We start from the raw sequence: 122,885 nt of genomic DNA on the forward strand, positions 1-122,885 counted from the left end.
GAACAATCTTCCTGCATCTAGCCTGTCCAACCCCTTAAGAAGTTTTTACGTTTCTATAAGATACCCCCTCAATCTTCTAAATTCTAGCATGTACAAGCCGAGTCTATCCAGTCTTTCGTCATATGAAAGTCCTGACATCCCAGGAATCAGTCTGGTGAACCTTCTCTGTAGTCCCTCTATGGCAACAATGTATTTGAGCATTGGGCATTGTGACATCACACGATGGAACGTTCACCAGGGGCTGGGGCTCCTGCAAAGGCATATGTAAATGAATCCATTCCGATTGGACATCTGTGAGCATCGGGCATTGTGACATCACACGATGGAACGTTCACCATGGGCTGGGGCTGGTGCTGCTTCTATGGGTGCGAAGTCAGTTTATTTTTGAAAAATTGGGGGGTGGGGGGGTGAAGGATTTGATTAAAAACGTGTACTTAAACACGACGAAATGTAATGAGGAGCGGATACTTAGGAAGAAAAGTGAAATCTCTACCGAAATGGAAAAGATGTCGGCGATTCTGCGTCTGGTTTCGGAGTTGCAGGGAATCAAAGGAAGAAATGCGGCCGGAAGCCGTACATGTAAATGGATCCATTCCGATTGGACGTCTGCGAGCGTCGGGCATTGCGATTGGACGTCTGCGAGCATCGGGCATTGTGACATCGCACGGCGGGAACGAATCGAAAGGCAGAAAGGCAGCCGGACGGATGTCGGACGGATGGGGCGAGAGTTTTATATAATAATAGAAGATAGATAGATAGATAGATAGATAGATATATATATAATATTCGTATTTAGTGGAGATATGAAACCAAGTAGATGCAACATGAAAATACAAATTTGAAAAAGTGTTTGACGTTGTTTTGATCACACCGTTCAAGTACACAGCTGGACAGTGGCCTTATCATTCTTGAGAATATTGTGAAAATGCAATTACATTAAAAATGAGGCCAAGGGAGTTGAGTTTGGCAATTGAAATAAATCAATAACCAGCCTTGTGTGGAAATTGCTTTATATTACAAAGTAGAAGATTGGGGAATGCATGAATAACATCATATTCACTATAAAGGAATGAAAACCGTACTGTAATTTCCTGTTTGTTTTTCTGAATCCAAGTCTGATGTGTTTACGATAACAAGAAATTATACAGAATAAGAAGCTGTGCCCTCCCTGATTTTCATTAAATCTCAGAGTAGGTCACTTCATGTGGTAGCTGCCCCATGGAGGAGTTTGGACCCAATCAAGTTGAGTTACCATGATTGGATGCTAAATTATATGTTTGTTGTTTCACTTATATTTGGTAAGTGATTTTCTCCTGAGTGTGCTCTGCCAAGATAAACATATACCGCATGTCACATATGTTTTGCCATAACAATTATCGCATTACCACTGGAAGCAAAGAGCTTGACATATAGAAACATATATAATTATCTTAGCATGCAAAATTATATGTTAATATTCTTAACGGAGAACAGGCAGGACCTACACAGTAGGACTCTGGGTAGTGTTGTAGAGCCTTCTTAGTTTCTAAAATGCTTAGTTTTTGCATCCAATCTAGGAGTGCAGGTGCATAGTTCCCGGAAGATTGAGTCACAGGTATATCTGGTGGTCAAAAAGGCTTTTGGCACATCGGCCATCATTAGCCAGAGTATTGGGTATAGAAGTTGGGAGGTCATGTTGCAGTTGTACAAGATGTTGGTGAAGCCACATTTAGAATATTGTGTTCAGTTCTGGGCACCGTGTTATAAGGAAGATGTTGTCAAGCTGTGAAGGGTACAGAGAAGACTTACGAGGATGTTTCCAGAACTAGACGGTCTGAACTATAGGGAGAGCTTGAGTAGGCTGGGATTCTATTCCTTGGAGCGCAGGAGGATGAGAGGTGATCTTATAGAGATGTATAAGATCATGAGAGGAACAAATCGGGTAGATGCACAGAGTGTCTTGCCCAGAGTAGGTGAATCGTGGACCAGAGGATATCAGTTTAAGGTGAAGGGGAATAGATTGGAAATCTGAGGGGTAACATTTTCACACAAAGGGTGGCGGATGTATGGAACAAGCTGCCTGCGGAGGTAGTAGAGGCAGGGACTATCCCAACATTTAAAAAGCAGTTAGACAGGTACATGGATAGGACAGGTTTGGAGGGATATCGACAAAATGCTGGCAGGTGGGACTAGTGTAGTTGGGACATGTTGGTCGGTGTGGGCAAGTTGGACCAAAGGGCCTGTTACCACACTGTATCATTCTATGACTATGACAAAGTCTCAGATGGTTTCATTTTGGCCCAGTGCCTCAGTCTTCCTCGAACCTGCCACAGGGGAATACACCCAGCAGTAAAGCACCTCTGCCTCTTCTTCCCACTGGCTGGATTTATAAGGAGAAGGCTAACCCGTTTCAAGTGTGCCAGTCTAATTTTAGTTGATTTCTGTTGGCAATGGCAATCATACTTTGTCACATGTACCTAGGCACAATGAAACTCTTAGTTTTTGCATCCAATCTGGTAAAATCATACTACAGTATATATAAGCACATCAAGGATGTGCAAAAGTGCAACAATTGCAGAGTAAGAACAGTGGACTTCACCGAGGCAGTACAGAAGAGTTGCCCCTTTTCTGGTGCCAATCTGTGCTCTTCAAGTTTCAAAGTTCTTAAGAGTACAGAGTCTTATCTTGGCCTTGAAGGTGTGTTGTCCTGATGTCAGCACTGGGGTGGTTGGCCTGGCCTGGCCTGGCCTGGCGATGTTATCTGCTGCTCTGCTTCATCTAGGCCTTAAAGGTGTGTTGTCCTGGTGTTAGCACTGTGTGGGAGTTGTCCTAGCCTGGTGATATTATCTGCTGCTCTGCCTCTCCGTGCTGATCTAAACGCTGACCTATGTGATGCCTCCAGCACTGCCCGATCCCCACGATTCTTCCGGCTGCTGCAGGGCTTCCAGCGGCCCACCGCTTGAACACGTCGACCCACGGACACACTATCCACTCGCCTCCCGCAGCCACCGCTCAGCCACCGTGCCCTTGGGTGCCTCCCACAGCCGACCTCCACTGGCCTGTCTGCCGGTGATGGGTATCAGAGCGGCATTCGGAGGGAGGGAGCACTGTTACAGGGCTTATTCAATCACAAGAGGGGAAAGGAGAAGAATTATTAGGATGGTGGGAGACGGTGGAAGAAATGTGTGTGCTCTGGTGTCAGGAGGGGATTGCAGAGAAAGAGAGAGGTATTACTTGAAATTTGAGAATTCAATGTTCATAACCCAGAAAGCAGCCGCCCGACTCATCACCCACACAAAATCCTGGCATCACATCACTCCAGTCCTCAAAAACCTTCACTGGCTTCCCATCTCCCACCGGATCACCTACAAAATCCTGGTCCTCACCTACAAAGCCCTCCACCATCTGGCCCCCCCATATCTCACTGACCTCCTCTCCCCCTACCAACCCTCACGGTCCCTCAGATCCACATCAGCCGGTCTCCTCTCCATCCACAAGTCCAACCTCCGCAGTTTTGGGGACAGAGCCTTCTCCAGGGCAGCTCCCAGGCTCTGGAACTCCCTCCCCCAACTGATCCGCATTCCGTGTCCCTCACCATCTTCCAGTCCCGCCTCAAGACCCATCTCTTCACTTCTGCCTATCCTTAGCCCCACGTCCCCGTCCCTTTTCATCTGTGCATTAATTGCCTCATACTGTGTTTTGTATTGAATTCTGTCTTTACTTTGTGTACTAGTCATGTCTCTACTATTTATTTCATTCCCCTTACATGTTTTTCCTCTACATGCTCAATTTTTGTAAGGTGTCCTTGAGATTCTTGAAAGGCGCCCATAAATAAAATTTATTATTATTATTATAATGTTCAATCAATCAATCAATCAATCAATCAGTTTTATTCGTCACATTGCACATAAATTGCAAGTGAAATGAATTTGTCAGCAGCGGTACAATGATAAAGAACACACAAACACAATAAAAATTTAACACAAACATCCACCACAGCATTCATCACTGTGGTGGAAGGCACTGAAATTGGCCAGTCACTCCTCCATTTTCCCCCGTGGTCGGGACCTCAACCCTCTGCAGCCGTCGCTGCGGGCGTCCAGATGATAAATGGACAAGGTAAAAGTCAAGGTAAGTCCAGGATCGACTCTTCCACACCGGAGACCGCGGCTTCAGCCTGGTGTAGGCCGCAGGCCGGCGGTCGAAGATTTAAAGTTCGCGCCGCAGCCAGAAGCACCGCAGACTGCAGGGCCGACAGACGACAGACGATGTTGTGTTGTAAGGTACTCAAGTACTCAAATGGGTGCTGTTCATCCAGTTTGTGTGTGGCCTCACGCTAGCATTTGGTGTTCCCAATGTGGCCTCCTTTACATCAGCGAAAGCAATGTAGACTATGTGGTTGGTCCACCAAAGGCTGCTGTATCTCCCGGTTGCTAACCATTTTAACTCTCCTTCCCACTCCCATCCTAACCTTTCAGTCCTGGGACTCATCCATTGCCAGAGAGAGGCCATACTCCAAATCCGTACTAACTAAAGTCCTATAAAGCTGCAAAATGACTGTCTGACTCTTATACTCCCCGGCCCATGAAGGCAAGCATACCATAGGCCTTATTTGCTATTCTATCGACTTGTATTGCCACTTTCAGGGAGCTATGGGCTTGGACTCCAAGATCTTTCTGTATACCAATGTTGTTAAGAGTCTTGCCATTAGCCATATACTTTCCCCTTACATTTCACCTCCAATAGTGCAAAGCTTCATATATGCTCGAATGAATCTCCATCTGCCATTTCTCCACCCATTTCTGTAGCTGATTTATATCCCACTGCATACTTTGGCAACCATCCTCACAGTTCTCAACTCTACTGTCTGCAAACTTACAAAATCAGGCAGCTAGAAGGGCCAGAGGGGTTGTGAAATGTCCGTAGATACTGCCTGATAATGCTGTAATTTGCCTCACCCAATTTAGCACCTTCCACCAATGTCCAGAATTATCCATATTCATAACTATCTTAAAACTTATGGAAATACAAGGATGTGCACATGCTGGTTTACAAAAAAAGTCACAAACTGCCGGAGTAACACAGTTGGTCAGGCAGCATCTCTGGAGTAGATAGATGATAGATGGTCCTGATCCGAAATGTCGCCTTTCCATGTTCTCCAGAGATGCTGCCTGAATGGCTGAGTTACTCCAGCTCTTTGTATCTTTTAAAACTTAGGGAGTTGTTCCCAAAATACTCATCCACTGAAACTCCAGTCACTCGGCCAGGCTTAATTCCCAGTACTGGGTCCAGTATGACCCCTCTTCGAGTTGGACTAGCCACATACTCTCTTGGATGCACATGATATATTCTGCCCCATCTAAGTCTTTCGCACTGAGGAAGTCCCGGTCAATCTTAGGGAAGTTAAAGTCGCCCACAACGACAACCCTGATACTTTTGCATTTATCTGTAATGTGTTTACATATCTGTTCCTCTATCTCCTGCTGACTATTCGGAGCTCTACAGTGTAATCCCATTCGAGTGATTACACTTTTCCTATAATTGATATCCATTGATTCCAATCAACGAATACATTCAAGACCAACCTGAATTTTGAGACTCTTGTCACTGAAGTTATTACACGGCAATTTGTGCTTAATATCAGGCAAAAAAATCAATGGGGTGCGAGAGGGGGCAAATTGAATTGCAAGGGGCTAGCTTTCTGGATGCAAAATGAATGTAGTGGGAGCGATTCTAGTTGGTGGTTTCCTCTACTCAATGTAGGATACCACCTAATGATCCAAATATTATGCAGTCCTTCAGGACACCTTGAATGGAGAGATGAAGTAACTGAAATCTACAAAGATTGCTGGTCATCTGTACAAATACTGCCAAGTGAAATTTGTGGGTTGATAGGTCTGCAAACTGATTTTTTTGGTGATGGAAGTTGGAAGAGGGCTGTATTGACGATATTAGAGAGAAGCAGTGTGGCAAGAATGCAACAGAGCCATCCTATCAACAACTACACAGAGGTCCCGAGCTGCTATTTACCTCATTGGAGATCCTTGGACTATCTTTGTTTGGAATTTACGGGACTTTATCTTGCACTAAACGTTACTCCCTTTATCATGCGTCTGTACACAGAGGACAACTCAATTGTAATCACGTATAGTCTTTCCGCTGACTAGTTAGCAAGCATCAAAATGCTTTTCCCTGCACCTCGGTACACTAAACTAAACTAATTAAAATAAACTAAGTATACAGACCTCTCGTCAGAACTCCCTGGTTAACATCCCTTCCCTGCCAAACCACCCCTTCCACAGTTACTTTCCACTGCAACCATAGGAGACTGTCCAGGGACCCCGACAGTCCTTTCCGGTGAGAGAGGTTCATTTGAACCTTCTCCAACCTCATTTACTGTATCCGCTGTTCTAGGTGTGGACTCCTATATATCGGCGAGACCAAGCGTAGTCTAGGTGATCATTTCGCTGAACACATTCGCTCAGTCTGCCTTGGCCTATGCGATTTCCTGGTTGCCAAACACTTTAACTCCTCTTCCCATTCCCATACTGACCTTTCTGTCCTGGTTCTCCTCCACTGTTAAAGTGAGGCCAAACGCAAATTGGAAGAACAGCACCTTATATTCCACTTGGGCAGCGTACAAGCCTGATATTTGATTTTCTAACCAAGTAACTCTTGCATCCCTTCTCTCTCCGTACCTTCCCATTGTAGTTGTTGTGCTAATTTCACTGTTATCCTGCAGAGTTTCACTGTTTATATCACTCTTTATCACTTTCTCCACAGCCAACAATGCTGGCTTTAATTTTTCCTTTTGCAAACCTTTCATTCATTTGTTCTATGTTCCTTTTCATATCTCTCGTTTCCCACTCCCCTGACTCTCAGTCTGAAGAAGGGTATCAACATGCAACGTCACCTATTCCTTTTCTCCAGAGATTCTGCCTGACTGCGGTGTTACCCCAGCATTTTGTATTTATCTTCGGTCTAAACAAGCATCTGCAGTTCCTTCCGACACATTTAATTGGAATTTATTGTACTTCATCTTGCATTGACTTCGGGGCCTCAGAGGCTTCGGCCATGGGCCCAGTGGATGACAACATCGGGAGCTCGCAGGTCCCAGGTTGGTGACCAATTCTCCGGAGTTCCCGCAACGACAGCTTCTTCCGCTGGACTGGAGGGTGGCAGCTTCGTCCGCCCCAGAGTTTGAACCGGCCCGTTCTTGAGCTCGGATTCGCCCGCGGTACTTACCATCACCCGACCCAACATCGAAAGCCTGGATCGCCTCAACGCAGACGGAGAACAAGGAAGGAAGAGACAAGGACTTTAAGACTTTTGCCTTCCATCACAGTTAGGTGTCTGGTAGACTCACTGTGGCGGATGTTAAACTATGTTAAGTGTGTGTTTTGTTATTTTATTCTATGTTATGACTGCAAGGTATACAATTTCGTTCCGACTGAAATGTCTGAATGACAATAAAGGATACTTTACTTTACTTTACTATTAAACATGACTCCCTTTATCTTGTATCTGTACACTGTGGACGGCTCAATTGTAATCGTGTATAGTTTTCTCGCAGACCTGTTAGCACGCAACAAAAGACTTTTCGCCGTACCTCGGTTTGCGTGATAATAAACTAAACTACACTAAGGTTAAAGGCCAAAGATATACACAAAAAGCTAGAGTAACTCAGCGGGACAGGCAGCGGAAAGAAGGAATGGGTGACGTTTTGGGTCGGAACCCTTCTGCTCGCTGCACAGTTGCTGGTTTGGCGAGCGGTTGGTTGCTGGGTGATGGGTGTTGGTTGTTTGGTGGGTGACGGGTGGTTGCTGAGTAATGGCTGGTTGCTGGGTGGTGGTTAGTTCCTGGGTGATGGGTGGTTCCTAGGTGACGGGTGGTAGGTGGTTGCTGGGTGACGGATGGTTGCTAGGTAAAGGGTGGTTGCTGGGTGTTGGGTGGTTGCTAGGTGACGGGTTTTGGGTGGTTGCTAGGTGATGGGTGTTGGGTGGTTGCTAGGTGACGGGTTTTGGGTGGTTGCTAGGTGATGGGTGTTGGGTGGTTGCTAGGTGACGGTGTTAGGTAGTTGCTAGGTGACGGGTCTTGAGTGGTTGCTGGGTGACGGGTGTTGGGTGGTTGCTAGGTGACGGGTGTTAGGTGGTTGACAGGTGACGGGTGGTTGTCAGGTGGCAGTGTTGGTTGGGTACTGGGTGTTGGTTGGTTGCTGGGTGACAGGTGGTTGCCAGGTGATGGGTGTTGGTTGGTTGCTGGGTGTTGGTTGGTTATAGAGTCATAGTCATAGAGTGATACAGTGTGGAAACAGGCCCTTCGGCCAAACTCGCCCACGCAAGCCAACAAAGTCCCAGCTACCCTAGTTCCACTTGCCTGTGCTTGGTCACGTTTAATGCAAGATGAAGTCATGTTTAACGCAAGATGAAATACAGTAAAAAACAACCCTCCAAACCTGTCCTATCCATGTACCTGGCCAACTGTTTCTTAAACGATGGGATGGTCCCAGTCTCAACTACCTCCTCTGACAGCTTATTCCATACACCCACCACCCTCCGTGTGCAAAAAAGTAACCATCGGATTCCAATTAAACCTTTTCCCCTTCACCTTGAACCTATGTCCTCTGGTCCTCGATTCCCCTTCTCTGGGTAAAAGACTCTGTGCATCTACCCCGATCTATTCCCTCATTGATTTTGTACCTACATCACGAAAGATACCCATTATCCTCCTACTTTCGGAGGTGGTTGTGGGTGGTTGTTGGGTGACGGGTGTTGTGGTGGTTGTGGGTGCGGGTGGTGCGGGGTGGGGCGCGGGGCCGGGTGACGGGTGTTGGGTGTTTGTGCGTGACGGGGTTGCTAGTGAAGGGTGTGGGTGGTGCGGGGACAGGTGGTTGCCGGGTGACGGGTGTGGGTTGTTGGTGGTGGGGTGGGGTGACGGGTGGTTGCGTGGTGACAGGGTGTTGGGTGTGGGTTGTGGGTGACAGGTGTTGCGGGTGAGGGTGGTTGCTGTGAGACGGAGGGTGTTGGTGGTTGCCGGGTGACGTGGGTGCTGTGGGTGGGGTGGTTGGGTGGTTGTGGGGTGATGGGTGGTTGCCGGGTGAAGGGTGGTTGGGAGGTGGACGTGTTGGGTGGTGGGTGAAAGGGGTTGCAGGTGACGGGTGTTGGGTGGTTGCCGGGTGACGTGTGTTGGGTGGTTGCTGGGTGACAGGTGGTTACCGGGTGACGGTTGCTGGGTGACGGGTGGTTGCCGGGTGACGGGTGGTTGCTGTGAGACGGACGGGTGACGGGTGGTTGCCGGGTGACGTGTGTTGGGTGGTTGCTGGGTGACGGGTGGTTGCCGGGTGACGGGTGGTTGCCGGGTGACGGGTGGTTGCTGTGTGACGGGTATTGGGTGGTTGCTGGGTGACGGGTGGTTGCCGGGTGATGGGTGGTTGCCGGGTGACGGGTGGTTGCCAGGTGACGTGTGTTGGGTGGTTTCTGGGTGACAGGTGGTTGCCGGGTGACGGGTAGTTGCTGTGTGACGGGTGTTGGGTCGTTGCTGGGTGACGGGTGGTTGCCGGGTGACGGGTGGTTGCCGGGTGACGGGTGGTTGCCGGGTGACGGGTGGTTGCTGTGAGACGGACGGGTGTTGGGTGGTTGCCTGGCGGATGACGGCGTACGGTGGTTGCCGGGCGATTGATCGGGTGGCTGCCTGGCGGGTCGGCCGGCGGGCGTAGTGGGCTGGGCCGGGCGGGCCGAGTGGGCCGGGCCGGGCCGGGCTGGGCTGCGCCTGCTCGGCTGCACCGGCGCTTGGTGCGGAGGATGGAGCCGGAATCGGAGCTGGAAGAGGACTCTGAGCTAGATCAGCGGCAGCTGTCGCTCACCATTGCCTGCATCGTGCAGCGGCTGCGGGGGTCGCAGCTGCACTCGGAGCTGGAGCGGGAGGCCAGGGTGAGTGAGTCCAAGCCGGTGCTGGGAGAGGCAGGAGCGGGTATTCAGCAGGGAGAGGTTCGCTGTTGACGGGGTTCTTGCAGGCCCGGCTACACCGGGATCTGAGCTCTGATGGGGAGATCAAATATGCCGACCCCGCGGGCAAATGGATGGGAGGGATGTAGGTCCCTGATTTCTAGTCTTGCATTGATGCTTTGGTCAAATCCTCCGGTACCCAACGATGCAATGCGCCATGACACGTCCTCCTGCACCAGATGCCTTCTCATTCAAGCCTAGGGGAATGACGTGTTTACTTCGTATAAATAAGTAGCTGAATGTTGCAGTCTTTCCTTGTTTATTGAAAACTGGAAAACATAGCCTTCGATAGTTGGGGACCCATAAGACATAGGAATAGAATCAGGCCATTCGGGCTCATTGAGTTTGAGTCTGCTCCGCCGTAACATCATGGCTGATTTATTTGCCCCTCTCAACCCCATTCTCCAGCCTTTTGCCCGTTACCTTTGATGCCTTTACTAATTAAGAACAGATCAATCTCCACTTTAAAAATAACCAAATGACTTGTCCTCCACTGCCATCTGTGGCAATGAATTCTGCAGATTCATCACCTTTGGCTAAAGAAATTTCTCATATTAATTCTAAAGGTACGTCCTTTTATTCTGATGCTGTGCCCTCAGGCCCTAGACTCTCCCACTACTAGAAGCGTCCTCCCCACATTCACTCTATCTAGGCTGATCATTATTCGGTAGGTTTCAATGAGATCCCCCTCGTCCTTCTAAACTCCAGTGAGTACAGCCCCAGAGACATCAAACGGTTCCCATACATTAACCCAATCACCAAGGAGATAATTCTCGTAAACCTCCTCTGGACCCTCACCCACGCCAGCACATCCTTCTTCAGATATGGGCTCCAAATATACTCTCAATATTCTAAATGTGGCCTGATGAGCACCATATAAAGCCTCAGCCTCTTGCCCATGTTATAAAATCATAAATTATACAGTATGTAACAGGCCTTTTGGCCCAATTCGTTTGTGGTGATCAAGTTGCCTAACTGAGTAGTCCCACCTGACTGTGCCTGGCTTGTATCCCTCCAAAGCATTCCTTACCATATACCTGTCTAAATGTCTTTTAGATGTTGTCATTATACCCAATTCTACAATTTGCTTTATCAGCTCACTCCATATAAACACCATCTTCTGTATGAAAAGGCTCTCCATAAGGTTTTTTTTTCTCACCTTAACCTCTGCCCCCTAGTTTTAGATTCTCCTACCCTGTGGAAACAACTGCAACTATACTGTGTGTGAGCTTGACATCATGTTTGGCACAGACAATGTGGGGAAAAGGGCCTGTTCCAGTGCTGTATTGTTCTGTTCTATTCCACCTTATCTATATCCCTCTGGCTTTTATATATCTCTATATGGTCGCTCTTCCGACATTCCAGGAAAAAAAATGTCCAAGTCTATCCATCCAAGTCTAACTGAAACCCTCCAGACCTGGTAACATCCTCAAATCTCTTTTGCACCCATTACATTTTAATGACACCCTTCCTATAGCAGTGCCACAATAACTGTACAAACTTTCTCAATCCAGTGTTAATTGATCCTTTTTTCAACAGCATGGCCCTTGCAATAAGGAACTGCAGATACTGGTTTACAAAAAAAAGACCCAAAACTGCTAGCTAGAGTAATTCAGCGGGTTATGCAGCATTCCTGGTGAATATGAATAGGTGACGTTTCAGGTCTGAAGAAGGGTACTGACCCAAAACGTCACCTATCCATGTTCTCCAAGGACACTGCCTAACCCGTTACTCCATCACTTTGTGTCTTATTTTTAACCACACATGGTACTATATTTTCCATGCCAAAAAAAGTGAATGGTAAAGCCATTGATTGTCAAGTATAGGTTTTTAGACTCTGTCTTGTTGGACATAGCCATTATTTGGCACCTGCATTACCTGAATGTTACTTGCTATGTATCAGTTCATGCCTGAATGTTGTTCAGGTCTTGCTACTTGCAGAAGTGGATTGTTTAATTTTCTGAAGATTTGGAAGTAGAATTGAACATTGTACAATCAACACTAGCATCCGCACTTCTAACTTTACAATTGAAGAAAAGTTCTTGATGAAGCAGCTGAAGACAGTTAGGTCCAGAACACTGTTCTGCAGAAGTGACTCCTGCAGTGATTAAACTAGGCTCCAATCACGACAACCACCTGTCTTTGCATGAGTTATGAGTACTTTTCCTTTATGCCCATTGATTTTGTTTTCCATAAGGTTCTTTGATTCCACACTCTGTCATTCTCCTTTACTTTAATGTAAAGGACAATAACTTTCACCCCATTTCTGGAATTGGTTCACATATGGACCAAAGGTGTGTTGAGGACTGGATTTAGGTAACTTAGTGAAATGCAAAATGTGTATCAGTAATTTATTGATGAGTAAATGCCATCTGATACAGTGCCCTACATAATGTTTGGGACAGACCCATCATTTATTTATTTGCCTATGTACTCCACAATTTGAGATTTGTAATTAAAAAAAACCACATGTGGTTAAAGTGCACTATGTCAGATTTTATTAAAGGCCATTTTTATACATTTTGGTTTCACCATGTAGAAATTACTGCTGGCTCACTTTTCTTCATTGATGATACAACTGCTGATGGGAGTAGTATAATGAATTCTGAAGTGTATAGACACATCCTATCTGCTCAAGATCAAACAAATGCCTCAAAACATTGGCCGGCAATACATTCTACAGCAAGACAAAGATCCCAAACATACTACTAAAACAACAAAGGTTTTTCAGTTAAAAAATTGTCAATTCTTGAGTGGCCAAGTCAATCACCTGATCTGAACCCAATTGAGCATTCCTTTTATATGTGGGAGAGAAAACTGAAGGGTAATAGCCCCCAAAACAAGCATAAGCTAAAGATGCCTGTAATACAGGCCTGGCAGAGCATTAGAACAAGGAGACTGTGGTACAATTATATAAAATATTATTTAGGCCACAACTGTGCAGTTTCTGATCGCTTTATTCTAGGATGCAGAGGATGTTCACCAGGATATTGTCTGACTGGATAGGGTGAGTTTATTTTATTTGGAGTGGGGAAGACTGAGGGAGGACCTGATGGAGAGATATAAAAGTATGAGAGGCATATGAAGAGTAGTTGGTAAAAAGTCATTACACTACAGCAATGATGTCTATAACCAGAAGGCAGAAACAACTGTATATTGTTTGCTTGAAAGGGGAATGAGAACATCAGAGCATAGACTATCTTCACCTCCAAGCTGATGATGTTATTTATCTCCTTAGCTAACCATCAACCTCAATGCCATTTTCTCATGTTATCCCCATATCTCTCGATTCCATAACATCCAGAAATCTATCAATCTTTGTTTTAAACTCAATGACTCAAATCTTCATAATCCTCTGAGATAGAAAATTCTAACAATTCACTCTGAATGCAGAAAAATCTCCTAATTTCATTTGCAAATGATCGGTAAACATTTGCTTTGAGAATAACCCATAGTTCTAGACATCTTTGTGTCTCATTTTCATATTTATATTTTCTTAATCCTGACCATAGGGGTTGTCATCTATTTGTACCCTCATGTATCTCGTGTCTGGATCTGGGTGTAATACACTGAAAAGCTCTAGATAGAGCATCACAGCACTATGTGAAAAGTCTTTACACCCTTTTTATGTCTTGCTTGCAGACAAGTCTACATAAAACAGAAGTTCGTCTTGAATCTTTGAAGGAGGATCTGAAGGAATTCTTGCGAAAATCGGGTAAAGAAAAATATACCTTGCAAATTGAATTTCTTTATGAAGTCTTGTCTGTTATTTAACAAATGATAAAAGAAAACATACTATAAAGGAAATGTGCTTCTTGGTCCTAACAATGAATACTGTGCTACATTTTATTCTCTGGTTTAAAAGTGCAAATCTGAGTAAATTCTAGTTCATTTTTGTACCTTGTGGTTTTGGAGTCTCATATTGTACTTATTTAATCATACTATTTTAATGTGAATGGCCACTCTATTGAGGAGGAATGATGCAGCATTTCCACAGTCAAAGATAGAGAATAGACAATAGGTGCAGGAGTAGCCCATTCGGCTGTTCGAGCCAGCACCGCCATTCAATGTGATCATGGCTGATCATCCACAATCAGTACCCCGTTCCTGCCTTCTCCCCAAGAGCCCTATCTAGCTCTCTCTTGAAAGTATCCAGAGAACCGGCCTCCATCACTCTCTGAGGCAGAGAATTCCACAGACTCGCAACTCTCTCTGTGAAAAAGTGTTTCCTCATCTCCGTTCTAAATGGCTTACCCCTTATTCTTAAACTGTGGCCCCTGTTTCTGGACTCCCCCACCATTGGGAACATGCTTCTTGCCTCTAGTGTGTCCAAACCCTTAATAATCTTATATGTTTAAATAAGATAACCTCTCATCCTTCTAAATTCCAGAGTATACAAGCCCAGCCGCTCCATTCTCTCAGCATATGACAGTCCTGCCATCCTGGGAATTAATCTTGTTAACCTACGCTGCACTTCCTCAATAGCAAGAATGTCCTTCCTCAAATTTGGAGACCAAAACTGCACACAATACTCCAGGTGTGGTCTCACTAGGGCCCTGTACACCTGCAGAAGGACCTCTTTGCTCCTATACTCGACTCATGTTGGCCTTCATAACGTCCTATACTCGATGTCATGAAGGCCAACATGCCATTCGCTTTCTTCACTGCCTGCTGTACCTGCATGTTTACTTTCATTGACTGATGAACAAGGACCCCCCAGATCCCGTTGTACTTCCCCTTTTCCCAACTTTACACCATTTAGATAATAATCTTCCTTCCTGTTTTTGCTAGCAAAGTGGATAACCTCACATTTATCCACATTAAACTGCACCTGCCATGCATCTGCCCACTCACCCAACCTCTCCAAGTCACCCCGCATGCTCATAGCATCCTCCTCACAGTTCATACTGCCACCCTGCTGTGTGTCATCTGCAAATTTGCTAATGTTACTTGTAATCCCTTCATAGAAACATAGAAACATAGAAAATAGGTGCAGGAGGAGGCCATTTGGACTTCGAGCCAGCACCGCCATTCATTGTGATCATGGCTGATCGTCCCCTATCAATAACCCGTGCCTGCCTTCTCCCCATATCCCTTGACTCCACTAGCCCCTAGAGCTCTATCTAACTCTCTCTTAAATCCATCCACCGCCCTCTGTTGCAGGGAATTCCATAAATTCTCAACTCTCTGGGTGAAAAAGTGAGTAAATCATGAATATATATTGTAAATAGCTGCTGTCACAGCACCGAGCCTTGCGGTACCCCACTAGTCACTGCGTGCCATTCTGAAAGGGACCCGTTAATCCCTACTCTTTGTTTCCTGTTTGCCAACCAATTTTCTATCCATGTCAGCACTCTACCCCCAATACCACATGCCCTAATTTTGCCCACTAATCTCTTATGTGGGACCTTATCAAATGCTTTCTGAAAGTCCAGGTACACTACATCCACTGGCTCTCCCTTGTCCATTTTCCTAGTTACATCCTCAAAAAATTCCAGAAGATTAGTCGAGCATAATTTCCCCTTCGTGAATCCATGCTGACTCGGACCGAAATGTGCCGCTATTTCATCTTTTATGATTGACTCCAGCATCTTCCCCACCACCGATGCCAGGCTAACTTGTCTATAATTCCCTGTTTTTTCTTTCCCGCCTTTCTTAAAAAGTGGGATAACATTAGCTACCCTCCAATCCACAGGAACTGATCCTGAATCTATAGAACATTGGAAAATGATCACCAATGTATCCACAATTTCTAGAGCCACTTCCTTAAGTACCCTGGGATGCAGACTATCAGGCCCTTGAGATTTATCAGCCATCAGTCCCATCAGTCTACCCAACACCATTTCCTGCCTCAGGTGGATTTCCTTCAGTTCCTCCATCACCCCAGATCCTCTGGTCCCTAATACATCAGGAAGATTGTTTGTGTCCTCCTTCGTGAAGATGGATCCAAAGTACCTGTTTAACTCATCTGCCATTTCCTTGTTCCACATAATAAATTCACCCTTTTCAGTCTTCAAAGGTCCAATTTTGGTCTTAACTAATTTTTTCCTCTTCACATGCCAAAAGAAGCTTTTACTATCCTCCTTTATATTCTTGGCTAGCTTACCTTCGTACCTCATCTTTTCTCCCCGTATTGCCTTTTTAGTTATTTTCTGTTGCTCTTTAAAGTTACCCAATCCTCTGGTTTTTCACTCATCTTTGCTGTGTTGTACAACTTCTCTTTTATTTTTATACTTCCCTTGTCAGCCACAGTCACCCCTTACTCCCCTTGGAATCTTTCTTCCTCTTTGGAATGAACTGATCCTGCACCTTCTGTATTATTCCCAGAAATACCTGCCATTGTTGTTCCACATTCATCCCTGCTAGGGTATTTTTCCAGTCAACTTTAACCAGCTCCTCCCTCATGGCTCCATAGTCCCCTTTGTTCAACTGTAATACTGACACCTCCGATTTACCCTTCTCCTTCTTAAATTGTAGATTAAAACTTATCAATGTTTCATAGTGTCAAATGTTACTTTCATTTGAGCTTTTTTGATTCTTGAAAGGGTGGAAAGCTGTGTGTGTACATTTTTGTAAATAATACAGTTTCTTAGAAACATAACTTTAACTTAAAGAAAATGGTGATGTAATTAGCATTACTGAGAGCTTTGAATGAAATTTTAAATGCCTTTTTTGATCAGAGCAATAAAAAGATTTAAATGAATCCAAACATAATGATTAATTAAAAAAAAAAAAAAATCACAAACTTGAATTTATCTTTTCGGTCAAGTGTGATAACCCCCTCCTCAATCCATCCATCCATTTCCATCCATCTCCTTGCATACAGGGATTGTGTTACGTATTGGAGATAAAGGTGGGGGCAGCGGCATTAATTCACCTCATCTCAGGATATTTGTCCTGTGCTTCTGGGCTTGTTAGATACAAATTGCCGAAGTAACTCAGCGGGACAGGCAGCATCTCTGCATAGAAAAAATGGGTGTCGTTTTGGGTCGACACCCTTCTTCAGACCGGGGAGAGGGAGACAAGGAAAATGTAGACTAGATCATTGTTTGCTAGAAGAAGGTGACAACAAAGCACACAGAGAAAATTTAATCAGGGGACAGTCAGACTGGTCAGAGAACTAGGAAGGGGGAGGGATGGAGAGAGAGGGAAAGCACGGGTTCATTGAAGTTAGTCAAGATTCATATTGCTGGGGTATAAACTGCCCAAGCGAAATATGAGGTGATGTTCCTCAAATTTGTGCTGGGCCTCACTTTTTGAAGGTGGAGGAGGCTCAGGCCAGAAAGGTCAGTATGGGAATGGGAGTTAAATTGTTTAGCAACCGGGAGATCAGGTAGGTTTAGGCAGACTGAGCGGAGATGTTCAGCGAAATGATCGGCGAGCCTGTGTTTGGTCTCGCTGATATATAGGAGTTCAAGCTGGAACAGCGGATACAGTAGATGAGGTTGGAGGAGTTGCAAGTGAACCTCTGCCTCACCTGAAAAAAGTGTCAGGGTCCTTGGATGGAGCAGAGGGAGCATGTTTCGGGACAGGTGTTGCATCTCCTGTGGTTGCAGGGGAAAATAAGCACGCAACACAACTGGTTAACGCAACATAAAGCTTTTCACTGTACCTCGGTACATGTAACAATAAACAAAACAAAAAAATACCTGTGTAGTGGGTGGTTTGGGTGGGGAGGGATGAGTTAACCAGGAGGGTGCGGAGGGAACGGAATGGTCTTTGCGGAAAGCAGAAAGGGATGAAGATGGGAAGATGTGGCTAGTGGTGGGATCCCATTGGAGGTGGAAGAAAATGTCGGAAGATTATGTATTGTATGTGACGGCTGATGGGGTGAAAGGTTAGGACTAGGGGGAGCTAAAGGGCTTGGTGCTGAATCCAGCTGCAGACTGGGAGTTGGAATATAGTAGGCGAGATTGGAAGAAGTGCAAGCAAATCCCTTTTTCAAGTGGACTGAGAGTGTGGGTCCCTAGATGGTGGAAAGAAAGAGGTGCAAGGGTAGGTGCACGTCTTTTGGTTGCAGGATAATGTACCATGGGTCGGGGTAGTTGCGATTGGGGGTGGAAGAGTGAGTGGTTCCTAAATGCAGTAGGGGAGGAGAGGGGAAGATGTGACGTTGAATGTGAAGGATTGTGATGGAAGGAGAGTTCAGGTGAATTCTATCTTCTGTCTTCGTCATGGAAGTGTTGTAAAAGTTGGCTGAACATAAAGTAGGCAAATTACTAACACCACATGGATATATCCAAGATTTAGAAAGAAGTATGGGAGGAAATTGTGGGGGTTCTGACCATCATCTTCCAATGTTGTTTTCTTGTTCGGAAAATTAAAAAAAAATAGAAGAAGCCCAATGACTACAGGCCAGTCAGTTTAACTTGCTGGTGGGAAGGCTTTCGAAATATTAATGTAGGACAGGATTAATACTCACCTGGAGGAAAGCTAGACTGGATTTTTAAAGGCAAATTTTGTTTAACCAAATTAATTGCCTTTTTTGACGAAGTAACGGATACAGTTAAAGGTAATGCAATTTATGTGGTGTACATCAACTTCCAGAAGCATTTTGGTGCCATGTAAAAGACTTATTGACAAAGTTGAAGTGTTAATCCTGCCTAAATTGGAGAGGCTAGGACTTCAAAATGGGGTAAAAGCTTCAGGCTGCTGGGAGATTTGGTCAATTTGGAATTGCTCTCTGCAGAGCTGGGACAAGCTGCAAAGAGGTGCCAGTGTGTATGGAGCTTAGATACAATTTGCAAGCAAAGAATGAGAACATCTGCCAGCCCTGTCAATTAGGTGCAAAATGCATAGAATGGATTGGATGGCTGCAAACCAGACATACACCTTGTAAATAATTGTAAATAATGTTGCAGAGTTTGACTTTGCCGAGTGTTGATTGGATGAGGTATTGAGCCTTGTCTGGGTTTCCTGTAGATCAGGGTAAATGTTTCTAAGTTGGCTTCCTTACGAAGTCCATTTTGAATACAATGTATTGAGCTGTTGTATTATTGGGTTTGAGAAATGTCTGTTATATATGGGGTTAATCAATAACTGTAATTGGGTTATTAAGAGACCACCCCCATGTGGTTTGGCCCCTCGAGGTCCCGGGACATAAAAGTCCACCACCACGAGATTCTGTGTCGATCTTCTGGGAGAGCGCTTGGGACTGCGTGAACTTCTGGAGTGTCTCTGTCTGAGCGAGGCCTAGAGGGCTTGAACAGGCAGATACGAGGATCGAACCCGCGGTGGGATAGGTACAGTACTTGAACTGTAATGCGCTTTTGTTAAAATAAAATGTTGTTTCAAGTGCTTGATTCAGAGTTTTTACTGAAACTAGACTGGGGGGAGGTTTAGAAATGAGCAATTTACAGAAGCACATGGCATAAATGAATATTAATAGCAGCATATGAAGTTGGCAAAGTAACTGACAACAGAGGTTGGTGGGTGAATTATTATTTCTCAGACTGTATGAAAGTGAAAACTGACCTTCGCCAGGTATTCATGTTAGAGTTATTGTTTTTTACCTATGATAATGACATAGACGAAGGTGAAAACTGCAATTTTTTAATTTGCAGATGGTCTATTTTGTGAATTGTGAAGAGGAGAGTGATAGATTGTAGATGGATAGAAACAGGTCAGAGGAACAAGCAGATCAATGCAGATGACGTTTAATATGGGGAATGCATTTTGGTGGAAAGAATGAGGTGAGGCAATATGGAACAGATGACACCATTCTAAAAGGGGTTCAGGAAGAAAAGGAACAACGCTCAAATCACTTGAAGTGGCAATCAGGTTGTGAATAAAAAGCAGTTAAAAAGGTAGTCTTTGCAGAGAAATTATGCTGAACCTTTATTAAACATTCAGTGCCCTCCATAATGTGTGGGACAAAGACCCATCATTTATTTATTTGCCTCTGTACTCCACAATTTGAGATTTGTAATAGAAAAAAACACTTGTGGTTAAAGTACACGTTGTCAGATTTGAATAAATGCCATTTTTATATATTTTGGTTTCACCATGTAGAAATTACAGCAGTGTTTATACCAAGTCCCCCCATTTCAGAGCACCATAATGTTTGGGACACAGCAATGTCATGTAAATGAAAGTGGTCATGTTTAATATTTTGTTGCATATCCTTTGCATGCAATGATTATTTGAAGTCCGTGAATCGTGGACATCACCTGTCTTCTTTGGTGATGCTCTGCCAGACCTGTATTGCAGCCATCATTAACTTATGCTTGTTTTGGGGGCTAGTACCCTTCAGTTTTCTCTTCAGTATATAAAAAGCATGCTCAATTGGGTTCAGATCAGGTGATTGACTTGGCCACTCAAGAATTGATCATTTTTTAGCTTTGAAAAACTCCTTTGTTGCTTTAGCAGTATGTTTGGGATCATTGTCTTGCTGTAGAATGAACTGCCGGCCAATGAGTTTTGAGGTATTTGTTTGAACTTGAGCAGATAGGATACACTTCAGAATTCATTATGCTACTACCATCAGCAGTTGTATCATCAATGAAAACAAGTGAGCCAGTACCTTCAGCAGCCATACATGCCCAGGCCATAACACCCCCACCTCTATTTCACAGATGAGGTGGTATGCTTTGGATCTTGGGCAGTCCTTTCTCTCCTCCATACTTTGCTCTTGCCATCACTCTGATATACGTTAATCTTCGTCTCATCTGTCCACAAGATCTTTTTCCAGAACTGTGGATGCTCTTTTGAGTACTTCTTGGCAAACTGTAACCTGGCCATCCTATTTTTGCAGCTAACCAGTGGTTTGCATCTTGCAGTGTAGTCTCTGTATTTCTGTTCATGAAGTCTTCACCGGACAGTGGTCATTGATAAATCCACATTTGTCTCCTGGAGATTGTTTCCGATCTGTCGGACAGGTGTCTGGGGTATTTTGTTTATTATAGAGAGAATTCTTCTGTTATCAACTGTGGAGGTTTTCCTTGGCCTGCCAGTCTCTTTGCGATTAGTAAGCTCACCAGTGCTTTCTTTGTTCTTATGATGTTGCAAACAGTTGATTTTTGGTAAGCCTAAAGGGCCTGTTCCACTGCGGGGACCTAATTTGCGAGTTTAGAGGAGTTTGCGCTCGACTCAAACTCGCAGCATGGTCAACACGTGGTCCTAGGAGGTCTATGTAACTCTCCTTCATGCTCAAGAGAAGTTTGTGCATACTCGAGGCCTCAGTTTGCTCGAGGAGTATTTTTTAGCATGCTGAAAATTGTCTGTGAGTAAAAATTGTTCGGCATGGAAAAAAATGATATTTTCTTTACTCGTAGGTTTAGTCGAAGTAGGTCGTAGTAGGTCGGCATGTTATTCGTAGGTAATCGAAGGCAATCAAAGGTAGTCGAAGGTAGTCAAAAGTAGTCGTAGATAGTGTTAGTATAGTCGAAGGTAGTCGAAGGTGGTCTACTCTCCACTATTCGGTGTCCAATTTTTCGGAAGCTAGTCTTCAACATAGTCGAAGGAGATCGAAGGAGGTCTTCTACATTGTCGAAGGAGGTCTTCTACATATTCGTAAAAGGTTCTCTACATAGTCGAAGGAGGTCGTAGGAGGTGTTCTACTTCGGCGATATAACAAGACCATGACACTTTTTAAAACTCTCCTAAACTCTTCTAAACTCACAAATTAGGTCCCCACAGTGGGACAGGCCCTTAAAAAGGTTTGGCTGATGTCTCTAACGGTTTTATTCTTGTTTCTCAGTCTCATAATGGCTTCTTTGACTTTCATTGGCACATCTTTGGTCCTCATGTTGATAAACAGCAATAAAAGTTTCCAAATGTGATAGAAAGACTGGAGGTAACATTAGGTGCTGTGAGCTCTCTTATACCTGCATTAAGGAGGCAATTAAACACACCTGAGCAATTACAAATGCCTGTGAAGCCATGTGTCCCTGAACATTATGGTGCCCCGAAATGGGGGAACTATGTATAAACACAGCTGTAATTTCTACATGGTGAAACCAAAATGTATAAAAATTACCTTTAATAAAATCTGACAATGTGCACTTTAACCACAATAATCAATAATGTTTTATTATTAATGTTTAATGTTTTATGTGTCATTCCTAACTGCCACTGTATGTCATGTTGTCACTTGCGGGTGGAGCACCAAGGCAAATTCCTTGTATTTGAATACTTGGCCAATAGTAGAGTAGTAGAGCTTATAGGACTTGATGCTTCAATCCCTGTAGTATATCGGCACTCTTGCTATTTGCAGTGGGATTGGAGTGGTGAAAGGTAGGGTAGGTACGTCATCGGGGTCATCAGGTGGGCACCCTCCTTCTTTGACGTTTGATTGATATGCCCACAACGTCTCCAGAGGGCTCAACGGTGATACCTGGCATCCCAGTTACACCACCCCCCCCTCAATTCCATACCCTCCTGACTTCATCTTGCAGCCCAATTGTTATCTTTCCTTTTGATCCAAAGCCAATTGCTGCTTTTTGCTGCAGAATTTGATAATGACTTGATTGCTTGTTGGAGGGAGCGACACCTCACCCCCATTTTCTTTAATAGCCTGGTCGTGGATGTAACAACAAATCCCTTGCATCCCACTTCGACAGGGAAAATCTTGGTCTTCCAGCCATTCTGGGCAGCTTCAGTTGCCAGTTCAGAGTACTTGGTCTTTTTCCTCTCATAAGCTTCTTCAACACCATCTTCCCATGGAACTGTCATTTCCACAACGTATGCCAACTTGGCTATTGTGGACCACAGGACCATGTCTGGCCAGAGTGTTGTAGCCACAATGTCTGGAGGAAACAAGCTTTTTCTCTAAGTCCACTTCCAATTTCTTGCTTGCATCCTTTGATGTGATCTGGTGCTCTGGAGGTTGGCCTGCTGGTGCAAATGTTGTGAAGTGGACATTTCCTGCCAAAGTTTGTGGGGAAGCATTTGTGATCTTCCAGGATTGATACCAGCTGTCTGAGAACTTGATTATGCCGCCAAGCGTAACACCCTTGGGCGAGGCTCATAGAGCATCCTGTTTAAATGTGCCTTAGTGATGCAGGTGCTTGGCAAAGGGAGCAAGCGGGCCTTCTCCGAACCACTGCTTCAGGTTCTGGGGTGATGGTAGAACATCATAAGGGGCTCTGATGACAAAACTTAGCCGAGATCCTTCCATTTGCCAGATGTAATGCCAGCTGAGTTTCTTCTTTTCCAGGCTCTCCCGGTTAGTCCGTTGGCCCTGCTTGGCCATTGAGACGGCCTTGGCGTGTCGCTCTTCTTCCTCCTGTATTCTCACCTCCTCCACCACGATCCGTCTCTTCTGCACTTGTGCCTTGTGCCATTGAGGAGCTTTTTGGATGAGCCCGAGCCCGGCTCTCCCGTGTTGGACTTGGCCAACCACATCCCGGAAATGAAGAGCAGACTTAGCACTCTGAACGGCTTCAGATGGGGTCCACTTCCTCCCCGTTGCCACACGGGGGGCTGCTGTTCGTATAACAGTATCTTCAGATTCAGTGAGGGTCGTGACCAACCTTGCTTTGGTGCGTTTGAATTCTTCCACAAGTGCTGCAATGGGTAATTCCAATTTGCCACTCCCGTACAGTCTGACAGCACTTAAGCATCGTGGACGTCCAAGCCACTGTTTCACATTTGTGCTGATCATTCTTTCCAGCTTTTCCACTTTGTTGATGGGGATTTCCTTTATGCTTTATCTGATGGGATAAATTTCAGACTTGATTTTTAAAATATCAACATTTTGTAACATTGCTACCATATGACGCTGATACGTTTAATGCATCCCAAGAAGCCTGCTATGCCAGCCTTTTGGATTGACGTATCAATTAAATTATTAATGGATTTTATTAAAGGCCATTTTTATACATTTTGGTTTCACCATGTAGAATTTACAGCAGTGTTTATACATAGTCCCCCCCAAAATGTATTAAAATGACCTTTATTAAAATCTGACAATGTGCAATTTAATCACGTGATTTTGTCTATTACAAATCTCAAATTGTGGAGTACAGAGGCAAATAAATAAATGATGGGTCTTTGTCCCAAAAATTATGGAGGGCACTGTTGTCGGTATGTTCACTGATGATTGCACAATGATCAGTTCCATTGCAACCCCTGAGAAAATGAAATGGTCCATGCCCACATGCAGCAATGCTCAAACAACAAACCTACCATTGGTATTACCATTGTTGAAGATCTTGTCATTAATATCCATCATTGACCAGAAACTTAACAGGACCAGCCACTTAAATACAATGACTGTGAGAACTGGTATAATTCTGACACTTAAAAAATGTTTGGACATTCACATGGATAGAAAATGTTTGGAGCGATATGGATCAGGCACAAGCAAGTGGAACTAAAGATGGGCTGAAAGGTCTGTTTCCGTACTCTATATCTCTGACAGCAGCAAGTTAAAGTTGGATATTCTGTTGCAAGTGACACTCAAAGCCTTTCAATCATTTACTGGGCAGAAGAATTCTCTCCATTTCTTACAGCAATGCTCAAGAATTTTGATACCTATATGATGTGGCTCTAGGCAAAGCAACCTTTATGACATGGCTAATATGTATTCTCTGCACTGCTGTTCCAATGGAATGTGATATGTGCCATAAAGCTGCAATTATGCACGGCAGCATTTCTAATGGCACCTTTCCCCTCCTGTCATCAAGAAGGACAAGAGGCTGCTAGCTCCCACAAAACGGAATTAAAAAACCTATAGTGAAAACCCTATAATATATAGTGGTATACGAATTTGGAAACAATTAAAAAAGACTTTAAAATTGGATAATTTAGCACTCTTTCTTCCCATTGTAAATAACCCTTCATTTAAACCCTCTGCTGGATAAAGGTTTTACACAATGGAAAAATTATGGAATTAAAAAGGTGGGACATCTTTATAGGAAAGGCATTTTTCTTTCATTTCAGGAGTTTCAACAGAATTATGGACTACATTCAAATAACTTTTAGATATCTACAATTTAGAGGTTATGTTAAATCACATACACAAGATTATAGAACTAGAGAGCGAGAAACTCTTGATGAATGTTTGAATAAACATCCTAATACAGATAAATTAATATCTCACATTTATAATACTCTTTTAGATAGTGAGGTCCCGTCGACGGAATTATATAGACAAGCATGGGAAAATGAATTAGACCAACCTATAATGAAAGATATTTGGGACGAAAGTCTACAACATATACATCAATGCTCGTTAAATGCCAGACATTCTTTAATACAATTTAAAGTATTACATAGGCTGCATTACTCTAAAACAAAATTAAATAGAAGTTTCCCACATATCTCTCCAATCTGTGATAAATGTCAATACTCAGAGGCTAATTTCTCATACTTTTGTAAATTGTATAAAAATCAAAAATTTCTGGACGGATATTTTTAGAATAATTTCTGAAGTTGTTAATACCCAATTGGATCCTGACTCAAAACTAATAATATTAGGGATATCAGAACAAAGCCTAAAACTTACAACAAGCCAAAGAAACTTCCTTGATTATAGTATAATAACTGGGAAAAAATCAATATTAAAATTTTGGAAAAATCCAACAACCCCCACAATTAAAATGTGGATTATGGAGATGTCGGAGACCTTATATTTGGAAAGAACTAGACTTGCCTTAATTGACAAACAAGAATTATTTGCTAGAATATGGTCTCCATTTATTGATTTTTTGAAGGGTAAATTGGTCCGGCACAGAAGCCTGACTGAAGCTTGAACCCAGGATTAGATGAATAGTTATGTTTTATAATCTACGGACCTATCTCCAAAGTTGTATTATTGGTAATTTATTCTATTCTTTTTTATCGTGTTTTTTTTTTCTTCTTTCTTCCTATCTATAAAAAAAAATAAACAAATAGAAGATAGAGTTAATATGCAATTGATAAATGAGGACCCCTATTACTTTGTTAGCTGTAATCCCATATATTAACAATATGTAATTGATATTAAAAATGTGTTTTGATTATGATATGTATATGCTTCTAATAAAAATATTATTTAAAAAAAAAGTAAAAACAAAACAACAAAAAAACAAATATCAGAATCACCCTCCTTTTTGGTTCTGGATTTTGTTCTGTGTAATTTTAGTGGAATAGAGGTAAAAAGGGAAAATTGCAGTATTCTTAAATGCAGTTTCATCAACACATTTTACTTTTTTTTGCAGGTTGGGAAAAGAAGCTACAGAACGCTGTCTATCGTGAGCTCAATGTGTAGGTTTTAAAGATGTGCGTTTCTATAATGTGCTCTGGAGCTTTTCACTTGTTAGCATCCTTATTTGTATGTTTTACACTTTTTTAAGTTTTGCTTGAACACTTTTTTAGTTTAGAGTTTGATTTTCTTTTTGCATTGCAGAATTGTCCTCCATGGTTAAAAGAGTAGATGTGAATCTTTCCTACATTTACAAATATTCTTTTGTGTTGAGTATTGTGAAACACATAAAACATTTTTTGTTTTCATCCTCCCTTTCAGAGAAGCAACTGATTTTTTTTTAAATTCCACATTGCACCTCAGCAAAATGTTTGAGATCTGGAATTCAACAAATGGGAAATTGAATCTATTTGATTTCCAGTCCTCCCCAGCTCCTGAGAACTGTTCTTACTCGAAAGTTTGCAAGTCAGAAATGCAGCCTCCTGGCAATATCTATCTATCTATATATTACTAAAACTCTCATCTTGTTTGTTTCTATGTCTGTCTGTCTGGTCTTGAAATTACACCAAAACGGTACACAATAGCGCTACAATTGGACCATCTTACCCACCATTGTCCTGTGGTGTGTTGTTTCAAGTGCTGTTCAGATTGATGGTATATTTTTCGAGTTATTCACATTTTAAACTTTACAAAACCCCACTTTGATAAAATTCAATTGCATCTGCACTAACAGTTAGCAGCTTATGACATCACAATGGGATCCCAAATCTCATTTACATAAAAGATTGCTTCTTTCAAAAAAAAATCCATTACAATGTTATCAAAGACAGGACTCCCAGTGCAATGAGGGATTTGTTACATTGTTGTGGGAGGGGAAGAGGAGAGGATTGTTGTTTAATGTTATTTAAACATTGTGTTTAGGAGGAGGAGAGGGTAAAGAAGATGGGGAGGGAATGCTGGGGATGAGGGGAAATGAGTCGCACCTGCGCAGTTGGGGGCTACAGGTGAGTGGTGGAATATTGCGTTGGGGGAACACGTTGCTTTGGGGGAACGGGTGAGCGGTGGAAAATTGCATTGGGGGAACGGGGCCCAATGAGTCCCCCTTGGTCTAGTATATATATTACTAAAACTCTCATCTTGTTTGTTTCCATAACTGTCTGTTTCGTCCATCTGATCCTGAAATTACGCCAAAATGGTACATGATAGCATTACAATTTGTGGACCACCTTACTCACCGTTGTCCTGTGGTGTGTTTTATCAACTTTTATTCAGATTGATGGTATATTTTAAAAGATATTCACATTTTAATCTTCATAAAACCCCACTTTGAAAAAAAAAATTTAATCTGCACTGGCAGTTAGCAGCATATGGCGTCACAATGGGATCTAATTTACATAAACTGCCCTTCAGCAGTATTCCACCCCACAATGACATCACAATAGGATCTCATTTGCATTTAAAAAATGTAGTTTTAGAAAACACAGCAGCATTCCATTCAGATTGATGTTATATTTTACGTTATTCACATTTTAAACTTAAAAAAAAACTTTTAATTTAAAAAAATCAAACTTTTCATTTTAAAACTTGCCTTGCCTATTACAATGTTACCAAATGACAGAACACCCAGTGCAATGAGAGATTTGTTACATTGTTGTAAGGCGATAGGGAGGCAATGGGGGAGGGGAGACAGGACTCCCAGTGCAATGAGAAATTTGTTACATTGTTGTAAGGAGAGGGCGAGAGTGGGGGAGGGGAGGAGGATACATTTTATTTAAGCATTGTGTTTAGTGGGGGCGTGGGATGGGGAGAGGTGAGGAGTGGGGGAGCAGGAAGATAGAGGGAGAGGAGGGGTAGGGAGGGAAGAGGGGTTATGGAGGGAGTGAAAGGGTAGGGGAAAGGGGAGGGGAGGAGAGTGGAAAGAAGAGGGAGGGTGAAGAGGAGGGAGTGCTGGGGATGAGGGGAAATGAGCTTCGCCTGCGCAGTTGCGGGCTATGGGTGAGTGGTGGAGTATTGCATTGGGGGAATGGGTGAGTGGTGGAATATTGCGTTGGGGGGACGGGTGAGTGGTGGAATATTGCGTTGTGGGAACAGGGCCCAATGGGTCCCACTTAGTCTAGTATTTAATAAAACCATAAGCCACCAAGGGCAACATGCAGTTAAAATAGGGTGTTGAACTCAACTATTCAGATATTGCTGCAAAACTGAATTCCTGCACAGCAGAAGATACCTGCATTCCCACAGCAGCTTGCAAATTAATCCTGTTAATCTACCATGAAGCTCATTCGTATTTATGGGCTGTACATAAGTTAGCAACCTAGGGAGGACCTATAATGGTATATTATGGTATTTTATAATATACCTATTATGGTATATTATGGTGTATTATGGTATTATAAAGTATCAATTCTGGATAAAGCATTCTAAATATGTAATAGGAATACAGTCTAAACCTTATCATATGCACATGATGGTGTTCCTGTTAGTGCAATTTAGAAGATACAACATTGAGCTTCAGAATCTATATGCTTAAAGACTGTGCCTGTGCTGTGAAGAGAATGTTCTGCAGGTATTTCACAATAATTTGGAGTATCTGGTTAGCTTGTCTAAGAGCAAAACATGTTGGAAATGCCAGCAGATCAAGCACCAACTGTGGAGAGAAAAACAAGAGTGAAATGTTTCATGTCAATGATCTTTCATCATAACAGGGAAAAATTGAAAGGTACAGAGAAGCAGGTTGGGTGAGAAAAGAGCAAAATAAATATCTGATAGTGTAGAGATCACCAGAGACTGGATGGCCCAAGTAGTGGAGATTTCACGTTAGTACGTTGAAGGCTTGTTATTTGCAAATAACATTGCAAGGGAAACATAAATGGAAGGAGATGAAGTAAAGTGCAGAAGAGGAGAAAAATGGGAATTCTGAAAATGCCAAGCATATTGGGGGGGGGGGAGGGTGGAAGAAGAAAACAGGGATAATATTAAAGATTCGTAGACTTTCATCAGAATAGCATGTTCTTATATAGAATAGAAGGCTTGTTAACTGAAATTGTTGAATTTATTATTAAGATTTGAGGACTACTTTGCCTTGTTGGAAGACAGGCTGGTAGAAGTCATTGAGACAAATGTTTATTTATCATTTGTTTTATTTTCCTTGTTTTGCCTGTGTGCCTTTAGTTTGGAAATGCTAAAGCTGTGTTGCCTTTGGTTTGGAAATGCTAAAGTTGCCTTGCCTAATTAAAGTTGCCTTGCCCAATTAAAGTTGCCTTGCCTAATTAAAGTTGCCTTGCCTAATTAAAGTTGCCTTGCCTAATTAAAGTTGCCTTGCCCAATTAAAGTTGCCTTGCCTAATTAAAGTTGCCTTGTCTAATTAAAGTTGCCTTGCCTTCTATATAATTAAAAGTCTAATCTTGATCACTTCCTGTTTGCGCTTTATATTGATTTTAGAAAAAAACGCTACCACGTACGGCTGTGATTTTTAGCCATCTTACTCAGTCCCCCTCATCAGGTGCCGAGGATTTTTACCATCGTTGAAAAATAAAAGAGTTATTCGTTTTTTTTAAATGTTGAGATTCTCTCTCCTATCAATCATGCCATGAAGGCCATGCTCCTTCTGGTGGGAGGAGGGAGGATGGACTCTGAAACCCAGAAGTGTGGGCGTGGTTCAGTCTCTGCAAGACGGAGGAGGGAGAGGTCACGACTCACTGTCTTTAGTGGCCTTGCACCCTGCTTGAAATGGTATTTCAAGGAATAGCCGTGTCAACTGCCAGCCCACCAGCCGTGAGTGAGTGCGCTGCCAGCACCAAAGGCTTGAGTGACTGAGCTGCCAGCCCAAGAATCCATTTGGCCCACAATGTCCACACTAGCCCTCTGGAAATCAGTCCCTTCAGTCCACAACACTAATACTAGCGCTCCAGAAAGCCCCCCCTCCCCGCTCCCACTGGCCACCAATATTGGAATTGGTGGAGATGTGGAATATTGCGTTGGGGTACCAGCCCTCCCTTGTGATGTTAGGACCCAACTTAGTCTAGTATATTACTAAAACTCTCATCTAGTCTGCGTGCGTGCGATTCATGCCCTGAATTACGTCAAAATTGTACATGATAGCGCTACAATTTTTGGACCACTGTACTCACCATTGTCCAGTGGCGTGGTGTATTTAGTTCTGTTTAGATTGATGGTAAATATTACGTTATTCACTTTTAAAACTTTAAAAAGTTTACTTTTCACTTAACTTCTCAGTGTCAAAAATCCAAATCCTTGCTGGCCCTGCCCACAACACTGTTGCAAGCAAGCAAGTTTATTTATATACCACATTTCAGCAACAAGGCAATTCAGTGCTTTACACAAAGCATTAAAGATCAATCAAGTGGATAGTTCACAATGTAGCAGAAGATCAGAAATGTATTTTGGCCCTAGACCATTGAGTGCTTTATAAATCAACAGTAATATTTTGAAATCAATTATTTGACAAACTGGAAGCCAGTGTAAAGACCTCAAAACTGGAGTGATGTGATCCACTTTCTTGGTCATAGAGAGGACTTGAACAGCAGCGTTCTGAATCAACTGCAGCTGTCTAATCGATGTTTTAGGGAGACCTGTGAAGACAGCATTAAGCCCCTGTCCCACTTACGTGTCTTTGGCACGCTAATTACGTGACCTCGTGGTCGCGTTGAGGCGCGACGGTCCCGCGATGGTCGCGCGTGACTTCATGCGCCCGCACAGCCGTCTGGAGTGTGTGACGTCATTTGAAGATGGACACAAAATGCAGGAGTAACTCAGCGTGACCGGCAGCAATGGGTGATGTTTTGGGTCGAGAAGCAATGGGTGATGTTTTGGATCGAGACCCTTCAGTCTGAAAGAAGGGTCTTGACCCAAAATGTCATCCATTCCTTCTCTCCAGAGATGTTTCCGGTCCCGCTGACTTACTCCTGCATTTTGTGTCTAGCTTCAATTTTCTTGGCCCCGCTCTGGGAGTAGAAGTGGGGGCGGACCGGATCCGCAACGGCCGTGAGCCCCAGGCCGAGCTCGGCGATCGTTTGCCTGCTTCTGCTGCTGTTGGAGGTGAGACGTTGGGTCGCGCCAGGGTCTTGAGCCTGTCCCACTTTGACCGTCAGTTACGCACAGGCCAGTGGCGCGCGAAGATTTCGTTCGCTACAAAATTTCGGAGCCGTGCGCGATACCGTGCACAACTGCATACCCCTCCGTGCTTCTCAGTGGGACCGGCCCCGTCGCGAATTTGCGTGCCAAGGACACATAAGTGGGACAGGGCCTTTACAGTAGTCAAGTCTACTGAAGATAAATGCAAATCCTGCTGAGTCCTTTAAGCCTTGATATATTCTTAAGATGATAGTTGGCTTACTTCTTAAAGTGGCTGTTGAATTTCAGGTCTGAGTCCATGACTACACCAAGTGTTCTGGCTTTGTTTGTGGCTTTGTCCGTGGTTGCTGGCAGCATTTTTTTTAAAGTGTCAAGTGAGGGAGGGTGAATAAGGGGAAATGAGCCGCCCCTACACAGTTGGGGCCTATGGGTGAGTGATGGAATATTGCGTGGGGGAACTGGTGAGTGGTGGAATAGGCCTCCCGTAAGGGCTATGGGTGATTGGTGGAATATTGCATTGGGGGAACGGGTTGCGTTGGGGGACCAGGCCTCCCATGTGACAGGGACCCAACAGATCCCACTTGGTCTAATAACTAATTAAAGATATTAGGCCATAAGGAATAGGAGTAGAACCGGGCCATTTGGGTCATCAAGTCTACTCCGCCATTCAATCATGGCTGATCTATCTCTCCCTGCTAATATCATTCTCTTACCTTCTCCCCATAACCTCTCACACCTGTACTAATCAAGAATCTATCTATATCTGCCTTAAAAATATCCACTGACTTGGCCTCCACAGTCTTCTGGAGCAATGAATTCCACAGATTCACCACCCTCTGACTAAAGAAATTTCTCATCATCTCCTTCCTAAAAGAACATCCTTTAATTCTGAGGCTATGAACTCTAGTCCTAGACTCTCCCGCTAGTGGAAATCCACGCTATCCAAGCCTTTCACTATTCTGTATGTTTCAATGAGGTCCCTCCTCATCTTCTAAATTCCAGCGAGTACAGGCCCAGTGCCGACAAACGCTCATCATAGATTAATTTAGTCGTTCCAGGGATAATTCTTGTACACCTCCTCTGGACCCTCTCCAGAGCCAGCACATCCTTCCTCATTTATTATGCCCAAAATTGCTCACAATATTCCAAATGCGTCCTTACCAGCACCTTATAGAGCCTCAGCATTATATCCCTGTTTTTGTATACACGCCCTCTTGAAATTAATGCTAGCATTGCGTTTGCTTTCATTATTACTGGTTCGACTTGCAAATTAACTTTTTGGGAATCCTGCACCAACACCAAGTCCCTTTGTACCTCAGATTTCTGGATTCTCTCCTCATTTAGAAAATAGTCTATGCCTTTATTCCTACTACCAAAATGCATGACTCCACACTTTTCTACACTATATTCCATCTGCTACTTCTTTGCCCACTCTCCCAACCTGTCCAGGTCCTTCTGCAGAGTCCCTGCTTTCTCTACACTACCTGCCCCTCCACCTATTTTTGTATCATCCGCAAACTATCATCCAAAAGTCCCCTTCATTACGACTCTTTTTCTCCTGCCAACCAGCCAACTTGCTATCCATGCTAGTATCTGCCCTTTGATACTGTTTGGCTCTCATCATCCTTAGCAGCTTAACGTGTGGCACCTTATCAAATGCTTTCTGAAAATCTAAGTAAACTACATCTACTGACTCTCCTTTGTCTGTCCTGCTATTTACTTCTTCAAAGAATTCCAGCAAATTTGTCAAGAAAGACCTCCCCTTCACAAAGCCATGCTGACTTCTTTGGACAGTTACATGGATAGAAAAGATTTAGAGGGATATGGGTCAAATGCAGGTAAATGTAACTAATGTATATTGTAGTTGTCATGAGCAAGTTGGGCCGAAGGGCCTGTTTCTGTACTCTGTCTCCATTAGAGCTTCATTCATTGTAAATTGAAATTTTATACGCTTGAGTATCATGTAATTTTCATGCAACTGACTGAATAATTTATCTGGATTTATTCATTGCTCCTCACTTCAGCAGTTTTGTGGAGTCATCATTTATTTAGTTGTCTGGGAGCTTACTACCGACCTGCAAAATAATAGCATTTAATATTGTAACGTAAAATAGGGGGTGGGTCACAAGGCCCTGAAGCCTGTTTTGGCATTGAATAATTTCATAACCCATCCCTGACCAATGCACTTTCCCATGAGTTTCTCTTTATTCCATTTGAATCACAAAATCTCTTTCTCTTGACTTTGAATGTACAGGATAACTGAGTATTCCCAGTGTAGAATTAGTAAGATTGAAAACATTTAAATTATAATGTTTGTTTTATTCACTAACCACAATGGCTTAACATTTATGCTGATACTTTCCTCTAGTTCTGGATTAAAGGCGGAAGCTGATTTATCAAATTATACATTATCTTTGATTGTTTCAATGCTATAATTTATTCTTTATTATCCAGTGAGCATAGACCTATCCAACGCAACTTTTCCTGACTACCCTATTATTATACATTTAAATATAATGAACCTTTATTGCAACAGTTTTTAAAAAAAACTCTAATATAATGGCTTATTGAATTCTTTCCAGAGATCTAAATATGCTGAACCTAGTAATTCCCACTTAATAAACCTACTATTTATATCCTCAAAATCTATTAGATCTGTCATATACAATTACATGTCAAATCCAACATTTTGCAAGCTACCAGTCACTTTCTGTGAACTTTTCAGTGCCCTATTAACCACTTCTTTAATAACAATTCTTGACGTTGTTATAATTTTTTTTCTATCGAATTTCCTTTGCTTAGTAGCAATGTTACTTTTGCTACCTTTTAATTCAGTTTAGGGGAGTTTAAAAAAATTACAGCTCATTTAACCATGAACCTCTTACAGACTCTTAGAATAGTCAATTGGGAAATTTGTTGGATCCTAGTTAGAGTCATGGAAACACGCCCTTTGGCTCAACTTGCCCACACCAGCCAACAATGTATGTAGGAAAGAACTGGAGATGCTGGTTTAAATCAAAGGTAGACACAAAATGCTGGAGTAACTCAGCGGGACAGGCAGCTTCTCTGGAGAGAAGGAATGGGTGACGTTTCGGGTCGAGATCCTTCTTCAGACTGATGTCAGGAGAGTGGGCGGGACAGAGATAGAATGTAGTCGGAGACCGTAAGACTGGTGGGAGAACTGGGAAGGGGAAGGGGATGAAGAGAGAGGCAAAGCAAGGGCTATTTGTTAGAGAAGTCAATGTTCATACCGCTGAGCGGAGGAGTTCAGTGAAATGATCGCTGAGCCTACGCTTGGTCTCGCCAATGTACAAAAGTTGACACCTGAAACAGCGGATACAGTAGATGAGGTTGGAGGAGGTGCAAGTGAACCTCTGCCTCACCTGAAAAGACAGTCGGGGTCCTTGTATGGAGTCGAGGGGGGAGGTAAAGGGACAGGTGTTGCATCTCCTGCAGTTGCAGGGGAAAGTACCTGAGGTGGGGGTGGTTTGGGTGGGAAGGGACAAGTTGACAAGGAGTTGCAGAGGGAATGGTCTCTGTGGAAAGCAGAAAGGGGTGGAGATGGGAAGATGTGGCCAGTAGTGGGATCCCTCTGCAGGTGGCAAAAGTGTTGGAGGCTTACAGCATATAATCCTCCAAAAGGTGTCAACTTCTGTACATTGGCAAGACCAAGCGCAGGCTTGGCGCTCGTTTTGCTGAATACCTCCGCTCAGTCCGCCTTAATCTACCTGATCTCCCGGTTGCTCAGCACTTTAACTCCCCCTCCCATTCCCAATCTGACCTTTCTGTCCTGGGTCTCCTCCATTGTCAGCACAAATTTGAGGAACAACTCGTATTTTGCTTGGGTAGCTTACACCCCAGTGGTATGAACATTGACTTCTCTAACTTCAAATAGCCCTTGCTTTCCCTCTAACCATCCCCTACCCCTTCCCAGTTCTCCCACCAGACTTACTGTCTTTGACTACATTCTATCTCTGTCCCGCCCACTCCCCTGAAATCAGTATGAAGAAGTATCTCGACCCGAAACGTCACTCTTTCCTTCTCTCCACAGATGCTACCTGTCCCGCTGAGTTACTTCAGCATTTTGTGTCTACCGGCCAACAATGTCGCAGCTACATTAGTCCCACTTGCCTGCGCTTGGTCCATATCCCTCCAAAACTGTCCTATCATGTACCTGTCTAACTGCTTCTTAAACATTGGGATAGTCCCATCTGCAACTATCTCCTCTGGCAGATACCTCCTCTGGCAGCCACCACCCTTTGTGTGAAAAAAGTACCCCTCAGATTCCTATTCAATCTTTTCCCCTTCACCTTGAACCTACAGGTATGTCCCCTAGTCCTCGATTCCCCTACTCTGGGCAAGAGACTCTGTGCATCTATCCGATCTATTCCTCTCATGATTTTGTGAGAACTGTTGAACTGTTATCTCCAGCACTTTTTCTTTACTAATGTTAATTGGTGTAAGTTTTTCACCGTTATTAAACCTTGATTCCCCACTGGTATGCCGTTTACATTTTCTACTGTGTAGACAGATACAAAACATGTTTAAATTGTCAGTCATTGTCAGGACCGAGATGAGAAAAACATTTTTCACACAGAGTGGTTAATCTGTGGAATTCTCTGCCACAGAAGGTAGTTGAGACCAGTTCATTGGCTATATTTAAGAGGGAGTTAGATGTGGCCCTTGTGGCTAAAGGGATCAGGGGGTATGGAGAGAAGGCAGGTACAGGATACTGAGTTGGATGATCAGCCATGATCATATTGAATGGCGGTGCAGGCTCGAAGGGCCGAATGGCCTACTCCTGCACCTAATTTCTATGTTTCTATGTTTCTATTTAAAAGCTCTCTTCCTTTTTTCAAATTTGTAGAAACACTTAAAATCTGTTTTTATATTCTAGCTGGTTCACTGGCATTTTGTTGTTCTCCCTCTGTCAGCTTTTAAATCATCTATCGCTCGTTTGTAAAACGCTACCAATTGTCCTTCATGCTATTCTCAGTAACATTATGTGGCTTCTTTTTTACCTGTACTAATGGGAACAGTTTAATTTAGAGATATAGCACGGAAACTGGCCCTTTGCCCCACTGTGTCCGTGCTGACCAGTGATCCCCGTACACTAGCACTATCCTACAAACTTGGGGACAATTTACAATTTTTACCAAAGCCAAATAGCCTACAAACCTGTACGTCTTTGGAGTGGTAGGAAACCGGAGAAATCTGGAGAAAACCCACGCAGTCATGGGGAGAATGTACAAACTCTGTACAGACAGCGCCCATAGTCAGGATTGAGACTGGGTCTCTGGCAGGCAGGCAACAACTCTACTTCTGTGCCGCTCAAATGTTCTTTTTGAGGCGTAAATTGATCACTTTTCTCACAGATATCCCCCTCTTCTCTCTTCTGCCCCACAATGGAATGTATATTTGAAGTCATGCAGCAGAGGCACAATTCTTTTAGCAATTCATATTCATGTTGATCATTGCATTGTAGCTATATAAATTCAATTTACTAGTACTTGATGCATAATGTACTGTCCATGGCAATTTCAATACTAGTCGAGATCCTCCTTAAATATCATGTGAGTATCTGCTTCCACCACCTTCTTAGCAGTGATATCCAGATTGCAACCACCCTTTTAACAAAATATCTTTCTCAGATCCCTTCTAAATCACTTAGTCTTCACTTAAAACCTATACCCTCTGATCTTGGGGATCTCAGCATGGCAAAAGTAATTTTTTTACAATCCACTGTATTGTTGCCTCTGTTAATTAAGTAGCATTGATGAATCATCTTTGCTTAGCGTTCATCCATCATCTTTAGAGCAAAAGGTAAGATGAACATCACTGCTGCAGAACCTACAAATAATTTCCAACAATATTGAATAACTTCATACCTATATAATTGATTTTACTTATTTTAAAGACACTAATTTTGGATATGAGCACCTCTCCCACAAACTTGGTGCAAAATTGTACTTTCAGTATGATTGCTGTATCTTCGAGAATCGCGTACCGTAAGACATAGAAACAGAAAATGCTTGAAGCATTCAACAGGTCAGGCCGCATTTATGGAAAGGCAAATGGAGTTAATATTTCAGGTTGAAGAGCCTTTGTCAATTCTGTTGTGAAGAAAACCTGCTGAATCTTTCAGCATTTTCTAGTTTTATTTCAAATTGTCAGCTTTTGCAGTGTTTTAATTTTCATCTCCCCTTCTATAAGATAATAGATTACATTTTTCTCAGTGCACCAAATGTGATCTAAAATAACCTAATTCCTGCATGGTTTCACTTATTATGGATTTCAGAAGCTATCCAAATTGCATCCATTGAATGGCTTCCGATTTGCTTCTGCAAATTTGATTTGTTAAATCTATACCTTCAGGTCAAGCTATCCTTATTTTCTTTGAATAAAATGCTGTTCAACAGATTAGCTCTCGATAGGGCATATAGATACATAGGCGTTTTCTGTCATGTATTTATTGTATCACCCATGCTTCTTTTTTTTAGCTAATATTTGTCACTACTATTATTTGCTTTTTATGTATTGCTACCTTGTGTTAAGGATAGGCCTCTTCCCACCTTTTCTTTTACATTTCATCTACTCTAGAAAACAGATAACCCTAGAAATTTTTAACTTCTAACTTTGATAACACATGGTTATTGGATCAAAATGATTAATTTATTAATCTTGTGGTGAATGGTTGGTGCTTTGAAATAAAGCATATAATCTTAAATTATAAATCCTCCAATTTCAAATTATTCACTGAGGTATTCATAATTTAACCAATTGTATTTTTCTGCCACATTCAGCTTTTTCCACTTGTATGGTAAATTATGTTTTATTTTTAAACTTAGAAATTCCACCATTTGATTTGTTTTTAACCTTTCCCCTCTCATCTCCCCTTTTTTGTTTTTAGATCCATCAATAGCTCTAGTTATTTGATTTCCAATGATTGGTTTTAAATGAGTCTTGTCTCAATAGAAAAGCTCCTTCATTCTGCAGTGCTCCAATAGTATGCCATAGACTGATGCTTACAATGTTAGATTCAAAATTATTCAGTCATTTCCATTTAGCACCTTTGGATTATAATTCCATTTATAATTCACGGAAATATATTTTGTGTTATTGTTTCAATCAATGAGAATAACCCTTCATCTAATTGGAAGTCTTCTTTATTAATAGCCTTCCTGAACTTGGCCATGCATGTTCGCCAGCTGAACACATCAAGGAGGGACTGATGTACATAAGACGTGCACAGGTTAGTGCAAGGTTGTAGATCAGCGACTCGTATTATAAGTCATACTTTGTAGCTACGCCCACTAGTTTAACAGAAAGCCTCCCTGCCCTTTCTCATTTTTAGAGTAACGTGCTAAGATGAGGTTACCCATGCTGTAACGTTAATAAAGTCTTTGGATCTTAATCACGGTGTGTGACAAGTTATTTAAGCAGCAGAAGCTCAACATGGTGTCAGAAGTGGGATAAAGGTACTTGCCATTAACGAGCAAAGCGACCTTGGGGTCCAGTTGTTTATGTATTAAATCAGACAAGGAATGTACATCAAAGTCAAAACCTTTGCCAGCAGCCTGCAAATCCATGGGAGCTGGTTGAGAGCATTCTGAGAGCAAGTTCTCATGGGCAAGTGAATTAACAGATTGCCTTGTTTGAACTCTGTTGGTATGTGAATGACAGCATCTGAAGAAATGATTTCTTTGTTGCAAAGTCAACATCATTTTCCATACGCAGGGCAACAGTCACGAGCAGCAGCATGCGAGCCCCCACAATTAAAATAATTGTCTATTAATCTCACAATAGAGTTGTCGGGCATTGAGGAGAACGGCGAGAGATTTGATAAGACATACCGACAACATTAATTTCACGACCAGCACCCAACACCTTTGTATGAGCGTCAGCCATTTCAGCAACGTGACAGCGGTTTTCAGCAGTCTCTAGAGTAAGCTCAGCATCTCGCAGTAACTCGTCGTGTAATTTATCATTTCGGACACCATAGACCAAATGGTCACAGACTAGGCAATCACATATATCCCTGAAATCGCACTGATTGGCAATGTGCTTCAACGCACTGACATACATCTCCACAGGTTCTCCCTGCCTCTGGCTTCGGGATAAGAACAAATGCCTCTCCATGACCTAGTTAGTACGTAACTCACATAACTGTAGTAGGCAGTCGCGGTCTCGTATAGATTCAGCAGGAGCAATCTGGACACCAGCCGGGTCAAATCTAGCCAGTTCATAATGAAATCTTCTGGCACGTCGACCAGCTTCTGTGCCTGCCAGATTAAGAAGAATTGACGCTCGAACACCGGGAGCAGCAGTAGGGTGAGCCGCTTCAATGTAAATTGAAAAATCCTCTTCAAATACGCGCCACCGTTCTGCGAGGTCCTCGTCAAACACCAGGATCTCTGGTTTTCTGAGAGCAGAAGCCATAGTAATATATACCGGAGAAAACAATAATCTAAAATAAAAGCAATATAATTAAGCAAGGAGTGCATCTGTACTGCACTCCCATGGTCTACAGTGGCAACTGACATATTTGAGTGGCATGGCAAGCAGTATCTGGTACTTGCTGATTCATATTCAGGATGGTTTGACATAGATTTTCTTAGCAGCCCCACTTCTCGCGGGGTAGTTTCGAAGCTTGCTCACCATTTTGCAGATCACGGAGCTCTGTGCTGACATTTAATTCTTTAAGAGGGAGGATGCAGATCAGTGACTCATATTATGTCATACTTTGTAGCTACGCCCACTAGTTTAACAGAAAGCCTCCCTGCCCTTTTTCTCTCATCTTTAGAGTAACGTGCTAAGATGAAGTTACTCATGCTGTAACGTTAATAAAGTCTTTGGATCTTTATCATGGTGTGTGACTTAAGTTAATTAAGCAGCAGAAGCTCAACAAAGGTGTATTGGACATATTAACTGAAACAGTTAGACAAGTACATGGATAGGACAGGTTTGGAGGGATATGGACCAAGCTCAGGGAAGTGGTACTCTGTGACTGACTCGAGGATAGGTATTTGCCAATGAATTGTGGTTCAGTTCTTTCAGTTTTTTCTGTACTGTGGAAAATTCATTCGATACATTTAAAATATAAATGCTTTTTAAACATTTAAAAATAAACATACCTAACATGAAACTAGCACCCAATAATGAGCCCTAAAATACATGCTGCAAGGTTGTTGTATGGCATCATTACAAGGACAGGATGGAAGTAAGTCTAGATAACTGTGAGAGTTAATGGGTTTGTAAGGAAGTCGTAGTACAGCTAGATGAGTATTATTGACATGTTGGTTGTTTTGAGTACTGTATGACAAGATGATGTGCTAAACAATATGCACTAATTTTTCAGCAACACCTTAAAACATTGCATATCATATGATGCACATTTAATGTGAAAATTACTTAAGATGCATGTTGATGTACTCATTCAAGCGGTGTAGTTATTGATCGCAATTGAATTGTACTGTGGGGGTGGGAAGGTGGGTGGGGGATTAGTTGGTGGGTCCAAATGTCTTGGCATTCCTTCTAAGCCAGGGAAGCCACTCATTATTAAATGGAAGTCCCAACTATTTTAGACACAAAATGCTGGAGTAACTCAGTGGGACAGGCAGCATCTCTGGAGAGAAGGAATGGGTGATGTTTCAGGTTGAGACCCTTCTTCAGAAGGATCCAAAGAAGGGTTTTGACCCAAAACATCACCCATAATATCAGAGATGCTATCTGTCCCGTTGTGTAACTCCATCATTTTGTGTCTATCTTCGGTGTATAACCAGCATCTGAATTTCCTTCCTACACATCCCAACTATTTTAGCTTGGATAAGACTGTTTAATATTGTACTAGATTGAAATTCAGCACAAGATTTGTTTTTTCCTTTTCCCTTGCGTGTTTCTGGTAAAACAGTTCAGGAATTCTTGTAACCTGAACCCATCCCCACCACCATCACCCCTTAATCTGCTATTAACATATTATCCAGCACCTGAGGAAGCCCATAGGTCATGGAGAAAGAACAAACTACTCACAGACAGCACTGGAGGTTTAGGATTGAATTCCACTGTGCCATTTCTAAATATTTTGAGAGATCAAACATATTCAACTCTTTTCAGTTCTCTTGAAATAACATTGACCACTAAAGGTGCAAACACTAAGGAGGTCCTGAATGCCCTTATCGCTCCATCACTGACTTGCAAACTACACACCCAGATGGTGCTTTCATTGTTGCTGGGGATTTTAACCAGGCCAACATGATGACAGTTCTCCCACATTACTACCAGCATGTGAACTTTGCAACCAGGGGAGTGAACACACTGGACCTAGCCTATACAAACATCAAGAAGGCATTCAAGGCAGTTCCCCGCCCCCACCTTGGCTCCTCAGACCATATTTCTGTGATGCCAATTCCTGCATACAGGCCCCTGCTTACCAGAGAAAAACCTACTGTGAAGCAGGTTAGGGTCTGGCCAGAGGGAGCTATGACAGCACTACAGGACTGCTTTGAGTGCACGGACTGGGACATTTTCAAGAAGGCTGCAACTGACAATCAACACACCAACCTGGAGAAGTATGCTGCGTCTGTGTCTGCTTACATGGAAAAGTGCATAGAGGATGTCTGTGTCACCAAGACCATCACTATACGGGCCAACCAGAAACTCTGGATGATCCCTGAGATACGTGGAATGCTGAGAGCACGAAATGCCGTATTTAAATCCGGTGACTTGGTGGCACTCAGATCCGCAAGAGCCAACCTGAACCGAGTCATCAGGTTGGCAAAGCGTGTCCATTGTCAGAAAATCCAGAGCTTCTTTCATGACCCCATGAACACCAGGCGCATGTGGCAGGGAATCCAAACCATCATGGACTATAAGACTGCTCCACCACCCTGTGAAGACAACATAAACTTCCTCAATGAACTCAATAAATATTTTGGACGGTTCGAGGCATTCAACAACACACCTGCGAGGAAAGGTATTCCTCACTATGATGAACAGGCACTCAGTCTTGATACAGTGGATGTCCGGAGGACCCGAAAAGGAGTGAACACATGGAAGGCGGCAGGCCCTGATAACATACCAGGCCGGGTGCTCAGGGAATGTGCGGATCAGCTGGCATATGTCCTTACTGACATCTTCAACACCTCGCTGAACCTATGCTGTTGTCCCATCGTGTTTCAAGACTGCCACCATCATACCAGTGCCAAAAAATCCGCAATAACATGTCTCTACGATTACGGCCCTGTAGCACTCACTCCCATAATGATGAAGTGCTTCGAGAGGTTGGTCAGGGACCATATTACCTCCAGACTCCCCACCACACTTGACCCGTTCCAGTTTGCTTACAGGCCAAATTGCTCCACAGAGGACGCCATATTCTCCGTACTCCACCTGAGCCCGGCACATCTAGAGGAGAAGAACACACATGTGCGAATGCTGTTCGTGGATTTCGGTTCAGCATTCAATACAATCATCCCTCAGCACTTGGTAAGCAAATTGGGTTCATTGGGCCTCAGCACCCCCTTGTGCAACTGGCTACTAGACTTCCTCACTGGCAGACCCCAGACAGTGCTGGTTGAAAACAACACCTCTAACATCTCTCTGAGCACCGGTTCCCCTCAGGGTTGCGTCCTGAGTCCACTGCTGTTTATCCTGATGACCCACGACTGTTGTGCCAGGTTGAGTACAAACCACATCATGAAATACGCAGATGACACAACAGTGGTGGGCCTTATCCGGGACGACAATGAACTGGCTTACAGGGAGGAGGTGAAACAACTGGTGGACTGGTGCAACACGAACAATCTGATCCTGATGTTGACAAAACAAAGGAGGCCATAGTTGACTTCAGGAGAAACCGGCACAGTCGCTCAACACTACACATTAATGACATAGATGTGGAGTTGGTCAGTAGCACTAAGTTCCTGGGGGTGCAGATCACGAACAGTCTGACCTGGTCACAAAACATCACATCACTAGTTAAGAGTGGGCAGCAGCGTTTGCACTTTCTGTGCCGGATGAGAAGAGCTCACCTCCCCCATCCCGTCCTCACCACTTTTTACAGGGGAACCATGGAGAGCATTTTGACCAGCTACATCTCTGTCTGGTTTGGGGACTGCAAAACCTCCGACTGGAAGTCCGTGCAGAGAGTGGTGAAGACGGCTGAAAAAAATCATCGGGACTTCTCTTCCTTCAATCCAGGACATTGCGTGCAAACGTTGCTTGTCCAAGGCCAACAGCATTATAAAAGACCGCACACATCTCCATCGTGGTCTGTTCACTCTGCTGCCCTCGGGCAAAAGGTATCGTAGTATAAGAAGCAGAACGGCCAGGTTTTGCAGAGGACGCCATATCCCCCGAGCCATCAGACTCTTGAATTCCATATAACGTGTCGCCACTATTATCTATTTTATCCTTTTATCTATTTTATCTTTTTATGTATTTTATCCTTGTTCGAGAGGTACCAGGGCCCCATCCCCGACCTCTACCTCCGTTACATTGACGACTGCTTTGGTGCCACCTCCTGCACCCACACACAACTGACTGACTTCATCCACTTCACCACCAACTTCCATCCGGCACTCCAATACACCTGGACGATTTCCGACACTTCCCTACCATTCCTTGACCTCACCATCTCCATCGCAGGGGACAGACTCCTGACCGACATACATTACAAACCCACTGACTCACATGGCTATCTGGACTACACGTCTTCCCACCCTGCCCCCTATAAAGACTCCATCCCCTACTCCCAATTCCTCCGCCTACGCCGCATCTGTTCCCAGGATGAGACATTTCATACCAGGGCATCGGAAATGTCCTCGTTCTTCAGGGAACGGGGATTCCCCTCCGCCACCATAGATGAGGCTCACACCAGGGTCTCATCCATACCCCGTAACACTGCTCTCTCTCCCCATCCCCGCACACGCAACAAGGGCAGAGTCCCTCTGGTCCTCACCTTTCACCCCACCAGCCGGCAAATACAACACATAATCCTCCGCCATTTCCGCCACCTCCAACGTGACCCCACCACTCGCCACATCTTCCCATCTCCCCCCATGTCTGCCTTCCGCAAATACCGCTCCCTCCGCAACTCCCTCGTCAATTCTTCCCTTCCCTCCCGCACCACCCCCTCCCCGGGCACTTTCCGTTGCAACCGCAAGAAATGCAACACCTGTCCCTTCACCTCCCCCCTCGACTCCATTCAAGGTCCCAAGCAGTCGTTCCAGGTGCGACAAAGGTTCACCTGTATCTCCTCCAACCTCATCTACTGCATCCGCTGCTCTAGATCTCAGCTGATTTACATCGGTGAGACCAAGCGTAGGTTGGGCGATCGTTTCGCCGAACACCTCCGCTCAGTCCGCAATAACCTACCTGACCTCCCGGTGGCTCAGCACTTCAACTCCCCCTCCCATTCCCAATCCGACCTCTCTGTCCTGGGACTCCTCCATTGCCAGAGTGAGCAACAGCGGAAATTGGAGGAACAGCACCTCATATTCCGTCTGGGGACCTTGCGTCCTTATGGCATTAACATTGAATTCTCCCAATTTGGCTAGCCCGTGCTGTCTCCTCCCCTTCCTTAACCCTCTAGCTGTCTCCTCCCACCCTCCCATCCGCCCGCCCTCGGGCTCCTCCTCCTCCTCCCCTTTTCCTTCTTTCTTTCCCCACCCCCCATCAGTCTGAAGAAGGGTTTCGGCCCGAAACGTCGCCTATTTCCTTCGCTCCATAGATGCTGCTGCACCCGCTGAGTTTCCCCAGCAATTTTGTGTACCTGCCACTTGAGGATTCTACTTTTGTTTCCAGTAATCACAATACTTTTGTATTAATCAGTCATGTTCTCTGTGAAAATTTGTTTGTCTTTGTCTGTATTTTCCAATACTTTGATGTTAGATTCATCGATTTGAAGTTTATTTGAATTTCCCCCCCTTTTTCTCAATGGAATTGTTCTCATATTTAAGGGGGAATTGAAGATTTATGACCATTCTTTTTTCAATGGTTCTAATAAAAGGTCAATGACCTAAATGACTTAGTTTGTTTCTCTTCTCAGAAATATTGGAGAATTTCAAGCATTAAAAAAAAAAATATTCAAACACTTAAGGTTAAGGGTACAGATTTAACAGGAACCTGAGGGGTAACTTTTTCGCACAAATGTAGTGGGTGTGTGGTACAAGCTGCCGGAGCAGGTAGTTGAGGCTGGGGCTATCCCAACGTTTCAGAAGCAGTTAGACAGGTACATGGATAGGACAGGTTTGGAGGGATATGGAACAAACACAGGCAGATGGGACTAGTATATGGGACTGTACTCACTCTATATTCATGACTACGTAGCTGGTCATAGTGCGAACTCCCATCAAGTTCGCTGACGACACCACTGTTGTGGGACGTATCACTGATGGGGACGAGTCAGAGTATAGAAGAGAGATCGACCGACTGACCAAATGGTGCCAGCACAATAACCTGGCCGTCAACACCAGCAAAACCAAGGAACTGAATGTGGACTTTGGAAGAGGTAGGATGGGGACCCACAGTCCCGTTTATATCAATGGGTTGATGGTGGAAAGGGTCAAGAGCTTCAAATTCCTGGGCGTGCACATCTCTGAAGATCTCTCCTGGTCCGAGAACACTGATGCAATCATAAAGAAAGCACATCAGCGCCTCTGCTTCCTGAGAAGATTACGGAGAATCGGTATGTCAAGGAGGATTCTCTAACTTCTACAGGTGCACAGTAGAGAGCATGCTGACCGGTTGCATCGTGGCTTGGTTCGGCAACCTGAGCGCCCAGGAGCGGAAAAGACTACAAAAAGTAGTAAACACTGCCCAGTCCATCATCGGCTCTGACCTCCCTACCATCGAGGGGATCTATCGCAGTCGCTGCCTCAAAAAGGCGGCAGCATGATCAAGGACCCACACTATCCTGGCCACACACTTCCCGCTACCTTCAGGTAGAAGTTACAGGAGCCTGAAGACTGCAACGTCCAGGTTCAGAAACAGCGTCTTCCCCACAGCCATCAGGCTATTGAACTCAACTCAAACAAAACTCTGAACATTAATAGCCCATTATCTGTTTATTTGTACTTTATCTATTTTATTTATTCATGTGTGTATATATTTATACAATGGTATATGGACACACTGATCTGTTCCGTATTCATGCCTTCTATAATTCTGTTGTGCTGAAGCAAACATTTCATTGTCTTATCTGGGACACATGACAATAAACTCTCTTGAATCTTGAATCTATAGCTGGGACATGTAGGCAAGTTGGGCCGAAGGGCCTATTTCCACAATGTATCACTATGCCTCTATGACTATCTATCTCCATCTTGGCTCCCTTAACAACCCAGGTTAAGGTCGTTATCTTTGAGTGATGCAAAAGGAATTAGTGCTAAATAAAGGATTATTTATTGAGTTTGACCAAACCAAAGTTCCTGTTATTGGACTCATTGGCCCTGTTTCTGAATGTATCTTTTGAAATCGGTGTGGTTTTTTTTGCAGATAAACTGGGAAAAGCGTGTTCTAAAAAGTTTAAACAGTATGTGCACAGAGATGAGCATCTCTCTAGCAAAAAAGGTACAACACAGCTGTATTGTTTACCCTTCAAAATGCATTTTACCGTGTTGTAATTATTGAGTTGCGGAAACGTAAAGATTGAAGTTGTGTCTTTTCAAATAGAGATCAGCAGATGAACAGAAAGAGCTTTTGCACAAATGGAATGAGATGGGGACTGATGAGCCAGGTACTTAAATTAAAACCATCTAAATTATACTTATTGTAAAAAGTAGTTGCATCTTGAGAATGCGGACATATGACAGACGCAGTGCGTGGTGTTCCTGTTCCTGTGATAATCAAGTTTCAATGGGACTGTTGATCAATTAATACATGCTGTGTGATTTAACCTTTGTAACTGAGTCACTACCACTTCTAAAGCTGATTTTTTTTTAAAGAGGCAGGGGGTAGGGTGAGGTGGGGGAGACAAAATGAATTTTCCTCTGCAGTTATGTATTCAGATCTTGTACAACACAGTTGGCAGCATAAAGAGCTGCCTAATATAATTCCATTGGGTGGTACAACTAGAACTAGAACAGTTGGAAATATTCTTCAGAGATTGTATCTGTAGCTTTGGCATTTTCTCACATTATCTTTCTTCACGACTGTTGCTCTGAAAATCTTTGCTGCTGATGCTGGGCCACCAAAGTGAATGAACCTTTACCAGAATTATTTTGCCTATCATCAGCAATCATTGACACAAGGATAAAATTGCCTTGGAATAAATTTCACTCGGTAATTAAGTCCAGTGATCTATTTGTATATTGTGCTATCATTTACACTATATAATAAGCTTTAAACATTTTTAAGCATTTTTATCAGTAACGGTAATGGCAAATTAAAGTGCAAAACATAGCTTAGGCGCAACTTACTGTTACTAGGAGTGTTAGGATTGGCTAATCATACTTCTGTGTAGCATGTTGAAGTTCTACATTGAAGAGTTGATTTTCATTGCTTTATATGCAGCCAAATTAAAGTCAAATTATTGAATAATTAAACAACTGGAAGGCATGATGAGCTTTAAAAAATCGGAGCAAATTCATCACTTTCTGAGGTACCAGAAATGCATGTTGAGTTGCATATATGTTAAATCTGGTCTCTCCTTTAGTGACTGCAAAGTGCAGCTGCTTCGGGTGAACAATCTTGTTATGTTTCCAAATTTCAAATACTGCTATCTGGCAGAAACCCAGATACTAGTTTTTTCCATTGAAAGATCATGCTGATATTTTTCTCAAAACCTCATTGATTTGCAGTAGGCAGTCAAGGTATTTAGGTATTGCTCTTATTTTTGCTGTGTTAAATTATGTAACCCCTAGATTCTTGATCATCTGATTTTAAACCACCAGATTTGAGCCGCTTCCGACCTGTCTATGCTCCTAAAGATTTTCTGGAGGTAAGATTTCCACCTAATCTCACCATTGACGAAAATAATCAAACTAGGGCAATGGATTTGTATATTGTTTCATGTGCAAACTTATTGGCTTCCTCATCATTGCTTTTTTTATATGCTTTCATTTAAATCTTTAACAAATAAACTAGATGTAAATACTGTGAGTAGACAAAATCATTTATTTGGATAAAAAAAATTATTTGCTTGAAATTTGTTATTTTTTTAAACTGACAGTGAATAACTGAATAAGACTTGTAATACTGTATGGTTGCAAATTTGCCTATCATCTGGTATATCTCAGCAGGAGTTTAGCTGAGTCTTGCCTATTCCTGTTCATGGACGGCATGGTTTGACAAGGATCTTTCATGTTTCTCCACATTAGATTTGGGTATGGCTGCGTGGAAATAACTTGTTTAATGAGAATTTCTCAGACTGCACCATGGTGAGCAGCAGTAACACAAGGCTAGTTAGCTGGTTCAGGTGTGCAAGTAGCCCTAACACGGAAAGCATCCATCCTGTCAATCCCCTTCAGCAAATATATTTGTATTAATAAGATCATCTTCGTGAACACTCCTGCACTGACTCCAATTCAAGTCTATTGTTTCTGAAACAATGGTGATCAAAGGTGTGCATAATCATACAGGTGTGGTTTCCAGCACCTCATTTAAAAAGTTGCATCAAGAATACCCCACTCCATAAGCTTTCCTAATTTGTTAATGGATCTGCATTCTAAGAGATTTTTCTTTCGTGTCCGAGGATACCATCCCCGCCTCCCCATCTGATCTGCTTGTATTGTGACACTTTACTATCTGACTCCATTTAAGTAATAATTTGTCTCTTCATTCTTCAATCCAAAGTGCAAACCTCAAATTTTAACACATTATATTCCACAGCGGCTGACTTCTTGCCTACTCATTTAACGGACCCATAATTCTATAATCCAAGTTATCGGCAGATGATACACTATCGTGTTTAATTGTAATTTCCAGTGAACAGGTAGAAATGAAAATTGACACATCATTTTGTTAGAAATGTAATAGTAGGGATTAAACTGATTCAGTTAATCCAGATTAACAAGGCTCTTAGTTATTTCCATTGGGTGCTTCATCTATCTTGATGCAGGTCTGCCTGAATAATCGAATGGCACTAAGTGGGTGGTTGGTGTGTCCTTAATGTTTAGCTTTGGCTTGATTTGCCTACACAAATGGGACAGTAGCAATGTGAAAATCACCCACATCTTATCATTTATGATTAAATTACCAATGACTGGAGGACAAAAGAGTATTTATCATAGTTAATGTTTGACTTCCCCTTTGTCTGTTGGTGAAGTAGGTTGAGTTTTGGGTGGTTCATAGTTTCTGTGTCTCAAGGATAGAACTTTTGATGTTTTAAACTCTACTTAATTTTTGGGTTTTCAGGTTCTGATTAATCTTCGCAATCCAAATTATGATGGCGGTGACCCAACTGGTCTGAATGGTAGTTGGGGTTTAATCAATGTTCCTTTGAAAGTTAAAGACCTTCCTGCACTGGTAAGAAGATTGCTACTTAGAACATAAACTTTGAAATGGAAAAATTATAGCTAGTGTATGTATACTGATTTATGGTTTATTGTAGAAAACTGACAATTATGACGCGGTGAAATCGATGTACTTACAGTTACTTGGAATTAAATCATTGAGTATCATGGGAACTGCCTGCATTTTGTTTTTGTGTGAAATTTAGCAATAAAACAGGTTTTAAGATGCCAAAAAAGTGGGGAGGAGAGGACAGTGGGGAGGCTCAGTGATGAGCAGTAACCATATAACCATATAACAATTACAGCACGGAAACAGGCCATCTCGACCCTTCTAGTCCGTGCCGAACACATAATCTCCCCTAGTCCCATATACCTGCGCTCAGACCATAACCCTCCATTCCTTTCCCATCCATATAACTATCCAATTTATTTTTAAATGATAAAAACGAACCTGCCTCCACCACCTTCACTGGAAGCTCATTCCACACAGCTACCACTCTCTGAGTAAAGAAGTTCCCCCTCATGTTACCCCTAAACTTCAGTCCCTTCATTCTCAAGTCATGTCCCCTTGTTTGAATCTTCCCTACTCTCAGTGGGAAAAGCTTTTCCACGTCAACTCTGTCTATCCCTCTCATCATTTTAAAAACCTCTATCAAGTCCCCCCTTAACCTTCTGCGCTCCAAAGAATAAAGCCCTAACTTGTTCAACCTTTCTCTGTAACTTAGTTGCTGAAACCCAGGCAACATTCTAGTAAATCTCCTCTGTACTCTCTCTATTTTGTTGACATCCTTCCTATAATTAGGCGACCAAAATTGTACCCCATACTCCAGAATTGGCCTCACCAATGCCTTGTACAATTTTAACATTACATCCCAACTTCTATACTCAATGCTCTGATTTATAAAGGCCAGCACACCAAAAGCTTTCTTTACCACCCTATCTACATGAGATTCCACTTTCAGGGAACTGTGCACAGTTATTCCCAGATCCCTCTGTTCCCCTACATTCTTCAATTCCCTACCATTTACCATGTACGTCCTATTTTGATTTGTCCTGCCAAGATGTAGCACCTCACACTTATCAGCATTAAACTCCATCTGCCATCTTTCAGCCCACTCTTCCAACTGGCATAAATCTCTCTGTAGACTTTGAAACTCTACTTCATTACCCGCAACCCCACCTATCTTAGTATCATCTGCATACTTACTAATCCAATTTACCACACCATCGTCCAGATCATTGATGTACATGACAAACAACAGTGGACCCAACACAGATCCCTGTGGCACCCCACTCGTCACTGGCCTCCAACCTGACAAACAACCATCCACCATTACTCTCTGGCATCTCCCATTCAGCCACTGTTGAATCCATCTTGCTACTCCACCATTAATACCCAACCATTGAACCTTCTTAACCAACCTTCCATGAGGAACCTTGTCAAAGGCCTTACTGAAGTCCATATACACAACATCCACTGCTTTACCCTCATCAATTTCCCGAGTAACATCTTCAAAAAATTCAAGAAGATTAGTTAAACATGACCTTCCAGGCACAAATCCATGTTGACTGTTCCTAATCAGACCCTGTTTATCCAGATGCTTATATATATTATCTCTAAGTATTCTTTCCATTAATTTGCCCACCACTGACGTCAAACTAACAGGTCTATAATTGCTAGGTTTACTCTTAGACCCCTTTTTAAACAATGGAACAACATGCGCAGTACGCCAATCCTCCGGCACTATTCCCGTTTCTAATGACATTTGAAATATTTCTGCCATAGCCCCTGCTATTTCTACACTAACTTCCCTCAATGTCCTAGGGAATATCCTGTCCGGACCTGGAGACTTATCCACTTTTATATTTCTCAAAAGTGTCAGTACTTCCTCTTCTTTGATCCTCATAGTTTCCATAGCTACTCTACTTGTTTCCCTTACCTCACATAATTCAATATCCTTCTCCTTGGTGAATACCGAAGAAAAGAAACTGTTCAATATCTCCCCCATCTCTTTTGGCTCTGCAGATAGTTGGCCACTCTGACTCTCTAATGGACCAATTTTATCCCTCGTTATCCTTTAGCTATTAATATAGCGGTAGAAACCCTTCGGATTTACTTTTACCTTACTTGCCAAAGCAACCTCATATCTTCTTTTAGCTTTTCTAATTTCTTTCTTAAGATTCTTTTTACATTCTTTATACTCCTCAAGCACCTCATTTACTCCATGCTGCCTATAACTATTGTAGGTCTCCCTCTTTTTCCGAACCAAGTGTCCAATTTCCCTTGAAAACCATGGCTCTTTACAATTTTTACGATTTCCTTTCAACCGAACAGGGACATAAAGATTCTGTACTCTTAAAATTTCACCTTTAAATGTACTCCATTTCTCTTCCACATCTTTCCCATAAAACAAACTGTCCCAATTTACTCCTTTTAAATCCTTTCGCATCTCCTCAAAGTTAGCCTTTCTCCAATCAAAAATCTCAACCCTAGGTCCAGTTTTGTCCCTCTCCATAATTATATTGAAACTAATGGTATTGTGATCACTGGACCCGAACTAATCCCCAACGCATACCTCTGCCACCTGACCCATCTCATTTCCTAACAGGAGGTCCAGTACCGCCCCTTCTCTAGTAGGTACTTCTATGTATTGTTGCAAAAAACTATCCTTCACACATTTTACAAACTCCAACCCATCCAGCCCATTTACAGAATGTGTTTTCCAGTCTATGTGTGGAAAATTGAAATCTCCCACAATCACTACCTTGTGCTTACTACTAATATCTGCAATCTCCTTACATATTTGCTCTTCCAATTCTCGCTCCCCATTTGGCGGTCTATAATACACCCCTATAAGTGTTGCTACCCCTTTCCCATTTCTCAGTTCCACCCAAATAGCCTCCCTAGACGAGCCCTCTAATCTATCCTGCCAAAGCACTGCTGTAATATCTTCCCTGATAAGCAATGCAACACCTCCACCTCTTGCCACTCCAATTCTATCACACCTGAAGCAACGAAATCCTGGAATATTTAGTTTCCAATCACAGCCCTCCTGCAACCATGTTTCACTGATCGCCACAACATCATAGTCTGATGATGATGCAAATAGAAGAAACAGGATTTTAAAAAAATGAAACTGAAAATCTGAAATGCAGATTATCTAATTATTGGATTCTGTGTTAATTAAGAAAGGATATAATTTTGCTGAGCTGTACGATTAGATGTATTCCACAAGCTTGCATTAAACCTCATTGGAATACTGTAGTCATCATCAGGATACAGCTTTACACAATCTCTGAAACTCTTTATTCTTCAGATCCTGACATATGGGCAGTGACTTTCCAAAGTATGGGTCAGATATCTGGAGAATGTCAGAGAAGATTAGACATAATGCTTGGCTGGTTGGGTCTTAGTGTGGCGTTGCCTTTGTGATGAAAGTCATAGAGGTAATGAACTGTGATCTTTAGTGGTTCTTGGTCCTCAGTCAAGAAGATTGAGAGTGGTGGCTATCTAATTAGAGTAAATAATGTGCAGGTGGCTAGAGCTTTGGAGTTGGGCACATAATACAGAATCCAAGGTATGAGGGACATTGGATAAAAAGCAGACTTTATTGGTCATTTGTTTTTGTGCTGCTGATCACAGCAGTTGCCTGGAATGAGCTTTGGAATGCTTAGGTGTGAGCCGGTTGGTCCAATGGTCCCAATCTGTGTAAATTGATGTATCCTTTTTGATGAACTGGAAGCAGGGCATGGCTTAACCTCATTGTGTTCACCATACAGATGATGGTAATTAATGATTTACTGTATTGAAACTGATATTAATGTAAGAGCTTTTATAATACAGCCTTTAAATGCAAGTTTTGTGACTTTATAAGCAGAGCATCATTTCAATAATTGGGACAAACTTTAAGCTCTTCACAAATTTATTTGAGCATTTTACATTCGAGCAAGTAATATTAAGTTAAGGTTAAAGTAAATTGTTAAAACAATTATTGTGATTTTTTTAAAGCACAAGTTGCCAATTATTGGGCAGTTTCATTTGCTTTGGATTACAGTTATTTATTTTTGACTTTGAGGTTGTGAGAATCAGATTGCTGATCGCAAACTGGAATTCCATTCTCTAACCTTTTCTCAAAACTTAACCCTTTAACCAACCTCATAGCATCTCTCTTAATATCTCATTTTGAAGTCTCCTATTGTTTATTTTAGTTTAGTTTAGAGATACGGCACAGAAACAGGCCCTTCGGCCCACCGAGTTCGCACCGACCAGCGATCCCCGCAGATTAACACTAAGGAGAATTTACACTTATACCAAGCCGATTGACCTACAAACCTGTACGTCTTCGGAGTGTGGGAGGAATCCGAAGATCTTGGAGGAATCCTAGGTGGTCACGGGTAGAACGTACAAATTGCATACAGACAGCAACCGTAGTCGGGATCGAACCCGGTTCTCTGACGCTGCAAACGCTGTAAGGCATCAACTCGTGCTGCCCTTTGGACTTTTCCATCAGCAGAAGAGTTTTGCCAATTATTTCTATTTAACTTGGGCCCAACTGTCCTGTTTTCAAATATTCTATGGTATATTTATGGACAGCAGTGTCTAGCTTTGAAAGAAAGGGTTGGTTCTTCATCAGCCATTTAATTTAAGCCTTTTGGTAATTGCCATTTGTTTGTTGCTGAACCTGAAGTCTTGGCCATTGAATTTCTTTGGATTAGTTGTTTTAATTTGGAAACATTTACAACTGGTGTATGTTACGAATATTCTTTTTGTGTATTGTTTCTTGGCTGGGGAGAAGCCTGGTAACTTTTTCCAAGGGTCACTTGGGTGCTGAATCTGCCTGAGTAACAGAGTATTGTTCCATCAATCTGCCATTAACTGACTTGCCCTTGATTGTCTCTTAGCATATTTATAGACATTAGCTTGCAGGTTATGAAGTTTTGGAACAAGACTCTGGAACAACATTTGCCACTCAACGATGTAATATGTTGTAGCACCAAAACATTATGGTTCCTTAAATATGTCTAATGAAAATGTTTTGTAAACATTTAAATAGAAATAGAATGCATTCCATAGATATTCAAGCTTAAAATTGTTTTTCTCTTTTTACTCTTGATAGAGAAATTTATACACTGAACTTGGTTTGAATTACGAGCAACTTGGGATTGATGATTCGATGCAGATCTCCCCTGGTGAGTTTTATTAAATGCTTATTAAATGCTTTTTGAGTTTCTAGGAATTACTCATTACTATTTTAACAGGATGATTACAGAGGGACTAACAGGGCAGCACAGTGATGCAGCAGGTGGTACTGTTGCTTCAGCTCTAGCCACCTGGGCTCAATTGTGATCTCTGCTGCGGTCTGCATTCCACTTGGGTTTTCCTGTGGGTATCTTGGTTTCCTCCTACATCCTACAAATATGATGGCTGTGGGCTAATTGGCTAGTGTAAATTATTCCTTGTGTAAATGGGTGGAGAGTTTCTATGTTTCTATGAGAGTTGTTTTTTTTTAGATAAGCCGTCATAGCTCAGAGCCAAATTGCCTCTTCCTATCTCGTATAAAAATAGACCCCTCAAGTTTTAATAATTCACATCTTCCAAAGCTAACTTATCCTGCAGTTTCATTGCATTTTCATTTTTGGGCAATCCATCGGTCCATTCATAATTCATAATAATAAATGAATTGCCATTTTGGAGCTCCCATGTCTAACACCATTGCAGAAAGAGCAAGCCAAATTTTAAATGGTGCGAAGTTTAATGTGATTTAGCATGCCTAATACCAATAAACGAGTTTGGTATTCTGAAAAACGCAAGGAATCATGGGATTTGTCAGAAGTCATTCGCCATAAAGAAAAAGCGAACAAAGTGCTGGCTGAGGAAACTGTGTATAAATTCTTATCTTTATTCAGAATTTATGTGTAAAAATATATTTAATCTGAGGAACGGGGGTGCCAGGTACCGGAAGAGTGGGGTGTAACAGCGAGAGAGAGGGGGCAGATGCGAGTGGAAGACGGGAGAGTGCCTCATCCACAGCCAGGATCACACCCGGATCCATTGCGCCACAAGCCCTGCCGAACTGCCACTGGACCACCCCCCCCCGTACCCAAAGAGTCCCATCCCAACCCGAGGGGCGGTGACACCGGACCGACGGGACACCAGCGGCCCCAGGCCCACAGCCAGCGCGGAGAAAAAGCGCCAACCCCGCTCCTACTCACGAGGAACCCGCTCACCGACGGGCCGGCTCCCGCCCCACCTAGCAGCTGCCGGCCAACCCCCCCCAGCGCCAGCGAAAGCAGAGCACCAGCCATCAACGGGGATACACACGAAGTGCTGCCGCAACTCAGCTGGAGAGGCAGAATCTCCGGAGAAAAGGAATGGGTGATGTTTCGGAGATCGAGACCCTTCTCCAGAGATGTTGCCTAACCCGCCAAGCCACCGCAATACCCTGTGTGCATCCCCGCCGATGACCGGCGCTCGGACCCTGCCAGCACCGAGGGGGCAAACCGACAGGCACTGGATAAGGAGAGAGGCGCAGCCGACAGTCCCTGGCCCGCTGCAATCCCAGTCCGACACCTCCGGCCACCTCCGGATAGGGACAGGACACCCAGGAGGGGACGGGGATGGCCCAGCAGCAACTCAACAGCGCCCACAGCACTGGAGACCCACGCCCGACCCCGACCACGGACCCTGACCCCACGCAGCAGCACGATCTTGCTCAGCATCTATACATAACTAAAACTCTGATCTTGTCATCTTCTGGGCTGGCGGTCTTGCTATTTGTGCAAAAACGGTTCGCGATAGCGCTACGATTTTTCGCCAGTTCACTAACCGTTCTCCTGTGCTGCGAGTGTACCAAGTTTCGTTCCGATTGGTTGAATGTTGTAAAAGTTAGCGATCTCTTCTCCTGCCAGTCAGCGCTGTGCCGATTAGTCTCTTCCCCTAATGCTCCCCGGGACGGTCCGCCCCTTCCTGCGCCATCGCGTCTTTACTGGAGCTGAGGATGGCCGGCGGAGGTTTCCAATTGGACACAATTTTCGGAGGGACCCGAATAAACCCGAAGCAACCCAGGCCCAAGCTGCCCAGTCCCAAGCAGCCCAGCGTCGGAGACCCGACCCAGACCAGCCCAGCATGGGAGACCCAGCCCAGCCCGGAGTCGGAGACCCAGATCAGCCCGCAGTCGGAGATGTCGCCAAACGGAAAGCGGTGACTCTGAAGACGGCGGACGAGAACGACCAACGACCAGCACCCGCTGTGAGTCCCCATCGCACTGCCAATTCCAGCCACTACCCCTCTGGTCCCCCTCGCTGGCTCCTCCCTCCCCTCCCCTCCCCCGTGATGCCCCCCTCTCCCCCATGACTCTTTCCCCGTCTTTTCTCCGAGCTCACTCCCCCCGCCCACACACCCCTCTCCCCCACACACCCCTCCCCTCCACACACACCCCCCACACACCACCCACCCGCCCACACACACAGCACCCCCTCCCAACACACCACATCCTCCTGCCCACCACGACAAACACGCCCCCCGTCACACACACACAGCACAACCCGCCCACACACACAACACCCTCACACCACACATCACCCCTGCCCACACACAACCACCCTCCCCCCACCCATCCACCGCCCCTCCCCACACCATCCACCCCCCTGAACCAGCACACCACCCCACCCACACACCCACCGCCATCCCACACACCCACCCCCGTGCTCCACCTCCCACCACCCCTCGCCTGCACTCCCTCCTCCCACACAGCATCCCCACTTCCCCAGCACCCCCCCTCCTCCACACCCTCCAACTACCCCCCCACACACCCCCCCCCCCCCCCCACACCCACCCCCTGCCCACCACCCTCCCCCCTCCCCCACACACCCCCCTCCCCCACACCCCCCTCTCCCCCACCCACACCCCCCCCCACCACACCCCCCCTTCCCCCACGCCCACCCCTCCCCACGCCCCTCCCCTCCCCCACGCCCCCCTCCCCCACACAGCCCCCCTCCCCCACACAGCCCCCCGCCCCCCACAACCCCCCGCCTCCACAACCCCCCCGCCCCCACAACCTCCCTTCCCCCACAACAAACTCCCCGCCACCACAATCCACCCAAACCCCCCCCCCCAACAACCTCCCCGCCTCCACCACACGCCCCCACAGCCCCTCCGCCCGCACCCACAGACCTCTACCCCCCACAACCTCCCCGCCCGCACACCCCTCCGCCCCACAACATCGGGGATGAGGGGACATGAACTGCGTCTGTGCATTTAGGGGCTATGGGTGAGTGGTGGAATATTGCATTGGGGGAACAGGTTGCGTTGGGGGAACGGGTGAGTGGCGAAATATTGCTTTGGAGAATGGGTTGCGTTGAGGGACCAGGCCTCCCATGTGACTGGGACCTAACGGGTCCCACTTAGTCTAGTAAAGCAATAAAAATGACAAAATCATCATAGCTTTATACAAAGGGACAATAAATACAACTAAATCATAGTTTGAAAACAGTATTTTCATACTTAGAAGAATCAAACCTGGAAAATACGGATGAATGAAGGTCTATATGCTCTGCTACCAACAATGTTTATGGCGAGTGACCTATGACCTGGGCATGCGCAGTCGGAATACCGAACTCGCTTATTAATTTTTATCTCTTTCACATCCAGATTTTGGTGGCAGTTTTGTAGCAAGTCCATAGTGTAAAACCTTACTGGTGAGCATGTATAGCCCTGATTAAATGATTAGCGTTTACAATGTCTGGGCAAAATTCCAATATTATTATTTAATTTGGCAGATCAAATGTCTCAGTATTCTGGTGTTTTGGGTTTTGTTGTAACAATTTTTTGATTGATTGCTTTTGACTGCCAGAATTGTTTCATGTAATATTTGATTTGGGCTTTAGGGTAAACATGTCCAATTCATACATGGACTTTAAAAAATGTCCTTCAATGGAAAGCTGTTTGTTTCTTGCAGCTTCTCTAGTTCCACAAATATAGGGAATTGGGTAAACATTCAATTAGAATAAAGTATTGTTAAGGGCAAGATTGGGGTGCCCAATTAAGATGTGTTAAAGCTACTGGTGCAAACATCATTGATACAAGAGATAATACTGGGGATGAAAACACGAGTTATAAATAAGATGCAGTGTTTTTTCTTTCAGGGAACAGGTAATGATAATGAGGAGAAATACATTTAAGGTTGGCACTGAAGAAATAGGGAGCAGCATTTGAAGAGTTTTACCTACTTCGTGTGCTTTGGAGCATGATATATTTTAAGGAGAAGAACACTGGGTAGAATTTTGAATTGCCCAACAAAGGGGTGGCACAAAGATTCGGATCCTGAATAGTTTTCTTCAAAACAGCTGCCATTCGTTGGTGCAGATAAAATGAAAATCTGACAGAGTAACCCCTGACTTTCAAATATTTGCTAGATGGCAGGATGATGTTATGACAGATATATTACACTTTTTCTGATTGATATAATTCTGTAATTGAAAATTCTCTTACAGAACCTTTTGAAATTGAGTACATACGTCTTGGGCAAAAAGGTGAGAATCAACTGATATGATCAGAAATTAACTAAATGTATTGATTTACAAGTTGTTTGTGAACAGGTAGTTTAAAGTAAGCAAGCACCTGTGATGAATGGATGGAAGGGGCCTGGTAAAGGTGGCTTTCAGTCATCTAATCATGTGTTCAAATTACTGACAGGATAACAAGATAGGACATAGAAATGTATGGCACAGGAATAGGCCCTTCAGCCCACTGTGCCTGGTGACCATGATGTCAATTTCAACTGCATATTTGCCTGCATGTGATCTATTATCCCTCCATTCCCTGCCTGTTCACCTATCTGACTAAATTCCTCTTAAAGATTGTTATTGTATCTTCTTCCACCATTGCTCCTGGTGACATCTTCCAGACATCTACAGCTGTAATAAAAAAACACCTCTTAGATGTTCCTTAAATCTCCCCCCCCCCCCCCCCCCCCCCATTTCCAGACGTGAATAGGATCTTCAATTTCAAGATTCAAGATGGGTTTATTGTCACATGTACCAATTAAGGTTCAGTGAAATTCGAGTTATCATACGGCCACGCCAAGTGAAAAGCAATAAGACACACAGACACATAAAATAAAATTTAACATAAACATCCACCACAGTGGCTCCCCACATTCCTCACTGTGATGGAAGGTAATAAAGTCCAATCTTTCCCTCTTTCTTCTCTGCGGTCGGGGCTGTCGAACCATCTGCGGTCGTGGCCATCAAAGCCGCAGCCGACGATCCGAGGCCCTCGCGTCGAGGTGATGAAACTCTCACGTCGGGTCAGTTGAAACTCACCATGGTTTGGAGCCCCAACTCAGTCTCTAACCATGGTCCATGATGTTTAGACCGGGCTCCAAGATGTTAAAGGCCACCTGTATATGTACAGATCCCATCTGCCCTGGAAGAGAGCCCAATGATACTGGAAACCTGCCCTCCTGCACCAACCCCTCAGACACATTTGACTGTACAATCTTCCAATTGTTTGTCTCGCTAGCACATGGCACAGTAAGTAATCCTGAGATTATAATCCTTGAACTCCTGTGTTTTAATTTTCTGCCAATTCCCTAGATTCTCTTTGCAGCAGCACCTTGCCTCTTTTCCTGCCCATTTTATAAGTATCAATATGGACCATGATCTCTGGCATCTTTATGCCCAAAATTAATATTTTGCAATTTGACTTTTTTTTTTGTATCAAAGTATACACAATGTATTTCTCAATGGTACCTCTGGAAACTTAATAAGCATTCAAACACATTTGATTTGAATCAGGGTTGGAGAATGCATTTGCCTATTGGAAAAATAATGTCATGCTCGTAGAATCACTGAATTTATCTAAAGCTTAATGCCTGGAAATCATATTGGTGAAATTTGAGGTACCCTCGTTTTGGTTTCCTTTTCTTGCACTCTGTTCCCAAATGTATAAAAGGTATAAATAAACGTAATGGTTGAAAGGTAATAGATATGGAACAACATGTAGGCATGACATTCTAATTATAATGGGAGCGCGGAATTTCTGTTTTGAGCAAATGTCACAACTATCCTTGATCTGGTTCCTTAAAAGAATTCTGCCTGTTTCAATGTAGTTTGGAGTTGGGGAAGTTTGTCATTGTAAGCTTACATGTTCTTTGCTTTTAGTTTTGTCTAAGAAGGACAGTGCTGCTGCCCAACAGTACGTTCGACAGGGATGTCCAACAACATTACGTGCAGATATGTGGGCACTCATTCTGAATGTCAACAATCAGCTGGCGGTAGGGAGCCCTTCATTTCACTTACTTTTGTAAATTATGTTAAAAAGATTTCTAACGTACTGACAAATGAGCATGATTAACTATGAACAGAAGAACGACAAACTTTTATGATGGAAACTATCTTGATATTTTTAGGACATTGCTAGGTGGCACTTCTTTTTACTGTAAGGCAGTTAAGGGTTAAATATCAGTCATCTGCCAATTTGTTATGAACAGCTGTCTGGAAAATATCAGTGCTATGGACATCATGTACATTTGCAGTTTCACTTTTTACAACAGAAAGGCTGGCATCAACCTATTAAATCTGCACTGCTGTTCATTGTCACATGAACAACTAAAATCAATTTTATTTTCCTTTTCTAAACCTTTTGTCAATGAGTAATTCACTGTTAAAAATGATTTATGAACCCTATATTTGGAGGGATTTGCGGTCAAATAAAATTAATATACAAAATACATTCAAGAAAGAAAAAAAAAATAATGTAAAAAAAAAATTGTTCAAACATGGTTGTCCGAATTTAAATTGAAAAGTTGGTCAAAACTTACACTCTGGTAGATAGCTTGTGAGTATAACGTGAGTATATATTGAATTAAAATGTAGTTCCGATTTTAATATTTAACTTGGAATTGTAAATTACATATTAATAGAAATTGCCTTAATGGTGGAATTTAATCAACTATTGCCGTTTGTCTGGTTCGGAAGTAAATATTATGAACAGAAAGAAGAGCTATCACTTCTGGCTGAAGACTTTCAAAGTAAACATTCTGCTGTATGCACAGAGGTCATGAACAGAGTACCTAAATAGGATTAAGTTGAGAGTTTGGCAGAAGGAAACTCAGTGCAGAGGGAGAAGAAAGTGCTGCTGATTTCCTCCAATCTTGTAGTGTATGTTTGAGGGAATATTTATTTAAATAAATTGTTTCATTTTTCATCGCTTATTGCATTAGACTGTTTAAGTAAAAATATGATACATAAATAATTATAACATTTTATATAAATAATTTAGACTTAGTTGAGCATACAACGGCATTAAGCAGAACAGGTTGTGCATTCAGACAGCAGACAAGTAAGATTGTGGAGGGTGACTGCTCTGACCAAACACATGTAAATTGGATTTTATCTTCTTGAAACTTTGGTCATATTCATTATTCTGGAATGTGAGTGGGAGACCCTCTGGGATGTAAGGAAGCAGGGAGTATTAGGACAACTCACTCCAGCCATCTATCTCTCCTTGTAGAGGGAAGAAGGATTTGAATGGCCTGTGTGCTCAATAGCCTATAGAAATGGGGGAGACCAAATAGACTGAAAATATTAGAATTTTACTTTTGAAACTGCATTATTTCAGCCAGGGTAATGTACCTGTTCCCTGAGAATAATGATGGGGTTGTAAATATCACAGAAAGAATGCTCATTACGACACCTTGAAGCAGGAGGCAGTACACAGACAAGAGAGAGTAGGGAAAGGGTAATGTAATAGTTGTGAGATTTCATATTTTCGGGAATGGAATTCTTTGCTAATCACCATAGACATCCCATTTAGTGTTTTGTCTTAAGGGATTTTGTAGAGATAGATGGAGGATCCAGTCAGGTTGGATGGCAGTGTTGAAGGTACTATAGGTGTGGGGTGTTGCATTAATGGTGGAGAAACCAATATTAATCATTCTAAAACAAATAAAAGGGAAGAACATTGAGTAATAGTCAGAAATGGTTCTTTAAGCATTGAATGCAAAGGGAAATAAAAAGTTGTGGCCTAACATGTTGCATTTATGTAACATCTTTTTGTGCTCCTTTTGGAGACCCTGACTATTTTACAATCAAGGAAGTATTTTTAATTATTTGTATTAAGTAGGAGCATGGCAGTTAAATTATGCACAGCAAACTCTCACAAATAGTAATGTGATTTGTTTTAAAATTATGAATGAATGGATACATTTTGGCTAGCAAATTGCTATGAACTGTCACATTTTTCTAAACAATGCAAATGGATCTCTCATGTCCATTTATGTTCAATGATACTTTATTGTCACATGTACCTCGGCACAATGAAATTCATTTTTGCATGTATTTTAGTAAAAATCTTGCTCTATGTGAGCACAATCATACGTAAGTACAAGAGTGGAAGAATAGGAGATTACATTGAGGCATTATACAAGAGTTGCCACATTTCCGGTGCTGCTTGTATCGTTCAAGTTCAAAGTTGTTAAAAATGTAGAGCCTTAACTTTGCCATAAAGCCAAGTTGATCTGGCAGCAGCATTCTGTTGGAGCTGCAGGGGTCGGCCTTGCGATGGTGTGGATATTCTCTGCAACTTCATGCTGCTATGGGCCACATCCAATCCATGCACTCAGGTATGCTCCCAGCCTACTCGTTGGCATTGTTCTTTTCCTCCATCTGCTGCTGCTGCCATCTTGAAGCATAGGTCTCTGTTAAAACATGGGATCTCGTTAAGAATATGGCACCTCTGTGCAGTATTAGTTCAGTATTGCACTGAGTTCTCTCAGATTCTTATGCTTAGGGCTCTAAGATAAATAACCATTTATCTTTATTTGTAAGAAAGAACTGCAGATGCTGGTTTAAATCGAAAGTACACACAATGTTGGAGTAACAGCGGGACAGGCAGCATCTCTGGAGAGAGGGAATGGGTGACGTTTCGGGTCGAGACCCTTCTTCAGACTGATGTCAGGGGAGTGAGCGGGACAGTAAGACTGGTGGAGAACTGGGAAGGGGAGGGGATGTTGATAAGTCAATGTTCATACCACTGGGGTGTAAGCTACCCAAGCGAAATATGAGGTGCTGTTCCTCCAATTTGGGAAGAAGATGTTAGGAGGTTGCAGGGTGACCTGGACAGGTTGAGTGAGTGGGTAGATGCGTGGCAGTTGCAGTATAATATAGATAAATGTGAGGTTATCCACTTTGGCGGCAAAAACAAGGGAGCAGATTATTATCTCAATGGGGTTAGGTTAGGCAAGGGGGAGGTGCATCGAGACTTGGGCGTCCTTGTATACCAATCACTGAAAGTTGGCGTGCAGGTACAGCAGGCAGTGAAGAAAGCTAATGGAATGTTGGCCTTCATAACAAGAGGATTTCAGTATAGGAGTAAAGAGGTTCTTCTGCAGTTGTATAGGGCTCTGGTGAGACCACATTTGGAGTATTGTGTACAGTTTTGGTCTCGGAATTGGAGGAAAGACATCCTTGTGATTGAGGCAGTGCAGCGTAGGTTCACGAGATTGATCCCTGGGATGGCGGGACTGTCACATGAGGAAAGATTGAATAGACTAGGCTTGTATTCACTGGAGTTTAGAAGGATGAGAGGGAGAGATCTTATAGAAACATATAAAATTATAAAAGGACTGGACAAGCTAGATGCAGGAAAAATGTTCCCAATGTTGGGCGAGTCCAGAACCAGGGGCCACAGTCTTAGAATAATGGGGAAGCCATTTAAGACTGAGGTGCGAAAAAACTTTTTCACCCAGAGAGTTGTGAATTTGTGGAATTCCCTGCCACAGAAGGGCAGTGGAGGCCATCACTGGATTTAGAGAGAGTTAGATAGAGCTCTAGGGGCTAGTGGAATCAAGGGATATGGGGAGAAGGCAGGCACGGGTTATTGATTGGGGACGATCAGCCATGATTACAATGAATGTCAGTGCTGGCTCGAAGGGCCGAATGGCCTCCTGTCCAATCGCCACCTCAGAAGCATCCACCGTCAGGGCGGTTAGGGCGTCCTCCCGTGGGTGGACGAGCATCGTGGCCCCAACTAGGGCCTCCTTAGCACTCTCGAACGCCGCTACTGCTCTGTCGGACCACTCAACCTCCTTGCGATGACCAGCGATCATGTGGAAAAGCGGGAGCATGATTTCGGCCACCACCGGCAAGAAGCAGTGATAAAACGCAACCATCCCCACGAATTCCTGGAGGCCCTTAACTGTGGTCGGGCGGGGGAACCGGCGGACAGCATCGACCCTGGCCGGCAGAGGTACCACCCCTTGTGGAGCTACGTGGTGGCCAAGGAAGTCGATGGCCGTCACCCCAAAGCGGCACGGACGAGTTGATAGCCAACCCATAATCACCGAGGCGCTGACACAAATGACGGAGGTGGATGCAGTGCTCCTGCCGTGAGTGGCTGGCCATGCGTATGTCGTCCAGGTAAATGAATACAAAGTGCAGGCCACGGCACACACAGTCCATAAGCCGCTGGAAGGCCTGCGCGGTGTTCTTCAACCCAGATGACATCCGAAAAAATTCAAACGGTGTAATAATTGCTGTCTAACGGATATCATCAGGGTGGACCGGAATCTGGTTGTACCCTCGCATGAGGTCCACCTTGGAGAACACCGATGCTCCGGCCATTTGGGCATTGAAGTCCTGAATGTGCGGGACCGGGTATCTGTCGGCGACGGTCGCATCATTCAGACGAAGGTAATTTCCACATGGGCGCCAGCCCCCTCCCGCTTCGGGGACCATGTGGAGCAGTGACGCCCATGGGCTATAGGAGGGACGCACGATGCTCATCGATTCCATCAGGCGGAACTCCTCCCGAGCCAGACGGAGCTTGTCCAGCGCGAGACGACATGCCCGGGCCTGCACAGGTAGTCAGAATATGGTGCTCCACCCTGTGCTTGGGGGCGGAGGAGCGGAGGTGGGGTTCAAGGATGTCCGGGAAATCCGCCAGGATGTGCGCGAAAGTCGCATCCACGGACGACAGGGGAACCATCAGGGCGTGCAACCGGATCACCAAAGCGGAGGAAGACCAGCTCCTGCGTGACGGAGTGCACCAGGCCATGCCGCTTGACATCCACGAGAAGTGAATGGGTTCGAAGGATGTCGGCGCCCAGCAGCGGCTGGGAAACGTCGGCGATGACAAACGCCCACGAAAAGCAGCTGTGGCCAAAGTTGAGGGAGATGGTGCGAACTCCAGAGGTGCGAATAGCGCTCCTGTTCGCCGCGGTGAGTAGGGGGCCGCGTTTTCCCGCACGAATGTCAGCTATGGACGGATGCAGCACACTCACCTCTGCCCTGGTGTCCACGAGCAACCGACTCCCGGTGCGGCGATCCGAGGCGAAGACGTGATGAATATGGCCGGCCGCTGAAGGAATCACTGACGACCGGCCCCTGCGTTTCCCGGGACCGCACAGGGCGTGCGACATTGCCTGGCTGCAGCTCCCCAGCGGCGGTGATAATAGCACCAACCCCCTCTGCTGGCGTCTAGTGGACTAGCTGGCGTCGGTGGACTAGCTGGCGTCTGGTGGACTCTGCTGGCGTTGGATGGAACTGCCGACGGGCTGTGCGGGAGAGACGTGCCTGCGCTGCAATGCCCGATGGCGGCTGGATTTCGCCGCGGAGCAGCCGAGACGCGGTCGATAGTGGCCCCCGACCTGCTCCACGCCTCCCGACGCCGCAGAAAGGATGGCCAAGGCTTCCAGGTCCCACTGACGGGACATCCACAGCTGGTTGGCGCGCTCAGCCAGCGCCTGCGTGTCAGTAAAGGGATCGCTGATGCGCTGCAGGCGGATGTTGGGCGGGAGCTGCTGAAGGTAGGCATATTTAAATTAAAAACAGTGCTCGTGGTCGCCCATAAGGGCGAGCATGTTCTCCAGGAGGGCCGACGGCCGGCGATCACCTGGGCCGTCCTTTCGGAGAATCCGAGTTGCCCGCTCAGACTCGCTAAGGCCAAATCTCCTGATGAGCAGGGTCTTGAGGCCCTCATATGTATTAGCTGCCGGGGGGGGGGGGGGGGGGCACTGTGGTAAGGTTTAACTCGCCTTGCAGTCGCCTGGTCAAGAGCGCTGACCATGTAAAAGTACTTAGTTTCATCTACCATCACCCCATGCAGAGCAAACTGTGCCCCTGCCTGCTGAAACCAGATATCAGGCTCTTCGGTCCACAAAGTTGGGAGCTTAAGCGCAACGGCGTTGTTTTCCATCACGATGCGTGATGAACGTCGGGGTCACCAATTGTAGTGGCCTGGACGGGGTCAGGAGAAGGCTCGGAAGTCGTTTAATGAATCCAGGCAAACACACAGAACGCCCCTTGGTAGCTACCGGGAAACCCCGTGGACAGACAATCGTCCCTGTCCCTCAAGAGCCGAGGGGAATGACCCAAGGAGTGGCCTAATCCCCAGGGACCACCCAAGGCTCTCACTTAATTTGTTTTCCCAGTTGCCAGCCGGGCAACCTAGGCAGCTATTTAGGTTGCCAAATTACAGTTTAGTTGGTCATTTAAGACGGCTTGCATGACTCGTGCGATAATTTGCTCGGACGAAGTACGTAGTTACCAGCCGGAATTATGGTCAATAAAGCATTTACATATTATTTCTGCTTCAAATAGTCACAAACTAAACATATTCACCAATCAATACATGATACTGTATATACCACAGTGACATGCAGCAAAATTATAATACAGTATCTCAACTCTTTTTACACATTGCAATTAATGCAATTTTTATTATTTCTTTCCACTCCCACTTCCAAAGAAAAATGTGGTTGGATTATTCAGCGTATGATCAACCTGTGTCAATAAATCTGAACTATGGTAACATATATGCTTAACCATGCACACTACAAATTGATGCAAGCATGTTTTCTGTGAAGACCGAAAATTATCATGACATGGCCATAGCATGGGTTGTTATTGCTATTGATACAGAAGCACTCGCTTCCCACATAATTTATCTGCAACAAAATATACAGGTTGCAAGGACATTTCTAAAGGCATTTTATGATATTAGCTGTTAAAACTGACTATACCCATCTGACAGGTTAAACATTACACTAACTGACAAAAGATGGCCAAAGGACATAACTGCAGCAAATGTTCTTTTGGCAATATGTTTAAAGGTGTCAAAACGCCACATCACCGGACAATCAGATTAGATGTATGTGTTGTGAACAACAATGAAGATACCCAGTTGGTACGCACCAGATTAAAAAAAAATAATTGATAAACGCTGTTTCCATCATTCAAACTTCAGAATTAACGTTAAAATTTCAACTGAAATATCTTCTGACCAAATTTGGGATGTATATGATCGACTGTAGAAGTAAAACCTGGATAAATCCAAAAAGTCCTGACGTCCCAGGAATCAGTCTGGTGAACCTTCTCTGTACTCCCTCTATGGCAAGAATGTCTTTCCTCAGATTAGGAGACCAAAACTGTACGCAATACTCCAGGTGTGGTCTCACCAAGACCCTGTACAATTGCAGTAGAACCTCATTGCTCCTATACTCAAATCCTTTTGCTATGAGTGCTAACATACCATTCGCTTTCTTCACTGCACCTGCATGCCTACTTTCAATGACTGGTGTACCATGACACCCAGGTCTCGTTGCATCTCGCCTTTTCCTAATCGGCCACCATTCAGATAATAGTCTACTTTCCTGTTTTTGCCGCCAAAGTGGATAACCTCACATTTATCTACATTATACTGCATCTGCCATGCATTTGCCCCACTCACCCAGCCTATCCAAGTCACCTTGCAGCCTCCTAGCATCCTCCTCACAGCTAACACTGCCCCCCAGCTACGTGTCATCCACAAACTTGGAGATGTTGCATTCAATTCCCTCGTCCAAATCATTAATATATATTGTAAATAGCTGGGGTCCCAGCACTGAGCCTTGTGATACCCCACTAGTCACTGCCTGCCATTCTGAAAAGGACTTGTTTACTCCTACTCTTTGCTTCCTGTCTGCCAGCCAGTTCTCTATCCACTTCAATACTGAACCCCTAATACCATGTGCTTTAAGTTTGTATACTAATCTCTTATGTGGGACCTTGTCGAAAGCCTTCTGAAAGTCCAGATATAACACATCCACTGGTTCTCCCTTATCCACTCTACTAGTTACATCCTCGAAAAATTCTATAAGATTCGTCAGACATGATTTACCTTTCATAAATCCATGCTGACTTTGTCCAATGATTTCACCACTTCCAAATGTGCTGCTATCCCATCTTTAATAACTGATTCTAGCAGTGTCCCCACTACCGATGTTAGACTAACTGGTCTGTAATTCCCCGTTTTCTCCCACCCTCCCTTTTAAAAAAAGTGGGGTTACATTAGCTACCCTCCAATCCTCAGGAACTACTCCAGAATCTAAAGAGTTTTGAAAAATTATCACTAATGCATCCACTATTTCTGCGGCTACTTCCTTAAGTACTCTGGGATGCAGCCTATCTGGCCCTGGGGATTTATCGGCCTTTAATCCATTCAATTTACCTAACACCACTTCCCAGCTAACCTGGATTTCACTCAGTTCCTCCATCTCATTTGACCCCCGGTCCCCTGCTATTTCCGGCAGATTATTTATGTCTTCCTTAGTGAAGACAGAACCAAAGTAGTTATTCAATTGGTCTGCTATGTCCTTGTTCCCCATGATCAATTCACCTGTTTCTGACTGCAAGGGACCTACATTTGTTTTAACTAATCTTTTTCTCTTTACACATCTATAAAAACGTTTGCAGTCAGTTTTTATGTTCCCTGCCAGTTTTCTTTCATAATCTATTTTCCCTTTCCTAATTAAGCCCTTTGTCCTCCTCTGCTGGACTGAATTTCTCCCAGTCCTCTGGTAGGCAGCTTTTTCTGGCTAATTTGTATGCTTCATCTTTTGTTTTGATACTATCCCTGATTTCCCTTGTTATCCACGGATGCACTACCTTCCCCGATTTATTCTTTTGCCAAACTGGGATGAACAATTGTTGTAGTTCATCCATGCAGTCTTTAAATGCCTTCCATTGCATATCCACCGTTCGTTTTGAATGTTTTGAATCTGAATTTCCCTGAGGGGATCAATAAAGTATTTATTATTATTATTATTATTATTATTATTATTATTATTATTATTATTATTATTATTATTATTATTATTATTATTATTATTATTATTATTTTAAATTAAAATAAAGAAATGCATTTGAAGAGTGGAATGCAGAATAAATAAGGAGAAACTCATTGATGAAACGATTAAGAACATAGATTTATTGCCAAAAGATTCAAAGGAAGGCATGGGGAAATCTTTTCTAGATTGTAGAATTCGCTTCCCAAAAGTATGGCATCTAATTGTTGTTTTCAAAGGGGACTCTAGTTCCTATCTGTGACGCTCTCAATCTCCAGGACGATCCTGATGTTGATCCAGCCGCACTCCAATTCCCTCACTTGATCAGCCAGGAGCTGATCTGGAGGCACTTCCCACAGATGCAGTCCTCAAGGACACTGGAGGTTTCCCTGACTTCAGTAGGATCCAGTGTCCTAATTGCTGTTCCTACTGTACTAAGGAGGAGTCACAAAAGAAAAAAATTTCTTACATTATCTTGTAGTCATCGAAGCTTCTCAAGCCAAAGCCTCAACACTTGCCCTCAAACACAGCATTTCACCTCCACACACAGCCTCTCCCAATAGTGCTACTACGCTGGTGCATGCCTTCTAGGAGCAGTCACCCTGGGACACTAACAGCAGTTTTTTAAAAATCTCCTGTACTCTCTCCACTTAGTTGCTCACTCGGTGCTGAGAATCTCACATTCTGACCATATCCTTCTATGCCGTTCCTATTTAAGTATCTCTTTCAAAGCCTCTTAAATACAGTGAATATATCTCATTTTTCCACTATCTCTGGAAGATATCAATAGACAATAGACAATAGGTGCAGGAGTAGGCCATTCGGCCCTTCGAGCCCGCACCGCCATTCAATGTGATCATGGCTGATCATCCCCAATCAGTACCCTGTTCCTGCCTTCTCCCCATATCCCCTGACTCTGCTATTTTTAAGAGCCCTATCTAGCTCTCCCTTGAAATCATCCAGAGAACCTGCCTCCACCGCCCTCTGAGGCAGAGAATTCTACAGACTCATCACTCTCTGTGAGAAAAAGTGTTTCCTCGTCTCCGTTCTAAATGGTTTACTCCTTATCCTTAAACTGTGGCCCCTGGTTCTGGTGGCCCCCAACATTGGGAACATGTTTCCTGCCTCTAGCGTGTCCAAACCCTTAACAATCTTATATGTTTCAATGAGATAACCTCTCATCCTTCTAAACTCCAGAGTGTACAAGCCCAGCTGCTCCATTCTCTCAGCATATGACAGTCCCGCCATCCCGGGAATTAACCTTGGAAACCTACGCTGCACTCCCTCAATAGCAAGAATGTCCTTCCTCGTTCACTGTCTGTGTAAAACACAAACACTGGGGGCATTTGTCTTCTACATATTCTTAATATTTTGTAAAATTGTCAGTGGATCACAGAGAGCCAGGATAATTTGTAAAGGATAAGCCATGTCTACCAAACCCAATTATTAATGCGTTATTTATGTGGATGTCAGAAAGTAAATGATTCTCATAGGCTTCAATTTTAGATAATGGTCTCTTATGGAATTAAATGCAAATTATTGACTATTCAGGAAATGAAATTGGGGGGAAAATGGCAGGTAGTCAAACATATTAGATGCGAGTAATGGCCCTTGTTGAGTCTCAAACATTTCAACATATCTATAAAAAACATAAATGTGGGATAGAAACCAATGGTTGCTGACAACACAAAGGTATAAACAGAGTATGTTTGAAATGGTGAAAAGCTGGAGTGAGCAGAGGTTTAAATGTAACACTCTCTCTGCAACTCTTTGATTCACTCATCTTTTCCCACCCAAAAAACTCTCTCCTCAGGTACTTTTCCCTGCAACCACAGGATATGTAATACCTGTCCTTATACCTCCTCCTTTGACTCCATGCAGGGACCTGAGCCGTCCTTCCAGATGCGACAGAGGTTCACTCGCACCTCCTCTAACCTCATCAACTGTATCCGGAGTTCCCGATGTGGGCTCTTGTACATCAGCGAGACCAAATGTAGACTGCGACCGTTTCACTGAACACTTACGCTCAGTTTGCAAAGGCCTATCAGGGAACCTCCTGGGCTGAGGTTATCTGTCACCATGTCCTGATTTTTCTTGTTATTTTATCTTGCTTCCAGCCCCCACCCCCAACATTCCTCCGCACTACAGTTAGTCTGAAGAAGGTCCTAACTCGTAATGTCACCTATCCATTTTCTCCAGTGCTGCTGCCTGACCCATTCAGTTACTCCAGCACTTTGTCCCTAACTGAGGTTCGAAAAGGCTTGCGGATCCCTGTGCATGGATTATTCAAGTGTTGTGAACAGGTCAAGAAAATATTTTAAAAAGGCAAAAGCTGGGAGGTCATAGCACTCATTAGGATTTTGCTTGAGAATTGTGTACAATTCTGGTCCTCACGTTAAAGGGAGTAAGTTATTGCACTGACAGCATGAAGAGGAGATTTACTAGTAGTTAGACAGAAATGGAATTTGTTTGCTTTGTGCAATGGGGATAGACCAGGTTGTTTTCTCGTGAAGAAAGTGAGGGGAGTCTTAACTGAAGTGTGAAAAATTATGGGCCCTGCTAAAGCAAATGAGAAAGACCTTTTTCTGAAGGGTCAAAAATCAGAAATGTAAATAGAATGTAATTTTGCAGAACTATTGGAGGGAAGATGAGCGTAACATGTTTTTCCATCTAGAGGGTGGAAGCTATCTGAAACTCACTGCCTGGGAAAGTAGTGGAGGCTGGAGCCCTTGTCACATTTAAGTGTGAGAACATGTCTTGAAAAGTTGAGACTGCAGGGTAATAGGTCGATTCGCTACCCACAAGGATTGGGTAAGCTCAGTGGCAGGATAAATTATATACAGAAAGTATTAGATATTTAAGGGAGTCAAGGATACGTACACTTTGTCATATAAATAAAAACAAGCATGCTATCTGCTTTTTCAAAACACCTTATCTATCTGTCCTGCTAACTGTCAGGATATGTGGACATACACCTAAAGATTACTCTGCACTTCTACACTTCTTAATGTACGTCCATTTGTTTAAAGTTTGCCTCATTACACCTACATTATGTTTGTTATTTTGCTGTCCAACTGACAAAGACTATCTGACAAAATTGCCATTTATCCTCTTTCCTTTGAAGAGAGAGTTAGATTTAGCTCTTAGGGCTAAGGGAATCAAGTGATATGGGGGAAAAAGCCAGAAATGGGTACTGATTTTGGATGATCAGCCATGATCATATTGAATGGTGGTGCTGGCTTGAAGGGCCTACTCCTGCACCTATTTTCTATGTTTCTAACCACATGGTTACATTTTGTATTGTGCGTAAAGCTTTTTATTGTCACCCCCCCCATGTTCAGGTAAATTACTGAAACTTGGATGGCTTAAGATTTAGTAAAACATGGACAGAGGATCTTGTTATATTTGCAAAGGTGATTTGACTGTGCCTACTTCTGGAGTGGAAGTTTGTGACAGGGAATGGTTACACCAAAAACAAAGTAGGACAAGTCCAATTGAAGGAATAATACTAACCTTATGGGCCTGTCCCACATCGGCGACATTTTAGGCGACTGCAGGAGACTATGCAGTCGCCACATGTTTGCGGGTGGATGCCGGGGAGTCGGCTTCATGGTCGTGAGGAGTTCCCGCATTCTGGGAACCAGTCGCGGCCTCATTATGGTCCCCGCAAAATTTTCAACATGTTGAAAAATTAGCGGCGACGAGAATGAAGCCGCCATGGAGAGTAGAGAGAATTCTCATGCCGTAGGTGGGTCGCCAGGAGGTCGAAGGTTCTCGTAGGTTGTAGCCGGTGCTGACCGGTGAATTTCATTGGCTCATTGGGAGAGAAAACATAATCAGTAGTTTTCAGAACCAAAGATAACCGACCGGTAATGTTAAATGTCCGCCGAGCTTCACAGCAGTGTATCTCTGGCTTCTTAAAAGTTGTCTCCACTCCTTCTCCCTCCTTCTCCCCCCTCTCCCCTTCCCCCCCCCCCCCCCCCCCACTCTTCCCCCCCCGCCCCCACTCTTTTACCCCCTCTTTTAAAGGACTTACCGTACACTGAAGCCGTCTTAATGACAACGTCAACCCTCCTGTTCATCGCGGTGTGTGTCTGTATCACCTTGGCATTGCACCATGTGAATTTCACTCAGACAGCGCTTCCCCCACTTGCCTTGTCCCCCGCCTGCATAACGGGTTGGTGAAGGAAGCGATGTGTGTGTGTGTTCCACTCTGACAGTTGCCGTTCCAGTTGCCGGTTTTTCAGGCGACTGCCGGCAACTTGACATTCGCCTGAAAAATCGCCTAAGTAGGAAAGGCCCATTACTATTACCTTGCAAGAGGTTTGAAAGTAAACAATTGTTGAATCAAGCCTTGCCTGTATTGTATGGGTGAGGGAAAAGAGTGTACCAAGATCCATAATGTAGAACCTCTAACCTTTATAGCACCATCATTGAACTTGCCAACTTATGCAGTCCTTAATAAAGGTGTATGTCATAAACAAAGTAGCCCAGATAATGCTATAGGTCTATCATTTGAGATTTTACTGCTTTTTGTATAGTGTAAAATATATATATATTTAAAAACATGCATAGAATCTTGACTTTTGAAAATGTACACAAAGGCTAATAATAATTAATTACTCATAATATGTAATTTACTGTAGAGCAAAGATACTAGATCTAGTATCTTTGCTGTGGAGTGTACTGCAAATATTTGGAATCTTCCTCAGTAGTATTACAATGTATTAATTAGGTTAAATATGCAGATTAAGAAACATAGACACTGTATCAGTTTGGTTATCATGCATGATCAATAAGTAAATGGGACTGCAGTAATCTAGTCCCTAAACCTGGATGACAAAGCTTTGTCCCCCACCTTTCAGAAGGTTTGCTGTAATGGTGTCATGCTGAAAAATGTTTAGGGTTTTGCAGTTACAGTTTCTGTTTGATAAATTAATAACAAATGTTTCTGGAAGTTGTCTTTTCTATTCCAGTGCAAGTTAATTTATAATGGTGTACCGACGTAATTATTGTCCGTTAAGATTCTCGGGGGGCAATTTCTGGCCTTTGTTTAATGGGGTTTGCATCAATGAGGTTGCAAGGGTGTAGGGCATTGCCAAAACTTGATAAATTTATAACCAGAAATGTATGTACTATATTCAATACTTAAAATAACTGCAACCCCTATCTGAGGTCACCAATATTTTTAGATACCTTGGCAAACATCAATGTGATGCATCAGTTTCTCACATTGAATATTTTGCTATAATTCTGTCAAAGGGAGAGACCTGTCTCTTATCAAAAAGTATGATCCATCTGGTCATGTTCCCAGGAGGTGCCTTTGATCATCTGAAAAATAAATAATTGGCTTAACAGTGGAAAAATAAAAGTAGTTCAAACAAATTCGAGGTTACATTAATTATTCGTCGGTATTTCAACAAAGTTGACGAGAAATCAGGCAGATTTTTCAAATTACTTTGTGGCGCTTATCTTTGAATTTTCAGAGCAACTGCAGCTGCTCTAAGTAACACAAAATGACAGGAATATCAAATGTTGTTCCATTAAATAATGCTAAATATTCAAGAATAAAGAGAAGAACATAGAAGTTCATGAATATAGAAGTCAAGTCAAGAGAGTTTATTGTCATGTGTCCCAGATAGGACAATGAAATTCTTGCTTGCTGCAGCACAACAGAATATTGTAAGCATAAATACAGAACAGTTCAGTGTGTCTATATAGCATAGACCATATATATACACATAAATAAACAGATAAAGTGCAATAGGCTGTTATAATTCAGAGTTTGATTAATGGCGAGTTTAATAGCCTGATGGCTGTGGGGAAGAAGCTGTTCCTGAACCTGGATGTACCAGATTTCCGGTTCCTGTACCTTCTACCTGATGGCAGCAGAGAGATGGGTGTGTGGCTAGGATGGTGTGGGTCCTTGATGATGTTGGCAGCCTTTTTGAGGCAGCGACTGCGATAGATTCCTTTGATGGTGGGGAGGTCAGAGCCGATGATGGACTGGGCAGTGGTCACAACCTTCTGTATTCTTTTCCGCTCCTGTACGCTCAAGTTGCCGAACCAAGCCACGGTGCAATCAGTCAGCATGCTCTCTACTGTGCACCTGTAGAAGTTCGAGAGAGTCCTCTTTGACATACCGACCCTCCGTAATCTTCTCAGGAAGTAGAGGCGCTGATGTGCTTTCTTTATAATTGCATCAGTGTGCTGGGATCAGGAAAGATCTTTGGAAATATGCACGCCCAGGAATTTGAAGTTCTTGACCCTTTCCATCATTGATATAAATGGGATTGTGGGTCCCTATCCTACACCTTCTAAAGTCCACAATCAGTTCCTTGGTTTTGCTGGTGTTGAGAACCAGGTTATTATGCTGGCACCATTTGGTCAATCGGTCGATCTCACTTCTATACTCTGGCTCATCAGTGATTTGTCCCACAACAGTGGTGTCGTTGGTGAACTTGATGGAATTCACACTATGCCCGGCTACGCAGTCATGAGCCATAGAGGGAGTACAGAGAAGGTTCACCAGACTGATTCCTGTAAAGCAGGGGGCTGAGCACGCAGCCTTGAGGTGCTCCGGTGCTGATTGTTATCGAGGATGACACATTTCCACTAATATGGATAGTCTGTGGATGAGGAAGTCGAGGATCCAATTGAAGAGGGATAGAAACATAGAAACACAGAAATTAGGTGCAGGAGTAGACCATTCGGCCCTTCGAGCCTGCACCGCCATTCAATATGATCATGGCTGATCATCCAACTCAGTATCCTGTACCTGCCTTCTCTCCATACCCCCTGATCCCTTTAGCCACAAGGGCCACATCTAACTCCCTCTTAAATATAGCCAATGAACTGGCCTCAACTACTGTGGCAGAGAATTCCAGAGATTCACCACTCTCTGTGTAAAAAATGTTTTTCTCATCACATACCTAAAAGATTTCCCCTTTATCCTTAAACTGTGACCCCTTGTTCTGGACTTCTCCAACATCGGGAACAATCTTCCTGCATCTAGCCTGTCCAACCCCTTAAGAATTTTGTACGTTTCTATAAGATCTCCCCTCAATCGTTTAAATTCTAGGTAGTACAAGCCGAGTCTATCCAGTCTTTCTTCATATGAAAGTCCTGACATCCCAGGAATCAGTCTGGTGAACCTTCTCTGTACTCCCTCTATGGCAAGAATGTCCTTCCTCAGATTAGGAGACCAAAACTGTACGCAATACTCCAGGTGTGGTCTCACCAAGACCCTGTACAACTGCAGTAGAACCTCCCTGTCCTATACTCAAATCCATTTGCTATGAATGCTAACATACCATTCGCTTTCTTCACTGCACCTGCATGCCTACTTTCAATGACTGGTGTACCATGACACCCAGGTCTCGTTGCATCTCCCCTTTTCCTAATCGGCCACCATTCAGATAATAGTCTACTTTCCTGTTTTTGCCACCAAAGTGGATAACCTCACATTGATCCACATTATACTGCATCTGCCATGCATTTTGCCACTTACCCAGCCTAATCAAGTCACCTTGCAGCCTCCTAGCATCCTCCTCACAGCTAACACTGCCCCCCAGCTTCGTGTCATCCACAAACTTGGAGATGTTGCATTCAATTCCCTCGTCCAAATCATTAATATATATTGTAAATAGCTGGGGTCCCAGCACTGAGCCTTGCAGTACCCCACTAGTCACTGCCTGCCATTCTGATAAGGACCCGTTTACCCCTACTCTTTGAGCCCTATCTAGCTCTCTCTTGAAAGCATCCAGAGATGCGCAGAGACCCAGATCTGAGAGCTTGGTAACCTGCTTGGAGGGGATGATGGTATTAAATGCCGAGCTGTAGTCAATGAATAACAGCCTGACGTATGAGTTTTTGTTGTCCAAGTGGTCCAGAGCGTAGTGGAGAGCCAGTGAGGTCGCATCCACCATTGATCTGTTGTGGTGGTAAGCGAACTGCAGGGGGTCCAGGTTCTTGCCGAGGTAGGAGTTGATTTGCGCCATAATCAACCTCTCAAAGCACTTCATCACCACAGACGTTAGTGCCACTGGTTGATAGCCATTGAGGCACGTCACCTTGTCCTTCTTGGGCACCGGTATTATTGATGCCCTTTTAAAGCAGGTGGGAACCTTAGACCTCAGAAGTGAGAGGTTGGAAATGTCTGTAAAAACTCCAGCCAGTTGGTCCGCACAGGTTTTTAAAACACGACCGGGTGCCCCATCAGGTCCAGGCGCTTTCCGAAGGTTCATCCTCCTGAAGGATCTTCTGACGTCGGCCTCTGTGACTGTGACTCTAATACCATCACGGCGAATGGGGGCTCGGGAAGGCACATCAGTGTTTACCTATCAAAGCATGCATAGAACGCATTGAGCTCGTCAGGGAATGATGCTTCGCTGACATTTGAGCTGCCTCCGGATTGCGCCTTGTAGGAGGTGATGGCATTCAAGCCCCGCCACAGTTGCCGAACATCTGTCTCATCCTCCAGCTTCGAGGAGGTCCCTTTTGCGCTTTTTGATGGCCTTACCAAGGTCAATAGAGAATAAGTGCAGGAGTAGGCCATTCGGCCCTTCAAGCCAGCACCGCCATTCAATGTGATCATGGCTGATCATCCCCAATCAGTACCTCGTTCCTGCCTTCTCCCCATATCCCCTGACTCCGCTATTCTGAAGAGCCCTATCTAACTCTCTTGAAAGCATCCAGAGAACCTGCCTCCACCGCCCTCTGAGGCAGAGAATTCCACAGACTCACCACTCTCTGTGAGAAAAAGTGTTTCCTCGTCTCCGTTCTAAATGGCTTATTCCTTATTCTTAAACTGTGGCCCCTGGTTCTGGACCCCCCCAACATTGGGAACATGTTTCCTGCCTGTAGCGTGTCCAAACCCTTAACAATCATGTGTTTCAATGAGATCTCCTCTCATCCTTCTAAACTCCAGAGTGTACAAGCCCAGCTGATCCATTCTCTCAACATATGACAGTCCCACCATCCCGGGTCGTATCTGTTCTTCTTGTACACCTCTGTATCTCCAGACCTGAATGCCTGGGATCTGTACTTCAGAAGAGTGCGGATCTCATGGTTCATCTAAGGCTTCTGGTTAGGAAACACTTTTGTTGGGATGCAGTCCTCCACACATTTCTTTATGAAGTCTATAACAACTGTGGCGTATTCATTCAGCTCCGTTGCCGCGTCCCTGAACATTACCCAGACTACAGACTCCAAACAGTCCTGGAGTTGTTCCTCTGCCCCTCCCCCTCCCCCCCCCCCCCCCGAACAGCTCTGTGCAGTCCTCACCTCTGGGGGCGCGCTCTTCAATTGCTGCCTGTAGACAGGAAGCAGCAGCACCGCAGTATGGTTGGATTTACCGAAGTGAGGGCGAGGGATAGAGCTATAGGTGTCTTTGATGGTCGTGTAGCAGTGGTCGAGAGTGTTTGATCCTCTGGTGCTGCAGGAGACATGTTGCTGGAAGTTAGGGAGCGATTTCGTCAGGTTGGCTTTGCTGAAGTCCCCGGCTATGGTGGTAAATGCCTCGAGGTAAACTGTCTGGTGCTTGTTGACCACGGCGTGCAGCTCCCCCAGTGCCAGATGGACATCAGCCTGGGGTGGGATGTAGACTGCGGTCAGGATGATGGAGGTGAATTCCCTAGGTAGTTAGAAGGGATGGCACTTCACAGCCAGGTGTTCCAGATGTGGAGAGCAGGAGTTGGATAGGACTGCCATAGAACATACAAGAAGTAAAAACTAAATGCATTTAAAATTACATTTTACTTACTGAGAGATGCCTCCATAGCAGGAATAATTGTGCTGCACATTCAAATACGTTTTACGAGTCATATTAATCTGATTATGCACAGTAGAAAATGACTACACCATTGCAAATTTTTTGTTTGCAACAGACACAATTCTATGCTGACTTTTGGTTGGCTTGGACAATAAAGTTAAGAGTTATTAAATTGCTAAGTACAAAACAAATTTGAGATAACAAAAATCATGCATGAAGATATTATTACACTGGAAATGCAAGAGACTGCAGATGTTGGGATCTTGAGTGTAAAAGCAACCCGTTGGACGAATTCAGTGGGTCAGGCAGCATGTGTGGAGGGAGATGGGCAGACACAGCTTCAGGTCTGAACCCTTCTTCATACTGGGGAGATAGCTGCTCTGGGATAAAGGCGAGGGACAAAGGCTGTCATGTGAGATGGATTAGGTTGATGGGAAAATTTGTTAGGTGAGGGGCATAAGGGTGGAGGTAATAACCAAGGCTGAAGGTGGTAAGTGGGGAGGGTAAAATGATGCAATTGGTAAAATATGATAAGTAAGGAAGGTTGGGAGTGAAATGTAAAATTACAGGGAGAGAGGTAGTGGGAAGAAGAGAATGTGAGGGGAGGGGGGGGGGGATAAGGACTGAGGGTAGGGAGGGGTGTGGATCATGAGTGGGTGGAGGAATGTAAAGGAACTGGGTGATGCGGGTAGAAAGGGAGTGGAAAGGTGTGTGTGTGTGTGGGGGAGGAAGCTGCGTTCATAAGAAGGCCGGGTTCATGAAAATCAAGCCATCAATGGTCGTACCTCCGTCACCTTTATTTAGGGACTCAAACAAGTCTCCAACTTTGTCTATTGCATTTAGTGCTCTCAGTGTGGCCTCTGCACTGGTCGCCTACAACACAATACGAACATTTTAATTCTCCAATATTAAGTAACTCCCCCTCCCCCATTGCTCCTTTACCTATCCAGCTCTTTCCACTGTTCACCCCCCCCCCCCCCCCTCCACACACCTCTCTTTCCACTCCCTGCTACCCAGTTTCTTTCCTCTCTTTCCCTATCGGTTCATCACCCACCCATCCCTACTCCGGGGTCCCCAATTTTCTTCCTCTCCTCATCCCCCTTGTTCCATCTTCACGCCATCCTTCCCTCTGACTACATTTCATTCCCCCTTTCTTATTAGATTCTGCCATTCGTATCTCTTGTTTTCTCTGCTAATCACTTCCAGCCATAGTTACCATCTCGACCCTTCTTTCTTCACACCTGACTCATCCACCAATCAGCTGCTTTTTACCTGGATCCATCTATCACTTGTCAGCTCTTGCCTCGACTCTTCCCCTCCTGTCTTTCTACCAATATCTTCCCAATAATAATAATAATACACTTTATTGTCATTGTAAATACTTACAACAAAATTCCAGGCGCACTGCCCGAGCGGTGCTCCAATATATAAGATAAATAAATAATGACAATGAAAACAGCAAAAACGGCAAGAAAAACGTTGTCAAGTCAGAATGCGCAATATTTCACAGTATAGTGTAATAGCAGTACGAAATATTGGCTATGGGGTGGTGTGTATTCAGTTCAGAGTGGTGATGGCCTTGGGGTAGAAACTGTTTGTTAATCTTGTGATGTGTGATTTGATGGACCTGTAACGCTTTCCTGAGGGCAGAATGGCAAACAAGTGATGTGCGGGATGAGATGAGTCCGTTAGGATGCGTGATGCCTTCCGCAGGCAACGAGAGCTATAGATCTCTTCCAGGACAGGCAGATGTGTGTTGACGATCTTCTGGGCTGTGTTGATGACTCTCTGCAGAGCCTTCTTGTCAGCCGCAGAACTGTTGCCATATCACACCAGGATACCATGTGTCAGGACACTCTATGGAGCAACGGTAGAATGACACTAGCAGCTGTTGTGGCAAGTTGACTTTCATGAGTGATCTTAGGAAGTAAAGCCGTAGTTCATCAATCTGAAGAATTTCATCAATCAATCTGAAGAAGATCCTTCATGGTACTTCATCAATCTGAAGAATATCGTGATCCGAGATGTTGTCTGTCCATTCTCTCCATAGAAGCTGTCTGAATGAGAGTTCCTCCACCGATTTGTTTTTTACTATTACGCTGGGCCGGAATCTACTGTGAGAATACTTAGTTGAACTTGTCTTTGTCCATAAACATAACGTGAGTGCCCTCTTCAGGATGTCTGAGAATTGGTAAGCAATGTGATCAATCTATTCAAAGAATTTGGAACTGGGAACAATGTAACTTAGCCAATGTCATATTTAAAAGTTGCTAAAGGTGAAAGTTATGGGGAAATGGGTTCAAATTGAAAGAAAAATAGAGATCAAAAGGGAATCTGTGAAGGGTCTTCACATTTAGCCTCATATTTTTTAACATGCTTTCATTGGCAGGTTCAATTTCATTCCGGATACAATTCAAAGAATGGAACAACAACAATATTTAGATAAAGCTCAACCGCGTACTCCTTTTAAAGCATACCGATTTTTAAATATTAATCTGTTAATAAATGACATAGAAACATAGAAACATAGAAAATAGGTGCAGGAGTAGGACATTCGGCCCTTCGAGCCTGCACCACCATTCAGTATGATCTTGGCTGATCATCCAACTTAGTACCCTGTACCTGCCTTCCCTTATCCTTAAACTGTGACTCCTTGTTCTGGACTTCCCCAACATCGGGAACAATCTTCCTGCATCTAGCCTGTCCAACCCCTTAAGAATTTTGTAAGTTTCTATAAGATCCCCCCTCAATCTTCTAAATTCCATCGAGTACAAGCCGACTATCCAGTCTTTCTTCATATGAAAGTCCTGCCATCCCAGGAATCAATCTGGTGAACCTTCTCTGTACTCCCTCTATGGCAAGAATGTCTTTCCTCAGATTAGGAGACCAAAACTGTACACAATACTCCAGTTGTGGTCTCACCTAGGCCCTGTACAACTGCAGTAGAACCTCCCTGCTCCTATACTCAAATCCTTTTGCTATGAATGCTAACATACCATTTGCTTTCTTCACTGCCTGCTGCACCTGCATGCTTACTTTCAATGACTGGTGTACCATGACACCCAGGTCTCGTTGCATCTCCCCTTTTCCTAATCGGCCACCATTCAGATAGAAACATAGAAACAGAAAATAGGTGCAGGAGTAGGCCATTCGGCCCTTCGAGCCTGCACCGCCATTCAATATAATCATGGCTGATCATCCAACAGTATCCTGTACCTGCCTTCTCTCCATACCCCCTGATCCCTTTAGTCACAAGGGCCACATCTAACTCCCTCTTAAATATAGCCAATGAACTGGCCTCAACTACCTTCTGTGACAGAGAATTCCACATATTCACCACTCTCTGTGAAAAATGTTTTTCTCATCTCGGTCCTAAAAGACTTCCCCCTTATCCTTAAACTGTGACCCCTTGTTCTATACTTCCCCAACATCGGGAACAATCTTCCTGCATCTAACCTGTCCAACCCCTTAAGAATTTTGTACGTTTCTATAAGATCCCCCCTTAATCTTTTAAATTCTAGCGAGTACAAGCCGAGTCTATCCAGTCTTTCTTCATATGAATGTCCTGACATCCCAGGAATCAGTCTGGTGAACCTTCTCTGCACTCCCTCTATGGCAAGAATGTCTTTCCTCAGATTAGGAGACCAAAACTGTACGCAATACTCCAGGTGTGGTCTCACCAAGACCCTGTACAACTGCAGTAGAACCTCCCTGCTCCTATACTCAAATCCTTTTGCTATGAATGCTAACATACCATTTGCTTTCTTCACTGTCTGCTGCACCTGCATGCTTACTTTCAATGACTGGTGTACCATGACACCCAGATCTCGCTGCATCTCTCCTTTTCCTAATCTGCCACCATTCAGATATAAGTCTACTTTCCTGTTTTTGCCACCAAAGTGGATAACCTCACATTGATCCACATTATACTGCATCTGCCATGCAATTGCCCACTAACCCAACCTATCCAAGTCACCTTGCAGCCTCCTAGCATCCTCCTCACAGCTAACACTGCCGCCCAGCTTCGTGTCATCCGCAAACTTGGAGATGTTGCATTCAATTCCCTCATCCAGATCATTAATATATATTGTAAATAGCTGGGGTCCCAGCACTGAGCCTTGCGGTACCCCACTAGACACTGCCTGCCATTCTGAAAAGGACCCGTTTACTCCTACTCTTTGCTTCCTGCCTGCCAGCCAGTTCTCTATCCACATCAATGCTGAACCCCCAATACCGTGTGCTTTAAGTTTGCATACTAATCTCTTATGTGGGACCTTGTCGAAAGCCTTCTGAAAGTCCTGATATAACACATCCACTGGTTCTCCCTTATCCACTCTACTAGTTACACCCTCAAAAAATTCTATAAGATTTGTCAGACATGATTTACCTGTCATTAAATCCATGCTGACTTTGTGCAACACTTTCCAAATGTGCTGCTATCCCATCTTTAATAACTGACTCTAGCATTTCCCCCACTACCGATGTTAGACTAACTGGTCTGTAATTTCCCGTTTTCTCTCCCTCCCTTTATAAAAAGTGGGGTTACATTAGCTACCCTCCAATCCTCAGAAACTAACCCAGGATCTAAAGAGTTTTGAAAAATTATCACTAATGCATCCACTATTTCTGGGGCTACTTCCTTAAGTACTCTGGGATGCAGCCTATCTGGCCCTGGGGATTTATCGGCCTTTAATCCATTCAATTTACCTAACACCACTTCCCGGCTAACCTGGATTTCACTCAGTTCCTCCATCTCATTTGACCCCCGGTCCCCTGCTATTTCCGGTAGATTATTTATGTCTTCCTTAGTGAAGAATGAACCAAAGCAGTTATTCAATTGGTCTGCCATGTCCTTGTTCTCCATGATCAATTCATCCATTTTTGACTGCAAGGGACCTACATTTGTTTTAACTAATCTTTTTCTCTTCACATATCTATAAAAACCTTTGCAGTCAGTTTTTATGTTCCCTGCCTGTTTTCTTTCATAATCTGTTTTCCCTTTCCTAATTAAGCCCTTTGTCCTCCTCTGCTGGACTGGATTTCTCCCAGTCCTCTGGTAGGCTGCTTTTTCTGGCTAATTTGTATGCTTCGTCTTTTGTTTTGATACTATCCCTGATTTCCCTTGTTATCCACAGATGCACTACCTTCCCTGATTTATTATTTTGCCAAACTGGGATGAACAATTGTTGTAGTTCATCCATGCAGTCTTTAAATGCCTTCCATTGCATATCCACAGTCAACCCTTTAAGAATCAATTGCCAGTCTATCTTGGCCAATTCACGTCTCATACCCTCAAAGTTACCTTTCTTTAAGTTCAGAACCCTTGTTTCTGAATTAACAATGTCACTCTCCATCCTAATGAATGGGGCGACATGGGGCGGTACAGTGGTGCACCTATTCGAGCCACAGCCTCACAGTGCCAGAGAACCAGGTTCAATGTTGACCTCCAGTGTTCTCTATTTGTACTCCGTGGGGTTTCTCCAGCTGCTTTGTTTCCCCTCTCCTTGCAAGATGTGCAGGTGACGGGTTAATTGATGACTGTAATAGCCCTGTCTCATGGCGTGAGTCCTCCCACGAGTGATCCCGAGTGAAAGAAAAAATCAAACTCGTGGTTTTCTACGAGATTCCAAGTTTATGTTCACGAATTTCAATGAGTTCCCATGTGTATCTCAGTTTGCCGTTTACTTCTCATTTCTGCAAGATGTACCAAGTTCCACTCCCGAGTTACCAAGTTCCTCTCCCGAGTTACTCTTAAGCCAACAACGACTACCGACGTGTGGAAAAATCATCACATGGATAAAAATGATGTCATGCAGTTTTTTTTTCCCCACTATAAAAAGCCTCCCATGACCATGGACAGAACTGCCCCGATGATCAGCTTCTCCGTGTATCTTATTATTATATTAGAAATGTCAAGCATGTTACACGCTGGATATCTCTTTGTGAGCTTCGTGAACATGTTTACTTGATTACTTTGTGGCCGCACGGAACAGGCTCATGCAGCTTAAACTTGTGTTTTGATTCTGTCAATGAACCTCGCAGTGTAGTGTTATATAAGCAAAGATTCCCATCTGTTAGCCATCTAGCAACAGATGGGGAAAGAGCCCTTGGTCAGGCTGTTAAAGTGAAGGCTCCTGCAGGGGTTCCTGCTGTGGCACTGGGGAATTAGTGGGGGAATCTGCTGCTGTTGGGATCTCCGTGAGAACCAGATCAAAATATGGTGGACGTACATTAATCCTGGTATTGGAGTATGATCGTACAGGTGCCGCTGGAATCGGTGCCTTCGCTAGGATCTTCTCCAGATAGTAAGCTCCCGGCTGAAAACGACGTGGGAAACGTGGTGGAAATAGCCGTGGAATCATAGTCATGCAGGACGCTAACAGGTCCTTTGGCCCATCTCGTCCGTGCCAATATAGATAGCCATCCAAGCTGGTCCCATTCGCCCGCGTTTGACCCAAGTTAATTTCAGACCCCTATATCCATCCATCCATTCATTCATTTTCCATTAAGATCTGACTAATCTTCAACATTTCACTTCTGGCACTCAGGCCAAACCCACGAGTTACTCACGAGTCACTACGGTATACTCACGGGCTACTACAGTATTACAACGAGTTTAAAAGTTTCATATTTTTCCTTCAAGAGTAAATTTGACTCGTGGAAATCTTTCAACATGTTGAAACATTTTCACGAGGTAACAGGTTTCCCGAGTACCTGCCGTTAGCGTTACGAGTCGCTAAGGTACGTCCACGTGTTCCGACGTTCCCGCTACGTTAATTCTACGTGATTACCATGAGTTTGATTTGTTTTTAACTCGGGATCACTCGTGGGTGGGCTCGCACCGTGAGACGGTTTAACTTACCTCTAATATGTAGGCGAATGGTAGAATCTGAGAGGAGCAAAGGGAATATAGGGAGAACAAAATGGGATTAATGTAAATGGGTGCTTGATGTTGATGGGGACTGACTAGGATAGGCTGGGTTTCTTTTTCCTGGAGCCCTATGCTGCCTTCACCACCAGGTCTACCAGTGTTACAGGAATTATGGATTTGAACCCAAGGTCTCTATGTTCTAAAAGATTTCCTTGATATTTTACCATGTAACATCTATGTCCCATGACTTCCCAAAATGCATCACCTCTCAGTTGTCAGGATTAAATTGCATCTGTAAATATAATTCTGCCCAACATTACATCTGATCTACATCTGTCGTAATTTTAGGCAATTTTCCACACTATCCACAACATTACCAACTTCCATGTCATCTGCTAACATTAATCACACCTCCTACATTCACATCTAAGTTAATATATATCACAATCAACAAGGGTTACAGCACTATTACCTATATATAAATAAGTTTAATTTATTCATAGTAATATTTTGGAATATGTTAGGTTTTAAACTCTTTGTCATCTTTGAAAGAAAATCAATCATAAATCAAGCGTAAACAAATTTATTTTTATCTTCAAAATGAGATGCTTTACAATCAGCTTTGTTCTTCACCAGTCTGTAATATGGTTATAAGGAAGTTACATTCCTCTCCAAATGCATCAAGAAGCAAACTTGCAAAGGATGCCACAATACAAGCAGTTCCAGTAATTGATTTTAAACTTGTGAATTTTGCAATATTCGTTTCACCCAATATAAGATATCTTAGGCCAATAATTAAAATATGTTAGAATTTTGATAACATTGCTAGAAATTAATTAACTGTTTGTAGGTTGCAGTATCCTTCTATTTAATTTTCATCGTTTTATTTCCAAAAATACAACAAGATGAAATGGGTTTTTTTAATGGACAATAATGCATTTAAATCAGAGATGATTCAATTAAACTTGCTTATTATTCATGAGCTGGTAAATTAAACTTTTCAGGAATTTATGTTTAATTTTGATGGGGAAAGTGATTTGATTAGAACTATCGTTTAGGAAGGAACTGCAGATGCTGGAAAAATCGAAGATAGATAAAAATGCTGGAGAAACTCAGTGGGTGAGGCAGCATCTATGGAGCAAAGGAATAGGTAACGTTTTGAGGCGAGACCCTTCTTCAGAGTAGAACTATCAGTGAATTGAGCAAAACACAAAGTGCTGGAGGAACTCACCAGGTAGGCAGCATCGAGGAAGAAAATTGACAGGTGATGTTTTGAGTCAGAACCCTTCTTCAGAATGGAGTAGGAGATGAAAAGGAAACAGAAGGATGTCAGATAAAGAGAGAAGTCATGAAAGGTAAAGCATGAGGGAGGGTTGTGGTAAAATGGGACATGGGGAAGGAAATAGGGAACTCAATGAGGCAAGATGAGTATGCTAAGGCGGGTTAGATGACTGTAAGTTTGGGGTTAGAGATGGTGGGACAAATGGGTCACCTGCACATTTTCTTCTTCGATGATGTCTGACTTACGGAGTTCCTCCAGCACTTTGTGTTTTGCTCGAGGTTCCAGCATCTGCAGTGTCCTGTGTCTCTCCAGTATCAGTAACCTGCCGTGAATGAAAGTGACCAAATGTTGGACTTTCAGGAAAGTGTTAACAGGTATGGTCATACATTTGCAAAGTTTTAAATTTGACAAGAGGTCAGCAAGCTTTTGAACATAATTTCTAATATTTCTGTGCTACTCCCCCTCTCTCACTGTGGATGAGATAAGACGTGATATATCTTAAAGGCCTGTTCCACTTTCACGACCTAATTCACGACCATTTTTACTCGTGGACATTTTTCATCAGGCTAGAAAAACGCCCCGACCTACTTGATGCTACGCGTACCTACGACTAGCATCACGACCTACCTACCTACCTACCTACCTACGACCTCCTACGACCTCGTGATGACCATGCTGCGAGTATGAGTCAAGGGCAAACTCGGCAGAGGTTGTGAATTAGGTCGTGAAAGTGGGACAGGCCCTTAAGGCAGTAACATTGCTAACTTGAAAAGATCTTGTTCTAATTTAGTGGGCACTTTTCTTCTTAGAGCGTTAACTTCTCTCTGAATGCCTCATGGGATGTCACGCTATAGGCAACTTGAAAACCATTTCAGTAGCTGATAGATTTATTATTTTCACATGAATTAATGTTTAAACAAAACACTGGATGAAGACAGAATCAATATTTGAGAATATATTTGTGTACAGAGCATGAATTGGACAAACAAAAATGTTATATATGCAGACTTAGCTTTTTAAAAGCCAGCAAACATGCACATTGTTTTGATATCAAGATAATAAAATGATGATCACCACAGGTCAAGTATGATTGTAAATTGGTCTCTGAATATTTTTTTTTTTTTTAGCTCAGATTTCTTGAATACTGTTGTGTCAAAAGATTTCAATTGTTATGGAAAACAACAATCAAATATTCTTCATATAATTGAATACATACAAGTAAAGAGTGTTTACTTGTCATATGCACTGGGACCAGAACAATGATTTTTTTCTTGATGCAGCTTTACAGGAATATTAATGCAACAATAGAACAAAAAACCCAATAATTTATTAGTTATACCCAGATAAACCAGTCTATAACAGTGCAATGCAAAGTTGTGCAGGGTGGTTCAATAACCTGATGACTCTCTAGGGGGCGCTGCACTGGCAGCAGCCTCTACCTACAGCCTGTCTGTCATTTCTATCTTTTTGTTTATTTTCAGTTAGTCCAAAGTCTGTTTTAGGGGGAAACTTTTACTTTTCTATGTGGGGGAGGGGGGCAGGGTAAGGGGGTAAACCGTTTCCCAGTCTCTTCCTGGCGGGGACGTGACTATTTCTCCGAGTCGCGTCCTTGCCCCCCACCTCGCGGCCTACCAGCTGGATCGGAGCGGCCTTTCCTGCCGGGGACCGAGTACCGGACCAGGGCTGCTACAGCGGCGGCGCAGCGCTGGTGTCACCGCGGAGCGGGCGACGCCTACCTGGGTCGCCGTTTGGAGCTCCGGAGCATTGAGCCGTTGCTCCAACATCGTGGAGCTCTGGTGCGGAGAGCTTCCAACGCGGGCGGCGCTGAACAACATCGTGGAGTCCTGGGGCGCCTTGCAGAGGGTCTCCAGCAGCAGTCTCCACCCGGCACGGCCTGCGGACTTTGGGAGCCGCCGACTCCGGTAGGAGGGGGCCGACTCTGGTGTCCACGCCGCTGAGGACGTCCTGCAGCCCCGACGTCGGACTTACAACACCCCGGCGAGCGGTCCTGGACATCGGGCCGCCCGTAGCTGCAACTGCGGATGGCTTGGGGAGGCCCTGACCACGGGGAACAGTGGAGGAAGAGACTGACTTTGGTGCCTTCCCACACAGTGGGGAACTTTGATTCTGCTGTGTGGGGATGTTTTGTGTTAAATTCTATAGTGTGTTGTGTCCTGTTTATTTTTTTATTGTATGGCTGTATGGGAATTCATTTCACTGTGCCATCTGGCACATGTGACAATTAAATCTATCTTGAATCTTGAATGACAGGGTAAAATCTGTTCTTGAACCTAGAAGTAGTAGTTACCAGCCCTCTAATTATCTAGCCAACAGAAGCAGTGAGAAAAAGGGGCTGTCCCACTTAGGCGACCGAATTGGCGAGTTTGAAAAAATGACATGTTGAAGACCTCCTTCGACTATGTAGAAGACCTCCTTCGACTATGTAGAAGACCTCCTTCGACTATGTTGAAGACCAGCTTCGACTAGCTACGACCAGCTACAACTAACTTCAGGAAAATTGGACATTGAATAGTGGAGAGTGAAGATGACCTCCTTTGACCTCCCTTCGACCTCCCTTCCTTCGACCATGATAAAGACTATCTACGACTACCTTCGACTACCCTTGATTGCCTACGACTATCATGCCGACCTACTACGACTAAACCTACGAGTAAAAAAAGTATCGATTTTTTTCCATGGCGGCCTTTTTTTACTCATGGGCATTTTTTAACATATTGAAAAAACGCTGCGACCTAGCTGAGGCCTCGAGTATGCGGAGCCCACTCTCGAGAAGGAGAATTACGAAGACCTCCTACGACCTTGTGTCAACCATGCTGCGAGTATGAGTCGAGGGCAAACTTGCCAGAACTCGTGGATTAGGTCGCCCAAGTGGGACAGGCCCTTAAGAGTGTGACCAGGATGGAATGGGTCTTTGATATTAACTGTCTTCTATGAGGCAGTGTTTCCTATAGGCTCCCTTCAAAGAGGGGAGGTCTGTTATATCACTGTTAAGATTATCAGTACAATTATCAATTCTAACTCTGTTCTTATGTCAATTAAAATATCTGAGCAGCATCTTTTTCATCCTCTCATTTATTTTCAAGTCAGGCTAGTTTAATAAGGTATAGAGTTTAGAGATACAGCGTGGAAACTAGCCCTTTGGCCCACCGATCACTTGTACACTAGTTCTATGTTATTCCACTTTCGCATCCTGTACACTAGGGGCAATTTTACAGTAGCCAATTCACCTACAAACCTGCACGTATTTGAAATGTGGGAGGAAACCGGCGCACCCGGAGAAAACCCATGCCGTCATAGGGAGAACGTACAAACTCTGCCCGGACAGTACCCACAATTATGATTGAACCCAGGTTTCTGGCACAGTGAGGCTGCAACTTTACCGCTGCACCACTGGCTCGTATATATTGTCTTAGTTCTTAAACCTGGTTTTTGCCTGGAATTACAAAAGTACAAAACTGTTTTTTGCCTAAATTTTTTTTTCTCACTTGCTTTATGTTAAGAAATAGAAAAGACCCTGTGCAGTTATAGGGATTAATAATTGATCGTTTTAACTATCAATAAAACACTGTTTTTGTTACAACAAATTTATGAGAAAATGTGGTTGGCAATTGCCAATGTAACAATGGTCCTGGGAATGTGTAAGATATATTTATAGTTTAATGGTTAGCTTCGTGGACAAATATCCCAGAAGCCTGCCCTAATGATTCACAGATGCATGTTTAAATCCCACAGCAACCACTTAATTCAGCTTTAATTACATGAAAAGCCATTGTGATTTCTGACCTACAGAAGTGTGGTTGACTCTTTTAACTGTCTCCTCAAATAGCCAAGCAAACTGCTTATTTCAAGGACTATCAAGAATAAGAAAGAAAAATTGGAATTTTCAGTTTCCCACATCCTGCAATTGATAGAAAGACAAGCACGAACACAAAAATTAACTGTTTAGACACGTATGGATGTGTGAAACAACTATGAGAAACAGGAACATATTTCTGTATATTAAAATCTCTATCATGTAATACCAAAGGAAAGATATATGCGTTCTGTTTACAAATAATCATATCTTCCAAATATCTGATGATTTTGTACTTTAATCCATTTGTTTTATTGAGAGCCATGCAAGCAAATTAAATTTAATTTCAATCTGGACTATACCATCATATCATTGGCTTCTGTTACTTTAAGGACACAAGAATTTCTGAGATTGTGATTTACTGTTTCCCTAAAATTTAATGAGATTGAATCTGTAAAATACACTTTTAAAGTATTACCATCCAATGTATGTAGTGGTAGGAATTTGACATTAAAAATCCACGAATTATGGAAGATAACAGTGAAAATTGTGAATTATGTGATTATATCGATCTATCACTTTTTGGTTTCTATGCTTCGGCTGGTTGTATAAAACAAAATACTTTGCTCAAGATTGTCATAAATCCTGGAGCTAGAGATCACATATCACAGCACTGTTTGTGTGCTGTCCCTTTTAACTAGCATGGTTTCAGGATAAACAGGGCTGTGAAGGTGGATAGGGGTTTAGTAAAACGTTGTTGTTATATCTGTAAATAGGAACTCATTTTTCAGACCAATGAGGGTAAACATTTCATTCTCGGTGAATTCTTTATGTTCCCATCCTGTTGACACCACTTGGTGTAATTGTATGATGGAACAATGATTCAAAGGCAAACAAAAATTCTACTAGTGAATTACAAGTTGAGTTTACAATTTTCACAGAGATGTGTGCAAAATTGGTGTTGTCAGCATGGCACCACATTTTGTGGGGTTATGTATAGGGTTTCTAGGTCATTGTCTCTCTAGTTTTTATAACATACTAGACCAAGTGCAGACCCGTTGGGTCTTCTCCCCCAACATACCCGTTCCCTACCCGTAGCCCTCACTGGAGGCGTGGTCCTCCTGATCACTGCTAACCGAGCCATTGTGACGTCATCAGTTGCAGCTGGTCTTCAGTGAAGCTGTTCACTGCTAGCCAATCCACTGTGACGTCATCAGTTGAAGCTGGTCATTTTAAATTCAAAGTCTTTTGATTCTTTTAAACTTTCATCAGTAATAAGTCGAGACATTTTATTTCAGTGAAGGTGATCTCTGTCTAGAAGGGAAAAATGTGAATCAGAATATGTAAAAATCTTGTGAAAGTTGGCGTTTTTAAAGCTTTCATCGCAAATATACGATGAAATCTTCAGTGAAGCTGATCACTGCTAGCCAAGCCATTGTGACGTCATTGTGAAAAATGTGAATCAGAATATGTAAAAATGTTATCGTTACCACGTAGTGTTTTTGCGAAGATGTAAAGAGACACACATATACACACAAACAAGATCACAGTTTTAATAAGTACTAGACCAAGTGCAGACTCGTTGGGTCTGCTCCCCCAATGCACCCGTTCCCTACCTGTAGCCCCCACGGGAGGCATGGTCCCCCAACTCAAGCCATTCCCGAACGTAAGATTCCAGCACTCCCCTGCCTCCCTCAGCAGTGGGCTTTAAAATAAAATCCAATTGCACTTGCCCTGCATGTTGCAATAGCAATTTGCCCTCCCCCTCCTGTGAGGTGGAGTGTTCCTGTGTCGCAACATTGTATCGAAGTGTGTTGGAAGCTGGCAGGAATGAATTTAACAGTAAAAATCTTGTGAAAGATGGCATTTTTAAAGCTTTAATCATGAATAACTTGTCAAATATAGGATGAGATCTTCAGTGAAGCTGATCACTGCTAACCGAGCCATTGTGACGTCATCAGTTGAAGCTGGCCGTTTTTAATTCAGTCTTTTGATTTTTTTAAAACTTTTAATCAGTAATAAGTCGAGAAATTAAGTATAAAATGTTCAGTGAAGGTGATCTCTGCCTTGAGGGGAAAAATGTCAACCAGAATATGTAAAAATGTAATTGTTACCGCGTAGTGTTTTTGCGAAGATGTAAAGACAACCACATATACACACACACACACTATGTATACACACACATACATACACGTAGAAGATCAGACTTTTAATAAGTACTAGACCAAGTGCAGACCCGTTGGGTCTGCTCTCCCAATGCACCCGTTCCCTACACATAGCCCCCACTGGAGGTGTGGTTCTCCAACTCAAGCCATTCCCGAACGTAAGAATCCAGCACTCCCCTGCCTCTCTCAGCAGTGGGCTTTAAAAAAAATTCCAATTGCACTCGCCCTACATGTTGCAATAGCAATTCACCCTCCCCCTCCTGTGAGGTGAAAAGTTCACAGTGTTTCTGTGTCGCAAGATTTTATCGAAGTGTGTTGGAAGCTGGCAGGAATGATTTTAATGAAAAATGTGAATCAAAATATGTCTGCTCCCCCAACGGTGTGGTCTCCCAACGTAATATTCCACCACTCAGCCGTTCCCCCAACGCAACTTAACCAGTTCCCGAATGTAAGATTCCAGCACTCCCCAGCATTGGACTTTAAAAAAAAAAAATCCTATTGCACTTCCCCTGCCTGCCGCATCAGTTCCAAGTGCAATATCAATTGGCCCTTCCCCTCCTGTTGAAAAATTCCATTGAGGTGAAAATTTCAGTGTTTCTGTCTTGCAACTTTGTATTGAAGTGTGTTGGAAGCTAGCAGGAATGATTTTAACAGTAAAAATCTTGTGAAAGTTGGCATTTTAAAAACTTTTATCACGAATAACGTGAAATATAGGATGAAATCTTCATTGAAGCTGATCACTGCTAGCCGAGCCATTGTGGCATCATCAGTTAAAGCTGGTCGGGGGTGGAGAGGGGAATGGGGGGAGAGAGATGGAGAGGGCGGACTTGAACTCGGCGAGCGGGCGGCGCGGAAACTGAGCGGGCGGGACCGACTGTGAGCGGGCGGCGGTCCTCGGGTGTGCTCAGCGGCTACAATCCAGAGGGGGAGGGGGGGAGAGGAGGAGGGCGGTTGGCCTGCAGGTGGGCGGGGCGGACAGCTGGCCCAGCACGAGTCGACTGTAAGCGGGCGGCGAGCAAATGACTGCGAGTCAGGGTGGTGAGATAATTTGCAGCGCCCAGCATGCTGCGCATTGAAAACAGTTCGCAGCGGGCCGCGAGGAGCAGAGCCATTGTGACGTCGTAAGCTCGTTAACTTTAAAAAATATTTCAGATTTGTGAACAATTTAAATAAATAACTCAAGAAATAATTAATCACATTTTCAGATAAGGCGATTTTTGACATCATGGTGTAAATCTCTATTGGAATATGTAAAAATTCCACCGTTAGCGTGTTGTGTTTTCGAGGAGATGTGAATCACAGACGAACAGCACACAAATAAATACACACACACACACACACACACGCGCGCACACACACGCGCGCACACACATCCAAGATCAGAATATTAATGGTTATTAGATAAGATATGATATGATGATATGCTCTGAGCCTCACAGCAGTAAAACCTTAAGTGCGTTACTGTTATTGGTTAAAAAATTAACTTACCTTTCCTGTTTTCTCAGGATTCTTTGTATTATGAACAACTGAAATCGAATGTAATTCAACACGATCTTTTAGTTGACAACCTCATCTACAAGGTATGAAACATCTTTTTTTTGTTCTTTTTTCATCAGTGAGCTCAGCTGGATGACAGTGAGAGAGGAAAGCCTAATCGTTTTGACTAGCTCTAACCTAGCCACAAACATCCATATAGTGCCAGTGTCTGAGTACGTGCCTGTGTGTAAATTTGTGCAATAGTGCTCTTTGTTTTTTTTTTCTTCCTCTGATGGCTGAAGACCTTTAACACCTTGATGACTGAAATGAAACAGGAACACGTCTGGTTATGACATCGGGACAGCAGAGAAATCTGGGCTTACAAAATCTGCAGTTTATCATTCAAATTATGGGATGCAGAAGACATAAGACGGAAGGAAATTCCACATGCAGATAGCTTGTTACACAATTTCATCAGAGTTATTATCAAACTTGTGTGGATGTGGCGTTGAAGGATGAGAAACCGAAGCAAAGAAGTGGAAGCCAAATAACCGAACGGAAACGAAGCCGAAACGCCAAATAAACGAAAACGTACAAAGCCGAAATGCCAACTAACCGAAAGGGTGGGACACCTAAAAGCTAACTAACTGAAAGGGTCAGATGCCTAAAAGCAAGCTCACCGAAAGGCCGCTCTGCCGAAATGCCAACTCACCGAATGGCCGCTCTGTCGAAAAGTCAAATAACGGAGATGACGTTGACGGGGGGCGGGACTTGTCAGCGATTGGTCCAGACCCCCTCGTCCATCACATCACTGGCCGATAGAGACGGGAGGGTGGGGGTAATTTTTCCACACAAGCCATAGGTGACTGGGCACTCTGAACCTAAGCACCAAGTTGTAAGCGGCCGAAGGAGTGCATCCCTCGGGACAGCCCCCACTCTCCCACGGCTACGGCAGGACAGGGAAATAATCCCACCAATTAATTAACCAGCTTCCTGAATGTGATAACTATTTATAAAGTACCATTTTGTTTTTAAATCAGTAACTCTTTTTTGAGTTTTAAGGCGGTGCATCATGGTCAGTGACTCTGGGTGGGCGGAGGGACCAGCCTGTCCCACACCTCTGCTCCACCAGGCGCTGCCGACACACAGCCCGTCACAGTACGGCCACACGGGTGAGACGAGGCAGAGGGCTGCCGTGGCCGTGGGAGAGTGGGGGCTGTCCTGAGGGATGCACTCATTCGGCCGCTTACAACTTGGTTCAGAGTGCCCAGTCACCTATGGCTTGTGTGCTTTTAGGCGTTCCACCTTTCGGTTAGTTGGCGTTTAGGCGTCCCGCCCTTTCGGTTAGTTTGCTTTTAGGCGTCCCACCCTTTCAGTTGGTTGGCATTTTGGCTTTGTAAGCTTTCGGTTATTTGGCGTTTTGGCTTTGTTTCCGTTTGGTTATTTGGCTTCCACTTCTTTGCTTCGGCTTCTCGTCCTTCGACGCCACGTCCGGGTACCATTATCAAAAGTGGCCAATTCAGGTTGGGGCAAAGAGTATGCAGTTGCACTTATTCAGTCAGCTCCTCATTATTATTATTTCTACAGGAGAGGCAGGAGTCCATTAGTGGGCATGATGTGATATGCTTGAACCCTTAATTGTCAATGTACCTGTTTTGCCACACTATTGAATATCTCCTACTTGAATATTACTGTAGATTTAACAAAGAAATACATTTATCATCAATTATAAAAGTAAAATACATCATGCAGTTGTATCTCCAATATTTTTCAAAAACAAAAGTATTTAGCAGATTTTCATGGGGCGCTGAAAAACTTTTTTTCATAAATCTATTCTGTTGAACGAGCCATGCAGTATATTTGTAAAATAGAGACTAATTTAAAAAAATTCAAATTGGAAATTCTGAAAATTGGTGGAATTTCCTAGGTGTAAATGAAAATATATTTTCCCAATTACCTATCTACCGTTGAAGAAGTTATCAAACATGTCCCTCATTTTTAACATATTTCTGTACAGATTGGCTACTGTATTTTTCTTTGGTGATGGGCACTAGATGATGAATATTTCCTGCAATATATATTTCTTCTCACCAATGATCCCACTAAAATGTTCATAGTGACACTGAATATCGTAGCAGTAGAATTCATTTCATCATTATGTTCATCAAATATCTATGGTGCTGACCGTGATTAATGAAAGTGATGAACATTATTTTCTTCAAAGCCTGTTGCTATTTGATTTTTGATAGCTTAACTTTTTACGTTTGACTATTGATTTTTAAATTAAATAAAACCCTTAAACATTCACAGTTCCTGCACAATATTGATCCTTATTGAGCTTATGATAATAGAAACATAGAAATTAGGTGCAGGAGTAGACCATTCGGCCCTTCGAGCCTGCACCGCCATTCAATATGATCATGGCTGATCATCCAACTCAGTATCCCGTACCTACCTTCTCTCCATACCCTCTGATCCCTTTAGCCACATCTAACTCCCTCTTAAATATAGCCAATGAACTGGCCTCAACTATCCTCTGTGGCAGAGAGTTCCAGAGATTCACCACTCTCTGTGTGAAAAAAGTTTTTCTCATCTCGGTTTTAAAGGATTTCCCCCTTATCCTTAAGCTGTGACCCCTTGTCCTGGACCTCCCCAACATCGGGAACAATCTTCCTGCATCTAGCCTGTCCAATCCCTTAAGAATTTTGTAAGTTTCTATAAGATCCCCTCTCAATCTCCTAAATTCTAGAGAGTACAAACGAAGTCTATCCAGTCTTTCCTCATAAGACAGTCCTGACATCCCAGGAATCAGTCTGGTGAACCTTCTCTGCACTCCCTCTATGGCAATAATGTCCTTCCTCAGATTTGGAGACCAAAACTGTACGCAATACTCCAGGTGTGGTCTCACCAAGACCCTGTACAACTGCAGTAGAACCTCCCTGCTCCTATACTCAAATCCTTTTGCAATGAAAGCTAACATACCATTCGCTTTCTTCACTGCCTGCTGCACCTGCATGCCTACTTTCAATGACTGGTGTACCATGACACCCAGGTCTCGCTGCATCTCCCCTTTTCCTAATCGGCCACCATTTAGATAATAGTCTGCTTTCCTGTTTTTGCCACCAAAATGGATAACCTCACATTTATCCACATTATACTGCATCTGCCAAACATTTGCCCACTCACCCAGCCTATCCAAGTCACCTTGCAGTCTCCTAGCATCCTCCTCACAGCTAACACTGCCCCCCAGCTTAGTGTCATCCGCAAACTTGGAGATATTGCCTTCAATTCCCTCATCCAGATCATTAATATATATTGTAAATAGCTGGGGTCCCAGCACTGAGCCTTGCGGTACCCCACTAGTCACTGCCCGCCATTGTGAAAAGGACCCGTTTACTCCTACTCTTTGCTTCCTGTTTGCCAGCCAGTTCTCTATCCACATCAATACTGAACCCCCAATGCCGTGTGCTTTAAGTTTGTATACTAATCTCTTATGTGGGACCTTGTCGAAAGCCTTCTGGAAGTCCAGATACACCACATCCACTGGTTCTCCCCTATCCACGCTACTAGTTACATCCTCGAAAAATTCTATAAGATTCGTCAGACATGATTTACCTTTCGTAAATCCATGCTGACTTTGTCCAATGATTTCACCACTTTCCAAATGTGCTGCTATCCCATCTTTAATAACTGACTCTAGCAGTTTCCCCACTACCGATGTTAGACTAACTGGTCTGTAATTCCCCGTTTTCCCTCTCCCTCCCTTCTTAAAAAGTGGGGTTACGTTTGCTACCCGCCAATGAATTGATACTTCTGATAAATCCCTGGTACATTTTCCATCAATCACTCCACCTCTATCATGAAAAGGCTAGAATTTTAACTTTGCTACATTAATCTGTATGAGAAAGACATAATAGATGACAAATTAAATATTCAGCAGCAACAGTAGTGTCAGACCACTGTATTTGAAGTTAAAGCATAATATTACGATGGGGAAGGGTTTTTAATATTTCATCACTTCTCCACCCAATTTTAGAGTTTGATGCTACACGCAGGAGGATAATATTGTCTCTATCAGCAGAAACATATCTTAAATTATGATATTTATTCACCTACTTTTGCTTCCACCGCCATTATGTAAGGAGCAATAATAAATAGAAAATAATTAATGTTATTACTTCACTTCTTTTTGCCAGGATGTGAAGCTAACAGCCAGCAATGATGATTACTATTTTGTATTTGAAGATTATTTGTATCAGGTTAGTTGAAATGTTTCTGATATATTGTGTAGAGCAGCTGATGCATGTTAAAGCAGAATACTAAATTTCATTATTTCAACTTTATTAGAAGCAATTTTAATGGGAAACATTGAGATATTATAATTTTTATTGCATTATTAAATACTAAAACTGTTTTCAGAAATATTTGCACCCTCTTCTCTTTAAAGTTAATTTTTATGTTTTTAATATTTAATGTGGTAGAGTAAAGCTTTTTCTGACTGCTGTAACTGCAATTCGGACTCAGGTCAGCCAGTGTTAATCAGCTGTTTTGATCGAGCAGATCTTTAGCTTGGGAGAAAACTCTGCACCAAATCTCTAATCCAATGAAAAACAACAAAATGTATTGTTTATAGAGTGTGGGCCAGAACATTAGCATTGTCTAAACATTTACTATTACTTTAGGTAGATTGCCTGAAACTTGTATTTAGTCGGTTGTGCGTAACCATGTATAGTCTTGTCTGTACACTGCCTATAAATATCCTCGAGTTTTAATAATGACTTAATGTTTTTGTGTATCAATTTGCAGCTAGGGAAAATGCTATGGGGAATCTTGCAGAAATAATATTCTAATTTAACTAATTTATTTTACATTTACTTTATATATGCTCTAAGTATATGTCCGGGGAGACCGTTCTCCTGTTGCCAGGCGGGATCGGGAACGACTGAATCTGATCCCGTTGGGCGCACGCCACCCCCCACTACCGCCGGGCCCACACTTTTCTTCCCCCCCCCCCGCAACGGACACACGCCACCGTTTTCCCGTCGCCTGGTGGGAGTGGGAACGACTGTCAGCGGCCGTAACCTCGACAACAGACGCCGCTGGCCTGGCCTTCGCCTCTCCCACCATCGGACCCACGACACCCACCCCCCCCCCCCCCCGGGCCCACGCCATCTTCCACCCACGTAACCCCCACTACCGCTGGGCCACGCCTTTCTTTCCCCCCACCCCCCTGCCTTTTTTCTCTCGCCCCCCGCAGCAGACCTGTGCCCCTGCGGACTCTCTCCCACCCCTGCGAACCCTCACCTCTCGCCCCCTCCGCAGTGGACCCTCGTATCTCGCCCCCCCCCCCCCCCGCAGCGGACCCTCGCATCTCGCCCCCCCCCCGGCAGTGGATCCTCGCATCTCGCCCCCCCCCCCCCCCGCGGGCTCTTGCATCTCCCCCCCCCAACGCTGCATGGGAGGGAGGAAGGTGAAAGAGGGGGGAATGTGAGAGGGGGAGGGATGGGAAGGGGAGAGAGAGAGGGGAAGGACGGGAGGGGAGAGGTGGAGGGCAGAGGGAAAGGGGGATTATCTTTAGTGACATTGCAAAATTAAGGTAGGTTTTAGATCTATTATATTTTCTACTCCATATGAATAATATTAAACAATATCAAATAATATCAAACAATTGGAACTCCTTTCTTTTCCTTGATAACAATACTGAAAAATGAGAAATGAGAGATATAAACGATGATGTAAAGATATATAGAAAGATATGCAAAAAAGTAACAACTTTCCAGAAGTGTGCATCACAGTACATTATATATATATATATGCAATTGGGTCTTTGATAATTCAATTGTGTGACGCACAATAAATATTGCTCCTTAATAATAGAATTTCTAGGCCATCAACTTTTGAAATGAGTTCTCAGAGCAAGTTTTGTAAGGAGGGAACCTCCTTTTGAAAGTGCAGGTATAGGATGCATAGCTGGAGTATTTTGAGAGAATGAAATGTAAATGTTGTTGTAGTAGAGCAGCTTTGTCTTGGCTCCAAATTGAGAAAATTGTGTAAATGAAGAATACCGTTTAAGGGAGAATTATATCAGTAACGTGTCCGTGTGTGGCTGCACAAAATGAATCTGTGCAACTCTTGCTTCACCTGTTGAAAGGCAGATTGTCTGTCTGCAGAATGTTTCTGCATAACAGATGGCTGTCATGTTATTTGAAAGTTCAAAGGAACTCTCAACTTGGCTTCTGTGAATTATGTGATTTTCCATAATTTGCAGTTAAAAAAAAAACTGCATTCAGTGAGTGAGAAAAACACGCATTGAAGTCTTTCCCACTGTAAGCTACCAATTTCAAATTAATGTAGACATGAGACTGCGAACGCTAGAATCTGAAGCAAAAACAAACTGCAAAATGGATATGAAAGGCTTAGAGGGTTTAAGGGTTTAAGTTTAGATGGGCATGGGTCAATACACGGGCAGATGGGACTCGCTTAGATGGTGTTTCTTGGTCAGCATGAGCGAGTTGTGCTGAATGGCCTGCTTCCATGCTCTATACTTGAAGAATTCAGAAGTCAGGCAGCATCTGTGGAGGCAAGGGAATGGTCAATGTTTTGGGTTGGGACCCTGCATCAGGACTGATAGTGTAGAAGGAAAATAGCTAGGGTAATGGGGTGAGATGGGCTGATAGATGTTGGTTGGAACCAGGTGTGGTGTGGGATGATGGGCAGATAAATCCAGGTGGGATAGGGAGAACAGAGACATAGGCTGTGAGGTGATATGTGGCTTTCCCTAACATCGTCCACTCTCCTACCCACAACCTGGCTCCGTCTATTGCTTTTGCTTATCTGTTGCCTACTGTAGTCCACCAGCTTTTGTCTTTAAACTCCTTCCTCCTCCCCCCCCTCACTTACTCTATCTGCTCACCACTCACCTGTTGCCACCTATCACATACCACCTCTCCCTCTCACCTCTTCATATTGACTTTCTTCAATCAACACTCTGTCCATGTGCAATATCTCGATCCAAAAAGTTGATCATCACTTTGCTTCCACAAATGTTGCTTGTCCGAATGATTTCCTCCAGCAGCTTTTTTTAACCTCAAATTCATGAAATCTTTAATAACATTTAAGCTTCCTTATTGATTCCTAGGTGCTGCTATGCTTTTCTCGAGATGCACTCGTTCTTGATCATTTCAACTACAGCAGTGCTTCACCTCCCAAGTCATATATCAAAGGTAAGAAAATCAAGTCATCGATTTCCACTGAAAATCTTAGCTGGACTTACTTCAATCATCATTTATCTCATTGAGTAAATGATGGAAGTAAAGAAAATTGCGTCACAAGTTTGACTTTCCAAACTTTAATTGTTAGCTATGTACTAAAGTATTGTAACAATAAAATTAGAATCATTTAAGACTCAATTGTAATAAAGTTCTGCCACAGGCTTGGACAAAGGTAGATTTAACATTGACTTGTTCATTAAGATTATGTCATTTGTTTCTAAACTAAAGCTGGGTTTTTTTGCAAATTAATTATATTTTCTATTCACACCTAGCATTTGTAACTTTTGTTTTGATAGGAAAAGTTGCATTAGAAGATTATGCTGTTGTGTACCCACCAAATGGTTAGTATGATGGAAGAACTTCCTTGATGAGCAGATGTGCTATTGATTACGATAGCTGGTTTTGGGAGTCTTTCCTTGATGTCTCACGTTTATGTGGGTATTAGTGTTGAGACATTCATCATTTGCATTGATGAGTAAATGCCTCACGAGGCCAATGCCTCTTGCTTTAGGTTTTGGGTATATTTTGATTATGTTTCACAATGTTAAGTATATAATTTCTTGGATATCTAACTTAAAAATTACAAATTATTGCCAATATACCCATTCTGCTTAATAAATAATTTGACCATTAAAGAGACAATCATAAAATAAAAAATCATAATTTGTAATAATAATCTGAATATTCTTATGCCACACAGGAGTAGTTCCATTCCATGGATTTGCAATGTATGGTGAGTTATGTTATTCCACTTGAACATTGGATAGAAAGTAAATGTAGTATGTGATAGGCTTTTGGCACATTGATTACTTACAGTGCGCAATATCCATGACTCCGTTTTTTGCCAAAATATGTTATGATCGTATTTTGCCATTTAAATTTCATTTTTATCAGCATTTTGTAATTTTGTTAAGGAGTCACCTATTTCACCAATCTATGCTATGAGGAGAGTGACAAGATTATCTCTCCATATTTAAAGGTTGTGAAATGGCAGCTTGTGCATCTCCTATGGTTATATGAGGAAAATGCTGTGAAAAGGGGTGTAGTTGGAAAAATGGAATAACAAACTGGGGAGTTACAAAGGGCCAACCCCTTTGGAATGCTGTGAGGGACTGTAAAATATATTTGATTGTTGAATCTTATTGAAGGTGATGAAAATGAGAGAATAATCAAAGAATGTGGAGGCTGGTGGGGTGGAAGGTGAGATCAAGGAGAATCATATTCCTGTTACAGCTGGAAAAAGAGAAGGTGAGACCAGAAGTGTGTGAAATATATACTGTTGAGAATACTATAGTAGGGGTAGTGCCATGGTTAAAAAATATGGAGGACAACTTGCAAACTCTGGTGTGGAAATTCTTGTCATCAGAACAGGTGGTGATGGAGAAACTGGGAAAATGGAAGGGAGTTCTATAGAATACAGGTGAACTATAGTGTGATCAATAGAGCTGTGAATGTATTTGGCATTGTAATGTGTACTTATAGCTAACCTATCTGCTGAAATAAAGAAAGGGAAATGAACAATGAGATGTAGATCACGAGGAAGGGAGAGGAGAGTGTAAATTGGCAACAAAAGTAATTACATTTTTGAGTTCCGCAAGCAAAATCTGTCAATATGCTAGAAATGAGGAGAAGGGGGGGGGGGGAGCATAAGTGGGATTGAACGGAGGACTGTTACACAGAGAGGCCCAGTTCCATATAACTCAGATTGGTCTGAAAATGAACCAGAATAGGTTGAGGAGGTTGTTGTGTGATAAACATCTGTGGTTTTATAACTCAAGGTAGGGCAATAAAAGACCAAAAAGGCAGCATCTCTGATCAAGTTCTGGAAGTTGATATGATGCAAAGATAAAACTAGATGGGTCTGTTGACAATTAGACCAGTCCTTTAGTCCCATAGGAACAAGTGCCTAACCCTCTGCTCTTATAAAAATAGATCATTTTACATTTTCCGACTGCAGTCCCACTGATTTGTTTCTTGATTTGGTTCTTCAACAATAAGTGTAGAAAAAGTTGCAAGGCTGTTCATTGGGAGAATTTGGTTAAACCATAATTAGCTAGGAAGAGGGAGATATAGGAATGGCAGTAAAGGATAATATTGAATCAGACAGATAGATTTGGAGAGGAAATTTCAAAGCATGAGAGACTTTAGTGACTGGGTTGCGAATATAGGGGAAAGCTGTGGGGATAAAAGATTAGAATCAGAAATTGTGAGCTTTGAGGGTGAGATGTATGATGGGAGCTGATGAATATTGTGGAAGCTGGGAACACCATCAGTTAATGCAAGGCCAGAGGTGATTGAGAAGCAAGACATGTTGGCAGAATCTCAGTTGAGTTTATGGAGATTGAAGACAATAACGTCAAAATATTGGAATCCAGTGAAAATGGAATTCCCATAGATTTTTGCAGCTAATTGACTAAAGGTATCAGGGTTAGCATTGAAGTTAGATGGTCATTAAAATGGAGATGGGCACTTGACTGAAGAAGACTGCATGATTATGAATACTTTGGTGGAGCTTGAAATGATTACTGGAGAGAGGTAACACATCTGGTGGGATCTAACTATAACAGTTGCAGTCTTTGGCAGCTTGGTTCAAGATAAATTGGGTATGTTTAAGGTTATATCTCGGGGTAATATTTTGGGAGGACACAAATGACAAGGAATGAAGAAATGACAAGGAAGTAAAGACTTTTCTTATTGGAAAAGCACGATTGATGACCCAAGGAAAATTACTCAAAGGATTAAGAGAGGTGCTGACGATAGATCTTTGAACACTTGAAGATTCTGAATGAAAAGCCATTGCCTATTGCCATTGATTGCAAACAAATAGTTAAGAGTGGAAATCAAGAGTTAGTCCCGTCCTGTCCAAAGACAAAGGGAAGGCATTGGTGGAGGGTGTTGTCAATGACATTGGAGGGACAAAGGAGAATGAGGATAGAAAATGTAACATGGTCCCTGTGTCAGAAAATGTTTGGGGTTGTGGAAATCTGAGAAATTCAGACAGCTGGAAGAAATAGAGGCACAGAACAGACGGCGTTAACATGGAAAATGGGTGAGAAACAAGATAATAGTTAAAAAGATCAAGGATAAGTATTGTTTAAAAAAAAATGGATTTCAAAAGGCTATGGACCACAATTGATGTATCATTTTTGCATTGGAGCTTGGCTCACTCAGTATGTTAAAAACCATATCATTGGTTAAGCTGCTGAATGTAAAGTTAAAGATTGAATCTGTGATTTGAAGAAATGGGAAATAAGGTTACCAAGAGCAAGATCGATTTTGTTGATGCAAAAGTTATTAAAGATGTAGAGATGGTAGTATTTGTGGAAATAAACGTGCATTTTCTACATAAATCTGTGCCGCAGTAGAGAAATTGACCTAAAAATATCAAGAGTGGTGCCATCGTAATCATCAAGAAATTATTAGCAAATTAATGGCAAGTTCACGGAGCCTGTTATGCATGCATAAAATAACAACAATTTGGGCAAGTTCACAGTGTCTCATATATGCAGAAAGGAACAACTACTCTCGGCAAATTACTGGATGATTTGCTCTGCTCTGCCTTCAGCCTTGCAAATGTAAAAAATATTGTTTTGCTGTGAGTCACCTGTTTGTGCTAATCACAAGAATGCTTATTGGGTCAAATTGTTTGAACCTTGGTAAAGGTGTATTTTATAATCCTGATTTTACTGGAAATTGGAACGATGAAACTATGAGGTCACTCATTTAGTCTTAGACACTTGTAAAATTGTACTTATTGCTTCTTACTTATCCTTATTCTTTTAAAATGTAATATATTTAAAATGTCTTACCTAATTGGACACTAATTCAACCAAACTCTTTTCGTGTTGAACGACTGGAGTCTACCCTGGTTGTTACGGACGTCGTTATAACAGATTTCCGTTGTAGGGGACTGAAGATTCACACAGTAATCAGTCGCCACTGTCTTTTTAAGATCTGACTGCTCGTTACACTGAGGGCAATGAAATTGATAAGCAATTGCTTTGATCCACACTTGCAATGATGAAGGGCACCATTAGACAATAGACAATAGGTGCAGGAGTAGGCCATTTGACCCTTCGAGCCAGCACCGCCATTCACTGATCATGGCTGATCATCCACAATCAGTACCCCGTTCCTGCCTTCTCTCCATATCCCTTAACTCCGTTATCCCTAAGAGCTCTATCCAACTCTCTTGAAAGCATCCAGAGAACCAGCCTCCACCGCCCTCTGAGGCAGAGAATTTCACACACTCACAACTGTGAGTGTGTGAAAAAGTTTTTCCTCATCTCCGTTCTAAATGGCTTACCACTTATTCTTAAATTATGGTCCCTGGTTCTGGATTCCCTCAACATTGGGAACATGTTTTCTGCCTCTAGCGTGTCCAAACCCTTAATAATCTTATATGTTTCAATAAGATCCTCTGTCATCCTTCAAAATTCCAGAGTATACAAGCCCAGACGCTCCAATCTATCAACATATGACAGTCCCACCATCCCGGGAATTAACCTGGTGAACCAACGCTGCACTCCCTTAATAGCAATAATGTGAGACCACATCTGGAGTATTGTGTAAAGTTTTGGTCTCATAATTTGAGGAAGGACATCCTTGCTATTGAGGAAGTGCAGCGTAGGTTCACAAGGTTAATCCCCAGGATGGCTATAATTTAGCAGGTTAGGCAGCATCTCTGGAGAGCATAGTTAGATAACGTTTCGGGTCAAGATCTACTGCTGGATCGCACCGCGCACCTGACTACCATGAGGCTGAGACCCGCAGCGGCGCCAGGAGGCGCAACGCAACGTTCAGTGCCTCTCCAGACTGTCTGAGGCCGGGATCCATCGATACTGCCGCTGAGCTACACTGGCTCCTCAGCTGTTTCCAAGCCACACTTACCGGCCTTCACCGCCAACCCTTCCCTGCAGTCCATCGGCCGCGACCAATGACTCCGCCAGTCCTCGCCTCTTCCCTGGCTGCCAGCAGGCCGGGGCCGTCAACTCACCTAGATTCCAGGACCAGTTCTAGACCAGAAGTCTGAAGAAGGGTCTAGAACTGGAACGTCACCTATCCATATTGTCCAGAGGTCCTACCTGACCTGTTAAGTTACTCCACCGTTTTGTGTCCTTTTGTCCAGCATCTGCAGTTCTTTGTTTTTACTGCTTGTGCAATGATACTCTATTACTTGGTAATCCCTTATTTGGTTATAATGGACAATCGGCAACAGTGGACACCATTCCCCTTCCAACCACATGCTGTGCACATGGCAATAGTAAAACTGTTCTATGTTAAAAAATAAATGCCTTTAAAAATGGTGGTTTAAATTTTGTACAATTTTGATCAGTTATGCAAATGAATGCGTGGGAGATTGAACCACAACATCATTTGGTAATCGCCATAATTTCTTTGCAATTTGCATCTAGCCTACTATTTTTACTTGTTATTTCCATTTTTGTCTCTCCCATTACCGCAATTAGGGACACAGTTAAAGATTGTTGAGAGGCATGGTCACTAAAAAGTTTGATTTATATCTGCTCTGCAACATGGCATTTTAAATTGTATTGGAGTTTTTAATTATTTAGACTTTGTATTACATGCAGTTGCTCCACTCTGTTTTCTCTACCACGAACCATCCAAACTGTACCAAGTTTTCCGTGAGATGTATGTGAGATTTTTCTTCAGGCTTCATAACATCTCATCTCATTCCTCGGTAAGTTCAGTCAATGCATGAAAATTAAAGGAGGGTATACTCATCCTTTCTGGGAATTTGCTTTCAATTAGTCAAGATGAATTATATGAAAACATATTTATCTTTTTTTAATATATTTTCTTTAATGATAGTAGTGCCTATGTAACATTTTATTAGTAAACACCTTTATCCAAGGATTAAGTAAAGTGAAATAGAGTGATTGAAGTGTCAAAACTGCAGGAAATTGACCTAACAATGTATGTATATGTGTGTGTATGCATATATACACACACTGAACATTTTTCTTGTTTATTATATTGTTTACAGTGTACTATGTTTACATATTCTGTTGTGCTGCTGCACGTAAGAATTCATTGTTCTATCTGGAACATATGACGATAAAACACTCTTGACTCTTAACGATGACATTGAGGCGTGAATGTGAAACATCCAATTTATGCTTGTTTCTCAATACCATTTTGAAACTTGCTGATCAACTTTAAATGAAAAGAAATGGGCAGCACCAGTCTGAAGAGAACTATGAGCCAATCTATCTTTCAGTTGCATTATTTTTCTTTATCTCAAATGCATTGTATATAAGTTGATGCTAAATATCCCTAAAGTCTATGTCACTTCTCTATTTTACATGAAATGTAAGCTCCTAAGTGGTTGTCAAAATTTACAGATCTTGATTAGTTTTGCAGGTGGGCTGAGGAATGATTGATGGAGTTTAATACCGAGAAGTGCGAGATGTTGCATTTTACGAAGTCTAACTAGGGCAGAACCTACACAGTGAATGGCAGGGTTCTGGGGAGTGTTGTAGAGCTGAGGGATCTAGGAGTGCAAGACATAGTCCCTCGAAAGTGGCTTCACAGGTAGATTGGGTGGCCAAGAAGGCTTTTGACACATTGGCTATCATCAGTCGGAGTATTGAGTATAGAAGTTGAGAGATCATGTTACAGTTGTATAAAACATTGGTGAGGCCACATTTAGAGTATTGTGTTCAGTTCGTTTCACCTTTTATAGGGAAGACGTTGTTAAGCTGGAAAGGGTGCGGAGAAGATTTATGAAGATGTTGTAAGGACTCGAGGGCCTGAGCTATAGGGAGAGGTTGAGCAGGCTCGGACTTCATTCATTGGAGCGCAGGAGCATGAGGAGTGATCTTATAGAGGTGGATAAGATCATGAGAGGAATCGAGAGGGTAAATGCATGGTGTATTTTATCTTGAATTGGGGAATTAAGAACCAGACGGCATAGATTAAGGTGAGAGACGAAACATTTAATAGGAACCTAAGGGTCAACTTTTTCACACAAAGGGTGGTAGGTATCATAATCATACTTTATTAGCCAAGTATGTTTTGCAAAATACGAGGAATTTGATTTGCCATAGTCACACCAATAAAAAGCAACAAAACACACAATACATTTTAACATAAACATCCACCACAGTGACTCCTCCACATTCCTCACTGTGATGGAAGACGAAAGAAAAGTTCAATCTCTTCCCTTCCTTGTTCTCCCGCGACCGAGAGCCTTGAGCCTTCCGTTGTCGGGGCGATCTTGGCTCCAGGAGCCGGCGGTCGGGCCTCTCCGCGTTGGGGCGATCAAGCTCCCGCATCGGGGGGGATCTCAGCTCCCCCGCACCGGGCGATCGGACCCCGGGTCAGGGCTAGTCGAACCTCTTGCGACTTTGGAGCTTCTCTACCAGAAACTGCAAGCTCCTCGATGTTGAAATCTGCAGGCCGCGGTTGGAGTGTCGATCCCAGGCAAGGGATCGCAGGCTCTGATGGTAAGTCCACGGCCCCGCGGTGGGGCTCGAGCAAGGCCGCCAGCTCCATGATGTTAGGCCGCAGAGCGACCAGAGATACGTTCCGGAAAACAATCGCATCTCCGGCAAGGTAAGATGGAAAAAAGTTTCCCCCTGCCCCACCCCCACCCCCCCCCCACATAAAACAAACCAGAGAACATTAACACAAACTTTTTAAAACACACAAAAAAAAACAAAAAAGACGAAAAGACAGACAGACCGTTGGCGAGGCTGCCATCGCTGACGGCGCCACCCAGTGGAATATGGAACAAGCTGCCGGAGGAGGTAGTTGAGGCAGGTACCATCACAATGTTTAAAAAACATTTGGGCAGGTACATGGGTAGGATTGGTTTAGAGTGATATGGGCCAAATGCAGGCAAGGGGACTCGTGTAGATGGGGCAAGTTGGGCCGAAGGGTATGACTCTATGAAGCTGGTCAAGCATGACCTACTCCTTTTGCAACCATGATCATTGCCAGTCTAATCTGGTCACATACCATTTCATTCATAAACTTTCACTATCTAAATTTAACATTTTATCATTAAATTTGGTACAGTGGAAGTTTGTTGCCATATTCTGCTTTACTCCATTCGGATTCATGGAAACACAGACAGTATGTCCAATTGTGATTTTTTTTTTTTCTAGATTTCATAGGATCACAGCGGGGGCTTCAAATTTGGCATAAGTATTTTTGAGCACAGAGTCAGTTTACACACATATCTGAGTAACATCTAACTTCTTTATTGCCACTCTCAATGACTACTTTAATATTGTCGGACTACCAATCAACATGAAATTAGATGAGTCATAAATTGTGGCAAATTTAACATTGGTAGAATTAAACATTAATTTTACCATAAACAACTGTAAACACTGCTCCCTTTGGGTTGATTTCAATGTTCCCCCTAGACACTGACACAGATTATATTTGACTGTTCAGAACTGGTCAGTTTTGACAGGCCTTCACAGCCAACTGTAGTTGAGACCTTGAAAATGGCACCTAAACCTGGCAACTATATAGACTCAGTGGGCTGTTTCTGTGCATTCTGTACTTAATCAGAGAATATACGTGTATGGCAATAATCTTGCAAAAAAGTAATTTCACCATACCTTGGTACATGTGATAATAAAGAGCCATCAGAATCATAATCACACTTTATTCGCCAAGTATGTTTTGCAACATACGAGGAATTTCATTGGCCAGGTGAGTCATACAATTAAAAGCAACAGATCACTCAAAAAACACATTTTAACATGAACATCCACCACAGTGACTCCTAAACATTCCTCACTGTGATGGAAGGCGAAATAAAGTTCAAGTCTCTTCCTTTTGATCTTCCTCGGTCGTGGGCCTCAAGCCCCCGTTGACGGGATGATCTTGACTCCCGTAGCCGGCGGCGTTCAGGCCCTCCGTGTCGAGGCAACCAAGCTCCCGCATCGGGGGGATGTCAGCTCTCCTGCACCAGACGATCGAACCTCGCGTTGGGGCTGGTCGAATTTGTATGTCCATGCCAAGGTCTATTTTGTTCATGGGACCCATGGCAATAAAATATTGATCGACTTTTGCAAAGAAAAGAAAATGCAGCAAATGTGGAACTGGAACCTAGTAGTTGGGATTAACAGTAGAGAAGGAAGCAGCAGAGGTCAGACTCTGATTGTGGTTTAGGAGTTGAGAAGGGCAGTGTCTAGAATTGGGAATCTAGGATTAAGACGACAAAAGATTAGAGCCTTGGTGGGGGATGGAGTACTGCCTGGAGTTAAGAGCTAGTAGGTTTGGGTAATGGGTGGGTGGGTGAGGCGGGGCTGGATGAAAGGAGAGAAGGACCACAGCAAAGAGAGCCTAATGGGCCTGTCCCACTTACGCGACTTTTTCGGCGACTGCTGGCACCAGTCATAGGATGTTACAGGTCGCCAAAAATTTTCAACATGTTGAAAATCCAGCGACAACCAGAACAAGGTACAACTCTTTGGGCGACTACTCACGACCATACAGGCTTCACCCCTCAACATGTCGCCAGGGTGTCTCCTGTATGGTCGTGAGTAGTCTCCTCAGTCGTCCAAAGAGTCGTAGCGCCTTTCTGGTCACCGGTGAATTTGAATGACCTATGACGGGTGCCAGTAGTCACCGAAAAAGTCACGTAAGTCCAATAGGAGGATAAGAGATTGAGTGTGTTGTTTGGAGACTGGGTTGCAACAATGTCTGGAGAGTGATTATGCCCTCAGAGATCAGATATGTTACAAAAAGTAAAGGGACTTGCCAGAGTCGAGTTCCCTGAACTGGGACCTGCCCCAGGAGGCCTTAATCAAACTAACTTGTGTTCACTTCCACATCATCAATTATGATTATTTAAGTATCTTTGGTGATTGTATATTTGAGAGTGTGTTTTGTACTTTTGAAGGTAATATATAATTGCAAACTGTAACTAAATATAAGCTTGAGTTCCACAAATTACTGTCAACACTAATTTAGTTGAGTGGCCTATTAATTTGGTTGTTGGCTATTAGAAATAAAGTTTTGAGACCTGGCTCACTTTTGAAATATCCATGAGATAATAGACAAATCAATCAATCAAATGCAGTTTTTAATTTTGTCTGAAAGAAACATTAGTTTTTATCACAACACTTCTGGGTTTTATAAAATCACTATTAATTTTGTATTCTTAGGGAATTGTATCACTTTGTCTGGTGTTTGAGACGCTCGTTCAGACATACCTTCCTCAACTCTTTTATCATTTACGTGAAATTGGTGCACAACCGTAAGTATTAATGCCTTGTGCTGAAAGGTATTTGGGGGAAATCATTCTGAGTTTATTACATTTATTCTGAGCATAAACGTATTCATTCATTCATTCACCTAATACTTTTAAGAGTCTTTACTGACAAAAATAGAGCTTTAACTTCTCACTGATTTACCATGTCCAAACTGGACTATTTCTTTGGGTCCCCTTTATGCCTTTAGGCCAAAGTTGTTTGGTATAACCTTTAAGGAAGAACAATTATATTATTTGGCTAAATGGCATCTTTTAAGTCAGGGGAGAGTGATGAAGTCTCTGAGCAAATGTAGATGGGGCAGTAATCTTGAAAAAAGTGAAGACTTGCAGACTGTTTTAGAACAATGTTGGTAGGGAGGAGAGAATGTTTGAAAGTATGTAACAGCCCCCTTGGCCATCCAAATGACAATTAAATAGATGATATTTTTGGCTTGCAGTTTTTGCCAAACCATGTCAAAAACATTCAAAAACTAAATGTTTCAGGCCTACCACTGATTAATACTCTGGTTGAAACCTTTACTTATTTGCATTTATTTATCTGGAAAATTCTGGTGCAAAAATATTTGGTTTGATGTGTTTACATTTTCAGTCCAATTCCCTCCAAGTTCTTTTGTCTCGAATGTATTGACTCACTGCGCAGCATCTGTGGATATTCCATTATATTTAGATATTAGATATTGAGATCTCTAAATATTGTCTACTTTTCACCTCTTTCATGTTATTTGGCTTCTGAATTTCCAGTATTGTCCTTTGCTTAAAGTCATGCGTACACAAGATAACCACGAGTACAGGTACCCCAGGTGACTTGCTATTTGTGCATTTCTGGGACTTTACTGTTCTGCATGAAATGCAGTTAAAATTGCCAAGCCACTCAAGAGCTTTATTCATCAAATGTTGGACAAATGTAGAGATGTTTTTATGTATCCTGTTTTGCTAACTTGAACCTTGTTAAAGATTGCAAAATAAGTAGAATCAGAACAATATCTCCTGATTTTATTTTTTTTAATTTTGACCTGTTAGGAGGCCAGTTCCTCGACATAACCCTTGCATGCAATGTTTTACTCTTTTTTTACAGACTTCGGATATCATTTAAATGGATGGTTCGTGCATTCTCAGGATATCTAGCAACCGATCAACTTTTGTTTCTTTGGGATAGGATTTTGGGATATAACTCGCTGGAAATTCTTGCTGGTATGAGTATTCCTTTTGCAATCTGACACAGACTTCCTGTTGAACTTGCCTTCCGTCAGTTCTATTTATAGGTTTCTGTCAACAGAGGGAGTTATAGTGCCCTCCATAATGTTTGGGACAAAGACCCATCATTTATTTATTTGCCTCTGTACTCCACAATTTGAGATTTGTAATAGAAAAAATCATGTGGTTAAAGTGCACATTGTCAGATTGTAATAAAGGCCATTTTTATACATTTTGGTTTCACCATATAGAAATTATAGCAGTGTTTATAAATAGTCCCCCCATTTTAGGGCACCATAATGTTTGGGACACAGCAATGTCATGTAAATGAAAGTAGTCATGTTAAGTATTTTGTTGCATATCCTTTGCATGCAATGACTGCTTGAAATCTGCGATTCATGGACATTACCAGTTGCTGGGCGTCTTCTCTGGTGATGCTCTGCCAGGCCTGTATTGCAGCCATCTTTAGCTTATGCTTGCTTTGGGGGCTAGTCCCTTTCAGTTCTCTCTTCAGCATATAAAAGCTATGCTCAATTTGGTTCAGATTGGGTGATTGACATGGCCACTCAAGAATTGACCATTTTTTTAGCTTTGAAAAACTCCTTTGTTGCTTTAGCAATATGTTTGGGATCATTGTCTTGCTGTAGAATGAACCGCAGGCCAATGCGTTTTGAGACATTTGTTTAAACTTGAGCAGATAGGATGTGTCTATACACTTCAGAATCCACTATGCTACTACCATCAGCAGTTGTATCATCAATGAAGATAAGTGAGCCAGTACCTTCAGCAGCCATACATGCCCAGGCAATAACACCCCCACCACCGTGTTTCATAGATGAGGTGGAATGCTTTGGATCTTGGGCAGTTCCTTCTCTCCTCCATACTTTGCTCTTATCACATATCTTATATCATCACTCTGATATAAGTTAATCTTCGTCTCATCTGTCCACAAGACATTTTTCCAGAACTGTGGTTGCTCTTTTAAGTACTTCTTGGCAAACTGTAACCTGGCCATCCTATTTTTGCAATGGTTTGCATTTTGCAGTGTAGCCACTGTATTTTTGCTCATGAAGCCTTCTGCAGACCGTGATCATTGACAAAACTACACCTGATTCCTGAAGAGTGTTTCTGATCTGTCGGACAGGTGTTTGGGGATTTGGGGATAAATAAATGATATGTCTTTGTCCCAAACATTATGGAGGGCACTGTAAGTGGGTTAGTTACACGGATCATTGCTGCATATGACAACTCTATGATTATAACATGTGTTAGCTAGAGCAGCAGCTGATGCACACCACAGTGTATGAAGTTGGTGCTTGATTAATGAATGGAAAAAAATTATTCCATCTCTTGGAGTCTGGCACCTTGGCTACTCCCTCTTCCATCAGGCAAAATGTATGTAAGTGTGAAAACGCCCACCACCAGATTCAGGGGCAGTTTCTTCCCATCTGTTATCAGGAAACTGAATCTTCCTACCAGATCCAGAGGGCAGTGCTAACTACTATCTACCTCTTTGATGACCCTCGGACTAGCCTTGATCAGACTTTGCTGGCTTTACCTTGCACCAAACGCATGTATCTATACACTGTAAATGGATCGATTGTAATCATGCTTTGTCTGTCTGCTGCTGGTTAGCATGCAAAAAAAGCTTTTCACTGCACCTCGGTACATGTGACAATAAATTAAACTCAAAACTGAGTGATTGCTTTAAGAATCTGAAGCAATCAAAATTTATGTAACAAAGCTTTCACCTCGAATTTTAAAATAACTTGTTTAGGACATGCGACTCTAGTTCATTGCTTGCCTAATTTAAAATCTATTTGTAAATAAGCAGTTTTCTTGCACAGTTAGACTATGATGAATTAGTTTATATTATTGAATTGGATAACTGGACTTAGCGTTACAGTAGCCAAATTTGCTGATGATACAAAGGTGGGTTTGTTAGCAAGTTGTCGGGATGACAAAAAAGTATAGAGGTAGGTTTTGTTTGTGGGCCAGAAGTTGGCAGATAGAATATAATATGGGAAAATGTGAGGTTATCCACTTCAATTGTGTAGCAGCAGATTTTTATATTGTTCAAGAGATTACTCCCTCTAGCCACTAAATGGACTACATGGTTAACGGGAATGTCTTTATACGCATGCGAGCTCACCGTCAAAGACCTTCAGTGCTTCTTCACAGACAAAGCTTCTAAAACACAGTCTTTTGATGCGTAAATTCTTTATTGTTGATGAAAAACAATAAGATACATCCAAACTTCTTCCGACTCGTTACGATAATCTTCATCAAACCAGCTTATCGCTTTAAACGTTAGAAAACTCCTCGTGTCTCCGTTACACTTCGCATGGTCAAAGGGTAAACCTTCCTCATGCTGGTCGAAAACTAAACTAAAAACTAAGCTTCTGAGCAAGAAATTTAGCTCCAAACACACCCTAAAATACGTCATAAATCCCACCCACAATATAACGGGCAGTCTAAAATTTAAAGATGCATGCCATAATTAATTGCTATTGAGGGAATACAGCGTAGGTTTACAAGGTTAATTCCCGGGATGGCGGGACTGTCATATGCTGAGAGAATGGAGCAGCTGGGCTTGTACACTCTGGAGTTTAGAAGGATGAGAGGATATCTCATTGAAACATATAAGATTGTTAAGGGCTTGGACACGCTAGAGGCAGGAAACATGTTCCCGATGTTGGGGGAGTCCAGAACCAGGGGCCACAGTTTAAGAATAAGGAGTAAGCCATTTAGAACGGAGACGAGGAAACACTTTTTCTCACAGAGAGTGGTGAGTCTGTGGAATTCTCTGCCTCAGAGGGCAGTAGAGGCAGGTTCTCTGGATGCTTTCAAGAGAGAGCTAGATAGGGCTCTTAAAAATAGCAGAGTCAGGGATATGGGGAGAAGGCAGGAACGGGGTACTGATTGAGGATGATCAGCCATGATCACATTGAATGGCGGTGCTGGCTCGAAGGGCCAAATGGCCTACTCCTGCACCTATTGTCTATTGTCGACCAGCGATTCTCGTACACTAGCACGATCCTAGACACTAGAGACAATTTACAATTTTTACTGAAGCCAATTCATCGTCTTTGGAATGTGAGAGGAAACCGGAGCTCCCAAAGAAAACGCATTCAGTCATTGGGAAAACGTACAAACTCCGTTAAGGCAGCACCCGTAGTCAGGATCAAACTCGGGTCTCTGGCACTGTAAGGCAACAAATCTACCGCTGCGCCACCCTAATGTCTGCACATGCTTTTTTAAATTCCCTGGTAGCTCTGAATATTTTGAGAAATGTTCACAAAATTAGATCTTTTGGGTTTCCAATTAAATTTCCACACTAAATCTTTAAGGAATAGTACTATTCCTTGCCTTGCTAAACATTTTTATTTCTCCCTTTTAAAGTTGGCAAACTTGATCATTTTACCACCTTGAAGAAGAAACTTTAATAAAAAACTGAAAATTAACAAATACAGATGCTGTAAATATGAAACCCAAGCTGTAAACAGTAGGCCAGGCAACATCGGTTGAAAGAGAAACTGAATTCATGTTTCCGGTTGAAGGCCCTTTAAAAGAAAAATTATTTCAGTATAAAGCAATGTGTTCTTCCTGTGCCAATGGTTACTTTGTTTTGGCTTGTTGCATCCTGTCATGCCTTAACAAGCAACTTGTGTACTTTCACAAGACAGACTTTATGATCATGAACTGCTCTGTTCCTTGCAATCAATATCCTGGAGGACAATTTTGACATTTATGAAACAATGTACCTTGACAGATATAGTGGCCACGGCAACACGATTTTTAACATTGATAACGTCATTGGAAAAAAAATCTGAATGTGAAACAGGAAATCATGCTTTATACTTGTATGAACGTCACTCACAAAATGTCAATCTGAAGCAGACAGTAATTGAGCAGCTCCGAACTTTTGATACTTTTCTGACGATTTCTTCATTGTTCTGCATTCATGAAAATACTTGGAAATGTTTTGGTGATTGTGTGATTGGTTAAATTCAAGGAAAAGTAAATATATCAGTATTAATACTACCCAGAAACTTTGATTTAAACATGTTAAGGTACTACCTTGGAGAAATATCATCAATGTTTTAACATAATTTATTTTATTTCAGTGCTGGCAGCTGCTGTATTTGCTTACAGAGCAGAAAACTTAATGGAAGCAACATCACTGGCTGCAGCTGAAGTAAGGTGGTTTAAGGTCATTTTGGGGCCACGATCCATTTGGGTGTATTTCAGTGATGTACATCCCTTTTGAGGGAGGACCAGATTTCCAGTAAAACGACCTCTCGGGGCCATTCTTGAGAAACGGGTTTTATTTAATTGTACATCACCCGATACTAATATTTCAGAATCAGAATCAGATTTTAATCGCCAAGTATGTTTTGCAACATACGAGGAATTTCACTTACCAGGTGAGTCATACAATTAAAAGCAGCAGACTCAAAAACACATTTTAACATGAACATCCACCACAGTGACTCCTACACATTCCTCACTGTGATGGAAGGCGAAATAAAGTTCAAGGCCTTCCTTTTGTTCTTCCTCGGTCGTGGGCCTCGAGCCCTCTGTTGACGGGACGGTCTCGACTCCCGTAGCCGGCGGCGTTCGGGCCCTCCGCGTCGAGGCGTTCAGCTCCCGCATCGAGGGGATGTCAGCTCCTCCGTGCCGGGCGATCAAACCTCGCGTCGGGGCTGGTCGAACCTTCTGCGGTGTTAGAGCTCCCGACTAACCTCTCCCGAGACTGCGAGCCCTTGATGGTAAATCCACAGGCCGCGGTGGGAGCGATCCCAGGCAAGGGATCCGCTCCGATGTTAAGTCCACGCCCCGCGGTCGGGCTCACGACAGTCCGAGGCGGCTACCAGCTCCAGCGATGGTAGGCCGCAAAGCCCGGAGAATGTGATCCGAAAATTGATCACATCTCCGGGAAGGTAAGAACTTGAAAAAAAAGTTTCCCCCAATCCCCCCCCCCCCCCCCCCCCCCCACACACACACACACACATAAAACAAACCAAAGTACATTAAAACAAACTCTTAACAGACGCTAAAAATAACAAAAGAGGATAAAACAAATGGACTGCCGGCAGGGCTGGCCATCTCCCCGGCGCCCCTGGTGGTCTTTTTCATTCTTGTATGAAGACATTGTTCTTATTGACCTGCTCAGAGTCCTCTTTGGTGTTCCACCAGGACTATGCCCCAGAGTTACACATTTACAAACATGTACCCACTAACACACTTTCCATTTAATGGTGACAAATCAATCTGGATACAGGTCCGAAGGATTACGCTGAACTTGCCATGGTCCCTGGATCCCCTCTGCAAGGATGGCGAGTGCATGCCAAACCTGCCCATCCATGGTCCAGATGTAGCTTGTTTTGTGCATCATGAGTGTAAGATTCAGGGTAGGGCGAGAGGAGAATACCTTTTGTCGTGGCACAGCCCATAGATCCACTGCTTCACTGCCCCAAAGACCTGGATTCAATCCTGACATTGGGCTACATCCCAAAGATGTGCAGGTTGATAGGTTAACTGGTCACTATAAATTGTCCCAGTGTGAATTCCAGGATCTTGGGAGTTGATGAGTGGGTGGGAAGAATTAAAAAAAACTGGGATTAATGTATGATTAGTTTCAATGGTTTATTGATATGGACGGTGGCTGGAGGGCCTGTTTTATGCCGCTTCCATATGACTCTGACCAGCACTGTTTCCAATCTAATGCATGCACTTGGGTAGATATAGAAAAGTACATTACAGGAACTAAACCTTCTGCCCATAATGTCTGTGCCAAACATGATGTCAATTTAAACAGCATATCTGCCTGCATGTGGTCTAGATCTCTCAATTCCCTGCCTGTTCATGCATCTGTCCAAACACCTCTTAAATGTTGCTACCTTATTTGCTGCACCACTTCTCAGCAATTCCAAATATCCATTAAACTTTCCTCTCATTTTGAAGCAAAAGTAGCATTTAAGAGACTTTTTTGGATAGGCATATGGATATTGCAGGGAATGGAGCAATATAGATTATATGCAGGCAGTTAAGATTTGGTCTTGGCATCATGTTTGGCACAGGTGTTGTAGGTTGTTTGGACTTTCAGACTATTCAGACTTTGGTTCTGCCGTTGCTGTTAACCAAAGCAGTTTTCCCAAATTGTTATTGTCAATCACGATTTTCAGCTGGATAAAGCAGGGTTCAGTACCTGAGTAATGCAAGGTTGAAAGCCCAGATGAAGTCAGAGGTGAGGGTGTCAAAGTATGTAATTTTATGGCACTAACTTTCATTTAGGGATTTGAAATGATTAGATTTTTTATATCTAGTAGTGAAATTTGAGTAGAGAGGTTCTGCAGTTGTATAGGGCTCTGGTAAGACCACATCTGGAGTATTGCGTACAGTTTTGGACTCCTAATTTGAGGAAGGACATCCTTGTGATTGAGGCAGTGCAGCCAGTGTAGGTTCACGAGATTGATCCCTGGGATGGCGGGACTTTCATATGAGGAAAGATTGAAAAGACTAGGCTTGTATTCACTGGAGTTTAGAAGGATGAGGGGGATCTTATAGAAACATTTAAAATTATAAAAGGACTGGACAAGCTAGATGCAGGAAAAATGTTCCCAATGTTGGGCGTGTCCAGAACCGGAGGCCACAGTCTTAGAATAAAGGGGAGGCCATTTAAGACTGAGGTGAGAAAAAAACTTCTTCACCCAGAGAGTTGTGAATTTGTGGAATTTCCTGCCACAGAGGGCAGTGGAGGCCAAATCACTGGATGGATTTAAGAGAGAGTTAGATAGAGCTCTAGGCACTAGTGGGATCAAGGGATATGGGGAGAAGGCAGGCACGGGTTATTGATAGGGGACGATCAGCCATGATCACAATGAATGGCGGTGCTGGTTCGAAGGGCCGAATGGCCTCTTCCTGCACCTATTTTCTATGTTTCTATTCTTTTTTTTTTTAATCTCCAAATTTAGTGCAAGTCCATGAAACCAATACAAGCATCCATTTGCCATTTATTTTATTCCTGAGCATACCGTTTGCAGCACGGAGTTCATTTATATTTAATCAGGATATTTTGTGTTCTTATTGCAGGCTATACTTGCTGATCTTTCCACGCTACAGGTCATGCCTCTTCTACAGCTTTTCCTGTTTGCTACTTCTAATTAAACTGTATTGTTTGAAATGGATGAAAATGTATATAGTCACCTTGCCAATTCTGTATCACACCTTAACAGTATGATGGCAAGCCAATGGGGGTGCCTGCATGAGAAAGTGAAATAAAAATGTCCACATAGATGACAGAGTACTTTTATTTAAGTTTATGTAAACATTAATAATAAAGCTATTTATGAACTTTACGAGTGACAAAAAAAATACCTGTGTAGAATTGAGAATATCATAATTCCTTATAAAAAACACTGATCATTTTTCTGTTTTTAATGATTTCTACTGTAAAATCATAGATCGAAATGAATGTCTTACATCAGTTGTTCGTGTATAGTCGGCGAAGTCCTCCCATGTTAGTTATCATCTGTATCAAACATTCTTGCTATTTGGTTCATTCTATAATTTACCTTAACACATTACTGAAAATGTCTTAAAATCTAATTTTAAATTCTAATTTTTCATAATATAAATACAATTCTAATAATTTCATTTTTTGGAGTAGACCATGTACTTGCTGTAAATGTGGCTTGATGAAAACTATTTGAATGTAAAGAAAATAGCTGTAATGTCTTTAAAACTGAATTAGATAATTAAAAATGATTTGTTTGAAAATGAATGCTGTAAGAATAAAACTTATTTCGCTGGAAAATACAAACAGCCTTTACATTATCTGTTTCAGTTATTTTCATTATATTTACCTGGTTCCTCATATTAATATATTAACCATGTGCATCATGTTTTGTGAATAGGCTGTATGTGGTTAGGAGTCATTGTGCTGGTGGAGAAAATTGCTACATATTGTTTCTTTGAGAAGAAGCCACACAACGTGGAAACTTTGTGCCAACCAAGAAACACCCATTGTAGAGTAAATGGGTGTTTGATGGTTGGCACAAAGTTTCCACGCTGTGTGAATTATACACTAATTCCCATTTTCATCCTCACTTCATTCCCATCAACTCCCCTCAGATTCTACCACTCACCTACACCCCAGAGGCAAAATTAACCAACCTGGATGACTTTAAGATGTGGAAGAAAACCAGGCCACTCATGAGAAACCCGAGTCGCGATGAAGAGCATGTAAACTCCACAGACAGCACTGATTCTATCCAGATTGTTGGCATTTTGAGGCAGCATCTCTGTTAGCTGCAACACTGTGCCTCCCATTAGACCCGAGTCGTAGAATTGTATGGAATAGAAGCAGGCCCTTCAGCTCACAATGTGTCTTTTTCCACATAATTCAATAATTGATTTGCTAGCATTAGATCCATATGGATCCACATGTTCCCAATGTTGGGAGAGTCCAGAACCAGGGGCCACAGTTTAAGAATAAGGGGTAAGCCATTTAGAACGGAGACAAGGAAACACTTTTTCTCACAGAGAGTTATGAGTCTGGAATTTGCTGCCTCAGAGGGCAGTGGAGGCCGGTTCTCTGGATGCTTTCAAGAGAGAGCTAGATAGGGCTCTTAAATATAGCGGAGTCAGGGGATATGGGGAGAAGGCAGGAACGGGGTACTGATTGGGGATGAGCAACCATGATAACATTGCATGGCGGTGCTGGCTCGAATGGCCTACTCCTGCACCTATTGTCCTTACAAGTCTGACATTTAAGGCCTAAATGTATGCTTAAATGTAATGATTGTATTTGACTCCAGCACTACTTTGGGAAAAGTTAATGGTGTTCAATTATCATATGTACCGACAACGGAATGATGAAATTCTTTCTTGCAACAGAATAACAGGCCTGTAACACAATACTCATAGAAAATAAATAACCAAGAAATAAATAAATTAGTAAACTAATTACTAAAGCAAAAAAAAAAAAAAAATTTACTGTACGTCGCCAGTGCAACCA

The 122,885-nt window shown here is 43.0% G+C and overlaps 1 protein-coding gene across 3 annotated transcripts; it reads left to right on the forward strand.

Annotated features, from left to right (window-relative positions):
* Positions 1-9,539: 9,539 nt before the first annotated feature.
* Positions 9,540-121,682, forward strand: tbc1d19 (TBC1 domain family member 19). 3 transcript variants are annotated; one of them, XM_033026626.1, is made up of 21 exons: positions 9,540-9,908; positions 13,626-13,698; positions 26,126-26,171; positions 38,380-38,455; positions 46,699-46,773; positions 46,876-46,939; positions 48,096-48,142; positions 49,558-49,668; positions 54,773-54,845; positions 59,148-59,186; positions 60,819-60,931; positions 95,170-95,244; positions 99,337-99,399; positions 102,279-102,363; positions 102,708-102,752; positions 103,112-103,144; positions 108,003-108,112; positions 112,563-112,654; positions 113,745-113,860; positions 117,991-118,061; positions 120,959-121,682. In XM_033026626.1, the coding sequence occupies exons 1-21, from the start codon at positions 9,780-9,782 to the stop codon at positions 121,031-121,033; spliced, it is 1,611 nt and encodes a 536-aa protein (XP_032882517.1). In that variant the 5' UTR covers positions 9,540-9,779; the 3' UTR covers positions 121,034-121,682. The 3 variants fall into 3 exon arrangements, with proteins under 3 accessions (XP_032882517.1, XP_032882536.1, XP_032882527.1); XM_033026645.1 differs by lacking the exon at positions 26,126-26,171 and having other exon boundaries at positions 9,893-9,908; XM_033026636.1 differs by lacking the exon at positions 9,540-9,908 and having other exon boundaries at positions 26,126-26,186.
* Positions 121,683-122,885: the final 1,203 nt, after the last annotated feature.

The sequence above is a fragment of the Amblyraja radiata genome, chromosome 1 (assembly GCF_010909765.2).
Source record: "Amblyraja radiata isolate CabotCenter1 chromosome 1, sAmbRad1.1.pri, whole genome shotgun sequence".
NCBI lineage: Eukaryota > Metazoa > Chordata > Chondrichthyes > Rajiformes > Rajidae > Amblyraja > Amblyraja radiata.

Bases quoted from the DNA above. Each gene is read 5' to 3' on its own strand.
- tbc1d19 (XM_033026626.1), top strand. From the start codon at position 9,780: ATGGAGCCGGAATCGGAGCTGGAAGAGGACTCTGAGCTAGATCAGCGG. The intron at 9,909-13,625 runs GTGAGTGAGTCC...TCTTGCTTGCAG, and splicing joins AGCTGGAGCGGGAGGCCAGG to ACAAGTCTACATAAAACAGA. The intron at 112,655-113,744 runs GTAAGTATTAAT...CTTTTTTTACAG, and splicing joins CGTGAAATTGGTGCACAACC to ACTTCGGATATCATTTAAAT.